This window comes from Rhinoderma darwinii, chromosome 10 (assembly GCF_050947455.1).
Source record: "Rhinoderma darwinii isolate aRhiDar2 chromosome 10, aRhiDar2.hap1, whole genome shotgun sequence".
Taxonomy (NCBI): domain Eukaryota; kingdom Metazoa; phylum Chordata; class Amphibia; order Anura; family Rhinodermatidae; genus Rhinoderma; species Rhinoderma darwinii.
Window position 1 is genome coordinate 82,220,078 of NC_134696.1, and position 144,179 is coordinate 82,364,256.

Sequence of the window (144,179 nt, forward strand, 5' to 3'; positions counted from 1 at the left end):
TTTTATCCCATACTTTACATAAACTCCTAACTATACATGAGCCCTTGTATTTGGGGCCCTTAAGTAGGCCAGTCTCCAGGACCTCACATAGATTAACAAATTCCCTCCCAATTTCTTCCACTACCATCCTTAAATGAGAACATTTCTTCCATTGAGCTACAAACCATAGTTGCCCCACCAAATAATAAGCCCAAAAATCTGGAATGGACAGCCCCCTTCTTTATCATCTATCATAAGCAGATTCAGTTTAGCCCTTGCTCTTCTCCCTCGCCAGACAAAGTCCATAACCAGACTCTCTGTAAACCGGGGTATACGGCGGAGCAGACACCCTTTACATCCTCTGCTACATATATGGGTAAGTTCTTTGACTTGACCAGGTAACCCTATGCAATGTACTGTCTTTGATTATAAGTTTGGGGTGGTCTATACAGTTATGGTTACATACTTGCCCATACATTATAGTGAGTAGCAGTGTGTGAGTACGGTCTCCTGTCATTTCACTAGAGTCATACTTGTTTGTTCATTTTTTAACTTATATGATGTTTGTCTAAATAAAACTTAATTTTTTTTATATATTGATACATTGGCGTTAAAGGCTCTTGAATTGTCTCTGTGTGTTATATCTCTCTGTAAACTTGAAGCATTTTTCACCCACCCAAATTGGACAGTTATTCAGAACGTAGAGCATTTGTGTTAGAACAAACATTTTCAGTATTGCAATTCTATCCGCCATGGAAAGTGGGAGCCTTATCAAAGTTTTAATATTTCTTCTCAATTTATTTAGCAATGGAACTAAATTCAATTCAATATATCTTGTAGTGTCTTGTGTTAAAAAAATTCCCTAATATTTGAATGATTCCCCCTTACTTAAAGGGAAGGTGTCACGAATTTTTTTTTTTTTATATAACATTGCTTTTAGTATGTCATTAAAATACATTTTATTTATTTGTGTTTTTGTATTGTACTTTTTTCTTTCTTTTACTTCTCTATGGGGGCTGCCATTTTTTTTTCATCTCTGTATGTGTCGATTAACGACACATACAGAGATGGAATACGACACATACATCCCCAAAGAAAATGCGAACGGGAGCTGTTCCATTCTCTGTAGCGCACGCCGTCTGAGTGGGAACGGCGCATGCGCCGCTCCCACATAGACCAAGAGGAAGGTCTTTGGTAGAGTGACATCCGGCGCCACTTTCATGTGGAACGGAAGCCGCGGCCGGACAGTAAGATGACGACTACCGATCGCGGCTTCCGGCCATATGTTGAAGGCAGCGTAGACGCAAGGACTAGGAGCGGAGGCGGCAGGAGCAGGTAAGTTATGTTTGTGTATGTGATGTGTGTGTATGTTCGTGTTATACTGTCTGATTACCACTGTATCTAATCCTCCTACACTGTGCATTCGCTCAGAAAATGGCGGCACACAGTGTAGGAGGTTTGAACATTAAACTCCCTCCTTTCTCCTGGCACTAGCCAGGATAAAGGAGGGGGGATTGTGTGAGGACACTAGAGCGAGTGTGTCTACTCCAAATTTGCAGCATAAAGCAATGAGGTTTCTTTACCACATGCCAATGCTGCAATTTTGGGAATTGCTCCCTCTAGTGACCAGCACATGGAAATTTTATAAATTAGAATCTAATTTATAATATTTCCTGACTTGTGAAAAAAATTAAAAAAATTAAAACAATGTGTAATCATTTATATACGAACTGTTTAACTGAAAAAAAAATAAAAAAATTTTCTATCGACACATTCCCTTTAAAACCTGTAGTTTTTCATGACCCATCTTCTCATCCAGTGGCATCAGTATATACTTCTTCCAGTTAATCTAAAGCCCGGATACTTTCCCAAATTCTTCAATCAGCCGTATTACATCTTCCAATCCCTCTGTTGTTCAAGTACAGCAGGACATAATCAGCATACAAAGTGACCTTATCCCCTCTCCCACCACATCCAAAGCCACGTATACCGTATTGCCCTCTAATCCTAGCTGCCATTGGCTCTATAAATAAAGCAAAAATGAGAGGGGAAAGAGGACAACCCTGCCTCGTTCCCAGTGATAGGGAAAAAGCTTCAATTGGAAATCCATTCACCAATACCCTTGCTAAAGGATCCCTGTACAAAGCTCTTATTCAATTTATATATCTACATCCAAATCCATATCTATTGTAATGGCAGGAAGGAGGTGAAGGGAAAGTGAGCCCTAATCTACCCACCGCCCTGTCCCTGCCTACTTGCAACGACCCGCCCTAGGCGACGGGGTACAACTGGGCGGCGGTCCCTACGCTGTCTAAGTGCACGGGAGAACAAACAGGGAACACGCAAGGGAAGGGGCAGTAGCCCACGGAACGCCGCGAGGAAACGGAGCGGTGAATGAGTAGTCCGGACCAGGATGAAGTGGAGTATACCCAAGTGAGCACGGAGAAGGAAGCAAGCCAGAGGCAAAGCAAAGCAGGTTAAGCGGAACTGCAGCAAGGCAGAAGCACGGCAGAAGCAGGCTGGAGCAGGCAGCAGTGGGGCCAGGAATCCAGAAGAATTACAAGCACTGAGAAGGAGAACACGGCAGGTAATAAAGGACAGGGGGCGGAGCTAACTCCGACTGACCAGGCCGCGATAGGCTCTCCCACTCCTGAGCCTGCCACCCTGGTTGGTGGGAGATGGTGTCAGTCGAACAGGTCCGGCCTCAGGTGTGGATTGATTAATCCCAGGAGTATACCTAGACGTAGTACCTGGCAGATCCCTAACATCTATCCAGTAGTTTCCAAAAGAAAGAAACTGCACCTCGTCAAACGCCTTAACAGCATCTAATGACAGCATGGAGCGCCCTCTCCCTTTCGCCCCATTCCCCAATATTACCGAACATTCTGCGAATATTGTTCGCAGTTGACTCCCTGGCATAAAGCCACATTGATCCCCCACAATTAAAAGTGAAATAACCCTTGCCAGTCGAAGTGCCATTATTTTTGCCAGGATGTTAGCGTCCAAATTCAGAAGAGAGATCGGACGGTAAGATCCAGGCTCTAACCTGTCTTTCTCTGCCTTTAATACCAAAATTCTAAGAGCCTCCCTCATGGATGCAGGGACAGCGCTATTATAGGAAGCCTCATTAAAGATCTCCACCAAAAACGGAGCAACCACCTCTCCATACTTTTGATATATTTCATGGGGGAGACCATCTTAGCCAGGCGCCTTTGATTTCGGAGATCCCTTAATCACTCTCAGTACTTCCTCCAGCGTAATCTCTGCATCCAACATCCCCCTATGTTCCTGGGAGAGAGATGGAAGAGCTGTATCTTGTAAATAGCCCTCTATTGAGTCTTCATCCACCTGAAGCTCCGATGTATATAACAGATGATAGTATTTATGAAATTCCCCAGCTATTTCTTCTCTATTGTTGGTGATCTTATCCTACCCTAATGGCACAGATTACCGTTTTCCCCCTTCATCACTTTAACATATTACTTAACAGCTTCCCAGGCCTAGCTCCCTTTAAGTAGCATAATTGGTCTGTAAACCCTGCAGAATTCTGCAATTTTTGAAGCAGCGACTCCTCATAGACCCCACAAGCCTTTGCCCACCTCCCTTAAAGAGACTTTGTCACCACATTATAAGTGCCCTATCTCCTACATAAGGGGATGGGCACTATAATGTAGGTGACAGCAGTGCTTTTTATTTAGAAAAACGATCTATTTTTACCACTTTATGAGCGATTTTTAGCTTTATGCTAATTAGTTTCTTAATGCAAAAGTAGGTGTGTTTTTACTTTAGACCAAGTGGGTGTTTTACAGAGGAGTGTATGGCACTGACCAATCAGCCAGAAAAATGGACAAGGAGGCAGCACTTCCAAAATTGTGAAAACCTTTAATCACCCATGCAACATTTCAATCCCTCAGGATCTTTTTCAAGCATAATAAAACACATGCAAAAACCAAGTATTTAAGGACTCACAGATTCATTAAGCAATAAAACAGTGATCAAGTAAAAAGTGTTAAATAAATATGGAAATACTAACATATAAATCAATTTTAATACAAACATGGATAGGGGTGATAATTACATGTGTGTATATAGTTTAACCCGTTAGTGACCGACCCATCGTGTTTCTACGTCGGTCACTAACGGGCTTTATTCCGATGCCATAGACTTTTTACGTTGCGGCATCGGAATAAAATAGCGCCGCCGGGGGGAGGTTTAGCTCCCTGCTCTCAGCTGCCGGAGGTAGCTGAGGGCTTGGAGCAGTGACTGGGGACCGCCGTTACAATAAATGTGCCTCAGCAAATTATGATTTTATCTCCTCTCACCATGTATGTTTGGTGAGAAGAGATAAAAAAAACTGCTTCTTAGGCCCCCTGCTTCCTCCGATCGTGTCCCCCGTCGTCCCCCCGTGCCTCCCCGTCCCTAACTGCCGGGAAAAAAAAAGAAAATGGCGCACGCATGCGCAGTGACATAAGGCAGCTATTCTGCCTGTACATAGAAACTGATCAGGGACCCTGATAATTGGTCCCTGATCATATGGTCACTGTGATATACCTATCACAGTGACCATAGTCCCATATTTACACAATACAGCACAAGATTTGTGCTCTTTCCCTCCCTCCTCTCACTGTATATAAATATATTACTATAGAAATCTTGTGCTGTATTATACTGTGAAATACACCACATACTTACTCGCCAGTGTTCCGATATTGTCCGTAATCACCCCAGATTACCCGTAATCACGCCAGATTACCCGTAATTACTTGTTATCTCCGTAATTCATTTTTTTTTTCGCTGAATTAGTTTTAGTTGCTGTAATTAACTGCGGTTTACCGTATTTTTTTTTTTTTTTTTACGTTAGTGTTGTGTCTATATTATATTAAAAAAAAAAAAATCCCCCAAAAATGTAAAATACAAAAAAAAAAAAATGTACTTGTTAGTTTAGTGTTATAAAATAATGAACCGCAGAAGCCGCAGAATGTTCTCTGCAGAGCAGGCATACGCCATGCTGTGCTCTAGCGGTTCCGGCAGTGATACAGACACTGCGTCAGAAGCAGAACTTGGCTCAGAAAGCGACACAAGTTCTGCTTCTGCCACTGCCCCCAGCCCTGTGGTGGTGGACGCAGCGGTCACCGGTGAAGCGTCAGGAGCCGGGCCTAGTACTGCAGTCCCTCCCGCAATGTGGGATCCTGCAGTTTCTTTCTCCCCCCAAATTCCGCCATTTACAGCGACTCCAGGCATCAACTCTGATGTCACAAATTTTACCCCCTATAATTTTTTTAATTTGTTTATAGGCGATCAGGTCCTGGAACTAATCGTCTAGCAGACGAATTTATACGCCAGGCAATTTGTAACCCAAAATCCCAGTTCTTACTATTCCAGAGGATGGATCCCCACAACCGTCTGTGAAATGAAAATTTTTTGGGAATTACCCTAAATATGGGGATAGTAAAAAAAAAACGTCTATCCGCTCCTACTGGGCTACCAGCGCTATCCACAGCACCCCTGTATTTGCTGCTGTCATGACCCGAACGCGCTATGAGACGCTAATGCGCTTCATGCACTTCTCGGACAACTCCCAAATCCCCCCAAGAAGTGACCCAGGCCATGATCGCCTCAACAAGTTGAGACCCCTCATCTCCCTCCTATCTGAGTCTTTTCTAAATTTGTACACCCCAGGCCAAAAAATAGCGGTAGACGAGTCCCTTATGGCCTTCAAGGGCCGTCTATCGTTTCGCCAATATATCCCCTCCAAAAGAGCCCGATACGGAGTGAAACTCTATAAAGTGTGCGAGAGCACAACGGGCTACACCTGTGCCTTTTTTATATATGAGGGCAGGGACCGCCACCTTAATCCCCCAGGATGCCCAGAGGATATTGGCATTAGTAGGAAAATTGTCTGGGAACTCATGGTGCCATTCCTACAGAAAGGGTACCATGTGTACACCGACAATTACTACACCAGTGTCCCCCTGTATAAGTCCCTCCATGCTGCGAATACAGGGGCCTGTGGGACGGTACGAAAAAATAGAGTCGGCTTCCCTCAACAGCTGGTGTCCAGGCGACTAGTAAGGGGTGCGTCACTCTCATTCACCAGTGACCAGTTGCTCGCAATAAAATGGAGTGACAAAAAGGACGTGTACATGCTCTCCACCGTGCACGAGGACACCACAGTGGCAGTGAGAGAGAGGGGCGCTACCTCTGATAAGAGGAAACCGGTCTGCGTGGTGGACTATAACAAGTTCATGGGGGGAGTCGATCTATCTGACCAGGTCCTACAACCGTACCTGGTCAAGCGCAAAGCTAGGGCCTGGTATAAAAAGGTAGCGATCTACCTTATCCAGATGGCCACTTACAATAGTTATGTGCTCTATAAGACCCAGGGAACGCTCAGTTTCCTCCAGTATCAGGAGAAAATTATAGAGCACCTCCTGTTTGACTCCCCCGCACCTGGAGACTCCTTTGAGTCGGAGAATGTCAAAAGGCTCACTGAGCGCCACTTCCTTCACCCCGTCCCTGCCACTGAGAGTAAGGAATACCCCCAAAGGAGATGCCGGGTGTGCAGTAAACACGGAAGGAGGAGGGATACCCGGTTTTACTGCCCCGTGTGCCCTTCAAATCCAGGCCTGTGCAACTACCCCTGTTTTGAGACCTACCACACCGTTTCTAATTATTAATTTTATCTATAATTTAGGGAACACCAAAAAGGGTGGGGTGGGGGGGATTCTTTTTAGGGAGTCAATTTCATTTATTCATATTTTATTTTTCGTTTCTGAGCTTTCCAAGGGAGGGAGGGATTCTCACGGGGAGGTAGTAAAGTATTTATTTCAGACTGTAAAACTAATTTTCCCCTTTTTTTTTTTTTTTTTTTATACATTTCTTGGACAATTAAATCCAGGACTTGATCACTCACAAATGAATACAGTTTATTGTGCAAGAGCCCATATCTGTCTATTCAGAACATGGACCCCACAAGTGTTCTTGAAATAAAAAATAAATGTGGGCATTGCATTTATTAGTAGATAAATCCAACACCTGCGGCCCGTGCCGCCCCTTAATTAGTGGAAGTCGTGCATTTTAGCAATGGTTACAAGAATAAATTGGGGATGTATTTCCTTTTTCTTATGACTATGTCCTGCCACATACAGCTGTTACATTCCTAATTCTGTACCGTGATACGGGCATGATATTTTTTTTTTGGAGGATCTCTAATAATCGAGCTGTTCCTTATCAATACACCATGGGCTTTGTTACGGTTCTTATGGAAATACTGACATAATTTTGGGGATTAGTGATCCTTTACTGTTTCTATAGATGGTTTTGGACACTGTCCCTTTATATATTCTGTAGGTGATTGGTTGTTTTGTGCACATAGCGGTTCCTACCTTGCCGGGCAGGGGCCTGTTATGGTGTACAGCGTCACTTGGCACATTCGTCCCTCATAAGGATTGATGGAGCTAAAGAGACGTTGTACAACCAGTCACTGAAAAAAAAAAACCTTGTCATGACAGCCCTGCAGGTGTTCTTCTATCTAGTGAACAGACTCGAGTTTGCAACATAGTTGGATACATTTTAATCCATTTGTTTGAAGATATTGCCCGTCACTCCAGTACAGTTTATTTTTTCCTCTCTGACTGATTTTATATTAGGACAGAATTCTGTCCACAATGACATCATAATGGCACCAACTGCTTCTTCAGCAAGACATAGTCATAAGTACAGGCAAATACGTCTATAGCGACATGTATCCGTTATGAATACACGGCTTCACTTCTCTTCTGTATGCCGCACAAATTTATTAATGTGGCATATTTCTAACAAAATAACCTTCTACCATGTCTCCTCTATTTCATGTGGAAACGTAATAAGAGTTTGAAGAAAACATTATATACCCATAGTGTCTGAAATGATACCCATTATTTCCCCCTTTAAAAAAATTTTGGTCCGCATGCCCACTACACCACTAGATGAATACCTTTAGGGGTTTAGTTTTTAAAATGGGGTCATTTCTGCGTGGTTGTTCAGGCAGCTCAATGCCTCTAAATGCATGATATGGGGCCTAGAATTTATTCAATTGTGCCCTGAAAGCCAAAGGGTGCTCCCTCTCTTTTTGGCCCAGCCACACCTCTAATAAGCAGATTGGGGCAACAATGAGAGTATTTTTGAAAACAGGAGAAACCGGGTGATTGATTTTGGGGTGTGTTTCTTCATTTTCATGTTCGCTTTACACAGAAATCGGTCTTCAAAGTGATACTTTTATGAAAAAAGTGATTTTTTTATTTTTTTTCACCTGCTATGCATTAAATTTAGCAAAATACTGTGGGGTCAAAATACTCACTACACCCCTAGATAAATACCTTAAGGGGTCTAGTTTACTAAATGGGGTCGTTTATGGGGAGTTTCTTTTTTTTTTTTTTTTTTTTTTTTTTTTAAACATATTTTTATTGAATTTTTTCACCACACAAAAAAAAAAAAAAAAACACAAATCATACAGTAATGCATTGCCATAATAATAAACATTACAAAAAATGTATAAATGAACATGTGATAGTGAATGCTTCCCAGCAAACTAGGTTTGATCTTGGAAGTTATTCCCCATGGGCTATCAGCCCTCCTTCATCTCCTCTATCTCCTCTATCCTTCCCTTCCTTTAACCCCACATGTCGGGTATTCCTGTAAACATTGTTACATAACTTTGCATATCTGCCTAACTTACATAACTAAACAATACACAGAACAAATAAGAAATTGGAGCATACATAACAATTGGAGCTTCGTGAAGCAGTTCACCAACTCAGGCAGCTAGTCCGCAAGAATAAAGAAATCCCAGTGGATATATATGCTTTACTCCCGTGATATTTTCAGTGCCCCTAAAGTGCCCTTAAGATCTTCAATCAAGTACCATGACGTTCCCGTAAACGGATCTATGATGTCCCTTCGTTCTTCACTGGTGAAATATTTTGTGAGGAAAAGCTTCCATTTCTCAAAGAATTTTTTGCTCTGCGTGTCTTTATTCTGTAATATACCAATGCGGTCTAGATAAAACAGTTTCCTCAACCCCTGGACCACCATGTTCTGAGTCGGTACTTCAGCTACCAGCCAGTTTTGGAGTATGCACCTCTTTGCCACTATCAGTGTAGCATGGGCCATGGGAGCTAAATGTGTCGTTTCTGTCTCTTCTAATTCTCCATCATGTTGTATATGGAATAAGACCTCCATTGGCCCTAAATTCCCATGGAACCTGCCCACCTGCTGCAATAAGGATGTTATCTCCCCCCAGAATGGCTGAATATGTGCACACGCCCAAAGGCCATGATACATGTCTGTCTTTGAGATATTACATCTAGGGCATGACGTTTTCCTATCTGGTTGTGAGGCGGAGGGGGCCAGGGTAAATGCATATATTGCTTGGTGAATGATCTTCAGATGAGTTTCCCTCCAGTTTTCGTTGTGCACGTGTGCCCTGAAATCCACCAGCCCTTTTTCAATATGCTTTTCAATGCCTGGTAAATTAAACAGTTTTTCCCATCTCCCAAAGGCCTGCCCCGGGGACATCTTCACTAGTGTTGGTCTGAGTGTACTATATAATTGGGAAATGGAGTGTCTGTGATTGTCCGTGAACCATGAATCAAACAGGTTGGGGGGGACCTCATCCGCTACATCCGCTAGTTTAGTTTTACAGTGATTAACTATTTGTAAGTACTGTAAGTGCTGATGCCGAACAAAAACATATTTATTCTGGAGCTCCTGCAAGGTTAACCACCTCTTATCCTGCGCGTGGAACATATCCCCCAGAGTCGCTACCCCTTTCTCCCTCCATTCTGACATTAGTTTGTTAGATCTTCCTGCTGCAAACTCTGGGTGCTGCCATAAGGGCATATGTTTTGAAATGCGATAAGAGAGGTTATAGTGTTTGCGCAATACCTTCCAGGCAATGATGGTATCTCGTAACAGAGATGATTTCTTGACGATCTTTGGGAGACAAGTGAACGTTGTGTGTACCAGAGCCATGAGATCCCAAGGTTTTGCTAGCTGTCTCTCCAGTCTAGTATTGGAGTGGAACTCTGTGTTGTGTTTCCAATCTAGCAGATGTCTACTCAAGCAGGCCAGGTTATAACCCCGAATGTTAGGGAAATTGACCCCTCCTTCCGCCTTCCTCATCATGAGTTTCGTGAGCGCTATTCTTGGTTTCTTCCCCCCCCATATGAATTTGGTAAATGATGAGTTGAGTGTATTGATATCTGAGTGCTTGACCAGAAGTGGGATAGTCTGGAGCGGGTAGAGTAATTTCGCAAATCCTGACATTTTGACCAAACAGCTCCTTCCCATCAGTGATAGAGGTAGACTGTGCCATCTCAGAAGATCTGCTTGGATATCTTGTATAAGGGGGGGATAATTTAGATCATACAGCGAGTTGGGTGCCCGACCCACTTTAATACCCAGATAAGTAATGTTTGACTTAGCCATCTCAACATCCAGGGAGGCTAGGGACCGCCTATATGTTGGGTCCTGCGTTCCCAAATCTAGTAACTGGCATTTTAACGTGTTAACTTTGTACCCTGAGTAGCTCCCAAAGTCGTTCAATGCCTGGAAGATACGCGGAACATCTTTAAGGGGGTCTGCGAGAAATAACAAGATGTCATCTGCAAACAACGTTTCCTTGACCTCCATCTCCCCCACCCTTATGCCCGTATATAAATTGGATGACGCCAGATAACGTGCCAGCGGCTCGGGAGTTTCTATCGTTCTGGTAGTTCAAAACCTCTCCAAATATACAGTGGGGCCTAAAACATTTTCAAGCAAAATATGAGTCCTGAAAGCCTCCGGGTGCTCCCTTCCTTTCAAGCCCTGCTGTGTGTCCAGGCAATGCATTAGAGTCACAATGGGGGCATTTTTGAAAACAGGAGAAACAGGGTGATAGATTTTGGGGTGTGTTTCTTCATTCTCATGGTCGCTTTACAAAGAAATCGGTCTTCAAAGTGATACCTTTATGAAAAAAGTGAGATTATATTTTTTTACGCCTGCTTTGCATGAATTCTTAAAAAAAAACTGTGTCGGTCAAAATACTTACAACACCCCTTAATAAATACCTTAAGGGGTGTAGTTTGCAAAATGGGGTCACTTGTGGGGGTTTCCACCATTCTGACACCTATGAGCCTCTGAAAACCTGGCTTGGTGCAGGAAAACCAAATGTACTTCAAAATGTATAAAATTATTACTAAACTTGTAAGTCTTCTAAATTGCTCAAAAAAAAAATTTTTTTTTTCAAAAGTGCTACCAAAATAGAGTAAAGAGATGGAAATATATATTTAATTAAAAAAATTGTACTTTATGTATGTACATATGTGACATATTGGCGTTAAAAAAAGTGAAAAATGATAATTTTTACAAAATGTCTTTTTTTATTAATTTCCGTAAATCGTATCAGTCTACTTTTACCACTAAAATAAAGTACAACATGTGACGAAAAAACAGTGTCACAATTACTTGGATATTCAAAACTTTCGCTGAGTTATTCTCTGATAAAGTCACACATACCAGATTTAACAAATCTGGCTTGGTCATTAAGGCCCAAACAGGCCCGGTCATTAAGGGGTTAATAAGGGACTGATGCAGATAAAAAACAGTCCAAGTGTAAACAATCAATGAATAATAAATATGTCACCCAGGTGTACATGTTAAAAAATAGATTACCTACTATCATTTGCAGAGGGCGGAGGGACCTGCTCCTGGTGTGTTTACGGTATCCCAATACAACAGCTGGGTATATCCCACGTGTATGCGGAAGTAAGTCACATCTGACGATATGTGCCAAAATACCGCAAGATTACGGACTGTAATTCTCGCGCATGCGCAGTTAATCGAAAACTCGCACGGCGGCCATCTTGAAAGATGGCAAAGGACTAGAATTAGTGCTGGCGAACTGTTAAACCGTGATTGGCCGTCAAGCCACATCAGAACAGGGGACTGCCGAGGCCATACATGCCATACAAAGATAAGATGATGGGATATCTATAAGAGCAAAAGGGGAAACAATGATATGTTCCTGAAATCCAATACATTAAATTGAAGTCGGTATAGAGAGTCCGGACACTAGGATGAATTTAATATATAAAAATTAGACACCATCACAGTGTATGTATACCCCCCAAGGGCAAATGAAGACAGAATAATCTTTAGCGATAAAACGGTATATATCACTGGCACTAAAAGGCAAAAATAGACATACAAGATAAACGGAATAAATATATGCAGCACGAATAGGTGTATGTAGGTTTCCGAAAACTCAGGGAGATGGTCCAATCCGCAAGATATATCTGCAAATGATATTGAAAAGACAATAAAAGATAAAAATAATATATACTACAAATAAATATAATTTCGCAATACAACATATACTCAAAATGTGTTCAGCTGATACATACAAAGAAAAATGACACTTATGGATCAAACAAGGTACCGTGAGATGAAAATATAGCAGTCGGAGGAGTGTTGTCAACACCTCATGGCCGCACCAACCTTGAAATCGATGTTCAAACCCTGTGGAGATGTCCATATTAGCGTAATCTCGTTTTAAATGACAGTTTACAGCGTAATCTCGCGAGATTACGTTTGCCATGCTGGAAATCCCACAGAAAAGATTCAGAAGTGTCAGGATTCTGAATAAACATCACGTCCTGGCTGGAGGTAATGTATATTCATTGTCATGATACTGCAGTAATGTTAGTGTTTGTGTATGTGGCTTCACATAGCGATATAGTTATATCGCTAGTGCTGTGTAAATGAATGGAGAGAAGTGCATGACGCTGATTGGTCTTTGATTGGTCAGCGTCATACACTACTCTGTACAACTCCCACTTGGTCTACGTAAAAACACGCCCACTTGTGCATTAAGAAACGAATTAGCATAAAGCTAAAAATCGCTCATAAAGTGGTAAAAATAGATCGTTTTTCTAAATAAGCACTGCTGTCACCTACATTATAGCGCCGATCTCCTTATGTAGGAGATAGGCCACTTATAATGTGGTGACAGAGTCTTTTTAAAGTCTATCTTATCTTATCTTTTGTTATTAACCCCTTCCCGCTCCTGGACGTACTATTAGGTCACGGTAGCTGTATCGTTCGCGCTCCATGACCTAATAGTACATCTCGGGAGTAACGGCCATTTCGGCCGTCCTCCCGACACATACAGGAGCTGTGACAGCTGCTGTCTCGTACAGCTCCTACAGCGGGGACCGATCGCTGTGTCCCCGCTGATTAACCCCTTAAAAGCCAAGTTCAGTAGAGATCGCAGCTTTTTAGGGGTTAAGCTGCCATCGCCGGCCTGCTACACGATAGCAGCCGGCGATGGTGACTATGGCAACCGGACACCAAACAATGGCATCCGGCTATGCCATCGACGGAAGCCTAGTGGGTCCTGACAAAGTCAGGACCCACTATGCTTGCTGTCAGTGAGCAGCTGACAGTTCTAATACACTGCACTACGCATGTAGTGCAGTGTATTAGAATTGCGATCAGGGCCTCCTGCCCTCAAGTCCCCTAGTGGGACAAAGTAATAAAGTAAAAAAAAAGTCAAAAAAAAGATGTGTAAAAATAAGAAAATAAAAGTTTTAAAAGTATTAAAAGTAAAAATCCCCCTTTTTACCTTATCAGTCCTTTATTATTAATAAAAATATATAAACAAACAAATAAACTATACATAATTGGTATCGCCGTGTCCGTAACGGCCTGAACTACTAAAATATTATTTCGTTATTTATCCCGCACGGTGAACGCCGTAAAAGAAAATAATAATAAACCGTACCACAATCACAATTGTTTGGTCACTTCACCTCCCAAAAAATGGAATAAAAAGAGATCAAAAAGTCGCATGTACCTAAAAATGGTAATGATCGAAACTACAGTTCGTTACGCAAAAAATAAGTCCTCGCACGGCTTTATTGATGGAAAAATAAAAAACTTCAGGCTCTTAGAACATGGTAACACAAAAAGTGAATGATTTTTTACAAAACGTATTTTATTGTGCAAACGCCATAAGACATAAAAAAAACCTATAAACATCTGGTATCGCCGTAATCGTATCACCCTGCAGAATAAAGTGAATGTCAGTTATAGCGCACGGTGAACGCTGTAAAAAAAATAGAATAAAAAAACAATAGTAGAATTGCTGTTTTTTAGTCACCACGACACCTAAAAATAGAATAAAAACTGATCAAAAAGCCGCATGCACCCCAAGAAAACTACAATGAATTCCTCAAGGGGTCTAGTTTCCAAAATGGGGTCACTTTTGGGGGGGTTTCCACTGTTTTGGCACCACAAGACCTCTTCAAACCGGACATGGTGCCTAATAAAAAAGAGGTCTCAAAATCCACTAGGTGCTCCTTTGCTTCGGAGGCCGGTGCTTCAGTCCATTACCGCACTAGGGCCACATGTGGGATATTTCTCAAAACTGCAGAATCTGGGTAATAAAATACATGTACATTTCACCTCTACTTTGCTCTAAATTTCTGTGAAACACGTAAAGGGTTCATAAACTTTCTAAATGCTGTTGTGAATACTTTGAGGGGTCTAGTTTCTAAAATGGCGTGTTTGCTGGGGGTGTCTAATATATGGGCCCCTCAAAGCAACTTCAGAACTGAACTGGAACCTAAAAAAATAAATAAATGAGGCAATACTTCGCTTCTTACATTATACTGATAATGAGCCGTGCCCACCCCGAGATGACCCCAGTTTTGACCGTTTGTGCCCGGTATTCCCAAGCATACACCCCCAAGAAGTGTATTTCTATTGATGAGTCCTTGGTACATTTTAAAGGGAGGGTTCAATTCCGCAAGTACCTGCCGGGTAAGAGGGCAAGGTATGGCGTGAAGATTTATAAGCTATGTGAGAGTGCATCAGGGTATATCTACAAATTTAGGATATATGAAGGGAAGGACACCAGTATTCAGCCCCCAGAATGCCCACCCTTACTGGGAGTTAATGCAAAAATTGTGTGGGATTTGGTGCACCCACTTCTGGACCAGGGACCTCTACCTGGATAATTTTTCACTCTTCAAGTGCCTTGCTTCCAGACGTACTGCGGCATGTGGCACTGCTAGAAGAAATCTGAGAGGCCTCCCTAAGACTCTGCTTGGGCAAACACTCAGAAGGGGTGAGAGCAGGGCACAATCTAGCAGCAACATATTGTGTGTCAAGTACAAGACAAGAGAGATGTCCTTGTATTGACAACAATACATGGCCACACCAGTACCCATGTACCAGTACAAGGTACCAGTACAGAGACCCCCAAACCAGACTGCATCCTGGACTACAATAGGTACATGGGAGGGGTGGACTTGTCAGATCAAGTCCTGAAGCCCTACAGCGCCATGCGGTGTGGTTTAAGAAGCTGGCCGTGCACATCATACCGATGGCTTTGTACAATGTGTACACGCTACGTCGATGTGCAGGCCAGACGGGAACTTTCCTGGAATTTCAAGAGGTGATTATCAAGAACCTAATCTTTAGGGACCAAGAAGGGGGGGCACCCAGTACTTCTGGAAGCGAGGCCACACGCATCGTACCAGGGCAACACTTTCCAGGAGAAGTTCCCCAAACTGGCAAGAAGGGAAAAAGTCAAAAGAGGTGCAAAGTCTGCTATAAGAGGGGGATAAGGGAGGACACAATATATCAATGTGACACGTGTCCCGAAAAACCAGAGCTCTGTATGAAAGAGTGTTTTAAAATTTATCATACATCCCTTGGTTTATAATTTACCCCAATTTTACTTACCCTGATGTACTCCGCACAGCTTATCCCCCCTCGTCTTTCCCCTCTGGGCCCTGCTGTGTGCCCAGGCAGCTGATAACAGCCACATTGAGGGTATTGCCGTACCCAGGAGAACCCACATTACAGTTTATGGGGTGTATGTCTCCGGTCCAAATGCTCACTACACCTCTAGATGAATGCCATAAGGGGTGTAGTTTTTAAAACGGGGTCACTTCTTGCGGGTTTCAACTGTACTGGTACCTCAGGGGCTTCTGCATACATGACTTCGCACCAGAAAATCCCCAGTAGGCCAAATGGTGGTCCTTTCCTTCTGAGCCCTCCCATGGGCCCAAATGGAAGTTTATCACCACAAATGGGGTATTGCGGCACTCAGAACAAATTGCGCAACAGAATGGGGTATTTTGTTTCTTGTGAAAATAAGAAAATTTCAGCCAAAATTACATATTATTGTAAAAAATTAATTTTGTTTTAATTCCCAGCCCAATTCAAATAAGTTCTGTGAAAAAAACTATGGGGTCAAAATGGTCACAACATCCATAAATGAATTCCTTGAGGGGTGTAGTTTCCAAAATGGGGTCATTTCTGGTTGGTTTCCATTGCTTTGATACCTCTGGGGCTCTGCAAATGCGACATGGCACCCGAAAACCAATGCAGCAAAATCTGGACTCCAAAGAACAAATAGCGCTCCTTTCCTTCTGAGCCCTCCCATAGGCCCAAACGGGTTTATCACCACAAATGGGATAGTGCCACACTCAGGACAAATTGGGCAATTTTTGAGCTAAAACGACATATTATTGGATAAAAATATTTTTTTTTTAATTCCCAGCCCAATTCAAAGAAGTTCTGTGAAGAAACTATGGGGTCTAAATGTTCACATTACCCATAAATGAGTTCCTTGAGGGGTGTAGTTTAAAAAATGGGGTCACTTCTGGTGGGTTTCCATTGCTTTGATACCTCTGGGGCTCTGCAAATGCGACATGGCACCCGAAAACCAAACCAGCAAAATCTGCACTCCAAAGAACACACAGCGCTCCTTCCCTTCTGAGGCCTCCCATGGGCCCAAACGTCAGTTTATCGCCACAAATGGGGTATTGCTGCACTCAGGAGAAATTGGGCAACAAAATGGGGTATTTTGTTCCCTGTGAAAATAAGAAATTTTGATCATAAATGACATCTTATTGGAAAAAATGAAATTTTTTTCATTTCACTGCCCAATTCAAATAGGTGCTGTGAAAAAACTGTGCAGTCAAAATTGTAACAACAACCATATTTGAATTCCTTGAGGGGTGTCGTTTCCAAAATGGGGTCACTTTTGGGGGATTCCTATTGTTTTGGCACCTCAACACCTTTTCAAACCTGGCATGCTGCCTAGAATATATACTAATAAAAAAGAGGCATCAAAATGCACTAGGTGCTTTTTTGCTTCTAGGGCTTGTGTTTTATTCCACGAGCGCAGTAGAGCCACATGTGGGACATTTCTAAAAACTGCAGAATCTGGACAATACATATTTAGTAGTGTTTCTCTGGTAAAACCTTCTGTGTTACAGGAAAAAAAATATATAAAATTGAAATTCAGCAAGAAAAATTAAATATGAAAATGTGAAGATTTTGCAACCCCTATCTCCTATTGCAGCAGATCGGCGCTGCAATGTAGATAAGAGTAACGTGTTTTTTTTTTAAAAACGAGCATTTTTGGCCAAGTTATGACCATTTTTATATTTATGCAAATGAGGCTTTCTTAAGTACAACTGGGCGTGTTTAAAGTTATGTACAAGTGGGCGTGTATTGTGTATGTACATCTGGGCGTTTTTACTTCTTTTACTAGCTGGGCGTTGTGACTAGAAGTGTATGATGCTGACGAATCAGCATCATCCACTTCTCTTCGTTAACACCCAGCTTCTGGCAGTGCACAGACACACAGCGTGTTCTCGAGAGATCACGCTGTGACGTCACTTCCTGCCCCAGGTCCTGCATTGTGTAGTACGAGCGAGGACACATCGGCACCAGGCGACAGAGGCTACATCGACTTAACTGCAAACGCCGATGCTGCTGCAGAATCAACTGTAGCCTCTGTCGCCTGGTGCCGATGTGTCCTCGCTCGTCCGACAAGATACAGTTGTACTTAAGAAAGCCTCATTTGCATAAATATAAAAATGGTCATAACGGGCAAAAATGCTCGTTTTTGAAAAAAAAAACGTTACTGTTATCTACATTGCAGCACCGATCTGCTGCAATAGGAGATAGGGAATGCAAAATCTGGTGACAGAGCCTCTTTAAGGCCAAAACTAGGCTGCGTCCCGGTTAAATCCCTTCTTAGCTGATACTCTTTTTCTGAGTGCCTTACTTTTTTTCTTTTTCCAAAACAGTTTTTTAGTATAAGCAATACTTTTAATCAGAATCCCCCTTAAATAGGCCTTTAGGGTATCCCAAACCACCCCTTTTAGTTGCTGAACGCATATTGATTTCCAAAAATTATTTTATTTGTTCACCAAATAACTATGATGCTAGGAGTCCGGCTCCCTGCAGTGTGTTCGGTCCGGGAAATGCGGCTGACTTATGGACCATATATCACGGACCGAACACGCTTGTGTGAATCCGACCTAAGAGAGCTGAGTTCGCTGGTTATGGAATCTGATACATTGGTGTTATTTATATCTTCCAGGGATTACATTTTTGGGGAAATTTCTTCTATTTTGGAGATTCTATTTCTTTTTTTTCTTTAGAAGCTAGCTTAATAAAATAGCCTTCAATGATTTCCTTATGGGCAAACCATAAAGTCAAGTTAGATATTTCATTAGAGGAGTTGAGTTAGAAATATTCAGTTAACAAATCTGCTATTTGCGTAAAATAAGTAGAATTATTAAATAACTGGCTATTTAATCTCTAGGGAGAAGATGTGGGCAGGGGCGTAGCTAAAGGCTCATGGGCCCCGATGCAAAGGTTCTTCTTGGCCCCCCCCAAACTTCTCATGGCCAATTCCCGCAGATTTCAGCTGCATCGCTGGGTCTCCTAAGTGATCCAACAATGCAGCACTAGCAGCCACGGGCGTCACTAAGGACTTAAAACATCAGGGGCAATAGCCCCAATACATATGTGCCCCCCCCCCCACGAAAAAAGAAAAGAAAAAAAAAGTGTGCGTGTGTATATATATATATATATATATATATATATATATATATGAGACAGCATATCTGTAGCACTACGACGCTATAGCTATGGATAGGATTAGGTACAGCGGCTTAGCAAAATGTAGCACACATTATAGTATTAGAGATAGGGCCCAGCAGACAGTATCACACATGATAGGATTAGACATAGTAGCTCAGCAGACAATATCACACATGATAGGATTAGATATAGGGCCCAGCAGACAGTATCACATTATAGGATTAGATATAGGGCCCAGCTCGCTGACATTGCAGCTCCAGCGCTGGACCCAGGAAAGGTAAGTATAAGAATTATTTTCGTTCGGTTGTTTGACTACTTCAGATTCGAGGACTTCGATAACTGCGTTTTGTTTTTATTCTCAATAAAATGGATAACGAGGGTTGTGTGGAATTTTTATTTCAATTAAATATTTTATCTATGTCTTTGTATTTGTTTCAACTTTATAACTACCACCTTAGTAATAGATGCTGGCTGATTGACAACGCCCATTACTAAGGGGGGCACTTAATGTTAGACATGAAGAGGTTAACACTAATCCCCATTATTACATTGGTACCCAGCGTTACCAGGGGTACCAGGAAGAGCTGACCATCTGTAGTGACGGAGGGGCACTGGGGCGGCCGCAGGCTGGTATTATTAGGCTGGAAAGGCCAAAAACTGTGACCCTTCCCACCCTGGTAATGCTAGGCTGCTGCTGCTATGTTGTATCTGGCTGGTTATAAAAATGGGGGAACCCCACATCGTGCTGTCCAATTATTTATTTAAAAAATGACGTGGGGTCCCCCCCATTTTTCATAACCAGCCAGATACAACATAGCAGCAGCAGGCTAGCATTACCAGGGTGGGAAGGGCCTCTGTTTTTGGCCTTTCCCAGCCTAATATTACCAGTTTGCGGCCGCTCTAGTTCCTGACCATCACTACAGATGGTCGGGTACTGGATCGTACCCGGCTCTTCCTGGCACCCCTGGTGGCGGTGGGTACCGGGGTAATAATGGGGGATAGTGTTAGCCTTTTCACCGGCTAAATCTAAGCCCCGCTTAGTAATGGATGATGTCAATCTGTCAGCGGCCATTAGTAAGTTGGTAGCGATAATGTAAAAAAAAAATACAAAGACATAGAAAAAATTCATTTATTGAAATAAAACACCCACACACAACCCTCATTAACCATTTTATTGAGAATAAAAAAAGCCATCATCGAAGTAGTCCTCGAATCCGACGTAGTCCAACAACCGAACCTGTAAAAAAAACACCAAAAAAAACATTAGTAAGGCCCTGTTCACATCACTGCTGCCCTTCCGTTGATGGGTTCCGTCGGGTTAACCCCTTAACAGAAAGGCAAACTGAAACCTCCGCTTCTGTTTCCCTCACCATTGATCTCAATGGTGATGGAAACTTTGCTAAAGATTTCCGTTTGTCACTGTTGTGGTAGGGTTCCGTTGTTTTGCATTGTCGACTGCGCTATTGATTCTGCCAAAACAATGGAATCCATTCACAATGGAGACAAACGGAAACCTTTAGCAAACTTTCCATCCCCATTGAGATCAATGGTGATGCAAACAGAAGCTAAGGTTTCCGTTTGCCTTTCCGTTGAGTGGTTAAGCAGACGGAACCCCTCAACGGAAGGGCAGCGGTGATGTGAACAGGGCCTTAGATACAGGGCCCATGTGCATGTGTGATAGTGTTTTGTTGGACCCTGTATCTAAGCCTAAGGTAGGCTTAGATACAGGGTCCAGCAGACAGTATTCTTATGCAGTATCAGCTGGGGTCCTGTATCTAAGCCTAACACACGGTAGGCTTTAAAGGTTGTCCAGTCCCTAAACATTGATGGTCTATCCTCAGTATAGGCCATCAATAGCTGATGGGTCAGACTCCCAGGACCCCCGCTAATCAGCTGTCTTGAAGGGGGAGCAGAGCTCGTACGAGCGCTGCTTCCCCTTCATTTCCCTTACTTGCTCACACTGTGAATCTCTGACATGTCCGTGACGGAGATTCAGTGTGAGAAAGTGACAGGAATGAAGGGGAAGTAGCACTCGTACGAGCGGCTGCAACCCCTTCAAACCAGCTGATTGGGGGGGGTCCCGGGTGTCGGACCCCGGCCCATCAGCTTCAGCAAGACACTAAAATTAAACGTACCTCCTCTTCGGCCGCAGGTCCTCACTCCATCAAGTGTCAGGATACTGTGCGCAGCGCATAGTGTCGTGACGTTATGCGCTGCGCACAGCGCTGTGACGTCAGAACCTCCGATGCACTCCAGGAAGAGAAGAGGTATGTACTGTCAGTTACTATACTAACAGGGGCCCATGTAGTTTATTACATAGGTCCCAGTTACTATAGTAACTTTTCATTGATGTGATGCAGGGGGCCACGGGCCCCCCTGGCTTCTGAGCCCGGTCGCAAATGCGACTCCTATAGTTACGCCACTGGATGTGGGTATAATAGCTTTCCTGGGCAGTGATAGCAGCTGGGGACTCAAGCTGCTTTGAAAGCAGCTGGAAACTTTGGCTAGAGTCCCAGGGCAAAGCATCGGAAACGGTCTAGCCAGGGACTCCAGACACCACTCACACGTCGGCCCTATATCCCTCCAGACCACAAGAATTTTAAAGTAGCCAGAGTTCCAAGCTGCTTTCAGAGCAGCTTGAGTCCTCAGCTGCTATCCATCCATATTTGGACAATTACGCCACTAAAGCCTCCCGATGCATAGGTTTAATGGAGGCCTGTGGTAGATACTAGCCATCGCTCATAGACCACAGTATACTTTTTTTGCAGGATCTGGTGGGATGGAAAAGCTACTACGCTATTCAATACTTTAAAAAAAAAAAAAAAAAAAAAAAAAGGATACTGATGTGTACCAGCCCGACGGAGGCCAAATGGACTAAAGGAGCCCTTTGGACACATTTCACGTGTATGTTGGGAGATTTCCCCGACGTGCACGTTAAATGTAGGTGTAAGAGGTCACATATAAATACAGTGGTCCCTCAACATACAATATTAATTGGTTCTGGGACAACCATTGTATGTTGAAACCATAACCTTTTGAAAAACTGGTAATTGGTTCCGAAGCCCCCAAAATGTCCACGAAACGATAAAAAAGGTTGATTGAAGACAAATTAACACAAAAATAAAAATAAAGCTTGTATTGTAAGTACAGAGGTCCCTCAAGTTACAATATTAATTGGTTCCGGGGGCGACGATTGTAAGTTGAAAATATTGTAACTTGAGACCATAACTCTATGGAAAACTAGGAATTGGTTCCAAAGCCCCCAAAATGTCAACCACAGGTAAGAAAAAAAAGATGATTTAACAGATAACTAATACAGATAAAGCAAGTTCTCACATAGAACAGTCAGAAATACTGTAGCTGCTGGAGGCTGTAAATCACTTTCTATGATGAGGACAGGAGCTTCTTCAGGAGCCTGTACAGTACAACAGTGTAACAGAAATATAACATGGAGCCGTCTTCACCTGATGTCCAAAGGAGCAACTCATTCTTGCGCAGGTAAAGAGCAGTACAGCACATGTAGTACTGTACTGTAGAGAGGCGCTACTGTAACGTCTATGGCCGCAGTCAGTCTTCCTAACCCCTCGACAACCGCGGCCATGGACATCCTGCTGCTGTGCTGCGTCGCCCCCCTGTGAGGCACCGGCACTCACTTCCTGCTATCTAGACTGTCTCCCCGAGGGTGCGTGCATGTGCTCGCTCTTAAAGGGCCAGCGCGCGCACATGAAAATAATCATCATTAACTCACATGATTTCCTGGACTATAAGAAGGCCACCGCCCTTCTGATCCTCGTCTGAGCGTTGTTTTGTTTCCCAAAGTTTGTCTTGCAAATGGTCTCCTAAGTGTCTTCCAGTTCCCAGTGTTTCCTGTATCCCGTGCTATCCAGTACTATCCTGGTCTACTGCCGTGCTGAGCTGTTGTCGTGTTGTGCTGCATTCCATGCCTGTTCTGCTACTCCACGATTGACGTCTACCTGCCGCCTGGTCCCTGCCGAGCCCGTCTTGCTACTTTCTACATTGCCTCAGGTACCCTTTCTAGACTATAGACTCTGTACCATACCTGTTTGGCCAGCTGCCATCCCACTACGCGGTACGGCCCAGTGGGTTCACACCCGCATCGTGACAGCTACTAGACAGTCAATCAGGGCATGCACTGCAGTACAACAGGTGTTTTGCCAGTTAAATGCCCATGCTGATTGGCTGGATCTTCCAGCCAATCACACGCACCCGAGATCCAGACCTTTTGTGGCATTGTATGTTGAATGTGGTTTCAAGTTACAATGGCCCAGGAAAGACTATTGTATACGGAAAATGATCTGAGGCCATTGTAACTTGAGGGACCACTGGTTTTCCAATTTTCCCGTAAAATTTTATGTCTGTCCTAAAAATATCAAGTTGGCATCCCTGCCAGTTGAGCTGATTGAAATCTTTCTCATCTGCCGGAAAACTGATCTCACATGATTTTGAATTTTTTCTTTCATTCACCATTACGACTGTGATTGTAACGATTGCAGCAAGCAGCATTTGAAAGAGAACTCCATTATAGGCAAATGGAAAGATTTTTTTCTTGCCCAGATCAGGAAAGATGCGAAAGCAGGTAGCAGGAGAATCGGGAGGGTCACACAAAGACAAATTCAATGTCATTAAAAATTTCCGTGCTGAAGGCTCAACAACCTAATGCAAGGAAGCTGTGTGGCATATAAACTGGAAACTCTGCTGCTTCTACCCATTAAATAGCTATGCATCTAGTGAAATGAGTATTGTTACTCTCAGATTGAAGACCTTCTAGCCTGTAACACTGGATTTATATTGTAGCATTTATCCACTTAGCAAGAAAAGAATTGCGGCACGCCTGACCTTGCCTAGCACAAAATGGTTAAGGGAACACACTTTTAGTGGATTTCTGGTTCTTTTAGGATAAATGTAAACCATTTTGAAGTCCAACCACTGCAGGATATCTTGTTCTTCATCTTGTGGATTCAGAAACTAAGCAGGTACGTGTAAATAGATTTCCTGATTCGGGTTATCATCAGATAAATTGTTGTAGTGCGGTTACCATATCTTATCACCTATCCGGAAGGATTGGTGATAAGTGTTTGATCAAGGGGGGTCCCAAGAGAACAGGGATCCTGAGTCCCCTGAATGAAGAGAACGGCGGTCGCGCATGCGCGGTGCTGTTCCATTCATCCTCTATGGTACTGCCAGTGAAAGCCGGCTCGGCTATCTCCCGCAGTTCCATGAAGAATGAATGGAGCGGCAGCACGCATTCACGACCGCAGCTATGTTCATTCAGAAGATACGAGACCCCCGTTGTATTGATTTGTGGGGGTCCCAAGTGGTGGGACCCTCAGTGATCAAACACTTATCACCTATCCTGCGGATAGGTGATAAGTTGTTGTGGTTGGATAAACCCTTTAAGGCCTCAGGCACATGGCAGAACTGTGTGCAGGAGTCAATACGGCGGTTCCACTGCAGCTCTGTATGCGCTTGTATGGTGCTCTGTCAGGTGCATATGTCGGAGGATACCTCCATAATATGGCATGCAATATTTCTTGTCAGATTCATACGAAATTCGTATGCCTCTGTATGGGTGCCCTAATATGGCTTCATACAACAAAGAGACATAATTGTAATGGCCGGGGTAGGGAGACAGACAGGTGAGCCCTAATCTACCCGCCACTCAGTCCCTGCCTACTTGCACGACCCGCCCTACGCGACGGCGTACAACTGGGCGACGGTCCCTACGCTCAATACGTGCACAACAGACAAACAGACAAGGGTACACAGAAATTAAGGGAAATGGGGCAGTTGCCCACAGCAACACCATGAGCAACAAGAGTAGTGAACGAGCCGAGTCAAACCAGGAGTGTACGAGGTACCAAACGCAGAGCAGGAGCGTAGTCAGTAAAGCCAGGGTCAATCTAAAACAGAGGTCAATAGTACTAGCAGAACAGCAGAGCCAGGAAACAAGACAGAATCACAGGCAAAGGAGGAGCAGGAAATGAAGGTATAAATAGACCGAGGGCAGGAGCTAGCTCCGTCTGGCCAGGCTGCGATAGGTTCTCCCACTCCTCAGCCTACCAGCCTGAGTGGTAGAAAATCGAGTCACTCTATCAGACCTAGGAGCAGATGCAGACTGATTAACCAGGGGCGTCGACACAGAAGCTGTGTCTGGCAAATCCTTTACAATAATACAGCCTTGTGCATGAGATCTTAAAGGGTTATTCCCAAGTTGACTCAAAATTTTTTTTTTAGACATTCTAAGCAGGAAATTAATTTTAAAACATTTGCTGTTAAAATGTTTTAAAAATTAATTTCCTAAGTACCTTTTTTTTACAGTTGATAACTCAGCAAGTGCTGGTTATCTTTTCTAAAAAGGGGCGTGAGCGGCTCGATGTCAATCAAGCCGCTCCGCTCTGCAGTGTGCGGGCTCCCGACGTTGCTAGATACTGTAGTTCTAGCAACATCGGGAGAATGTTCGTCTCAAGCAGGCATGGTAAGCCCGATTGAGATGAACTTACCGTGAATGTCAACTACTCTACACTACACTACACTACACTACATTCACCCCGTTTCGGCAAACAACTTCTCCCCCCCCCACACCCTGTCACTACATGTGATGTTGTATCCGCCGCACCGATGCTGCATCAGCACCCGGCGAACAACAAAGAATATATTTTAAAAAATAAACTCACCTAAAACGTTCCTACGGAGCTCTGAAAGGTCCCGTCACTTGCCATCTTCCTTCTTCTTGGCGCCGCTCGCATTCATAGTAACAATGCGTTGTGGCGCAGATGACGTAATCATATCAGGCACACGTGATTACGTTATCTGCGCCCACCGCTCTGTTATTGTGAATGGGAGCATTAGAAGAAAAGTGACGGGACCGTTCAGATCTTGGTGGAAACGTCTTAGGTGAGTTTATTTATGTATGTATGTATGTATGTATGTGTATATGTGCATGTATGTATGTATGTTGTCATGTATGTATGTGTATATGTGCATGTATGTATGTTTGCATGTATGTTGGCATGTATGTATGTTGTCATGTATGTTGTCATGTATGTATGTTTGCATGTATGTATGTGTATATGTGCATGTATGTATGTGTATATGTGCATGTATGTATGTTTGCATGTATGTATGTATGCATGTTGCCATGTATGTATGTTGTCATGTATGTATGTATGTATGTATATGTGCATGTATGCATGTATGTATGCATGTTGCCATGTATGTATGTTGGCATGTATGCATGTATGTATATGTATGTATGTTGGCATGTATGTATATATGTGCATGTTAGTGTATGTTTACATGTATGTATGTATGTTGTCATGTATGTATGTGTATATGTGCATGTATGTATTTTTGCATGTATGTTGGCATGTATGTATGTTGTCATGTATGTATGTGTGTTGTCATGTATGTGTATATGTGCATGTATGTATGTTGTCATGTATGTGTATATGTGCATGTATGTTTGCATGTATGTTGGCATGTATGTATATGTGTGCATGTATGGTTGCTTGTATGTATGTTTGCATGTATGTATGTTTGCATGTATGTATATATGTGCATGTTAGTATATATGTGCATGTTAGTATATATGTGCATGTTAGTATATATGTGCATGTTAGTATATATGTGCATGTTAGTATGTATGTATGTGTATGTATGTTGTCATGTATGTTGTCATGTATGTATATATGTGCATGTTAGTATGTATGTTTGCATGTATGTATGTATGTTGTCATGTATGTATGTTATCATGTATGTATATATGTGCATGTTAGTATGTATGTTGTCATGTATGTATGTATGTATGTGTGCATGCTTGTATATATGTGCATGCTTGTATATGTATGTATGTATGTATGTTTGTATGTATGTATGTATGTATGTATGTATATATGTCTGTATGGCCATGTATGATACTGTCTGCTGGCGCCCTGTATCTAAGTCAACTCTGCGGCAGGCTTCTATACATGGTATAACAGTCAGTATCACACATGAAACTGAAACTAAGCCTACGACATGTTTTATTTCTTTTTTTTATATTTCTTTTTTTACAGGTTTGGTGTTTGGACTACGTCGGTTTCGAGGACTACGTAGATGACGTTTTTTTTCCTACAATAAAATGGTTAATGAGGGTTGTGTTGGGGGTGCTTTATTTAAATAAAATATTTTATCTATATCTTTGTCTTATCTTTTCAAGTTTTATTACTACCACTTTAGTAATGGCTGCGGTCTGAGTGACAACGTCCATTACTAAGGGGAGGCTTAGTGTTAGCCGGTGCAGAGGCTAACACTAACCACCATTATTACCCCGGTACCCACCTCAACCAGGGGTGCCGGGAAGAGCCAGGTACGATCCAGTACCCGACCATCTGCTGTGATGGTCGGGCTCTGGGGCGGCCGCAGGCTGGTATTATGAGGCTGGGAAGGGCCAAAAACAGTGGACCTTCCCACCCTTGTAATGGTAGGCTGCTGCTGCTGCTGCTCTGTTGTATCTGGCTGGTTATAAAAGTGGGGGGGACCCCAGGTCATTTTTTTAAAATTATTTATTTATTATTTTTATTAAAAAGACATGGGGTTCCCCCCAATTTATCATAACCAGCCACAAACAACAGTGTTATTAGCCTGGGAATGTACTAAACCAGTGGCCCCTCCCACCCATGTAATGCCAGGGTGCTGCGGCCTTGTATATGGCTGGTTATTAAAAATGTGGGGGACCCAACGTCTATTGTTAAATTTTTAAAAAAAACGACGTGGGGGTCCCCCCCATTTTTATAACCAGCCCGATACAACACAGCAGCAGCAGCCTAGCATTACAAGGGTGGGAAGGTCCACTGTTTTTGGCCCTTTCCAGCCTCATAATACCAGCCTGCGGCCGCCCCAGTGCCCGACCATCACAACAGATGGTCGGGTACTGGATGGTACCAAGCTCTTCCCGGCACCCCTGGTGGTGGTGGGTACCGGGGTAATAATGGGTGGTTAGTGCTAGCCTCTGCATCGGCTAACACTAAGTACCGCCTTAATAATGGACGCTGTCAATCAGCCAACTGCCATTATCTAGGCACTAATAAAGTTTGGAAAAAAAACACAAATACAATTTTTTTTTATTGAAATCCCCACCAAAACCCTCGTTAACCATTTTATTAAAATTTGCAAAAAACGTAGATCTACGCAGTAGTCCAACGAATCGAAGATGTAGTCCAATCGGTACATCAAAATCTGCAACAAAATAAAAAAAAAGTTAGCAATGTGAACAATACCGATACTTATACTCACCTACACACACAAACAACCACACACAAACATATAAACACACACCCATATATTACACAAACACACACATATACACACAAACATATACACAAACACATAAAACACACAAACACATACACAAACATATACACACCCACATATACACAAACACACCCATATATACACAAACACACACACATATACACAAACACACACATATACAAACATATACACACAAACATATACACATGCACAAACACACCCATATATACACAAACACACACATAAACACAAAAAAACACATATGCACACAAATATATACACAAACACATGTACACAAACACACCCATATATACACAAACACACATATATACAAAAACACACACACACAAAGATATACACAAACACACCCATATATACACAAACACACCCATAAACACACCCATAAACACACAAACATATACACAAACACACCCATATATACACATACACAAACACACATATATACAAAAACACACACACACACAAACATATACACACAAACATATACACACAAACATATACACAAACACACCCATATATACACAAACACACCCATATATACACAAACACACCCATATATACACAAACACACACACATACACAAACACACACATATACATATACAAAAACACACAAACATATACACACAAACATATACACATATGCACAAACACACACATATACACATAAACATATACACAAACACACCCATATATACACAAACACACATACACAAACACACACATATACAAACACACACACACACACACACACACAAATTATACACAAACACACCCATATATACACAAACACACACACATAAACACACCAAAAAAACGCACACATATACACACAAACATATACACAAACATATGTACACAAACACACCCACATATACACAAACACATACACAAACACACATATACAAAAACACACACACACAAACATATACACACAAACATATACAAACACACCCATATATATACACACACAAACACACATATACACAAACACACAAATATATACACACACACACACGCACACACAAACACAAACACCCATATATACACAAACACACACATAAACACACACACATATACACAAACACACACACTTACCTTTAGCGGAGCGCAGACTTCTCCTCGCGACGGGTGCCTTCCACTGCATCTCCTGCGCATGCGCCGAGATGCGCGTACACGAGTAAATGACATCCTCTGCTCAGGACGCAGAGGATGTCATTACGCATGCGCGGCCACCGCTAAAGGTAAATAGCGGTGGCCGGGAACCTAGGCAACGAGCAAGATACAAAGAGGGACTGACCGCAACTTCAATCAAGGATATCAAGAAAACGACATCGCTGGACGATGGACAGGTAATTAGAAAACTTCTTATTTTTACATGGGGTAGCTTCATAGCTACATTTATCAACTTGGGAATAACCCTTTAAGGGTCAGTTCAAACATGCGTAAAAACTGCAGCAAATACAGTAGCAGAAAATTGGATGAGATAAAACACTGCTCAGAAATTCACTTGCGGTGCAGAATTTTATTTCGCAGCATGTCAATTGTATTTGCGTAAATGCTACTTATTTGTTGCGGCTTTTCCCCGTCGAATTCCATTGGGAGGTAAAACCCGCAACTAATAGCAATTGTTGTATTTTTTACGGCTGGTTCGCAGCGATTCCGCCACAGAAAAACGCAACACAGAAAAAAAAATTATCTTATACTTACCCAGGAGTCTGTGTTTCTTCCTCCAGGCTGGCCTCCTGGGATGGCGTTTCATCCCATGTGACTGCTGCAGCCAATCACAGCAATAGTCACATAGGATGAAACGTCATCCCAAGAAACTGGCCTGGATGATGTCAGAGGGCCGGCCTCTTGGCATGACGCTTCATCCCTTGTGACTGCCGCTGAAACATCATCCCAGGAGACCACAGTTTGGGGCGGTTTTTGTCCCAGAATTCGCTGTGGCGCACAGGGCGGATACGCTGCGTGCTCTTACGCAGCATATCCACCACATGTGAACTCAGCCTAATAGGGATTTATCACATAAAGTAATAAAAGATCCTAATATAAAATACATACAATTTTTATCAAATATACGCTACCGTTCAAACGTTTAGGGTCACTTAGAAATTTCCTTATTTTTGCAAGAAAAGCACAGTTTTTTTTTTTTCAATGAAGATAACATTAAATTAATCAGAAATACACTCTATACATTATTAATGTGCTAAATGACTATTCTAGCTGCAAACGTCTGGTTATTAATGCAATATCTACATAGGTGTATAGAGGCCCATTTCCAGCAACCATCACTCCAGTGTTCTAATGGTACATTGTGTTTGCTAACTGTGTTAGAAGGCTAATGGATGATTAGAAAACACTTGAAAACCCTTGTGCAATTATGTTAGCACCGCTGTAAACAGTTTTGCTGTATAGAGGAGCTATAAAACTGACCTTCCTTTGAGCTAGTTGAGAATCTGGAGCATTACATTTGTGGGTTCGATTAAACTCTCAAAATGGCTAGAAAAAGAGAGCTTTCATGTGACAGTCTATTCTTGTTCTTAGAAATGAAGGCTATTCCATGCGAGAAATTGACAAGAAACGGAAGATTTCCTACAACGGTGTGTACTACTCCCTTCAGAGGACAGCACAAACAGGCTCTAACCAGAGTAGAAACGGAAGTGGGAGGCCCCGCTGCACAACTGAGCAACAAGACAAGTACATTAGAGTCTCTAGTTTGAGAAATAGATGCCTCACAGGTCCTCAACTGGCAGCTTCATTAAATAGTACCCGCAAAACGCCAGTGTCAACGTCTACAGTGAAGAGGCGACTCCGGGATGCTGGCCTTCAGGGCAGAGTGGCAAAGAAAAAGCCATATCTGAGACTGGCTAATAAAAGGAAAAGATTAATATGGGCAAAAGCACACAAACATTGGACAGAGGAAGATTGGAAAAAAGTGTTATGGACAGACGAATCAAAGTTTGAGGTGTTTGGATCACACAGAAGAACATTTGTGAGACACAGAACAACTGAAAAGATGCTGGAAGAGTGCCTGACGCCATCTGTCAAGCATGGTGGAGGTAATGTGATGGTCTGGGGTTGCTTTGGTGCTGGTAAAGTGGGAGATTTGTACAAGGTAAAAGGGATTTAGAATAAGGAAGGCTATCACTCCATTTTGCAACGCCATGCCATACCCTGTGGATAGCGCTTGATTGGAGCCAATTTCATCCTACAACAGGACAATGACCCAAAGCACACCTCCAAATTATGCAAGAACTATTTAGGGAAGAAGCAGGCAGCTTGTATTCTATCTGTAATGGAGTGGCCAGCGCTGTCACCAGATCTCAACCCCATAGAGCTGTTGTGGGAGCAGCTTGACCATATGGTACCCAAGAAGTGTCCATCAAGCCAATCCAACTTGTGGGAGGAGCTTCTGGAAGCATGGGGTGAAATTTCTCCCGATTACCTCAGCAAATTAACAGCTAGAATGCCAAAGGTCTGCAATGCTGGAATTGCTGCAAATGGAGCATTCTTTGACGAAGGCAAAGTTTGAAGGAGAAAATTATTATTTCAAATAAAAATCATTATTTCTAACCTTGTCAATGTCTTGACTATATTTTCTAGTCATTTTGCAACTCATTTGATAAATATAAGTGTGAGTTTTCATGGAAAACACAAAATTGTCTGGGTGACCCCAAACTTTTGAACGGTAGTGTATATCATTAGGAAAATTAAAACATTTATTAAAAATATTTTTTTCTTTTTGAGATACAGCTGCTTTGTATACTGTATACAGAGCAGCTGTATCTTGCATTGACAAGTTCGGTGACAGCGGGTCCTCCTTGTCTCTGAACACACTGAAAAAAGATTTCAACGGTTTACATAGCCTTTAAGCTGAAGTCCCTCTCCAAATGTAGCAGTGAGCAAGTCCAAGTCAGATTGTGACTGCTCTGTGAGATTTTCTGCTTCTGAGCTGCGAGAGCCCACTTGTGGGGGAGACTGGTATGCTCTGCTTCTATATGCTCTTACTTCTTGCTGAATTTTGCTATTTAGCAGAAATGTAATGAATTCCTGTGTATTATGGAGCAGCTATAGGAGGAGGATGCTGCTGCTGGTTATACTGAAAAGTCTTCTACTAGAAACACCAGATATACAAGGAAGGTAAATCCTGTCATTCACAGCTCCTGCTTTTACCTCAAGTGGCTGCTGCTGGTTCTGTGTCTGAAGTGAAAGTTTAAAGGGGTTTCACCAGAATTAAAATGCTTGCCTATCTACAGTATAGGTGATAATATTCAGAATACTAGGAGAAACCCCCCCCCCCCCACTGATGGTGAGAACGTATGTCACGTCCACTTCCGTTCCTCCTCACTGCAGCCCCCACAGTATGGAGGAGCATGAATAGAGTGGCCATCTAGCATGCGCCCACTACTCCATTCCATGTCTATGAGAATGACGTAACAGCCGAGCGATGTACTTGGCTGTTTCTGTCATTCGGTCGGGCTCTACCGCCGCTCGATTAAATGTCTTACTCACTGCGGTCGAGCAGTGAGGAGGGACATGGGGTTCGGGACCCCTATTCTCGCGGTCAGTGGGTTCCCCAGCAATCAGAAAAATATTACCTATCCAAATGATAAAGGGGAATTCCCAGAATCAAAAATTAACCATTTACAAACCACTGTCTTCTCATCTAGGTATGCTGCATATTACACAGGGAAATCTTATTACATGGATGATAAACTAACAATCTCTCTGTTTGAAGTAAAGTTCAGTCTCCTGGCTAGACGTGAGGAATTATCACTTGATTGTCGTTTCGCTGATTTGCCACCCATTATGATGCATTGGCAAATTAATTTACCAGGCTTGTTCATGTCTTTCAGCGAATTCATGAGAAAAATAAGTTAATCTATTTTCTTATTGTTTTCCAGCAAATCGACAACATGGCAAAACAGGTAAATTAATTCGGTCTCTCCTAATCCTGGCCAGATCTGAAAAAAAGGCTCCGCCATGCCATTCAAATGCGTCATAGAACAAGCCCCCCCCCCCCCCCTTATAGTTGGTGTCTCCCGGAGAAGAAGGAAATCTCACAGTGCAGTCAAAATCTCACAAAAAGGAAAGTAGAATTTGTGTCCTGTAATACTAAAAGAACTCGGCTATTCTGCTAATAAAATGTATAGGAAATAATTTTTATACTATAATCTACTTTCACTTTCTGTTTTTTGTTTTTTTAGAACGGATATGTCTTCTTTAAACTTCCATGTGACACCGCTGCAGGGTATATTCACACGACTTATTTTTGGCCGTTTTTCGGGCTGTAAACGTCCGAAAAGTCAGAAGGAGAATGCCTCCAAAGATCTGGGAAAATCAATGAGAAAACAGCGTTCTGCTCCGACGGGCCATTTTTTTTATGCGGCCGTTTTGAAAAACGGCCGTGTAAAAAAACGGCTGTGAGAGAGAAGTGCATGTCACTTCTTGGGCCGTTTTTGGAGCTGTTTTTCATTGACTCCATAGAAAAACGGCTCTAAAAACGGCTGTAAAAAACGCAGCGAAAATCGTGAGTGGCTTAAAAAACATCTGAAAATCAGGAGCTGTTTTCCCCTGAAAACAGCTCCATATTTTCAGATGTTTTTTTGCTAAGCGTGTGAACATAGCCTTAAGAGCATCTTCACTACTGCTTTGTACAAAAAAGTAAAACGGGATCCGTAGGCTTCTGTTTGCATGTTTTTGCACTTTTTTTTTTAGAGGGAATCAATGCAGTAAGAAATTAAACTTTGTGATTTTTCAGATTTCAGATTTTACTTCAATTGTTTTGTTTACAAAAATGCGGATGCAAATAGCCTAATGCCTAATAGCCTATCAATAGGTCTACAGTCTAAGGGTATGTTCACACGGCCTATTTTCAGCCGTTTCTTGGGCCGTAAATGCCAAAAACCGGGCGAAAAATCGGAAGCAGAATGCCTCCAAACATCTGCCTATTGATTTCAATGGGAAAACGGCTTTCTGTTCCGACAGAGCGTTTTTCGTGGCGTTTTTTTACGCGTAAAAAAACTGCCGCGAAAAAGAAGTGCAGGACACTTCTTGGGACGTTTTTGGAGCCGTTTCCCATAGACTCTAGTGAAAAAAGCACCAAAAACGGCCGTGAAAAACGCTGTGAAAAACGCTGCAAAAATCGCGAGTGGCACAAAAAAACGTCTGAAAATCAGGAGCTGCTTTCTCTTGAAAATAGCTCTGTATTTTGAGATGTTTTTGAGTCTTCGTGTGAACATACCCTAAGGCTGGGTTCACACGTGGTGGAATTTCACTTAAATTCCGCTGCGGACACTCCGCAGCGTTAATCCGCAGCGGAGCCGTTTGTCCATTGACTTACACTTTAATTTAGCAGTGTTCGTTTAGACGAGGCGTAAAATTCCGCTGCGGAGCATAGGCTGCGGAGCGGAATTTGGTGTCCGCAGCATGCTCTGTCTGTTGCGGAGCAGTGGCGGACTCATGGCGGAATTTCTCCATTGACTTCAATGGAGAGTCAAAATTCCGCAATGAAGTCCGCAGATCTTATGTGTGCTGCGGAGCGTATTGGTTTTACTACCATGACATTTCTTCATTCTGGCTGGACCTATGTATTTCTAGGTCTACAGCCAGACTGAGGAAGTCAATGGGGCTCCCGTAATGACGGGAGCGTTGCTAGGAGCCGTCTGTAAATAGTCACTGTCCAGGGTGCTGAAAGAGTTAAGCGATCGGCAGTAACTGTTTCTGCACCCTGGACAGTGACTACCGATCTCAATATACATGTATCTGTAAAAAAAAATATAAGTTCATACTTACCGAGAACTCCCTGCGTCTGTCTCCAGTCCGGCCTCCCAGGATGACGTTTCAGTCTAAGTGACGGCTGCAGCCAATCACAGGCTAATAACAGGCTGCAGCGGTCACATGGACTGCCGCGTCATCCAGGGAGGTCGGGCTGGATGCCGAAGCAGGGACGCGTCACCAAGACAACGGGCGGTAAGTATGAATTTCTTTGACTTTCACAAGGGAAAGTGCTGTCCCTTCTCTCTATCCTGCACTGATAGGGAGAAGGGAAGTACTTTTCCCGCAGTCCGCAGCAGCTAGTCCGCATCAATGTACTGCACATTTTGTGCAGATCCGCAGCAGAATCTGCAATGCAGATTCTGTGCGGCATTGATGCGGACAGTTGCGGAGGAAATCCGCCACGTGTGGTCATGCCCTAAAGGTGGCCATATAGCCTCAATATCTGTTGGTCGAACATTCATTGGGCAGACAGCTATTCCTCCTGCCCTTCCCATACACATGCATGCTTGGTTTGGCCAAGTGCGTTTTTTTATCAATCAAGAGAGAGGAATAAACTGCTGCCAGACACCTCATCGGGCATCATGGGCATGGTATTATTCAAATTGCCCGTTCCTTATTTTTTCCACGACACCTGCTAAACCAATGTCAGCCGAACATCTAATACAAATTAGAATTTTGGCTTGTTCTGCCGAAATTGGCGGGTTTGACCAACGTTACTCTAACCACCTTTAAACAGGACCGCTACTGAAGAAATTATTTCACTCAGCAAGACAAAGTACATTACTGAACAAATCACATTAGAAAAACACTTAATAGCTATAAACAGCAAGTTAAACTGCACTTGTAACCCCACACTAATAGATAAATCAATATGTGAATATGAATAACTTTATTTTATGACCATTAATATAATACTGCAGTCATATTGTATTATTATATTCATTATTCATGTCAAAATAATGAGACTAATGAGGTGCTGTGTAAAAAAAAAATGCATTGCATTTCAGTTCTCTGTCCTAAATTGGCCTCTGACTGCAAAGATTATTGGAGGACATGAAATTAAATGCTACCAGTCTCTGCTTGGTTGGAAGAGTTTTGCGCTGAAACCTGTATCCGCCAGGTCAGCGACACTGACGGGTTCAGTGTCAGCGGGTCTGGTGGATCCCTTGTGTCAGAGACCATTTATTTGACATTATTTATTTAACTTTTTTAGATACAGCTGCTCTGTATAGTTTCTAAAAAAGTAATTTAAAAAAAAAAGTCGTTGTAAAGTTGCACCAAACACACCTTTTTATTAAAAATATTTGCCTTTCAAAGGTGTACATAGCCTTTAACCTCTTAACGACGAAGGATGGATATACAGTGAAGGAAATAAGTATTTGATCCCTTGCTGATTTTGTAAGTTTGCCCACTGTCAAAGACATGAACAGTCTAGAATTTTTAGGCTAGGTTAATTTTACCAGTGAGAGATAGATTATATATATATATAAAAAAAAAAGAAAATCATATAGTCAAAATTATATATATTTATTTGCATTGTGCACAGAGAAACAAGTATTTGATCCCCTACCAACCATTAAGAGTTCAGCCTCCTCCAGACCAGTTACACGCTCCAAATCAACTTGGTGCCTGCATTAAAGACAGCTGTCTTAAATGGTCACCTGTATAAAAGACTCTTGTCCACAGACTCAATTAATCAGTCTGACTCTAACCTCTACAACATGGGCAAGACCAAAGAGCTTTCTAAGGATGTCAGGGACAAGATCATAGACCTGCACAAGGCTGGAATGGGCTACAAAACCATAAGTAAGACGCTGGGTGAGAAGGAGACAACTGTTGGTGCAATAGTAAGAAAATGGAAGACATACAAAATGACTGTCAATCGACATCGATCTGGGGCTCCATGCAAAATCTCACCTCGTGGGGTATCCTTGATCCTGAGGAAGGTGAGAGCTCAGCCGAAAACTACACGGGGGGAACTTGTTAATGATCTCAAGGCAGCTGGGACTACAGTCACCAAGAAAACCATTGGTAACACATTACGCTGTAATGGATTAAAATCCTGCAGTGGCCGCAAGGTCCCCCTGCTCAAGAAGGCACATGTACAGGCCCGTCTGAAGTTTGCAAATGAACATCTGGATGAGAGTGATTCGGAGAAGGTGCTGTGGTCAGATGAGACTAAAATTGAGCTCTTTGGCATTAACTCAACTCGCCGTGTTTGGAGGAAGAGAAATGCTACCTATGACCCAAAGAACACCGTCCCCACTGTCAAGCATGGAGGTGGAAACATTATGTTTTGGGGGTGTTTCTCTGCTAAGGGCACAGGACTACTTCACCGCATCAATGGGAGAATGGATGGAGCCATGTACCATCAAATCCTGAGTGACAACCTCCTTCCCTCCACCAGTACATTAAAAATGGCTCGTGGCTGGGTCTTCCAGCACGACAATGACCCGAAACATACAGCCAAGGCAACAAAGGAGTGGCTCAAAAAGAAGCACATTAAGGTCATGGAGTGGCCTAGCCAGTCTCCAGACCTTAATCCCATCGAAAACTTATGGAGGGAGCTGAAGATCCGAGTTGCCAAGCGACAGCCTCGAAATCTTAATGATTTACAGATGATCTGCAAAGAGGAGTGGGCCAAAATTCCATCTAACTTGTGTGCAAACCTCATCATCAACTACAAAAAACGTCTGACTGCTGTGCTTGCCAACAAGGGTCTTGCCACCAAGTATTAAGTCTTGTTTGCCAAAGGGATCAAATACTTATTTCTCTGTGCACAATGCAAATAAATATATATAATTTTGACAATGTGATTTTCTGTTTTTTTATATAATCTATCTCTCACTGGTAAAATTAACCTAGCCTAAAAATTCTAGACTGTTCATGTCTTTGACAGTGGGCAAACTTACAAAATCAGCAAGGGATCAAATACTTATTTCCTTCACTGTATCCATCCTATGAAGGAAGGTGCTAGTTCCCTCTGATCGCGTGTGTAGTGCCAGTCTACCCACGCGATCAGCGGCAGGATCACGGCTGTTCTACAAAGCTTGGCTCCTGCCGCAACTGCCGGAATCGAAGTGCGCTCCAGTTCAATAGCGACAGCGGCATCTCATGTGTTTGACAGAGGGAGTGAGCTCCCTCTGTGATACCATCAGTGCCCCCGCAAAGAAATCGCGGGGCGTTGTCGAGTTTCCATGGCAGCCGGGGGCCTTACAAAGGCCTCCAGGTTTGCCTTCAGCGGAGGCATGGCCTAATAGATTGCCTGTCAGTTTTACACTGACAGTATACCAAAGCATTATATAAGCAATCAGTAGATCGCATAGTGAAGTTCCCTGGTGGGACTAAAAAAAAAAAATGCAGTCCCCCCCATAAAAAATAAAATAAAAGCTAATCTATAAGTCCTATGTACCCTAAAATATTACTAATGAAAACTACACCTTGGCCCGCAAAAAACAAGCCCACACACGGCCACATTCACAGAAAAATAAAAGGTTACAGCACTTGGAATGTGGCAATGAAAACAAGTAATTTTTTTCTAAAAGGGTTTTTATTGTGCAAACGTAGGAAAATATAAAACCTATACATATTTGGTATCCCCGTAATCGTGCCGACCCATAGAATAAAGGTAACATGTTTTTTACACTGCATAGTAAACAGCATAAATTTATAACGTGAAAATCAATGCTGGAATAGCTGCTTATTTTCAATTCTCTCCTAAAATAATGTTAATAAAAGTTAATCGATATATTATATGCATCCAAACATGGTGCAATTGCCAAATATAACTCGTCCCGCAAAAAACAAGCCCTTATATGGCTATGTCGACGGAATAAAAAAAAAGTTACGACTCTTGGAATGCGATCGTGAGAAAACCAAAAATAATCCTTGGTCATTAATGCGCAAAATGGCCTGGTCATTAAGGGGTTAAGGTCAAAATTGGTTCGGGCCTTAAACCGTTAGTGACCGCCCATAAGTGTTTTTACAGCGGCCACTAATGGGCTTTATTCAGATGCAGTGGCCTTTTTACGGTGCTACATTCGAATAAAGTTGTGCCGCCAGTAGGAGGGAAAGCTCCCTGCTCCCTGGAGTTCTTTGCGGTCCCCAAACCAGTGATCACCTTCATAATGATGTGTGACTTGAATATGAGCTTTTCATCTCTTCTCACCATGAATGTTTGGTGAGAGGAAAAAAATAATTTTAATGTTAGGCCCCCACAGCCACCGATCGGCACCCCCCCCCCCCACAGGAAAAACAAAATTGCGCATGCATGCACAGTAAATGCAGGGCAGAGTCTGCCTGTGCATAGTTACTGATCAGAGACTGTTGTAATTGGTCCCTGATCATATGGTCACTGTGATATACCTATCACAGTGACCATAGTCATATATTTAGTAAATACAGCACAGGATTTGTGCTGCTTCTTTCTCTCCTCCCACTGTAGTTGTTTTGTGAGAGGAGAGAGAGAGATATTGCTCAAATCTTGTAGTGTCAGACTGTGAAAAACACCACATATTCGCCTGTGTTCGCAGATTACCCGTAATCACCCCCAGATTACTTGTGATCTCCGTGATATTTTTTTGCTGATTACAGTGTTATAATAGCGGTTATTAGCTGTGGTTTATCGTAAAAATGTTAGATTTTTTTGTTCGTCTTATATATAAAAAAAATTATAATAATTAAAATACAAAACAAGTGAATTTGTTTATTAGTGTAGCGAAAAATGAATCGCAGGAATCGTAGGATGTTCACTGCGGAGCAGGCGTACACCTTGCTGTGCTCCAGCAGTTCAGGCAGCGATACGGACACTGCTTCAGAAGCAGAACTTAGTTCAGAAAACTACACAAGTTCTGCTTCTGCCACTGGACCCCCCCAGCTCTCTGGACGCAGCTGTCACCGTTGAACCGTCAGGAGCAGGGTCTAGTACTGCAGTCTCCCCCCCGCAATGTGGGATCTTGCAGTTTCTTTCTCCCCCCAAATTTCGCTATTTATAGCCACTCTAGGCATCAACACAGATGTCTCAAATTTTACCCCCTATGATTTTTTTAAGTTGTTCATAGGAGATCAGGTGATGGAATTAATTGTCTAGCAGACAAATGTATATGGCAGGCAATTTGTGACCGAAAATCCAAGGTCTTGCTATGCCAGAACATGGATCCCCACAACGGTCTATGAATTAAAAAATAAATTTTGGGAATTACCCTAAATATAGAGTTAGTAAAAAAGCCTTCTATCCGGTCCTACTGGGCTAACAGCGCTATCCACAGCACTCCTGTTTTTGAAGCCATTATGGCCTGAACGCGCTATGAAACTATAATTCCCAAATCCCCCCAAGAAGTGAGGCATTGATCGCCTCAACAAATTGAGACCCTTTATCTCCCTCCTAAAGGAGTTATTTATAAATTTATACACCCAGGCCAAAAATTATCGGTAGACGAGTCTCTTATGAGCTTCAAGGGCGTCTATCTTTTCGCCAATACATCCCCTCCAAAAGAGCCCGATATGGTGTGAAACTATATAAGGTGTGCGAGAGCACAACGGGCTTCACCTGTGCCTTTTCCATTTATGAGGGCAGGGACCGCTGCCTTAATCCCCCAGGTTGCCCAGAGGATATTGGCAGTAGTGGAAAAATCGTCTGGGAACTAATAGTGCCCTTCCTACAGAAAGGGTACCCTGTGTACACAGACAACTACTACACTAGTTTCCCCCTGTATAAGTCTCTCCATTCTGCCAGTACAGGGGCTTGTGGGATGGTACCTAAAAATAGAGCCGGCTTCCCTCAACAGCTGGTGTCCAGGCGAATAACAAGGGGTGCATCACTCTAATTTGCAAGTGACCAGTTGCTTTCTGTCAAGTGGAGTGACAAAAAGGAGGTGTATATTCTCACCACCGTGCATGAGGACACTAATGTGGCAGTAAGAGAGAGGGGCGCTACCACTGATAAGAGGAAACCAGTCTGTGTAGTCGACTATAATAAATTCATGGGGGGAGTCAAATTTATCTGACCAGGTCCTACAACCTTACCTAGTAAAATGTAAGACTAGGGCCTGGTATAAAATGGTAGCGATCTACCACATCCAGATGACTACATATAACATTATTTCCAAGGCAACTGCACAGACAACAACTGCACTCCAAATACTTGGGAGACTCAAAAAGCTGCTATGAGAGGTTACCTAATTGAATTAGGTTCTAGGAAAAGAAAAAAATCTGAAACCCATTTTTTTTGTTTTACTTGGCTCCAGCACTCTACACATTTGGCCCAGCTGATTTTAATTTAGGAATGACCTCATAAGTGTTTCTGCTCTTCCTTGTACTCTCAGTTGGCCACTGGGGGCGCATGGTAAGGTGAGCTTATTCCATCTGTTCATATGTTGTGCTACTGTGGGGTGGTGGCTGTTGCTGTGGTGCTGCACTTGTGGGGGGACGTGGCGCAGAGCCAGGGAGGCTTGGCTTGGCCTGATGGCATGGGTGCTTTTGGGCCCTGGTTTGCTCCCTCTGCAGGAGCGTCGCTGTAGTGACGTTGACCGCCATGCGGTGCTGCAACCGAAAGAGTAGGGACCCACTTTAAAGAGGTCGCCGTGAAGTGGCAAGTGAGCTTGTATACAATTTGATCAAAATGTTAACAAAGAACCTCATGTTCATGTTTATACATTTTGCCTAGCCGCGATAGATCAAAGTATATAGTGGATGTGCGGTCCATGTCTAGTTTCTCACTAAATGAGACTTAACAAATATATGCCAAATTTGATAAAACTAGAACAGGTTGGCTTCATACCCGGTCGAGAAACCAAGGATAACACAACCTGAATCTTAAACACAATCCAATTTGTGCAAACCAAAAACATTCCTCTGGCTCTATTGATAATCGACGCGGAAAAAGCATTTTATAGAAAAAATAATGGCACTTTACCATAACCCCACAGCCAAAATCAAAATAAATGGTTGTCCCTCATCTCTATTTAATATTAGAAGTTGTACAAGACAAGGGTGCCCACTATCCCAAACATTGTTTGTTATGACGATGGAGGTATTATCCCAGATGATAAGGAAGGAAACGCATATCTTAAGTTTAAAATGCAATGATTTAGAACACAAGACCGCATCTTTTGCTGATGATAGGCTGGTCATCCTCTCGAACCAAAAAAAACTCACTTAAAACTCTTTTACAAGTGTTTAAGACATATGGTGAAATTTCTAATTTCAAGGTTAAACTTACAAAATCTGATTTATTAAATATAAATATTGACCCTGAGAAGTCGTCTGCCATTTCTAGAATATCCCCATTTAAAAATGATTGCAGGTATGTAACCTATTTAGGAACCAAGATAAACAACTCACGTAATAGTTTATATGATCTGAATTACAAACCCCTTATGAATAAAGTGGAATCAGATCTGGAAACATGGAAATAGTTCCCTATTTCCTGGTTCGGTAGAACTAGCATCATAAAAATGACTATTCTCCCCAAAAAACTATATATCCTCCAAGTTCTCCCAATCGTTATTTGCCAATCCTTTTCTAAAAGTTAAAAATATTATATCCAAATTTATATGGCAGGGTAAAGGTCCTAGAATTAAATATGCTACAATAATTAAAAAATAAAAGAGCAGGGGGCATAGGCCTTCTAGATTTTGAAACTTATAGGAATACAATAAATATAAGCAGATTTCTGGAATGGCAATGCTCATCTATAAGGAAACTGTGGATGGATCCTCAAACTAAGGATGTTAAACGACAAAATAAATACATTTATTTGGATCACCCCACACAAATCGATTTTAAATACTCAGATCTGAAAAAGCCTCTGACTAACTTGATGATTAGAATTTGGCATAAATGAAATAAGAAACATAGATTTGTACCTTTGTATAGGTAATCACGGGTCCTTTTCCTATCTAATTCCCAACAAACTGAGGCCGGATTCACACGAGCGTTGCGTTTTTGCGCGCGCAAACAACGCAGCGTTTTGCGCGCGCAAACACTATTTGACAGCTGCGTGTGTCATCCGTGTCTGATGCGCGGCTGCGTGATTTTCGCGCAGCCGGCATCATAGAGATGAGGCTTGTCGACGCCCGTCACTGTCCAAGGTGCTGAAAGAGCTAAATCATACAGCACCCTCGACAGTGAATGCCGAACACAACAGCAAAAACCCTGTTAAAAAAAAGATAAAGTTCCTACTTACCGAGAACTTCCCGGCCGTTGCCTTGGTGACGCGTCCTTGGTGACGCGTCCTTGGTGACGCGCCTCTCTTGACATCGAGCCCCACCTCCCTGGATGACGCGGCAGTCCAAGTGACCGCTGCAGCCTGTGATTGGCTGCAGCCTGTGCTTGGCCTGTGATTGGCTGGAGCTGTCACTTGAACTGAAGTGTCATCCCGGGAGGTCGGACTGCAGGAAGGAGACAGGAATAATCGGTAAGTTAGAACTTCGGTTTTTTTTACATGTTCATGTATTTTGGGATCGCAAGTCACTGTCCATGGTGCTGAAACAGTTTAACTCTTTCAGCACCATGCACAGTGAATGTCTCCCGACGTCGCGGACCGGAATTTTTTTTGCCGGGTTCGGCCAAAACGAGTTTGGCCGAACCCGGTGAAGTTAGCTTCGGTTGTCGGGGTTCGCTAATCGCAAAGACACTCCGTTTGGATGTTCGGAAACAGAAAAGCACGTGGTGCTTTTCTGTTTACATTCATCCTTTTGACAGCTGTTGCGCAAACACGCAGTTCGCACGGAAGTGCTTCCGTGCGACATGCGTGGTTTTCACGCACCCATTGACTTCAATGGGTGCGTGATGCGTTGAAAACGCAGAATCAACGGACATGTCGTGAGTTTTTTGCAACGGAGCAACGCTGCGCAAAAAACGCTGCCATGTCTGCACGGCCCCATTGTCTAATATAGCTACGGGCAACGCACGTGAAAATCATGCGCGTTGCACGCGCGTATTTTACGTTCGTCTGAATAAGCCCTAAGAGCGTTAAAGAAAAATATTGCAACAGAGGTAAATTATTCTTCCATACCGGTTAAAATGTTTTATCATAATAAAACTTTATTCCATTTGAATCAATAAAAAAAGCGTTTTCCAAATTTTATTGTAGACAAGCAGGATTTTTATCCTAGTAATAGAAGCTATAAAAATCTTTGAGTCAGACTTTTTGAGCCCACACTCTACAAACAGCATATTGAAAAATTCAGCCGAAAAAATCTGTATCGTTTATTTCTCAACTTATCTCTGATTCGGAAGCACCTTCTTTCATATAGAAATGAGAAAAAGAACTTAACAAAAAAAATTGCTAGGGATTCAATTAATAATATTTTTAGAAATGTACACTCTTTTTACAGCTCGATTAGAAAGCAAGAAGCTAACTATAAAGTGATTTCGAGGTGGTACAAAACCCCGGAAATCCTAAATAGAATTGATCCCAGTTATTCCCCTACTTGTTGGCGTTGCAACAGAGAATTAGGAAATTTCTCACATATGGTTTAATTGTGAACGCATTCAGCCTTTCTGGATGAAAATGCTAAATATTATATGCGAAATCCTGAAATGTAAGATTGACCTGACTGTAGATTTAATTCTTCTCAATATAGACACCTCACATAAAATTATCAATCGAAATTCTAGCATTCCATTTACTGAATGCAGCGAAAACCATTGTATGAAATGGTCAATAGAACAAAATATATTGATAGATCTCATAAAACCTAGGACAATTAGCTCAAATAAATCACTTCTTCAGATTCTCTAACTCAATAATGGCCCTTAGACTGTTTCCTTGTGACGTACTTGATCCAACCTTTTATGTATGTTATATTATACGGTCCAAATTGTAACCATCAGCAGAGACTAATGTTTATGTTTTTTGTAATATCTTTTTGACGTGTCTTACCTTCCCCCCTTCCTTTCTGTATCCCTCCTACCAACCTCCCTTTGTAAAAATTAAAATAAAGAATTTACAGAAAAAAAACAAAATAAAATAATAACTAATAACCCCAAAATGATGTCATAAAGAAAAAACCTACCACCTGCCCTGCAAAAAAAAACAACGTCCCATACAGTTACATCGACTGAAAAAGAAAAAAAAAAAAGTTATGTCTCTTGGAATGTCGTTAAAAATAAAAATAAATTGCTTGGGTCTTGACACTCCAAATTAGGCCGGTCCGATTGAAAAAACAATTTGCTGTAATTAGCCAATGGGGTGGAGCTAGCTTCCCTGCCTCTGATGCTAACCAATCAGTGCAAGGCAGCATGAGGATAGTTCACGCGCTTTTGGATAACTACAGCAAATTAGCATAGGGGGAGCAATCATAAAGGTGGCCCATATCTCTGGAACTGTGGTGTCCAGGAAAAAAAGAAAATCAGTGCTGGAATCAGGGAGACAGGGCTATTCAGGAGAGTAAGACCTCATGTACATGACCGTAGCCATGTGTACGGCTGTGATTTTCGGGTCAGCCGGCCGCGGAGTGTCACCTGGGCCGTGCACATGGCCGTGTCCATTATTTTCTATGAGCCTGGACCGCAGAACTCGGCCGTAATAAGACATGTTCGTTCTTTCTGCGGTCCAGGCTCCGGGTCCATGCACGGACCGGATGTGTGCATGGGCGCATAGGAATGAATGGGGCCGCAATTCTCATGTGAATTTTCTGGGGAATTGCGGCCGCAAAAGTATGTTCGTGTGCATGGGGCCTTAACCAGTTCAACTTATATGACCTTGTGACATGTCCTCTTTATGTGAACAGGGATGAACTCCAATACCACACACACAACCTATAGACAGGCGTGTGGGGCTGTTTTTGGAATGAGCAATGTTTGTCTAATCACGAGGAAAAAAATAATTACTTAAAGGGGTTAAACGTAGCACTGTCATGGGATGCCACAAGACAGTTTGGAAAATGTATAATCTGCTAGATCTGCCAGATCTGTCCTGGTCACCTGTAAGTGCTATTATTGTGAAGTGGAGGCGTCAGAGCAACAAAGCGGTAGACCACGCAAACACACCGAGTGGGGCTGTCAAGTGTTACGGTGTGTGGCACATAAAAATCACCTATCCTGTTACATCACTCACTACAGAGTTCCACACTGCACCTGGAAGTGACATAAGCACCAAAACTGTGCGTCCAAAGCTTCATGAAATGGGTTTCCATGGTCGTTGCACACAAGCCGGACATGCCCATGTGTACTGCCAAGTGTCGGCTGGAGTAAAGCATGCTGCCACAGGACTCTGGAGCAGAGGAAACGTGTTCTCTTGAGTGATGAATCAGGTTTCACTGGCAGCTGCCAGAACTCTACCTACTGGCATCCATAGTGCCTACTGCAAAATAGTGGTCTGCAGTGGTTTTTCCAGGGTTTGGAATAGGCAACAATAAAGAGTAATATGAATGCTACAGAATATAAAAAGAAATTTTGGAGAATTGTATGCTTCCAACTTTGTGGGAACAGTTTGTGGTTCGGACCTTTCCCGTTCCAGCATGACCCAGTGCACAAAGCAGGGTTCATAAAGACATGTTTTAACATTTGGTGTGGATGAATGAGTGGCTGTACAGAGCCCTGACCTCAACCCAATGGAACACTTTTGTGATGAATTTTGACGCAGATTGTATGTCATACCCTTTTGTCCAACATCAGTGTCTGGCCTCACAAACGCTCTTATGGCTGAATGGGCAAAAATTCCCACAGACACTACAAAATCTTCGGGGAAAACCTTCCCAAAAAAGTGGAGGCTATTATAACTTTTTTTAAAAATAATTTGGCCCAACTCTATATTTACACCCATGGTTTTGGAATAGGATGTCTAACAAGCTCATATAGCTTTGATGGTCAGGTGTCCACATACATTTAACCATATAGTATATTTTCCAGGTGGTAAATATTGGGGTGATAATAGCTGCTGTAAAAGAATACCACCAATTAATCAGCTTTGACCACAGTAGTCGGGGAAGGGAGGGGGTTCTTCAGCAGCTAGTGTGTTCAGTTGTGTCCCAGCTGCTGCAAGATGAGAGTTTATAATGACACGTTTTGGTTCAATGTCTGGTTTATCCATTAATTGGTCTAAGGGCAGAGACACACGAACGTTCCTTTTTTCCGCGCGCAAACAACGCTGCGTTTTGCACGCGCAAAAACCATTTGACAGCTGCGTGTGTCATCCGTGTCTGATGCGCGGCTGCGTGATTTTCGCGCAGCCGCCATCATAGAGATGAGGCTAGTCGACGCCCGTCACTGTCCAAGGTGCTGAAAGAGCTAACTCTTTCAGCACCCTCGACAGTGAATGCCGAACACAATATCGAAAAACCTGTTGAAAAAAAGAAAAAGTTCGTACTTACCGAGAACTTCCCGGCCGTTGCCTTGGTGACGCGCCTCTCGACATCGGGCCCCACCTCCCTGGATGACGCGCCAGTCCATGTGACCGCTGCAGCCTGTGCTTGGCCTGTGATTGGCTGGAGCTGTCACTTGGCCTGAATTGTCATCCCGGGAGGTCAGACTGGAGGAAGACGCCGGGAGTTATCGGTAAGTCAGAACTTCGTTTTTTTTTTTACAGGTTCATGTTTATTGGGATCGGAAGTCACTGTCCATGGTGCTGAAACAGTTTAACTCTTTCAGCACCATGGACAGTGACTATCTCCTGACGTCGCGTACCGATAATTTTTTTGCCGGGTTCGGCCAAAACGAGTTCGGCCGAACCCGGTGAAGTTCGGTTCGCTTGTCCGGCTTCGCTAATCGCAAAGACACCCCGTTTGGATGTTCGGAAACAGAAAAGCACATGGTGCTTTTCTGTTTACATTCATCCTTTTGACAGCTGTTGCGCAAACACGCAGTTCGCACGGAAGTGCTTCCGTGCAACCTGCGTGGTTTTCATGCACCCATTGACTTCAATGGGTGCGTGATGCGCGAAATACGCAGAGTTATTGAACCTGTCGCGCTTTTTGCGCAGCAGACAAACGCTGCGCAAAAAGCACGGACTGTCTGTACTGCCCCATAGACTTGTATTGGTCCATGCGTGCCGCGTGAAAACCACGCGGCCCGCACGGACCGAATACACGCTCGTGTGAATCCCCCCTAAGTCCCATATTTTACCATTAGATATATCGGCCCCTGTTGCACTGGCGATCTCTATCCCACTCCTCTGGTCAACCTCTATTACATATCTTGGTATACAGATTTCCAGATCAGTTTTTGATTACGAAGCATTAAATATCACCTTTCCTTTTTACGTACCAATATAGCCAGATGGAACCAATTGCTCCTATCTACAGCTGCAAGAGTGAGTTTTGTTAAAATGACCCTAATGCCTAAAATCCTGTATATTCTCCATCAATCTCTCATATACCTCTCAGCCCGTTTATTACAGCGTATTGAGAGTATACTCACCTCTTTTGTATGGAATAATGGTAGGTCTCGGGTGGCTAGCCGGCATCTATATGCCCCATGGGATGAGGGAGGTGTATCTTTCCCCAGTGTTAAATGGTACTATATAGCTAGTCAGTTGTCTCACATGCCGGGATGGGGAGCGGCCGAGCATGTGAGAGTTCAGACCCTAATTACTTTCCCATTTAGTACACATTATGCTCACCCTTTGTATATTTTGTTTTGTTGCCGACTGCATACTGGTGGAAACTTACGTGACCACCCGATCCTGAACCAGGGCCTACTGGTGTGGGATGTGTCCCAGCGTATGTTCTACTCCACTGGCATCACTAACCACACTTTCCTATGGCACTGTAAAGCTCTCCTAAAACTATTACAGCTCTCCTTTGATATCCCCTGGCACAAGAATGGTATTTGGTATCTCTCCCATATGTATTCTGACTCTGGTATTAATACCTTCCCAGAGCTGCAGGTGGAATTTGCTCTCCCCTCCTCCCAATTGTTCTCCTATTTGAGAGTCAAACATGCACTTGAGACTCAGCTGGGCCGTGGAGAGATAACGGACCAAAGCTTTCCACTTCCTAAGGCCTCATGCACACGACCGTGATTTTCGGGGCAGCCGGCTGGGGATTGACACCCGCGAGCCGCCCGAAAATCGCGGACCGTGCACATGGCCGCGTCCATTATTTCCTATGAGCCTGGACCGCAGAACTTGGCCGTAATAAGAAATGTCCGTTCTTTCTGCGGTCCAGGGTCCTGGGACATGCACAGACCTTGGAAACCATGGTCGTGTGAATGGACCCATAGGAATGAATAGGGCCGCAATTCTCCCGTGCATTTTCTGGGGAATTGCGGCCACAAAAGCATGTTCGTGCGCATGGGGCCTTACTTTCTCTCCTTGTTAAACACTTGATTTCGCATCTTTTTAGGCTGTTGTCCGGCCAGGTAAAATGGGAAGGTGACGTAGGTCCTCTGACTGAGGATGAGTGGGACAGAGCCTTCTCCTCCCCCAAATCTGTATCATCCAATTATAATGAGCAACTCACACAATTTTACATACTGCATAGGGCGTATTATACCACCTCTAGATTACATGCCTTCCATCCTGAATACCCTGGCAAATACCCTAAATGTGGAATTACCTCGGATTCCTTTTATTAATTTGTGTGGTCCTGCCCTAACGTAGCCAGGTTCTGGGATCAGGTTATCAAGTTTCTGAACGATGAGATGGGGTCCCCTGTCCTGCTGTGCCCTAAGACCCATCTATTCACTCCCGTCATATTCATACATTTATTGTGGAGACATTATATTATGCCAAAAAGCTGTTAGCCAAAACTTGGTTGTCCTGACGTGCCCCTGCATTTGCAGAATAGCAGTCTCTGGTTAGTAGTATGTTACCCCACAAGAAATGGCTTTTCCAATATTGAAACTGTCCTCTCAAATTCACCAAAATTTGGGATGGCTGCATTCTCCTGCTACTGTCTGCTCCCCCCAATTCGACCCAGGGCCCTTAATCGGTTTACTCCCACAGACATGGCTCATAGTTGACCTGTATCCAGGTGGGCCCTCTTACATTCCATGTATACTGTATACATTATAGACATCTTTCAACGCAGTATAAATATAGGTCCTGCTCTTCCACTGAATGTTACCTGACACATTTGTTATACTTTTATGCATATCTACATGTGGGAACTGTTTTGAGTCTTTAGTTAGCTGGTTAATTCCTTGTACTACGCCAATCGGCTCTACACGCTGGTTCATAAATATTCAAGGAGTGTATACTTACCAAATACCCTGCTTGCTTTATATTGTTTTGTATGCTGTTATTTTGTATGACATTTCTTTACTCGATTATTTTCATTGCCCTACTTGACTGAACTTACGCTTCCTCTGACGCATCGCTATGTTGAATTGCTGGCTTCTTTTGTACTTGCAGTGGACATGTCTACATATCTCAATGCTCTGTATTTACGTCTGATGTTTTGCAATGAACTTTGTGTAAAAGAAGGCGAGTTCTATGTCACGTGACGGCGTGATGTAATCACGTTCATGACATCAGACAACGGATGATGCGATAGTCCTATACATGGAGGCCTGCATTGCAGCTCATAACGCCACATACGTTTTCAGTGACATGACAGGCGAGCCTCTGATTGGTCTATATACCATATATCACTGCACCTGTGAGATACCACCACCCCCTTTACAAAGGCTGCATCAAAACGCACACAGGGGGGTTTGCCACATTCAGATGGGTATGCATTGAGAAATTGTATATTACTTGATGTATTTATTTACATGTTATATACACGCTGCCTGTTCTTTATACCTTTAAACTGTTGTGTCTCGATTACATATCGGACGCAAGTCCTTATACAACTGTCCTTCAGCACGTAGCACTGTATTTTGGTTTCTTACCATACATATACCAGTTGCCTTGAACATACATTGTTTCTGTTTATTCCATTCCGGTGATGTTGCTTCATCCATTGTGCAACTATTTTTAAACTGTGCTATATATGTGTATTTTTTTATTTTTTCACTTCTATACAGTGGTGCCTTGTCCCATTATACCGAAGGTTTATAGATCATACAGATAGTGCAAGCTTGATACTCGTTATGTCTCTGGACTACGCAATATTTTTTTATTTTTATCCTGATTTCTGCGTGGAGGCCTGATTATAATGGCAGAACAATTCTGTGCTTCCTTTGTTTTAAAATGCACTAAAAACACTAGTGTTTAAATATAAGGTGCGTTCATGGAATTTTTCATTTAGTGTCATTTTGCAAATCCAAAAATTTTTTATGGCGTTTTTGGAAGTCCTATAAAAGAAAGTCTATGGGGAAAAACGACCCACAGAGACACCCACACTGCATTTTGAAGGGGGAAATAAAAAAATTCAGCACAAAATTGCCTTAACTCCAAACCAGAATGCAGTTGTAAGTCGTGCAGTTACCTTAAATAAAAGTCTGGCGCGTGTGCACATACATGCGTTTGTGGCACAACCCCTTCAGAAAGGATGGCACGAATGTGACAAATCAGCTTTGAAAACAGCATAAATGTGACTCTAATTTCAGCATGTATCCCCTTTGTTAAAGTGTAGTTAAACATTTGAATGGTAAGAAGTTTGGATTGGTGGGGGTCCAAACACTGAGACCCCCACCAAATCGCTAGGCTGAAGCACTCGTGTAAGCAATCAGCCGCTTCGTGTCTGTTCGGCTTTTTCCGTAAATAAATGTATCGGTGTACGGACTCAATAGAAAGTCTATGAGCCTGTACTCCGATACATCGGCTTTCCAGAAAAAGCCGAACAGAGACGAAGCAGCTGAGCGCTCACACGAGTGCTCAGACCCCCACCAAGCCAAACTTCTGTCAATGTCTGGAATGAAAACATTTTAAAAAAAATAAAATGTACAAAGCGCCACATGGTGCAAGATAAAACCTGATAGGTGGGGTGAGTAAAGTATAGGTAAGTAATTGCACTCACCTAAGCTAGTTTGTACTGGCAGGTACAACTTATGAAGTAGGCAGTAGTAGATAAAGTGATTGCAGCTTTCAGTAACCAGAGACCGGCATCAAAGTTTTGGTGCCACAGAAAATGGAATTTTAGAAAAATTTTAAAAAAGTGGATATCTATTGAAAGCACTACTCAAAAGGCAAGCAGAGGCAGAGTAATAATAGTGAGATTTATTTGCAAAAAAAACGACAACGCGTTTCAACGCAGAACCTGCGTCTTCATCAGGCCAAAGGGTAATAACAAAACAAAACTTATATGCACATGTGGATTTGGGGGAGGAATTCAAAGCAAAAAAACACCAAACAAGGCAATAATTTTAAAAAACAAACAGATGTGAATCACATCAAGGATTAGACGGCAATCAGAACAATGTAGGCAGTAACAACAAAGGCTTGTTAATTGGTGTAATAATACTTGTTCCACAGGTAGATCATAGGTACAACGCAACAGGTTTGGCAGAAATAATAAAACCAAACACATCTGCAAAACATAAAATAGAAGGTCGGCCGGCAAAAGGGTTACAGAAAACTGCAATGACAGAAATAAATCAAAGTATTTACGTGTCTATATGAAGTCTGTAAGGGTATGTTCACACAACCTATTTTTAGACGTAATGGAGTTTTACGCCTCAAATTACACCTGAAAAGACAGCTCCAATACGTCTGCAAACATCTGCCCATAGCTTGCAATAGGTTTTACGATGTTCTGTTCCCACGAGGTGTCATTTTACGCGTCACTGTCAAAAGACTGTGCATAAAATTACGCCTGCGTCAAAGTGCAGGACACTACTTGGGATGTAATTGGAGCAGTTTTTCATTGACTCCATTGAAAAACAGCTCCAATTACATCCGTAATGGACACCGCAAAAACCGCGTGCACTTGTAAAAACATCTGAAATTCAGGAGCTGTTTTCGCCTGAAAACAGCTCCGTAATTTCAGACGTATATTGCGTTGCCGTGTGAACCTTACCTAATCCGGCAAGGACGTGGAGAAGTGTACAGCGGCAAATAGAGTAGCTGTGGACACGAGAACGGCTCGCCAGCGTTGCCAAGGAAACGGGAGGGCTATGGTGACCGTAGAAGTACAAAAAGACAAGGAAAGCAACGTAGAACGGTCATAGACGATACTGCTTATAGGAAACCGACACCTTTCGGTGGGGCGCACACAGTATGCGAGTAGGGCAATTGGTTTTGTTAGCAGAAATGTGTTGGTGATAATAAAATACTCATTGTCCATGGTCTGCGCCTTTGTAATAATCAGATGTGGGGAAGTATGTATTCTACGGCCGCCGTAGCCCTGCCGTTTCATTGGCAACGCTGACGCCGGCGAGCCGCTCTCGTGTCCACATCTCTTCTATGTGCCGCTGTAACCTTCTTATCCACGTCCTTGCCGGGTTACAGACTTCATATAGACATGTAAATACTTTTTTATTTCTATCATTGCAAAGTTTTCTGTAACCCTTTTGCCGGCCAATCCTTTATTCTATTTTATGTTTTGCATGTGTTGGTTTTATTATTTCTTCCAAACCTGTTACGTTGTACCTATGACTTGTATTGCATCTACCTGTGGAACAATTATTATTACATCAATTAACAAGCCTTTGTTGTTAGTTCCGATTGCCGTCTAATCCCTGATGATGTCATTCACATCTGTTTGTTTTTTAAAACGATTGCCTTGTTTGGTGGTTTTTTTCTTTCAACTCCTCCCCCAAATCCACATGTGCATATAAGTTTGGTTTGTTTAGGTTATTATCTTTTGGCCTGATGAAGACGCAGGTTCTGCGTTGAAACACGTTGCCGTTTTTTGCAAATAAATCTTCTCACTATTACCCTGCCTATCCTTGCCTTTTGAGTATGGATTTCCATAGATACACTTTTTTTTTTTTAAATTCTAAAATTCCAAAACGTTTAGCTACACTTTATGTTCTATAGTTTGAGTACTTTGACTTATCAGCTGCATTCTGGAAGTATAAAATCCAAGTATATTAATATATGCACATATCTGCCCTTCCGTTGACCTACAAATCTATTTTTCTTCGAAATTTGGCAATGGTTAATAATGATTTGACACAAACATTAAAAGAAAAGCCAAACAGTAGTGATTTCCAGTGGGAATTTATTAAGATAACAGAAAAACATCCTCCAGATTGTACCATTTCTCTTCCATACATTGGTGTGACCACCTTAACCAACAAAGAAACAAAAAAAATCCCACTGGGCCATTTCCTCATGTTCTAGGGGAAGCAGTGATGGTAGCAGCTTAGCTAACGCACCATGAATATTAATTCACTTTCAGGACCTTGGCATTATTTAGACAGCTGTAATGCCGCTGCAAGCCCCAGCCTGGCCGTGGGTCTAATGACCTGAACTTACAGCATTATAGATCCCTACGGTGCTTTTAGTTCCAGTCATTAGACTCCGTTAGGCAAGGTCTCACGACCGTAATACAGACGCTAAATGTGGCCGCATTACAGCCATGTAAATAAGTCCTATTACTCATTGTTTAGCGGTTGAAGCTAAGCGGCTACCCATCAAAAGAGTGCGATCGGAAAATGGCATTAATATCCTCTCGTGGCTACAAATCGACATGACTGCCAAACCAAAAGGACACGTTTCTTAAATCGGGGTTTACAATTTGTCTACCATCAGGTATTCAACTGCTTAGTGGTAAAACGGTCGACATACAAATAGTTATTGCCCACCCACCAAATTAAGGGTATAAACTTATGTTGTACCTCCCCCCCCCCCCCATCTTGGCCCATGTGATCTGTCAAACATAATAGGAACAATTTATTTTTGCTTCTCCACATGCTAAGTTTAGTATGTACTTAGGGGAAGAAAAAGAAAAAAATCCATGCCCATTGGTTTGTTAAAAAAAATAATAAAAAAAAAAATTTGTGGGTACCATTTCACTCTTCTGAGTGAAATAATTTCATGTTTGAAAACTGGAAAGAAAAAAAAAAGAAAAGAAAAAATATTTCTAGGTGGAAGAACAATTTGGAAACTGATCCCAATATGTTTAACTTCAGATCTAACCCTATTAACCCCCACCCCCCAAAAAATAGAAAGAAAAAAAAAATAGCCCCAAAAAACGACTCAGAATGAGATGTTAAACCCGTTCTGCGCCTAGACATAAAAAGCTGCCTCGACGCTGAACAGTAATACTTAATGTGTAACTGAATGCTTCAATGTCAATTCGAAAATGTCATTACTACAATTGAAAGATGCTCCCATCTCATCCTGGAAGAAATAAAATAAAAATCTTTTTCCTTGCTCCCATACCCAACTTGGGGATGTCAAATTCAGCCATTGATAATTTTATCATATAATGTGGAGCCGTAGAACAGCATTATGGTTTTGGAAGCTCCTCTGGCAGACCTGGAATCAACTCCATGACTCATGCTGCCATTTCAATTAATTAATTGCAGTCATGTTCACTAGCAAAATGCATATTTGGATTTGAAATGAGATCAGATTGCTGCCAAAGCTTGGAAGACTGCAACCATTAAGATTGAGGTATTTCATACATAAAGGAGAAAAATATTAAAATTTAAAGCATTTCAGAGCATCTTTCAATTTTGTTTTCGGATCCGAATCATCGTATAACCTGCACCGAGACAGCTTTATCCAAACGGCTGCCAATATATTCCTACAGTGCTCAAATCAAACCCTTTAGTACAAGGTTTGACATTTATAGAATGGTTTTAAAAAATATATATATCCATTCGTGAGGATCATGGATTTAGCACCAGCATAACACTGCATTTCACAATTGCAGTGGCATAGTATTGCACAATGACAGGTGCAGTATAAACAGAACTGGGCAAGAAGAAGTTAAATTCATCGCACCATGATCCCACCGAAAAATTGATATAATCTAAGAATAATCCTCTTCAGTAGCAGATCAATTTATTCTGTTAAATAGAAATATTAAATAATCTACCCCACTGTTAGAGAAAAAAAAATATCCATGCCAATTGTTGTCTTGCGTTACTGAAGGTTCAGGATTGGATTCTTTCACAAGTAGCTGTGCTTCTAGGTGCCCCTGGGTGTGCAATATTACTCCAGATTCTTGCTAAACAATGGGACAAGCTTTATCATGGGAAACCGGCACAAGGAGTATTTTTCGATAACACTGCACAACCCAGGTGGCTCAAAAGTAGGGACAATTAAACTAAATGAACAAATGATGGTTCCTCACTCACATTGCCTGTAGATAAGGCCAAGCATCTAGCATGCTGGGAGAGGCTCAGTTCAAAGCAACACTTCCAGCTATTTCTCCCCAAAAATAAAGAAAAAAAAAAAAGCTTTGCCATGTGCCACGTTCTAAGACTTGAAATCAGAGCGTCTTCTAAACATATACTTATTTTTCATATGGGTGGTCTAAATAAAAGTAAAAAAGGAGGAGGAAATTCCACAAAGTCAAATAGGTCACTCAATAAATCGATATTTCAACCAAGGATAGGATTGTACTTTACCTCCTCAATTGTAGACCACACATTCTATAAAGTGTTGCCATAAACTGAACCTCTCTCAACTTAAGCTGCAATCCTAAACACAAAGAAACATTCAACAAACCATCATTGTGGACAAAAGAAAAGAAAATTATTCCCCCACCCCTCCCCCCAACAAAAATATTTACATTTTTATACAAGTATACACAACAAATTTCCTAGATTACCCCCATACCCCTCATGCAAGGGAATTTTTGTATTTTTTTTAGTGGGGGTATGGCTTTGGAATACATCTGAAAACAAATGTTGCTGCAAATTGGAAAAAACAAAAAAAAAAAACACCCCATTTAGTGTTTAACTGGGAACAAAAACCAAACCAGCATCTGCCTTTAAGATGTAAAATAAGTGTCTGGAACGTGCACTTTGACGCCTGTTTTCGGACAGAGGCTCTTATTTTTGCTTGTGTAATGACAGGTATATATATTTACAAGCTATTGGAACCCCCATATTTGCAATCACTTGCATTCCAGATGAAAATCAGTGAGGGGACAAATATACAAGTGGAAGAGTTTCACAGCTAGCAGTTTTGATCTAAAAGCACCAGCGTAGTGATCTGCAGATGTTACATGTGGTTTTAGAAAAAAAAAAAAAAAGCAAGGAAATGTATTGTCTTGTAAGGGCTGCAGTGAAGAGAACCTTGAATGGTCTTGTAGCATAAGGCACTTCGCACAAGTAAATTAGTTTGCATTATGGGGAAGAAAAAAAAAAAAAACGACGACATGAACTCCACATTGCCACAAGAGGATGCACAATGAAAAAAAAGAAAACTGGTGTCAAGTTAATGGTAACTTTAAAACAAGGGACTGAAATAGAGTATTGCGTTTCTGAACCAGTTGAAAGTTAATGGGTCGGGGAATGCACACATGAAAAGCCTATAATAGTGCAAGGGTCTTCAGCAGAAAATTGATTTGCAGATTCCAGTATGCTTTTCTTCTTCCATGGGAATCAAGTGAGAGAAATTAAGTGCAACGACATCAAACCTGCGGGTGCACAGTGCAAACAATGGGGTTCAAAATGAGAAACAAAAAAACGATCTTCAGGCTTGAAATTATGCTGGTCAGTGTTCCAGAAGGCAGAGGGAAAATAAAAATAATGGGAGGAAGGGGAGTTGGGAAAAAAAAACAAAAAAAAAACAACTCATCAAGAACAAGGGTATATGGTCAAACTCTTCTAGGGGGGCCCGTCACAGCCTGCAATGATAAAATATTTACAATCAATGAACAGCTCATCTGAAGTATCCACTGCAGCATTTCACTTTACAAACCCTGGATGATTCTCAATTTCAGCCAACATAACCCACATGGGTCAAGAAACACCAATAAGATGAGATCCGCTCCCCTTTGTCAGGAATCAATGTAGGCAAGAAATTCTGCAATTCTGTATTTGAACCTCCACACAAATACTCACATGCAGATTAATGCTTCCTCTCGCCAGACTCGCTGTGATATTCTGCCACATACAGGCTTTTGTCGATACTGCTGGGTATGGGTTTGATTTCTGTTCCCAGCTGTTCTTCAATACTTTTTAGGTTAAATCTGTCATCATAGGTGATCAAGTTAATGGCAAGTCCAAGATGGCCAAAGCGACCTAGAAAAATAAAAAAATAAAAAAAGTGTTTTATTGGCCTGTATGAAAATGAATTTTATAAAATATGTAAGCAGCGTAAATTAAAAAAACCTAAGAAAATCTGGAAGGGTACAGGGACCTGCTTGACGGACAACAACTACAGGCATGCAAGTCCCAATAAGTTTTTGCCATAGATTTTACCCTTTGTATTACGAAAATGGTACATAACAGGTATACTGTAGATTTAAAAGTCTGCAGCATACCATAATTATCAGGAGGATTTCTTTCTGCGCGACATGTGAATAGGGTTTTTAAAACCTGTCGCACTTTCAAGGCGCAATCCACACTCAAACTGAAAATCTGAGTGTGGCCTATAAATATTTCAAACTAAACAAAATAAAAAAAAAATAAAGGGCATATTTACATACACTGAATAGAAAGGATTAATGCATTGAGAAAAACGCAAAATTACAGATTTAAGTTATTTCAAATATGCAGTATCATTAGAAAAACTGGAGGACAGCATTGGGCTATGTTCATACGCTAGACTAGAGACGGCTGTAAAATACAGAGCTGTTTTCAAGGGAATACCGACCCCGATTTTCAGCCGTTTTTCATGCATCAAGCGTTTTTTACGGCCGTCTTTTTATTGTGACAATGAAGAAATGCTCCAAAAACGGCTCAAGAAGTGACATGCACTTTTTTACCCGCCGTTTTTAAAAACTGCATGTAGAAATTCCCTGTGGGAAAGGAATGCCATTTTTCCCATCGAAATCAGTGGGCAGACGTTTGGATGCGTTCAGCCTATGTATTTTCAGCCATTATTCGGGGAAAACAACTGAAAATAAGCCGTGTCAACATACCCGCAGAGGGACAGTCATCTCCTCAGACTGACTGCTCAATGTGCAGCTCTTAAAAAGAACTGATCACTAAATTAGCGTAGACTTTAATTTGTCTGAATATAAATTTGAGAAAGGAGACCAAAATATAAAGAGTATTATTTAAAGGGGGTTTTCCCACGAGGGACGTTTATGACATATCCACAGTTGTCGTCAAATGTCAGATAGATGCGGGTCCCACCTCTGGGACCCGCACACCCATCTCTAGAACGGGACCCCCTAAACCCGGTTCTAGCTTTGTCTGCCATCGCGGACTCCGGGCCCCTTCAGGACTTTATGGTCAGGAGTTACGAAAACAGTGTAGCTCACCTTCGTCGGAAATTCAGGGGTTTAGGGCCTCGTTCTAGAGATCGGTGCAGGTGGGACCTGAATCTGACATTTATGACAAATCCTGTGGATGTCATAAATGTCCCTCGTGGGAAAAACCCCTTTAGTGAGGTTTCCCAAGAAGTTTCAGGGCACACACGTTAATAGGTGAAATACAGACGAAAACTGGCCACACACATAAGTCAGCCGAATTGGCTAACATTGGATCCCGATTAACACAACTACATATGATCCCAAAATACGGTGATGTGCATATGCCTAATATGTTGAAAAGCTTCACCATATGCATCAAATCTGTCATAGCATATTATTACAAAGCTTTTTGTCTTACCCGTTGGAATATAAAACTAGATTACTGTGTATAACTTATTCTCACCTGATCTGCCTATGCGATGAAGATAGGTCTCTGCCAACTTTGGAAAGTCAAAGTTTATCACCACATTCACAGCTTGGATATCAATACCACGGGTAAACAAATCTGGTGAGAAAAAAAAGAAATAAAAATCAAGGGTGTTCGTTACGGTAAAGAAACAGCAGTTTTAAAGTAAAACTGGGTGAGGGGCAGGAAATCTCTATTACCAGTGCAAACAAGGTTACGGCACAATCCATTTCTGAAATCATGGAAAACTCTATTCCTGTGCTCCTGCGGAAAAAAAGTGCAACAGCATTATGTACAGCAAACACTTCACTAATCATGTAAATTATCACTAACAGAACCGAATATACAGAAAATCTTTTCTCGGCTACCTGCGTGGCAAACATTAGGTTGTGATTGATTTCTTTATTGATCTAAGTGGATTTTCCATACTTAAAAAAAAAACAAAAAAAAAAAAACGGTAAAAGGACACTTGTCTAACATTTACTTAAAGGGGTTATCCGGGGACCAAAAATTGCTGAGTAACGTACTAATATACGTTAATTAAAAATTCTGTACTAAATGTCAAACCTCATGAATTATTCAGGAAGTGCTGGAGCTTTTCTAATAATGATGCTCCGACACAGCCCCATGTGACTGAGCTCTTGCTTAATGTGCTGTTCATGAACATGACTCAGCAATAGACAATGTGACAGCCCATTGCGGAGTCACAAGCAGAGCATCAGCAAGCGCATTGCTCGGGACTGCAGCAGTCCATATTTGGTCAAATCAGGGGTTTCCTATAACTGGAGTCCCCGACCAAAGCATCAGCTGATGCTGGACTCCACAACTTCTGCCGACGTCACTGTCCATATATGGACAATGACGTCGGCAGAGCAGTACTAGAGTTCCAGACTCGGGGACTCCAGTACTGCTGCCGACGTCACTGTCCATATGAACAGGGACGTCGGCATAATTGTGGAGTCCCCACGTAATATGGACATGATCTGCTATAAAAAAAAATTGCGATAATATCTTTGAGGAAATTGGAAACCATGTTGGTAGAAATATCCCTAAATCCCCGATTCTCGCTATTCTTAATTGCACATCAGAGTTGAAGGAAAGCAACTATAGCGGGAGACAAACTATCCTTACCACTAGATTGCTACACTTAGCTAGAGTGCTTATAGCTAGGAAGTGGGGACTCCAGAGATAGGAAACCCATGAATTGACCAAATATGGACGTCGGGAGCAGGGCTTGAGTCCCGAGCAAAGACTCCCAGCAATAGGCAATGTGACAGCCCCTTGCGGTCATGTTCATGAACAGCACATGAAACAAGAGCTCAGTCACATGGGGCAGTGTCGGAGCGTCATTATTAGAAAAGCTCCAGCACTTCCTGAATAATTCATGACGTTTGAACTGTACCATTTTATTTTAAATTAATGTATATATTAGTAAGTTACTTAGTTTCACAAATATATTAATGCAATTTTTGGTCCCCGGATGTTTTTCATGGGTGAAGTCCTTTATCACCTATCCACAGGATAGGTGATAAATGTATGGTCGCTGGGGTCCCATTGACCACAAGGGTCCTGTGTCCCCTATTTAAATGGAGCAGCAATCACCACTACTACCGCTCTAGTTAATGTCTATGAGGCTGATGAAAACAGCAGAGCACTGTACTCGGCTGTCAGTCCCATACGCAAGGATTAGAGCGGTAGTGTGAACAAGTGACTGCTGCTTGGGAGCCTCGTCCTTGTGATCAGGGGGTGGGGTGGGGCTTCCCAGCGATACCTTTTACAGGCAACCAAACCTTTAAAAGCAGTTATTGTAATGAAACACTTTAACATTTACAAACCTGTCTCATCTTAGCATGGATATAGAAGCAGGAATAGCCCAACTGGGAGATTTTCTTGGCCAGCAGCTCCACCCGCTGAGAGGAGTTGCAGAAGATTATTGACTGGTTTATCTGGAGCTATAAAATAAATTGCATTATACAGTTATCGGTGATATGAGAATTCAGATACAGCTCTCATGTCGTTTCAGAATATGAATAAAAGCAACAAATTATTGCATTCAAGCACTATGCAGCATGCGGTAACCAGGATAGTTGTCCCATTTTTAACTCTGCTAATTCTGCTCATCAATAATCACTCATGTCGCAGAACCAGATTGAAAAGAGATAATCCGGTGTCTGCAAAGAAAGGTTATTCATTGTAGAGTATAATGAAAAGTTAATATTTTCAAATGTACTTTATGCATCAGTTCTTCACGGTTTAAAAAATTCCTGCTTATGGTCATTCGATGGGAACCTTCACAGTTTATTTCAAGTGGATCAAAGTGGTCCTGCTCATGTGATGGAATAAAATGCTTGGCTTGTTACAAGAGACAGCTCTGATAACGGTACTGGAAGTGTGACGGAACATGGGGGTTGAGGAGCTCTTCTTGCAAACCGGTGAAGGTCCCATCGTTGGGGCCCCCAGCATTCAGACGAAGAGGTATTAGTAAGAACAAAAAGCAGTCTAATCTCCAACCCCTTTTCCTAGATCTATTGTTCCTGTGCTCTAACCATTCGGGTATGTTCCCACTGAGTTTTTTTGCAGGCAATTTTTTTTTTAAGTGGTTTTGCACCACACGCGTTTGAGGCTAAGTAAACCAAAAAAAGCGTTAAAAAAAAACCACACGTTTACTTCAGTCTCCCATTGATTTCAATGGGGTTTTTGGAGGTGGAAACGCCTCAAGATAGGGCATGTCTATTCTTTTTCCGCAAGCGTTTTTTGCTCGCGGTTAAAAAATGCCTCCACCTCCCGTTGAAATCAATGGGAGTCAATTTGGGCCTTTTTTTGCAGCAAAAAAAGTGTGTGTGAACAGGGCTTTAGAGGGTGACAAAATAAATGCCCCCAGCAAAAACCTGCAGAATGTTTGTCTTGTTTGAAGTTACATCACAAAGTGAAAACTAAAACCGGAAAAAGGAAGGGAATGAAAGCATGACAGGTATTCTATTGCCAGTATTTTGTTGATCATTTAAACTTTGGTGTTCCTAAAGTGGCTCTGTTCACATCTGCATTGGGGTCCCGTTCTGACGTTCCGTTGGAGGTTTCCATCAGAGCGGTTTCCTCAACACACACAAACTGACAGACTGAAATCAGAGGTTTCCATTACCATTGTTTTCAATCATGATGGAGCCGTTGCCCGCGGTTTCCGTTTGTGTCTGTTGTGCACTGGACCAGTAGTTTTGCCGGAAGCAATAGCATAGTCGACTACGCTATTGCTTCCGGCAAAACTATGGGTCCGGTGCACAACAGACAAACCACGGGCACCGGCTCCGTCACCATTAAAATCAATGGTGATGGAAACCTCTGGCTTCCGTCGGTGTCAGTTTGTGTCTGCTCAGGGTCCCGCTCTGATGGAAACCTCCAGCGGAACGTTAGAACGGGACCCCAACGCAGAAGTGAATAGAGCCTTAGGCTACATTTACAAGAACAAAATCTAGTCCCTGTCGGCGACAAATTTTTTTTACCACCCTTGCTAGTTTTGTTTTACTCCACTGGTAAGGTATGCAAAAGACCTTAACTCCTTGCCGCTGCAGCCAGTGTTGACCTTCCGAAAGATTAAAATGAAAGATTACATTTTTTTCCCCCCCCAAGAGGTAGCTTTAGCTCAATTTCTCAAAGGAGAAAAAGCACCCCAACATTTGCAAAGCAATTTCTACTGAATACGGTAATACCCCATATGTGGTTGTAAACCGCTGTTTGGGCACAGGGTAGGGCTTCAAAGGGAAGGAGCGCCATTTGCCCTGAAGAATTTGTGGCAATGGTTTCTGGGTGCCATGTCACATTTGCAGAGTCCCTGAGGTACCAGTGAAGTGGAAACTCCTGAGAAGTGACCCCATCCAAAAAACTAGACCCCCTCATCTAGGGATGTAAGTGAGCATTTGAACACCACAGGGTCTTAATCAAAGAGGCATAGCGCTTTTATTTTCTGTCAAAAGGAGCTTTGTAATGGCTTTTTTTCTTCTATTGGTACCATTTTGGGGTACATGAACATTTTTGATGACTTTATTCAACTTTTTTTTGGAGGAAAGATGACCAATAAAAAAAGCACCTTAGTTGCCTATTTCTTTTAACAGCTTTCACCACAAGGAACAAACAAGATATTTTTATAGACACGGTTGTTATGGATGCGGCAATGCCAAACGTGTATGGTTTGTAAAATTTCTCAATAAAAAAAAACAAAAAAAAAAACTGGACGACTGAAAAAAGGCTGCTTATTTTTATTACTTGACTTTTTATAAAACTTTTTTGGTCTCACTAGGGGACTTGAAGGAACAACTGCCTGATCGCTGGTATAATACACTGCACTACATATGTCCGTTGTACTACTTACATGGCAGACCAGGAAGCCATTGTTATTGTTCCTGGCTGCCAAAGCTCGCATGGGAGGTGATTGGGTTCAGAGGGAGCCCCCGCCCCCTCTGTCAGTCACTAAAATGCCAGTTCGCATTGACCATGGCATCTAACTCATTAAACCTCTGGAATAGGAGCCAGCTTCAATCCCATCTGTTATAGTAGGACGTCAGCCTAAAAAAATATAGCTTCTGAGCCTGCGCCATCACCATGCCATAACTTTACCGCAAACTGCAGGAACCCCTTGCTGACCATGACATTGTTAAGTCAAATATCGGCAAGGGGTTAAGCATGCACTAAAGACCGGGCACATGCATTAAACAGTTTGTGTTCATACTAAAAATCTTCCCCAGGACAGATACCTTTAACTTAGGACAACAAATGCTCAAATTGCTGCTAATAAAGAAAATCTTGTATGTTAAAGGGGTTGTCTAGGTACAGGATGGTTTTTCATACTTCTGACCAATCCACAGGACAAGCCACCAGTATATTATCGGTCGTGGTCTGACACCAAGACAGATCAGCCTCTCTGGCTGCCTCCGGGCACCGGACGTCGATGCCTGAAGCAGATGGCTCCCGGTCACAATATAGCAGCCATGCTGCAAGCTCTGCTCCTAGTCAAGTGAATAGGAGCAGAGTTGCAGTACGGCCGCTATGGTATCTACATACAGATAATGCTGAATATTTATACTGTTGCGGCCGACACGTGAAGCTGTCAATTCATATCCAATGCCCTTCTGCTCCATGGGAGGTTTCGGTCTGCCCTGAGATTGCCTTAGGATACCTGCATTACGGTTTGACAGGTGTCTCGTCCCAGTCAAACTCCCCACCTGCCACGATCCTCGGCGCCATCTTCTTCAGACACCACCCCTACATAACATCTGCTGCCCAGAGGTAGCTGATCAGTGCTGTGTCCGGGTGTAGATCATATACTGTGGATAGGTCATCAGTATGAAAAGCCATCACCTGCCCGGACAACCCCTTAATGACCAGCCTATTTTGGACCTTAATGACCAAGCTATTTTTTACGTTTTTCCATCGTCGTATTCCAAGAGCTAGAACTCTTTCATTTTTGCGTCGACATAGCTGTATAAGGTCTTGGTTTTTTTTTTGCGGGACAAGTTGTATTTTTTAATAGCACCATTTTTAGGTACATATTTATTGATTAACTTTTATTAACTTTTTTTTTGGGGGGGGAATAGAAAAAAAATCTGAAATTTCGCCACTTTTTTTGCGTCCTAAATCTACGCCGTTTACCGTGTGGTATAAATAACACAGTAACTTTATTCAGCGGGTTGTTACGATTGCAACGATACCAAATTTGTATAGTTTTTGTATGTTTTACTACTTTTACACAGTAAAAACGCTTTTTTTTCTAAATGATTTGTTTTTGTGTCTCCATATTTGAAGAGCCGTAACGTTTTTATTTTTTCGCCGATGCGGTTGTATGAGGGCTTTTTTTTTGCGGGAAGACTTGTAGTTTTTATTGGTACCATTTTGGAGTAGATGCGACTTTTTGATCACTTTTTATCACATTTTTTTAAAGTCAGTATTCACAGAAAACAGCAATTTTTCCATAGTTTTTTATTAATTTTTTATATGGCGTTCACCGTGTGGGTTAAATAATGTACCGTATATATCGGCATACAAGACGACTTTTTACACACTTAAAAAAATGTCAAAAGTGTGGGGTCGTCTTATATGCCGGATATTGTCTACATTAGGGATGCACGTTGCAGCCGCACAGCTCAGTATAATACACATGAATGTATGGGAGCGCGGCTGCGGCTGTGTAATTCAGCCACAGCCCCGCTCCTGAGTCATGATAAGTTCGCGGGGTCAGGATGATGCAATGCGGCCAGCGCTGCACTAATGAGCGGCGGCACTGGAGACAGAACATGGCGGGCGCGCTACAAAACACCCCCATGTTCTGTCTTCAGTGCCTGAACTGCCGCTCATTAGTGCAGCGCCGGCCGCATCACCTCATGCTGACCGCGCGCGCACTTCCTGTCAGGAGCGGGGCAATGGCTGTATTACACAGCCGCAGCCCCGCTCTATAACGGCGGAGATCAGAGAAACCTCTCATCTCCGCCGTTATTCCCCTGAATGCTGCGATCACAGCTGACTGCAGCATTCAGGGGAAAGTGAGAAGGGGGGATGCCCCTGGATCGCGTCACAGGGAATTCCTGTGACGCGATCGAGGGCCATACCATATATGGGCAGACAGCCCAGGGTCTATTGACGGACCCCAGGGCTGTCTTACCATATTTCATGTTGTTAGGACATACCCAAGTATGTCCTAACAACTGCCTGTGTATTATCCGTCCACAGGTTAATGTACTGGCACATATCTGATATATATCAGTACATTAAAGTTTAAAAATAAAGTAAAAACAAAGTATTGTTAAATTGTAAAAAAATACACCTTCACCTTTTTTTACAATAAACATTAAAATAAGTCTCAATACATAAAATACACACATTCAGTAATGGCGCGGACAACAATGTTTTTGCATCATTTATGATGTGTACGCTGTAAAAAAATGAAATAAACACGGCTTTCATTCACTTATTAATGTGAGGCGCGAGGTGCGATGAATTTAACCTCCATGTTCCTCACATTAATAGTAATTAACCCCATCACGTACCTCGCACATTAACCCATTATGACTGAGAAACATGATGGTATTAATTACTATTAATGTGAGGCGCGTTCAAAATTCATCATCACACGTCGCGCCTCACATCAGAAAACGGAAGAATTTTTTTTTTATTACTGTTGGCAAAAGTATCGAAATTGGTATCGAAATCGCAATACTAAACGAAGTATCGGTATCGAAGTCCAAATTCTGGTATCGTGACATCCCTAGTCTACATATTGTCTACACACAGGTTGTGTGTTACCTTGTGAGCCTGAAGTCCGGTACACAGGCTCCCGGGATGCACGGAATCCGCCACGGATCTGAGGGAAGCCGGTATTAGCCGCCAGGGAACATCTCTGTAAGATGCTCTGGCCCGCCCTTTCCTCTCATTCCCTGCCTCTCAGATCTCGCGCGATGAAGCAGCCTATCTGCGCATGCGCGAGTTCAAAGAGACAGAGAGTCCTGGGTCCTGCCGCCGATGGCCATAGTGAAGCGCTCCTGCACGAAATGGTGAGTATATCTTAAATTCTATATTTTAAGGGTAAAAGTTGGGGGTCGTCTTATACACCCAGTCGTCTTATACGCCGACATATACGGTAATAGATTTATAGTCGGGGTCGTTACGGATGCGGCGATACCAAATATGTGTAACTTTTTTACTTTATTTTGGTTTTTTAATAGTAAAGCATTGTGTAAGGGGAAAAGCTGGGTTTTTCATTATTTTTCAAATTTTTTTTTTAATTAACTTTATTAAACTTTTTTACTAGTCCCACTAGGGGACTATAATATGCGATTATATTTATAATACACTGCAATACTTTTGTATTGCAGTGTATTATGCCTGTCCGTTTAAAACGGACTGGCATCTGCTAGGTCATGCCAGAGGCATGACCTAGCAGGCATACACTACAGGCAGACCTGGGGGCCTTTATTAGGCCCCCGGCTGCCATCGCAGACACTCAGCGATCGTATCGCCGGGTGTCGGTGGGGGCGAGAGGGAGCTCCCTCCCTCTCTCCAAAACCACTCAGATGCGGTGCTCGCTATTGAGCACCGCATCTGAGGGGTTAAACGTGTGAGATCGATACTAATAGCGATCTCACACGGCAGAGCAGGGACGCTCCCAGCCCTCAGCTGCCTTTAGCAGCTGAGAGCAGGGAGATTTGACAGCTCCCTGCTCTGTAAACGTATTCCGATGCCGCAACGTAAAAAGTCTATGGCATCGGAATAAGGCCCGTTAGTGACCGACGTAGAAACACGATGGGCCGGTCACTAACGGGTTAAGCATTCAGCTTAAAGGAACAGTGTCATCACAAATAATTTTTTTATATGTTAAAGATGTTAGTGCCTTAATATAAACGTTTATTTTCATTTGTGTGTTTGTGTTTTACTGTTTCTTATTTTTACACTTTTTCTTGACTATGGGGGCTGCCATTTTTTGTTCCATTTCTGTGTGTGTCGATTAACGACACACACAGACATGGAATACGGCAGCCACAGTCCCATAGGGACTGCGAACGGCTCCCGTCCCATTGACTGCCGTGTACGGCGTCTGTGTGGGAACTGCGCATGCGCCGCTCCCACACAGTCCTATTCGAAATTGGCGCCGTCCGGCGCCATTTTCCTGTGGACCGGAAGTCGCGGCCGGACAGTAATATTACTACTTCCGGTCGCGGCTTCCGGACTTGTGCACATGGAACAGCGGCAGCAAAGGGAGCGGACGGGCCGGAGGGAGCCGCGGCGGCAGGAGCAGGTAAGAGATTTCAATGTATGTTAGTGTTTGTGTGTGTTTACTACTGTATGTAAACCTACTACACTGTGGGTTACCTCAAAAAATGGCGACACACAGTGTAGGAGGTTAAACCTTTCAAACCCCTCGTTTATCCCGGCACTAGCCAGGATAAAGGAGGGGGGAATGCTGAGAGCTCACTAGAGCGAGGGCTTTTAACCCAACGTTGCAATGCTGCAATTTTGGGAACAGCTCCATCTAGTGACCAAAAATGGGTAGTATTATAAATTAGAAATAATTTATAATATTTCCTGGACTCGTGCAAAAAAATAAAAAAAATTTGAACAATGTTTAATCACCCACACACTAAATGTTTAATTTTTTTTAAAAAAACATGTTTTTCGGGCAACACATTCCCTTTAACCAGATACACAGTGCTTCAGGTACCGCTTGTCCAATCAGCTGATCAGGACACTCAAACACACATGGCACACTGGGTTGTTTCTAAGGGCACCTGATAGAAGACTTCTACTCAAGAGCACATTTGTGGTGACAGATTTCCATCAAAATGTTTACTGGGTCACAATGAAGAGGCTCTATATGCACTCATCCTTCACACCCGTGCCAACAAAAGCATGGTAGAAGCAGTTTTTGCCACATCAAAGCACCACTTTTACTAAGACACAGTTGAAAAAAGAAAGGTGTGGTGCCTAGGCTTTAAGTTCCTTACACCTCAGCTCTACTACATAAATAATTGCATTAATACAGATCGTATACATGCATTACGCTCACTGTACAAACAGGAAGCAAAAGGTGGTTTTAGAACCGTTACAACATGCAGTTACTTTTACTTCTATTACCAGTATGCAAATTCAAGACCTCAACAGTGATCGTATCACTGAAAAAGGTAAAGTGAAACTACACATACATCTTCACACAAAAAAGGAATGACAATGGTTAACGCTGCACATTGATACTTACCCTTGAAAAAAGTGTATTCAGGCAGTGAACTTTTTGCCTTTCTGTCACATAGGCATAGTATTGCGTTACTCCCTTCAGTGTAAGTTCCTCCATCAGGTTAATTTCATATGGTTTTTGCAAATGAGAGGACTGCAACAATTGGGTAAAGGTCACAAAAGTTAAAAGAAAGTAAAAAGAACGGATTTTGTGTGAAAACATAGCAATTCCGGCTATGTAAACGTAATAGCATAGTAATGTAAATAGACGGTAAATCAATTGTTTCGTATAAAATCCATATCAAGAGCAGCAGCAACAATTTTTAAACTATTATGGAATGGCTGCAAAACTGGCTCCGCATTAAAAACACAAAACATGAGCAATGTGTGCAGCACGCATTTTACACACTCCCAAGCTTAGATATTTCAGAAGAATTTTATTTTCAAAGGCTGCTGACCATTTTTAAATCTAAAAGGGGTCAATTTGATGCTCTTCACCTTGAGCAGACCAATATAAGAATATCCCAACAAGGATAAAATTGTAACGCTATCAGAATAAAAAATAAAATAAAAACAATGACATGCCCTAAGGGTTTTAGAGCAGGTTCACACCTGCGTTGGTCGTCCCAGTGCTCTGCTCCATCAGAGAAGCAGAACGAAAATACCGGAGGCGGTATATCTGTTGTACGACGGACACCACCGTCAGCTGATGGTGCCCATTTTCTTTATCGCGTTACGTCGGGGTGTCCGTGATTTTCCTGAAAACAATAAAGTCTCACACTGCGCTAATTCCTGTATTTTCGGCCTCCATTGCAGATGTGAACAGGCCCTTATCCAGACAATTGTTCTTAAAACTTGCTCAGAGTTCAGTCTGTGGAAGACTGACTAATTAGCATAATTTTTTTGCCCAGAATGCATCAGTATGCCATATTTTTAAAAAAAACAAACACCTGAATGTCCACAATTGTCCAAAACCTCTGAAAACACCCTCAGGCCTCATACACACGACCGTATTTTTTCCCACCCGTAAATACTGGCGTAAATACGGGTCCGGTGTCACAAGTATTCCACCCGTTTTGCACCAGTATTTACGAACCCGTGCCCGTAAATATGGGTCCGGTGTCACCCGTATTCCACCCGTATTTACGGGCACGTTTTTGGCGGCAAAATAGCACTGCACTAATCGGCAGCCCCTTCTCTCTATCCGTGCAGGATAGAGAGAAGGGACAGCCTTTTCTGTAATAAAAGTTAAAGAAATTCATACTTACCCGGCCGTTGTCTTGGTGACGCTTCCTCTCTTCACATCCAGCCCGACATCCCTGGATGACGCGGCAGTCCATGTGACCGCTGCAGCCTGTGATTGACCTGTGATTGGCTGCAGCGGTCACATGGCCTGAAACGTCATCCAGGACGTCGGGCCGGATGTCGAGAGGGACGCGTCACCAAGGCAACGGGCGGGAGACCGGACTGGAGGAAGCAGGAAGTTGTCGGTAAGTATGAAAGTCTTTTATTTTTATTTTTTAGAGGTTTATACTGATCGGTAGTCACTGTCCAGGGTGCTGAAAGAGTTACTGCCAATCAGTTAACTCTTTCAGCTCCCTGGACAGTGACTATTTACTGACGTCGCTTAGCAACGCTGCCGTAATGACGGGTGCACACATGTAGCCACCCGTCATTACGGGAGCTCCATAGACTTCTATGGACTGTCCGTGCCGTTATTACGGCCTGAAATAGGTCATGTTCTATCTTTTTCAACGGCACGAGCACCTTCCCGTGAGAAAACGGGAAGGCACCCGTCGCCAATAGAAGTCTATGAGCCCGTTATTACGGGTCGTAATTACGACCCGTAATAACGGGAGTTTTTACGGTCGTGTGCATGAGGCCTCAGGATGGTTAAATGTCCGCAGATACACCATTTTCTATTGCTTATAGCATAGAGAGTATTGCGAGATATTTCTTGAGCGTATTTTTTGGCTTCTGACCAAGTCTTCGGGTAAGGCCACACGGTGCGGTCACGGTGCGTTTATGTTGCGTTTTTAAACTGCAGAAAGTCATTTTTCAATCGAAGTCAATGGTGAAATGTGTTATGGACAGACGGCTGCTATTATATTACAATGTGTTTGTTGTGCAGTTAACTGCATGTTCATAATATCCGACCGCATGCAGTTAAAGACCGCGCTGCCAAAGTTGTTGCTGGACTGCTTGCGATTTTGCTTAGGGTATGTTCACACGCAGTGTTTTCAGGCGTAATACGCCTCTTATTACGCCTACAAACATCTGCCCATTGCTTTCAATGGGAATTATGATGTTCTGTTCCAACGAGCCTTTATTTTACGCATCGCTGTCAAAAAACGGAGCGTAAAAAGAAGCAGCAGGTCACTTGAGGCGTTTTTTTGGAGTGGATTTTCCATTGAACACTATGAAAAACGCCTCAAAAAACGCCTCAAAAGAAGCTCCAAATTTCATTTTCAGCTTCAAAAACACCTGAAAATCAGAGGCTGTTTTCTCTGAAATCGGCTCCGTATTTTCAGACGTTTTTTGTTAAGCGTGTGAACATACCCTAACAGTTCTGCAATTCATTGTAATGACCACTATACAGGAAGCGCCTAACAAACTTCAACACAGGTGAAAACTATGTCCATCAATTTTTTCCTTTAAAAACGCAACAGAACTGCAGCATTAGGCCTCGTTTACACGAGCGTGATATACGTCCATGCGACGCACGTGCTTTTCACGCGTGTCGTACAGACCTATGTAAGTCTATGGGGGCATGCAGACAGTCCGTGAGTTTTGCTCAGCGTGAGTGCGCGGAAAAAAAACTCACGACATGTCCTATATTTGTCCGCTGTTGAAGTAAATGGGTGCGTGAAAACCACGCAGGTCACATGGAAGCACTTCCGTGCGAACTGTGTTATTCGCGCAACAGCTGTCAAACTCTGAATGTAAACAGAAAAGCACCACGTGCTTTTCTGTTTACAAACATCCAAACTGAGTGTCATAATGATGGCGGCTGCGCGAAGATCTCGCAGCCGCGCATCATACGCGGATGACACACGGAGCTGTTAAGTGCCTTTTGCGCACGCAAAATGGTGAGTTTTTTGCGTGCGCAAAACGCACACGCTCGTGTAAACCAGGCCTTGCAGAGACAAAAAACACATGCAGTTGACCACATGCGGTTCTCAAACGGAACAAAACTGCAACAAAAACGCGCCCACGACGCACCGTGTGGCCTTACCCTTATACTCCGGACCACACTGCTCTGGTTCTACTTCCTATTTTCACTCCCCCAATGTCTCCAGGCAACCATCTGTGAAAAACAGAATGGACCGGATGGCATCTGTTTTTCACGCAGACCCAATGACTTCCATGGGCCATCCCGGTGTAAAAAAAAAAAATGACAGAGCATGCTGCAATTTTTTAATCATGGACGGATGGTCCGTGGGAAAAATAAAAATAAAACGTTGCCTCACTATAACGGGTCAGTGTTCAGTCCAGGTGCTGCCCATTGTGCACTGGGACAAGAAAACAGTCTGAATGAGCCCTTCTCCCATATCCATTCAGATAATAATGGGCGGTCCAGCACGTCAGTCCACGTGACTACCTGTGAGCCTATTGAGAACTACAATTCCCAGGCACAAGCTCTGCTCTCCTATGAATTTCCTACTACGTGACTCACCCTGTTCATTTACCCCAGACAGTTTTTGGTAATTTGTAATGTTTGAAAAGTTACATTTTTTTGAAAAGTGGCTCAACGGGGCATGAGTGTTGTGTTCAAAATAAAATTTAAAATAAAAACCTACCATAAATTTCTGTACACTGAGGGGAAAAGTGGCTGAGTATAGAAGAATCTGCCTGTTTTTAGGTAGCGTCATAATAATATCTTCCATTATCTGCACGAAATCTTGAGAGAGCAGCTTATCCGCCTAAATAAAACAAAAACAAAAAGACACTATTAGGTTTAAAGACAGAAAGTACAAAAAAAGCAGTGAAGCCCAACCTACGTGTACAGCTCGTGTATATCAGCCAAGGCTTTGCAGGTACCGGTGGTTTATCCATCTTACTGACCATTATAAACTACATTTGGAAAATAAACAGATTTGGATGATGGGGGTGGGGCCTTAATGGACAAGCAATTTTTTTTTTTGTATTCCCATCATCACATTTAAAAAACAACTATAACTTTTTTTCCGTCGACATGGCTGTATGAGGACATTTTTTTTTGCAGGATTACTTGTATTTTTAACGGCCCATTTTGGGGTACACATTGTTACTAACTTTTGTTAGCTTTTTTTGGGGGGAGGTGGTAGAAAAATACAAAAACAGCAATTCCGCCATTGTTCTATGCATTTTAAAATTTATGGCATTCACTGTGCGACATTAAATAACATATTACCTTTATTCTAGGGTTGGTTCTAGTCCAACGATACCACACGTGTTTTTTTTTTTTAGATTTTACTACTTTAGCACAATAAAACAACTTGAAATAAAATGTAGTTATACGAGGGCTTGTTTTCTCCGGGACAACACGTAGTTTTCATTGGTGCTTTTATGGGGTACACGGGACTTAGATTATTTTTCATTACTTTTTTTTGGGGGGGGATGGTAAAAAATAACAATTCAAACAGTTTTTTGCGGGTTTAATTTTTACAGCGTCCACCTTGCAGTTTAAGTTACATGTTAACTTTGGGGCTAAACGGCCGCGATCAAAGTAAACTTCGATTGCTACCGTTGGAGCAGGTGCCAGATTGTCAGACAGCAGGGTACCGGCTCCAGTCTGCACGGGACACCCGTGCAGGACTTCGACTAGGCTGCTGTGAAAAGGCGACGGCCTACCCTAAGGCCCCTTAGTGACTGTTGTGAAAAGGTGTGTGGGTGGTCACTAAGGGGTTAACGAAGTACACCAATATGGTATTGTAAGAGACTTATACGTACAGATACAGTCATTACACAGCCCCCAAAATGGCAAACTGAGGGGAGAAACAAATGCACTTCTTGACGCTGTGAAGCCACATGGTCGTCTTTCTCCAACTAACAGCTCTGAAATCTATTGTGACAAAGCTGGTGATTGGCTGAGGGGGATTGGGAGACATCATGTGACTCCACAGAACAAGGAAATGCTTTCTTTTTAGCCCCTTGTACGGCACTTCAGAGGGAGGATTAGTGGCTGTAATTATATACACTGCTATGTCCACAAGGGCTGGATTCACTAGAGGCAAATCAGACACTTATTTTCTGCAGTATCTACTACAGAAATCCAAGGATTACTGTGGATTTCCGCAGATATGCAGTTTAATTCGAGTGTGGAAATCTACCGGCTTTTCCGTGCAAAATCTGTGGGAAGACGTGCATTATTCACGCTGATTTGGTCTTCCACACAAGGGTAAAAAGGAAACGTTCCACAGCATGTTAACTGGGTTGCGGAAAACTCCATTCACATGAGTAGGATGCGGATTGTAGTCAAATTTCAGCGCAGAATCTTCACCAAATCCAACACGTGTAGACGGGGCCCTAGAACTATCAGGGAATCGTACTGATGCCTTGACTTAAAGTTTTATTCTTGGACCCTACCCCTTTTATCACCTATCCACAGAATTGGTAATAAGGGTCTGATTGGTGGGGTGCCGACCGCTGGGACCAAAGATCATAACTGGTGGCCCCTGTTTTAACGGAGCAGCGGTCGAGAATGTGCACTCTATTCAAATGGGGAACACGGGACCTCTGATTGGTGGGGGTCCTAGCGATCCTCTGAATAGGTGATAAGTTTCAATATTTGGCCAATCTCTTTAAAAAGAGGTCTTGCTGGTAGCAGGTTTTATAACAGCTGTATATTTAAAGCCAAGGAGGGGGACCTCTCAGAGTCCTATACAGCCATGAGACTGCAAGAATCAGCAACTTTTTAAAACCTGCAGTAGACCAGTTAAAGGGGTTTTCCCACGAGAGACTTTAGGACACATCCACAGGATATGTCAAATCTGATAGATGCGGGTCCCATCTCTGGGACCCGCACCTATCTCCAGAACGGGGCCCCCTAAACCTCGTTCAGCCGCTGTGTGTTATGGCTGAATGAGGTGTTTTCCGACCATGAAAAACGTTATATGGTCGTGAGTTACGTATCCTGTGGATGTGTCATAATCGTGTCTCGTGGGAAAACCCCATTAAGTTACTTGCCTTGGACAGACCAGGTAGACAATTTTTTTAATTAACCAGTTTGCTGCTAATATAGCTTGATCGAAAAGGACAATCCTACACTAGCAAGACTTCAGCAGAAATCTTACAAGGTGTAAAAATGGACCACATTAATATATGCAAACACAATGAAAAGCTTAAACTGCCTTTTGATCAATTATGTGGCACAAAGCCTTGATACAAGGTTGACCTAAAGATTTTTCTTCCTATACAACAACCCACAATATTAAGCAACATATTTACCACCTTTTTTTGCCAAACTAAACCCTAGCAGAAGCATCAGCACAATAAGATCTGTGTTTTGCAATGTTGCCAATACTTGCTGCAAAACCACTCAGATGCGGCACTCGCTATTGAGCACCGCATCTGAGGGGTTAATCAGGAGAGATTGCTACGAATATAGATCTCACACGTTCGAGCAGGGACGCCCCCAGCTACGTCTGGCAGCTGAGAGCAGGGAGATTTAACAGCTCCCTGCTCTGTTTATTTATTCTGATGCTGCGCCGTGAAAAGGCTATTGCATCAGAATAAAGCGCACTAATGACTGCCGTGAAAAGGCTGATCGGCGGTCATTAAGGGCTTAACCCCTTAGTGACCAGCCCATTTTAGGCCCTAATGACCAAGCTATTTTATTCGTTTTTCTATAGTCGCATTCAAAGAGCTATAACCTTTTTATTTTTTCGTCTACATAGCTGTATGAGGACTTGTTTTTTGCGGGATTAGTTGTGCTTTTTAATAGCACCATTTTTGGGTACATATAATTTTTATATTAACTTTTATTAACCTTTTGGGGGGGGGGATTATAAAAAAAACACTGAAATTCCGCCATCGTTCTATGCGTTTTTAAATTGACGCCTTTCACTGTGCGGCGTAAATAACATGTTACCTTTATTCTATGGGTCGGTACGATTACGGCGATGCCACATATGTAGAGGTTTTTTTTATGTTTTACGACTTTTGCACAATAAAAACACTTTTGAACTCAAATTATTTGCTTTTGCATCGTCGCTTTCCAAGAGCCGTAATTTTTTTATTTTTCCATCAGTGTAGTGATTTTTTGGGCTTGTTTTCTGCGGGACAAGACGTAGTTTTGAATGGTACTGTTTTGGGGTGCATGGGACTTATTGATTTATTTTTATTACTTTTTTGGGGGGCAATGGAAAAAAATTGCAATTTCGCCATTTTTTTTGCGTTTTTTTTTACGGTGTTCACTTTGCGGTTTAAATTACCTATTAACTTTATTAATGGAGTCATTACGGTCGCGGCGATACCAATATGTGTACTCTTTTTTTTTTTTTTACACTTTTACTAAATAAAACCACTTTTTATGGAAAAAAAAGGTTTTAATTATTTTTTTACTGTACTTTTTATTAATAATCTTTATTTCACTTTGATGACTTATTTTATTAGTCCCACTAGGGGACTTTACTGTGCGATGTTCCGATCGCTGCTATAATGCTCTGGTATACTTCGTATACCAGAGCATTATTGCCTGTCAGTGTAAATCTGACAGGCAATCTGTTAGGACGTGCCTCCGGCGCGTCCTAACAGGCATATGTCCAGGGCAGACCTGGGGGCTTTTATCAGGCCCCCGGCTGCCATGACACCCCATCGGAGACCAGCGATTGCATTCGCGGGCCGCCGATGGGTGACAGAGGGAGCTCACTCCCTCTGTAAACAAAGTTAAATGCCGCGGTCGCTATTGACGGCGGCATTTAACGGGTTAAACGGCCGCGATCGAAGTAAACTTTGACCGCGGGCGTTGGAGCAGGAGCTCAGCTGTCATCAGACAGCAGAGCCCCGGCTCCTGCCTGCACGGGAGACCCGTGCAGGACTTCGACTAGGCTGACGTGAAAAGGCGTCAGCCTAGCCTAAAGCCCATTAGTGACCGCCGTAAAAAGGCGTATTAGTGGTCACTAAGGGGTTAAAAAGGGTTGTCTTCTCCCCTTTAATGCGAATACCGTATTTCACCATAAACAAAATGTTCCATTTTAAGAAACTTTAACCCCTACCCGCACCAGGACGTAACTGTCCGTCGTTGCGGGAAGTTACTTCCCGCACGAGGACGTACAGTTACTGAGTTAATCCCGGTGCACACTGTCGGCGACAGTGTGCACCGGGAACCAGGAGGTCAGCTGTCGCCGACAGCTGACACTCCCCTCTTGCCGGCCAGCGGTCCTTTGCCGCTGATTTCGGCGCATTAACCCCTTAAATTCGGCGATCGGGTGCAATCGCCGAATTTTAGGGGTTTTTAACATATCGGCAGACCCCCGTCCGAAATCGCGGGGTCTGCCGATAGTTAGTATGGCAAACGGAAGCCAAACAATGGCTTCCGGGTCTGCCATGGACAGAAGCCCATCAGGACCAACCTTCGGCTGGTCCTGATAGGCTTCCTGTCAGAGTGACAGAAAGTCACTGTGCCGTTCCCGATGCACACTGTCGGCGACAGTGTGCATCGGGAACTTGGAGATCAGCTGTCCCCGACAGCTGACACTCTCCAGTGTTGCCGATCAGCGGCTCATCGCCGCTGATTTAGGCAATTAACCCGTTACATGCGGGGCTCGATTGCGATCTCCGCATGTAGCGGGTTTGTAGCGCATCAGCAGCCCCCATGCAATCGTGGGGGCTTCTGATGCTTGTGATGGCACCCGGGTGCCAGACAACGGCCCCCAGGTCTGCCATGTATGTCAGCCTATGAGGATCAGCCTCTGCTGATCCTCGTAGACCAACTGTCAGAGTGACTGTGACGTCACACGACAGTTGGAATACATTACACTACCTAGGTAGTGTAATGTATTCTAGCAGCGATCAGAGCTGCAGGTCAAAAAAAGAAAGTGTAAAAAGTAAAAGAAAAGTTAATAAACAAAAATATAAAGTGTAAAAAGTAAAAAAAAGTTAATAAAAATGTAAAAATAAAAGGTTTTGTTTTCCTATAATAAGTCATTTATTATAGGGAAAAAATGAAACCGTTAAAAAAAAAAAAAGTACACATATTTGGTATCGCCGCGTTCGTAACGACCCAATCTATGAAACTATAATGTTAATTTTTCCGCACGGTGAACACCGCAAACAAAATAAACGGAAAACTGTCAGCATCGCTATTTTTTGGTCACCACCCCTCCCAAGATATAGAATAAAAAGTGATCAAAAAGTCGCATTTACCCCAAAATGGTACCAATAAAAACTACAACCCGTCCCGCAAAAAACAAGCCCTCCCACAGCTTTTTTGACGAAAAAATAAAAAAGTTACGGCTCAGAATAGCGTGTCCCAGAAAATAAATAATTTTATAGAAACTTAATTTTATTGTGCAAACGCTGCAAAACTTAAAAAAAAAACTATACACATATGGTATCGGCGTAATCGTACCGACCGGCAGAATAAATTAAAACGTAATTTATTGCGCACGGTGAACGCTGTAATAAATAAAGAATTTAAAGCGCCAAAATCGCTGTTTTTTGGTCACCCTAGCTCTAAAAAAGATCCTGAGGGGCCAAAATGCTCACTATACCACTAGAAAAATTCCTTGAGGGGTGTAGATTCCAAAATGGGGTCACTTTTGGCGGGTTTCCACTGTTTTGGTCCCTCCGGGGCGTTGCAAACCCGACATAGCACTGAAAACCAATCCAGCAAAATCTGCACTCCAAAATACAAAAGGCGCTCCCTTCCTTCTGAGCCCTGCTGTGGGTCCAAACATCAGTTTACGACCACATATGGGGTATTGCCGTAATCGGGAGAAATTGCTTTACAAATTTTGGGGTGCTTTTTCTCCTTTATTCCTTGTAAAAATGAAAACATTCTATGTTTCCACAGAAAAATAGGTGATTTTCATCTTCACAGACTAATTCCACTAAATTCTGCAAAAAAACTGTGGGGTCAATATGCTATCTATACCACTAGAAAAATGCCTTGAGGGGTGTAGTTTCCAAAATGGGGTCACTTTGGAGGGGTTTCGGCTGTTTAGGTACCACAAAACCGCCTCAAACCTGACATGGTGCCTAAAATATATTCCTAAAAAAAGGAGGCCCCGAAATCCACTAGCTGCTCCTTTGCTTCTGAGGCCTGTGTTTCAGTCCATTAGGACACTAGGGCCACATGTTGGATATTTCTAAAATCTGCAGAATCTGGGCAATAAATATTGAGTTGCGTTTCCCTGGTAAAACCTTCTGTGTTACAGATTTTTTTTTTATTACAAATGAATTTCGGCAAAAAAAATGAAATTTGTAAATTTCACCTCTACTTTGCCTTAATTCCTGTGAAACGCCTAAAGGGTTAAAATATTTTCTGAATGTGGTTTTGAATACCTTGAGGGGTGCAGTTTTCAAAATGGGGTGATTTATGGGGACTTTCTAATATATAAGGCCCTCAAAGCCACTTCAGAACTGAACTGGTCCCTGAAAAAATAGCCTTTTGACATTTTATTGAAAATATGAGAAATTGCTGCTAAAGTTCTAAGCCTTGTAACGTCCTAGAAAAATAAAAGTACGTGAAAAAAAATGATGCAAACATAAAGTAGACATATAGGGGATGTTAACTAGTAACTATTTTGTGTGGTATTACTATCTGTTTCACAAGCAAATACATTTAAATTTAGAAAAATGCTAATTTTTGCAAATTTTTGCTAAAATTTGAAGTTTTTCACAAATAAATATTGAATTTATCGACCAAATTTTTTCACTAACATAAAGTACAATATGTCACGAGAAAACAATCTCAGAATCGCTTGGATAGGTAAAAGCATTCCGGAGTTATTACCACATAAAGTGACACATGTCAGATTTGAAAAAATAGGCTGTGTCCACAAGGCCAAAACAGGCTGTGTCCTAAAGGGGTTAAAAGAGGAAAATAAATAATTACCTCATCCAGAACTATCATCTGAATGTGGTCGACTTTAGCTACACCTTTTTTGATAAGATCCAGAATCCGCCCTGGAGTTGCAATCACCACATGAACTGTGTGAAAAATAGAGTGAAAGTTAGGGCCTCTGTTCACAACACGTTTGTGTAGCCAGGTAAAAGGTACAGGTTTTTTGTTTTAAATGGGTCCTACACAGTAGCTATAGGTTTCTATGGGGCCTATTTCAGCTAAAAAAAAACCAAAAAAAACTTTTTTTTTTACTATAGAAGTCTGTGGCAGCATGGTGCAGAATGCCAAAAAGATACCTTTCAACAAGATGCAAAATTGTGATGTGAACAGGGCCTTAGAACAACTTACTTAGTGTATAATGCATAACAAGTTAACAAAAACAAAACACTAAACTTAATATGCAACTACACAGCAAACACAGGCATCTATTGTTGCGTGTGCGAAGTCATTTCAGGCAGTGGGATGTCTGACACAAAGACCATTAAAAATGCTCGGGTCAGAGAAGCTTCAGAAACATTTAAAACGTGTGAATAGCAGCAGTTCTTAGATTGGACTTTCCTTTTACAAGCCTACTTCTATAAATAGAATAGGAAAAGGTTATAAAATGTCACCACACTTCAGTTTAGGGCTTTCATTACATTTGCTTCCAATTGGCACTAACAAGCAAAGTGGCAATCAAAACCTGTATGTGCGGAAATATAGACTGGCTTAAACAGGCTGGTCATCATTTTACATTTATTTTCTATGCAATAATATATACTAGCAGCATCCCCAAAAAAATTCTACAAACTCAGCATTTTCCCTAAATGAAAACACAAAGTGGAGCCATTTCAGTTGATGGATTTTACCTGTGTCATCCAGCCTCATTATGTCATCTCTTAGATTGGTGCCTCCGGTTGTTGCCATAACTTTTACCCCTCCCATATGCTTGCTGACTTGGATGCAGATCTGACTGACCTGAAGTGCAAGTTCTCGAGTGGGTACAATCACCATTGCTATAGAGAAATGTAGACCGACCAGAAAAATAAAAAATTACTAAAGCATAAAAACATTTTTCCAAATATATTTATTATCGGTTAAGCGGACCAACTCTTAAAAGTCAGTTACGTGGTTGGATTCTAACCTTGTATGCAGTCCTTCTTTAGGTCTAGCCGTTCAAGTAAGGGAATGAGGTAGGCTCCACTCTTGCCAGTTCCATTTTTTGCTCTAGCCAAGATATCCCTACCAGACAATGCAATGGGAATGCTTTCCTCCTAGAAGGACAAAGAAATAAAAAAAAATCATATGGTAAGAAAGTTTGTCTTAATCTTTGAATAACCTACTCAGTCTCCATTTAACAAACCTGAATTGGAGATGGTTTCTCCCATCCCATCTCAAAAATCCCCATGAGCAGCTCTCGTTTTAAACAGTAATCTTCAAACTCATTGCCTTTCGTGGAGGTGACATCCTGGAGAGAACATGACAGTTAATCAAGAAGAAAGTTCAGTTTTATATTTTAGCATGAGCCAGATCAAGAAAAAAAAAACAAAAAAAAAATAAAAAAAAGTAATTTCAAAGTCACATATGAAAAGTAATGAAAAGTGAAAAGAGATTAAGTATAACATTTGGTTGTAGAAATATACTGATCGGTGTTACAGCAATGATAAAAGTCTAGGCAAGACATTAACAGCCCAATAGGTATAATAAATCAACATCATTCTAAATAAATTAGTGAGAAAAAATAAATCTTACCGAAGTCTTTATTCGAAAATCTTTTGGTGGGAGTTTTAATGTCTTCTTCCAGTCATCACCAGGTCTACAAAATAGAATTACATGTAGATTTTACTGTGCTCAGCATTGGCACGGACAAACCATTATGAAAGAACAATGTCCTTTCACGAAAACTACTTTGCGTTAATAAGCACTGACATTTTAACCCCTTTACGACATGTCACGTACTGGTACATGGCAGCCGTTAAGGGGAAGTATGGAGCGTGCTCATAGGCCGAGCTTGCTCCATACACAGCGGGTGACGGCCGAAACCTCACTGCACCGGGCAGAATCAAAGATCACTTTGATTCCGCCTGTTTAACAACTTAAATGTCGTGGTTTTAAATTGTTAGAATCAGGGCGGTGCCCCCTCAAACATTTTTAGAATGTTTCCAAAAAGATAAATTAAAAGTTCAGGAAAAAAAACAAACCTTTCCCATTTTTTTCCCTAAAGCAATGTTCAAAAAAAAAAAAAAAAGTTAACATAACTGGTATTGCCGTAATTGTATCAACCTGTAGAGTAAGGCGAATATGTCGTTTTTACCACGTGATTGACGCCGTAAATACAAACCCTCCCCCCCCCCAAAAAAAATGGTGTAATTGCTGTTTTTTTGCCCATTTCACCCCACAAATAATTTGACCGTACATTAAGCGGTGCAATAAATGGTGCCATGAAAAACTACAACTTGTCCCGCAAAAAATGAGGCCTCATATGGCTATGTCGACGTAGATATAGAAAAAAGTTAGGGCTTTTGGAAGGCAGGGAGGAAAACAAAAATGAAAAAAAACTCTAATTGGTCTGGTCTTTGGTTAATAAAGCCCTCTTACCATACTTTTCAGAAAGGAGCGCCACCTTGAACGTGTCCAATTACCTCATATATCTCCCACAACCACTTGTCTCAGAGGGAGAACAACCTAATAGTACACCCAAAATAAAACCATTTCAGTATGGTTCTGTTCACATCGGTCCTGGTTTCGATAAAGGAAACCAGGACGCAGTGCCAGATCTGTCGTACAATACTACCGATGCCCCGATGGATCCCACTAACTTAATAATGCGGTCCCTCACTTTGACATGAAGAATAGTGCTCCAGGAAGCGCAAATTCTTCATCAAATCCAACAGGATCTACAACAGAGGCTTCAAACAGAGCTTCCGACGAAGATGTGAACATAGCCTAAAAGCTACCAGAAACATTCAAGGGAAAACTCCAAGGTGGCAATGAAGCAGAGCGCACTACAAATACAACAGAGCTGTGTCTACAGCTCATATACAGACCTATATATCCCTATGACTACAGACTACAAACAAACCCTGTGTAGTCTAATCCTTACAGCACTACAAGCAGGGGCAGCTGTATACACCAAACAGTAGGATATTTTTAAACCCAACTGGAACAATTTTTGCTGAACACTTACATTTTACAGCCTGATAATTGTACCAATGACCAAACCAATTTCTACCGGTCAGAAGTAATCAGGTATGGCTGTGGAGAGGTTGAATGTAATGAGGCATATTAACTACTCAAATGGAGACCGAATTCTGGCGAACATGCTGTGCACCCAATTTATTAACGGTTATGAACACTTTTTCAGACAAGGCACGTGGCTTGGCTGGGAATTGAGCGTGGCTTAAAATGCAACACCGCCAAAAATGCGCCAATATTTTGAACTAGGCCAACTAGTAGGTGGTATAAGGAAGACCTAAGTGTCGATTATATCTAGTAGGATGCGACAAATTTATTATACAGCATACACCACTAATAAATTGAGCGCCATTTGACTGCCTTTATGATTATTAATTTAGCTTAGATCATCCACACCAGAAATATTCTAAAAGAATTAGTATTTTTGTCTATTGGCAACTCTATAAAGAATAATTTTATTAAAGTGCTATGTCCTCTTAGGTTTTATGGGCACCGACAGATGTGTATGGGGCCTTATCGTACCTACGTATGCCCCTGACGTACAGAGCAGCAGGGGACTGTGCCGCCATACAAGGATCTGTCAGATTTACAATACACCACCTGACATAGTCACGTGTGACCAACTTCACTGTGCCATGGACAAAAAAAAGCTGAAGAAACAGAACATACTTCCAATCACATGAACACTTCTAAAGCGGTCACAAAGTTGGCGCATACTCACTTAATAGCACTGCTCATGCTCTGTGCTTGCTGCTGACTTCCATTATTGATTGTGCTGGCGTTTTTCAGCTGGCTTATTTGCTGTGTCTGTGTTCCCCCACTTCCAGGCCCTGGATTAGGCTTCATTGGGCCCCTCAATTGTCCATTCTGACTGGACAGACCCATTAAAACAGGGTTCTCTGTTCTTGTGGTGCTCATTTTGTTTTCTATTAAATTGTCCCTTTGAAAGTTTATTCAACTTCAAGGTTTGAGAGTCAGTACAGAGACTGTAATAACAGTTTATAGGACTCTTCAAAATGAAGAGATAAAGTCTTGCTCAATAAATGAGTCCTTGTTATTGCAACGCAAACAAGTGCTTGTTCTTGTTAAAGTCTTTGAACTGTGAAGTCACTTGTTCTGATGCACCAAATCAACTTTCTTTATAAAAAAAATTAATAAAAAAAAAAAACCAAAAAAAAAAAACCAAGCTCAGATGTAGATTTGACTTAAGATCTGCCAAAGCAACCTAAAAGAAAGGGAAACAGATGTTAGAAGTCAAATACAAAAAAGGTAATTTTTATTAACTTACCCCAAAACCTGCCATCCATTTTGCAGTTCTTAATGCACAGACAGACACGGAAACGTATTTTACGGTGTGCTCAGATTACAAACGACTAGACTCCCTATTACAGCCGGGCACGTGTGGGGTCTCCAACTTCTCAGCCTCTGCTCCCGCACACAAGCTTTCAGCAAAACCGTTCCATTTCTCACTACCAACCTTTTTAATGCTTTCCAGTTAAAACATTTCCAGGTATTAAAAAAGTGCTATAAAAGTGTTACATTTTTAGGATGTTTCTCAAACAAAACTTTTCCGTTACAAGAACTTTCCTTTTCCATCAGAAGCATTTAAAGAGAACCTTTCGCCTCCCCATACATGTGCAGCCTCTAATGGGGAGGGCTGCACAAACCCTGGGGCGCTTTACATTTGTTTTCTACCTCCCACCGTTATTTAGATATCGGTGCCGTTATATTTGGCGCCCGATATTTAACTTCTTCCCGCCGCAGCCCTTTTCCAGATTTTCATTTTTTCCTCCCCACCTATTTAGTCCTATGAGGGCTTGATTTTTGTGGGACGAGTTGTAGTTTTTCGTAGAACCATTTATTTTGCCATATAAGGTACTAGGAAACGGGAAAAAATTATTTGTCGGGTAGAAAATGAACAGCGATTCCTCCATGGTTTTTTGCGCGCCGTTTTTACGGAATTCACTGTGCAATTCAAACAACATGTTAAAGGAACAGTGTCACCACAAAAAAAAATTTCATGTCAGTTTTAGGTTAGTGTTTTATTAAAGAGGCTCTGTCACCAGATTTTGCAGCCCCTATCTGCTATTGCGGCAGATCGGCGCTGCAATGTAGATTACAGTAACGTTTTTATTTTTAAAAAACGAGCATTTTTGGCCAAGTTATGACCATTTTTGTAGTTATGCAAATGAGGCTTGCAAAAGTCCAAGTGGGCGTGTTTAAAAGTAAAAGTCCAAGTGGGCGTGTATTATGTGCGTACATCGGGGCGTTTTTAATACTTTTACTAGCTGGGCGTTGTGTATAGAAGTATCATCCACTTCTCTTCAGAACGCCCAGCTTCTGACAGTGCAGATCTGTGATGTCACTCACAGGTCCTGCATCGTGTCGGCCACATCGGCACCAGAGGCTTCAGTTGATTCTGCAGCAGCATCAGCGTTAGCAGGTAAGTCGATGTAGCTACTTACCTGCAAACGCTGATGCTGCTGCAGAATCAACTGTAGCCTCTGGTGCCGATGTGGCCGTCACGATGCAGGACCTGTGAGCGACGTCACAGATCTGCACTGTCAGAAGCTGGGCGTTCTGAAGAGAAGTGGATGATACTTCTCATCAGAACGGCCAGCTAGTAAAAGTATTAAAAACGCCCCGATGTACGCACACAATACACGCCCACTTGGACTTTTGCAAGCCTCATTTGCATAACTACAAAAATGGTCATAACTTGGCCAAAAATGCTCGTTTTTTAAAAATAAAAACGTTACTGTAATCTACATTTCAGCGCCTATCTGCTGCAATAGCAGATAGGGGTTACAAAATCTGGTGACAGAGCCTCTTTAAAAAAGTTTTTATTTATTTGTGTGTTACTTTTTTCTATTTTTTCACTTTTTCTTCCCTATGGGGGCTGCCATTTTTTTTTTCCATTTCTGTATGTGTCGATTAACGACACATACAGACATGGAATACGGCAGCCACAGTCCCATAGGGACTGCGAACGGGTCCCGTCCCATCCACTTCTGTGTACGCCGTCTGTGTGGGAACGGTGCATGCGCCGCTCCCACACAGTCCAATTTGAAATGCGCGCCGTCCGGCGCCATTTTCCTGTGGACCGGAAGTCGCGGCCGGACAGTAAGATTACTACTTCCGGTCGCGGCTTCCGGACTTGTGCACTTGGACCAGCGGCAGCAGACGGAGCGGACGGGCCGGAGGGAGCCGCGGCGGCAGGAGCAGGTAAGAGATTTCTATGTATGTTCGTGTTTGTGTGTGTTTACTACTGTATGTAAACCTACTACACTGTGTGTTAGCTCAAAACATGGCGACACACAGTGTAGGAGGTTTGACCGTTAAATCCCCTCGTTTATCCCGGCACTAGCCAGGATAAAGGAGGGGGGGATTCTCAGAGCTCACTAGAGCGAGTGCTTTTTTCCCAATTTTGCAGCAAAAAGCAATGTGGTTGCTTTACCACATGCAATGCTGCAATTTTGGGAATAGCTCCATCTAGTGACCAGCACTGGGAAATATTATAAATTAGAATCTAAATTTATAATATTTCCTGACTCGTGAAAAAAATAAAAAAAATTTGAACAATGTTTAATCACCTACACACTAAATGTTTAATTAAAAAAAAACAAAACATGTTTTGCTGGCAACACATTCCCTTTAACTTTATTCTGTTGGTCAATAGGATTACGGCGATACAAGTAAAAACCAAAGTGTAAAAAAGAAAATTTATTGTGTGTCGCCAAATTCAGAGAGCCAGAACTTTTTTATTTTTCTGTCGATTAAGTGGTATGAGGGATTTTTTGCGGGATAAGCTGTAGTTTTTAATACCATTTTCGTGTACATGCGACGGTTAGATCACTTTTTATTTCACTATTTTAAATAATGATATATTCTAATAGTTCAGACTTTTACGGACACGGCGATACCAATTATGTTTATTTTTTTACTATGCTCTGGGGCTAAAATGGGAAAAGGGGGTTTTTGAACCTAATATTTATTTATTTATTTTTACACAAAAAAAACAACAAAAAAAAAAAAAACTTGAACTCATTTTTACATTTTTTTTTTTTTTATTAGTCCCCCTAGGGGACTTCAACCAGCTTGCACGATATACTGCCATACTAATGTATTGCAGTATATCGTGATTCTGACAGGCAACTATTAAGCCCTGCCGGAGGCAGGACTTAATAGGTGCACAAAGATGGCAGACCTGGGGGCCCCCCATTAGGCCTCCAGGCAGGCATAGCAACCATCGCCCCCCCCCGCCCCCTCTTTCTAACAATTTAAAATGCTTTGGTCGCTATTGACCGCAGCATTTAACGAGCGTGAGCCCGTTCCATACTTCCCCCCACCCGACTTTGGCGTATGGATACGTCAAATGTCAGGAAGGGGTTAAATAACCCCCTGAACAGTCAAGGGGGCGTGTTACTATGGATGTGACACTGTCCAATCAGATATGGACAGTGCCACAGCACGAGAGATGCGATTGCAGTCTCTTCATCCGAACAGGCAAGGGGGCACATCAGTGCTACGGACAGAGCTGTTCAGCTCTTGCGAGAGATCAGTCTAGTACGGTCTGCCGAACCGGCAAGGAGGCGTCTCTACTACGGACAGTACAAGCGCTCCCCAGCTCTTACACTGTCCGTAGCAGGGACACGCCCCCTTGTCAGTTTGTCAGACTAAGTACAAGACTGATCTCTCACAAGAGCTGAAGAGATGAGCGCGCATGCAGAGCTCTTTACACTGTCCGTAGCAGTGGAGCCCCCTTGTCAGTTCGGATGAAAGGACTGCAATCGCACACTTATGCTGTGGCACTGTCCATATCTGATTGGACAGTGTTACAGCCATAGTAACACGCCCCCTTGACAGTACACTCGACGTTGACTGTTCAAGGGGTTATTTAAATATCGGGCACCAAATATAAAGGCACCGATATCTAAATAACGGTGGGAGGTAGAAAAAAAAAAGTGTTAAGTGCCTCAGGGTTTGTGCAGCCCTCCCCATTACATGCTGCACATGTATGGGGAGATGAAAGGTTCTCTTTAAAGACGTTGCACAGATATTCCAACCTGAGCTCTTAAACGCCGTTATTTCACTCTACACAGATTATGGTGGTCTTATGCAGCCAGATAATACATTGAGTTAATGCTTGAATTTAAACATTAATATTTATTCTTACATTGCTTGTCTTTCATCAGTGCCAAGAAAACAAAAGTAAGGGTCAGATCAGTTTTTTTTGCGCTGCTTTTGATGCGGAAACCACATCAGAATCAGAGCCAAAAAACTGCATAAATTGCCCCCCACTGATATCAATGGAAGGCAGGTGTTTTTTCATCCACAGGCGGCTTTTGGCCACTCGCACGGAAATAAAAAAAAGCGGCTTCCACCTGACCGCTCATTGAATCAATGGGACGAAGAAAAAAACCTGTGGCGCTAGTCACAGCGTTTTTTGCCGTGGTCCTTGCAATAGCTTCAATGGCCGCGGCCGAAAAAAGCCACGCCAAAAAATAGGAGCAGGCAGTTCAAAATAGGGATACACGATGCATCGAAACTTCTTTACGGTTTCGATACTCTGCATCCCCAAACGGTTTGATAACGTTATTTCATGTATTTCGATACTTAGCTGTGCGGCCGCACAGCTCAGTATTGTAACACATGAATGTATGCGAGCGAGGCTGCGGCTGTGTGATAGTCATTGCCGCGCTCCGAGTCCCGATAACAAGTGCGCGCCGTCAGGATGATGCGATGCGGTGGGCGCCGCACTAATGACCGGCAGCACTGAAAACAGAACATGGCGGGCGTGCTGTAAAACACCCCCATGTTCTGTCTTCAATGCCTGAACCGACGCTCAGTGCAGGGCCGGTCGCATCTCCTCATGCTGACCGCGCACTTCCCGTCAGGAGAAGGCAATGACTATTACACAGCCACAGCCCCGCTGGCGGAGATCAGAGAAACCTCTCATCTCCGCCGCTATTCCCCTGAATGCTGCGATCGTAAGCGGACTGAAGCATTCAAGGGAAAATGAGAAGGGGGATGCCCCTTGGATGCGTCACAGGGAATTCCTTTGACTTGATTGAGGGCCATACCATATATGGGCAGACAGCCCAGGGTCCATTGAAGGACCCCAGGGCTGTTTTACCATATTTCCTGTTAGGGCATACTTCGGTATGTCCTAACAACTGCCTGTGTACTATCAGTACACAGGCTACTGTACTGTAATATAGATATAAGCCAGTACATTAAAGTTTGAAAAAATAAAAGTAAAAACAAAGTAATGTTAAATTACAAAAAACACACACCTTTTTTTACAATAAACATTAAAATAAGTCTCAATACATAAAATATACACATTGAGTATTGGCGCGGCCGTAATAACCTGCACAACAATTTGTTTGCATAATTTATGTGTACGATGTAAAAAAATAAAATAAACTGCTTTCTATCACTTATTGTGAGGCACAAGGTGTGATTAATTTAACCTCCATGTGCCTCACATTAATAGTAATTAACCCCATCATGTACCTTACATATTAACCCATTATGACTGAGAAACATGATGTGGTTAATTACTATTAATGTGAGGCACGTGGAGGTTAAATTCATCATCACACCACGCGCCTCACATCAGAAAATGGAAGAACTTTTTTTTATTTTTTATTACTGTTGGCAAAGTATCGAAATCGCAATACTACACGAACGAACTATCGGTATCGTGACATCCCTAGTTCAAAAATCTGCCTCAAAATTCTTGGAGTTCTGAGGCAGATTTCTGACTGCAAAAAACCAAACAGGGCCTAACAAGTATGAATTGTGACAGAGCAAACTACCATCCATGAAGAACAATCATGTGTAGGACTAGAAGGATGTAGAATACGTTCTTTACGGTGCGGATGTCGAACTCCGTCTCATCCTGTTTTTATACGGCTAGTAGAAAACAAGGAAGAGCTTGTTTTACAGTGGAGAGGTGTGACAGGTCCTATTCAAACTGGTTTTCCAGGATGTAAAAATAATTTAACACTTTCAATTAAACTTTTTAAGATAGACTGAATAGACCAAGGTAAGTTATTAATGTATAGGTAGGTCACCCATTGCTTCTCATGTTTAACCGGTTCAGGATCGGGCTATTTTGAGCCTTCAGGATCAGACAGTGTTTAGTCATTTTTAGCACGCATTAAACGGCTGTAACTTTTTTTTATTTGTTGGGCTAGCGACGTGATTTTTGCGATGTTTTTTTCGTAGACCGTGCAGGTTTCTTTTATTTATCATGCTTATCCACATCTTTTTTGCCATTTTAGAATTTCTAGGCTTAAATTTGAAAAAACTAGTTTTTTTTTTTTACTTTTTACCAATTTTTTTCTGTTAAACTAGTTTCACCCTAATATAGACCTTTTATTTGCGCTAGCCATTGTCTACCATAAATCTGCATATATTACATGTCTATTTGAGGGTAATTGGGTCAGGGCTAGCGTTACGACAACGATTGGATGTGGGGCGGGGGGGGTGACACTTTTTTGGGTGGGTATTTTGTGTATTTAATCTATTACATTTTTTGGACTTTTTTTTTTTTTTATTACGATCTGTCCCTGAAAAGGTCGGAAAAGACCTTTGTGGGACTTTAGATTAAATCTTTTACACATGTTTTTCCACTGTAACTGGGGAAGTCAGCCCTATTATAGTGACTTGTCACTAATAGGGCCGTGCTGGTTCTAGTAAGACCCAGGAGCAGCCCCCCACTAACGGCACCCGGCAATCATGTTACCAGTCACATGATCACCGGGACCATTAGGGCCGCTGCTCATATACACAGCGATCACTGCTTTTATTTTTTCCTTAATGTCCCCGGGTGTCACTGACTGCCGCAGACCTGACATGCAGCTGCCCGATTGCTAGGGCAGCAAGCTAAAACCCGCACCGTAAATAGTCTATGGCACGGTTATAAGGACCCCGACCGCCGGACGTATATACATAGCAGACGGTCGGGAACTGGTTTAAAAAAAAAAACAAAAACAATTTTATGTTACTGGATGCTTCTGTATGGAATAGAATAGTAGACAAAGCTATTTCATAAATTAGAAAAAAAAACAAAAAGGTATACCGTCATATTGGCCTGATGCCAAAAGGACACTGCCAATCATCGGGTAAATAGGGCACAATGATAAGTCTGGCGTATGCGCCAGGAGCTTTCCCAGAGCATACAGCGAATGAACTTGGCAAGTGTAGTATGAATGCACCATAACTGGATGTTTCCTCTTCTGCAACTGATGTGTAATCCATGTCTTGTCCCCATAGCAGCCAATCAGCGCTGTATGACATTAGCACGGATGAAACATCACAGCAGTGGGCCTGGAAAGCGGACCTAGTTAAGGCCAGCATATATTAAAGTATAGGTCTATTCTGCTTGTGAAATAACACTAAAGTAAAATGTTAAAGGAATGGTAATACAGCAATAGTGCCACTGTGTTCATGAGCCTGGCAGTGCCTTCATCTAACCAAGACTTGAGCGACAGTAGTCACCCTATACACACTAATACAGAGGTTGTCGTCACTTGGCCTTAGGAGAGCGCGTTAGTGCGGAGGTGTCTTAGAACACAAAACCTAGATATAAATGATTCAAGTAAACTAGAGATATATTTTCCCCCACTATTTGTCAGTCTGCAGGATTTTCTATAATCTTTTTCCTGATCAGCTGTTGTGGCAGGGCTTAACTCTTTGTCCTACTGCAGACAAGGCAGAGGGGAGAGGCTCCTGCTCCAGCCAGTTGTCTTAGGTTTTAATAGATTTACAGTTCTCACAGTAAAGGCGGCTTGTAGTCTTTTTTTTTTCTCCAGACCGAGGGAGTGCCCCATGTCTTTCACAGAACCGGTTTTCACTATATTTCTTGTATGGGCAATTCATATATTTATAGAAGTTAATCATGTTCCTCAGTCTTCTCTTTTCAAGGCTAAATAGGTTTAATGCTTTTAATCTTTCCTCATAACTTAGATTCTCGATGCCCCTTATTAGTTTAGTTGCCCTTTGTATTTTTTCTAACTCCAGGGCATCCTTTCTATGAACTGGAGCCCAGAACTGAACTGCATATTCTAGATGAGGCCACACTAATGCTTTGTAAAGTGGTAATATTATATTCCTGTCCCGCGAGTCCATGCCTCCTAATACACGACAATATCTTGCTGGCCTTAGAAGCAGCTGATTGACATTGCACGCTGTTAGTTTATGATCTACAAGTACACCCAGATCCTTCTCAACAAGTGACTCCCCCAGTGTAGCTCCCCCTAGGACATATGATGCATGAAGATTGTTGCTACCCAGATGCATAACTTTATATTTATCTACATTAAACCACATCTGCCAAATGGATGCCCAAACCCTTGCCCAAATCAGCTTGTCATTTACGAACATCTTCCATAGACTGAACAATACTACAAAGTTTGGTGTCATCTGCAAAAGTAGAAATAGTGCTATTAATCCCATCCTCTATATCATTAATAAAGAAGTTGAACAGTACTGATAACCAGTAACCATTCAGAGTAGGAATCATTCAGCACAACTCTCTGGATACGGTCCTTGAGCTAAAGTAATGTAAAAAATGTTTGTTTGCATCACTGCGTCCATGAAATCCGAACTATACTAAAACGTACTTTAACCCACCTGGTTAAAAAAAATAGTCTTAAATAGTAAAATATGACTTTTTTTAAAGGCTATGTACCCCAAAAAGGTACCAATAAAACACTACAGCTAACCCTGCAAAAAAAACAAAAAACTCAAAACAGAAAAATAAATAAAAATAAGCTGTTCTTTGTCAACAAATCTTATATATTTTTAACCAGTTCCCGATCGCTCACTGTAAATTGCTGGGCTCTGTGACAGTGCCGACGTGAATTCACAGTAAGTGTAATGTATTAGTCGCGATCAGAGCTGCAAGTCTTCAAGTCCTAGTGAGACCAAAAAAAAAAAAACTGATATTTTTTTATAAAATAATAAAATAGTTAGAAGTTCAAAAGACAAAAAATGCATTTTTCCCAAGAAGTCTTATTATAGGGAAAAAATTAAAACGTAAAAAAAAAAAAGCACACATTTGGTATCACCGTGTTCGTAACAACCCAAACTATAAGGGCCAGTTCACAGTTTGACGCGGAAGCCGCGTCGGAAAACACGCCAAAGAATGTCCGAAAATGCCTCCCATTGATTTCAATGGGAGGCGTTTTTTTCCGAGCGGAAAAACCAGCTCATGGGAAAAAGGGACATGCCCTATCTTCAGGCGTTTACGCTTCTGACCTCCCATTGACATCAATGGGAGGCAGGAGAAGCGTATGTTGCTGCGTTTTTTGCCCGCGGAGCTAAACGCCCGCGGGCGAAAAACGCTGCGAAAATCAAGCAGGCAGAGCAAAATCTGCCTCAAAATGCCAAACAGAATTTTGAGGCAGATTTTCCTCCTGCAAAAAAACCCCATGTGAACCCAGCCTAATGGTATTTTTCCAGTACGGTGAACACTGCAAAAATAAAAAATAAATAAAAACAAAAATACCAGAAACGCTATTTTTTGGTCAGAACCCCTCCCAAAATATAGAATAAGTAGTGATCAAAAAGTCACATTTCTCCCCTGAAGTCTTGTTCTCCACTGGCCCCACCTTGGCCCATGTTACGGTCATTCCTAAAATCGTGCAAAGATCCTCAGATCTGCTCTAGTTATCACCCCATCTCCTTGCTCAACGTAGAACTAAAAATCTATGCCAAATTGCTTGCGAACAGTTTGAATAAACTTCTCACTAACTTAGTCCATCCAGATCAGGTGGGATTTGGGCCTTGTCGGGAGGCACGCGATAAATACCCTTAAAACCTTAGGTATTATCAATCATGCCCAGACTAACCACATCCCCAGACTCACCACATCCCCCTCATGATCCAGTCTCTAGATGCCGAAAAGGCGTTTGACAGGATATCCTGGCCTGCCCTTCACCAAACTCTTCAACATATCAGACTAGAACCTTTCCTTAGGAGTAAAATTATGTCCCTTTATCATCCTCCATCCGCCCAATTAAAAATAAACGGCTCCCTCTCTGCGCCATTTGCTATTCATAATGGTACCAGACAAGGTTGCCCTTTATCCCCGTTGTTGTACATCCTTGTTATGGAGAATCTCATGGCCTCCATTCGGAACAGCACGAATGGGTATTCTCATAGGTGGGACAGAATATAAGTGCTCTGCATTTGCTGATGGCCTATTGGTTTATCTCACGAACCCGCATATATCTCTTCCATCGTTGATTTCCGAGCTCTCCCGTTTTGGAACATGGTCCAACTTTAAGATTAATTTCTCCAAGTCTGAGGCTTTGAATGTATTCCTTCCACCTCGACACTATCACTCCTTAAAAGTAATGTCCCCTTCTCCTGGCCTGATGGGGGTATAACATATTTGGGAGTACGTTTAAGCTCTGATCTCTCACAACTGTTTACTAATAACTTCACCCCTTTACTAACCAAATTTCGCACAGATCTCACCTCTTGGCATAAAAGGTAATACCTCTGGTTTAAATGTCACTCCTCCCCAGATTGCTGTACCTCCCTATCTCCATCCCACCCCCTTATTGGCTACATATCCAACAATGTTTTGGATCCTTCATATGGCCAACGGGTCGTCCCTGCCCAAGTAGGACTATGCTTACTCGCTACAGGGACGCAGGTGGGGTTGGTCTGCCGGACGGTTGACTATTATCTGGAGTCAACTCATGCTCGTGTCCTTGACATTTTTCATAATCATGATTCTAAACTCTGGGTTCGTTTAGCCCAACAACTCTGCACACGTACCCCCAGCTACTCGGCCTGGGAACAGACCGCCTCCTTTGTTTTCCACACCCTCCTGGCACTGTGGTCCTCTGCGATAGGGGGCTCACTCATTGATCCACTGGGTCCATTGACCCCTATTACGGACAACACTGCCTTTCCTGCTTGGGAGGAGCGTCTCTCCTTCCTGGGTAGGTCTTCCACCAATCCCATGTACTTCACTCAAGTCCTCTCAGATTCCTCTCTACTCCCATTAGCCACTATCAGCCTTCACGTTACATATTTGAATACTCCCAGTTAAAACATTTCTATAGTGTTAGTAAGCGCCAGGCTCACCTTCACTGACCGCTGACTTCGAGCGCTTATGTGTTTCCACCCTGTCCCCTACACACCCTATCTCCACACTCTAAACTACTCTCCCAGCGATCCCCTCATCTTTCGTCCTTCTGCAAGGCTTGGGAGACAGAATTGAACACGACATTCTCTGACGCACAATGGAGACAATGTTTCTCCCTTTCCCAGAATGCCTCGACAGCCATACAAGCTAAGGAAACTAGCTAAGAATGTATTCTCTAGGTGGCATCTAGTCCCCACTGCCCTGCATAAATGGTACCTGTCCGTACCTGACATGTTGGCGCTGTGGGGGATCCATGTCTCATATTTGGTGGAGTTGCCCCTCCAGAATTCTCCCGAGACTGACCTTTTATTCATGTTCCCTATACTGCTACCCATTTACAAACTCTCTAAATAGGCACCTCCAGGCTGCCAAATTAGTTATCCCCCGCAGGTGGAAAACTTCAGCCCCTCCACTGTTGGATGAGTGGGTCTAGTAGGTTGCATTAATACAGCGAATGGAACACCTCCTGGCTCATTCCCCGGCTGCTTCTACACAATACCAGGACACTTGGTCTCAATGGCTTACATTCCTCTCTCCTTCCACCTACCGTACTGTAGTGACTTGAGACAATACCCATCCTTTCCCATGCTTCTTATTATTTACCCATGATAGGCTGAAACTGGAGTCCAGGTCCACCATGAACTCTCCTGATCTCTCCTTTGCCCTTGTTTGTTTCCCGTTCTCTCTTTTGCTTCCCTTCTTGTGTCTATTTTGAGTTGTCGTTTGCTTCCTGTGATTGCGCTCACCTACTATTGCCACGGCATTTTAGGATTTATAGGATGCTGAATTATTGTATTTCTATTTCCTTTTTTTAAGTAACGCTCCTTTGCATTATGCTTACTCAGACTGCCGTCATATTTTGCGCTTCTTATAGGTCGGGATGTTCACTCTCCTGTTTAGGCTGTGCCCTTATTTGTCATGTTCTTTTTATTATAGGGACCCCTTCTCCAACTGTGTTTGTACTGGTTTATATTGAAACCAATTAAAATCTTGAATACGAAAAAAAATACAAAAAACTAAAAAAAATGTCACATTGCCCCTGAAATAGTACCAATAAAACACGTCCTGCAAAAAAACAAGCCCTTACACAGCTTGACTGAAAAATGTGAAAAAAAAAATAAAAATAAGTGACAGCTCTCAGAATATGCAGAACCGATAAAAACACAGGGACATATACAAAAACACCGACAAAGGCCATACTTGCAAATGGACACAGCCAGGCCAGAAATGCTGATGAAAGGGCGAGCAGGATATGGCAAAATAATTTTTTATAAAAAAGTGCTTTGATTGTGCAAACACTTCTAAACATAAAAAAAAAAGTAGGAATTAGATCTACCGGTAATTGTATTTCCAGGAATCCATCATGACGGCACCACAGGAGGTTGCCCTATGGACCTCTATAGGGACAGGAAGACCGAGGTTAAAAGGCCCCTCCCACCAGCCATTTGCCAGTGTTTTTCAATTACTACACCAGGATGGATGCAACCCGATTTTATTTCTAGGGATAATAACGGACATGTTACTTGCACAAAACAGAATGGGGAGGGAATGTAAGAGTGCGGTCATGATGGATTCCTGGAAATACAATTACCGGTAGGTCTAATTCCTACTTTCCAGTACATCCCTCATGACCGCACCACAGGAGCAATACCAAAATTATAATGCTCAGCGCGGGATTACGAATTGGAAGACTATCCGTCCAAAGCTTAAATCCGTATCTGACAGAACATCTAGCCTATAATGTTTGCAAAATGTATGATGGCTTGACCAAGTGGCAGCTCTGCAGATTTGGTGCATAGCGGCTTCTCTTTTCTGCCCAGGGTGCCGAAATTGCCCTCGTTGAATGGGCTTTGTGGGGCACATAGTCCTTGGGACTTGTAGGCTTCTTGTATGGTAGTTTTTACCCATCTCACTGCCTTTTGAGGCTCTTTCCTCTATTCTTTCCCCCATACAGGACAAATAGATTTTTATCTTGTCTTCAGGTTATATCCAGATACTGAAGAATTGTTCGCCTGACATCCAGGCAATGGAATTTTGTGGACAAAAAGGAAGATAGAATTATTTATTGTTCCCTATGGAAAGCAGTAGATACCTTCAAAATAAAGGAAGGATCTAGCTTTAGAATGATCTTGTTTTCTTGTACTTTTAGGTAGGGTTCTATGACCGACAGAGATTGGATTTCTCCAATCCTTCTTGCTGAAGTAATAGCGACTAAGAATGCAGCTTTTAGAGTTAAAAAAAAAATGCATACTAATAGTGTAGAGCGGCTCAAAGGGGGAGGAAATCGCAAAGAGCCATTAACACTACATTCAAATCGCAGGCAGGAACGTATTTCTTTTGGGAAGGTTTCAGTTTAGAGACTGCTTGAGTGAATCTTCTGATCCACCGATGTTCAGCTAAAGGAGTATTAAAAAAATTACATAAGGCTGAAATTTGCACTTTTAAAAAAGGTACTAGGGCTAAGCCCTTTTTTGAATCCAGATTGTAGAAAATCTAGGATTTTCGCGATGTTGGGAGAAAAGGGGTCTGGTCCCGGATCTGCATACCAGGAACAGAATTTCTTCCAAATTTTATGATAGATTTTTGAGGTAACTTCTTTATGACTTGATAAGATAGTTGAAATTACCTCATCTGACAAACCGTGGTTCGTCAAGATCTGCCTTTCAGGATCCAGGCTGACAACTTCCGAGTTTCTATTCCCTGAAAGAATAAGGGACCCTGGGAGAGAAGATTCTCCATGACTTGGAGCATGATAGGGTCTTCCAACGCTAGGTACTTTACGATTGGAAACCAGCTTCTTTTTGGCCAATAGGGAAGAATAATGATGAGCTTTTTGTCAAATCTTCCTGGATTTTCTTAATACCATTGGTATTAGAGGAAACGGAGGAAAGGCATAGGCCAGCTCCATGTCCCAGGGTTGGGACAATGCATCTACTCCCAATGGGTGGTCTTTGAGATTTAGGGAGAAGAAGGTCTCTACTTGGGAGTTTTTCCTTGTGGCAAAAAGGTCTATTTGTGGATAACCCCATCTTCGGGTTAAGGACAGAAAGACTTCCCTGTTTAGGGACCATTCTACAGGGTTTACTTTTTCACGACTCAGGAAATCTGCTGATAGGTTCTCTGAGCCTTTTAGGTGGACTGCAAAGGCTGATAGGACATTTTCTTCTGCCCAACTGAAAATATGTGTAGAGAGGGCCTGAAGAAGAGTGTCTTGTTCCCCCTTGATGGCGAAGAAAGGAAACCGCTGTTGTGTTGTCCGATAAAACTTATATGCGTGGGTGAAGCTCTTATAAGTGTCTCCCATACGGCTTTTAGTTCTCTGAAGTTTGAGGACATCATCTTTATCTGAACAGGCCATGTGCCTTGAAAGTGCTCGTCTTGGATTACCGACCCCCAGCCGTGTTTTCGATCCCACTGGGACAGGATCAGATTCTGTAAGGGTCTGGAGTGAAATGGACTCCATGGAATAGATTGGATGCAAGACGTCATCAATCCCAACATCCACATTCCTTCCCTTATGGAACAGGTGCTTTTCCTCCAAAATGTCCTTACTTCTGTCAGTAGAAGTATTTGTTTCTCTCTTGGGAGGAAGGAATGTTGAAGGGAGGAGTCTACTAGCACTCCTAAGAAGACTTTGTTTTTGGGGAGGAAGACTTGACATTTGGAAGTTGATTATCCATCCCAATTCCTGTAGTAGGGAAAGAACCTGTGACCGATGACTGTCTAAGATAGACGGAGTATCTGCCGTCAACAAGAAGTCGTATAGACATGGGATAATTACTATGCCCCGACTTCTTACGAATGCCATAATCTCGGCCATAATTTGTCAAAATTCTGGGGGCGGAGGAAATGCCGAAAGGGAGGCAGACAAACTGGAAGTGGAGAATGGAAGGACCGTTTGGAATCGCGAATCTGAGGAATCTCTGGTAAGCGGGGTGGATAGGAACGGGATAATACGCATCCTTTAAAATCGATCGTACATCATTGATGCCTCTTCCCTTATTAGAGGAATAGTGGATCTGATAGACTCCATCTTGAATTTTCAATATTTTACCCATTTGTTCAGGACCTTCAGGTTGATTATTGTACTGTAAGAACAGTCTGGTTTTTTGACTAGAGAGATCTTTGAATAGTGGCCCTTGAATTTTTCGTTGTGGGGAACTGGAGTAATTGCTCTCAATTTGAGTAGTTTCTGGACGTCCCGGATAAGGATCTGATGAAGGTCTTTTGCTTGGTACTGGGTTATTAGAAATTTCTCTGGAGGAATGGAGGAAAATTCTATTTTGTACCCTTCTTCTATAATCTTTAGAGCCCAGGGGTTCTGGGTTATTTCGATCCATTTGGGATAAAATTGTAGTCTTCCCCCCACACTCTTGGCGTCATTGCTTTGAGGGCTGAAATGAGTTATTGGGGTTAAGATAGCCCAAAGGAAGAAGGGGGTCGAGGATAACTCCAGCGACCGGACTTTCCTTTCCCGCTGTAGTTCTGTAAGGTTGGCTCCCTCTGTTGGCGAAAAACCTCCCAAACTGAGGGGTTTTTTTTTTGTTTCTCTTCTGGAAACCTCTTTTTCCTATCCGCTGCATTCTACAGCATGTTATCCAGGAGAGGACCGATCAGAGAACCTGTAAACGGGATAGAACACAATTTGTTCTTGGACTTCGTATCTCCTGACCACATCTTGAGCCATAATGCTCTTCTAGCAGCATTTGAGAGAGCCCCATTCCTGGCAGCAAATCTAATGGATTCCGCTGAAGCGTCTACCAAGAATCCGGTTGCCATCTTTAGTAAGGGTAGAGATTCTAATAGATCTTGTTGTGATGTCTTCATCATCAAATGGGTCTCCAGCTGGTTTAACCTTATAAACATTGCTCTTGCTATCGATGTGCCCGCGATATTAGTAGAGATCAAAGCGGAGAAAGATTCCCAAGCTCTTTTCAGTAGCCCGTCTGCCTTTCGGTCCATGGCGTCCTTCAACCGAGAGGAATCTTCAAATGGGATTGCATTTTTTTTTTAGCAACCCTGGCTACTGGGACATCTAATTTTGGGATCTCATCCCAAGGTTTAGTGTCTTCTGGATCAAAGAGAAGTCCGTTTTAAAATTCTCTTGAAATAAAGAGCCTCTTTTCTGAATCCTCCCATTCAGTCGTTACCATTCTCTTGAGATTTTAGTTTACCGGAAAAATCTTTGTTTTCTTTTCCGTTAGACCCCCAAACATCTCATCCTGGATGGTATGTGGTTGGTCTTCTTCGGGAATATCCATGGTTTCCCGTATTGCCTGGATTAAGGTATCAGACATCTCAGAAGAGAAGAATTTTTTTTTCTCTTGAGTGGATGAAGTTGAAGGCAAGACTTCCTCTCCTAACTCACCCTCCGATAGGTAATTGCAAATAGAGAGAAAAAGGGGACTAAATGGTGCTGCTAATAAAGGCAAACGGCTATACAAGGCAAAATTTTATATACGTATAAAAGTACAAGGGCTACGCGCTTCAACGCCGGACTGGCGTCTTCATTGGCCTGATGAAGACGCCAGTCCGACGTTGAAACGCGTAACCCTTGTCCTTTTATACATATATTAAATTTTACCTTGTATAGCCGTTTGCCTTTATTAGCAGCGCCATTTGGTCCCATTTTTCTCTCTATTTGCATTTACCGGACAACAAACACAGTTTTGTTGTGATTGTGGACCCAGCAGCAGCTCTTTTACATTTCTCCCTGTTGTGACACCTGCCAGTGTCTACAACCTAAGGTGAGCACCTTCTAACAATTTTTAGTTGCTCTACCTTAATTATAATTTACCTGCACTATGTGGCGCCGTGTGTTTCTTACTCTCTCTTAGCTCCGATAGGTAATAACACTCCTGCTCCGAGTCAGACCCCTGAGATGGAGGACAATATTTTTGATCCACTTCAATCCGTGGTCTTATTGCCCGGGAGCGTGAGGGAGTTTCTTGAGGAGGGGCGAGGGAGGCTACTGACTGACTCACTTCTTCACGAATCATAGCCGTAAGTTCAGACATAAATGTCGGTTGCTCCTCTTTTAGTACTTTTGCAATACAACTGTGACACAATTGTTTCCTATGTGACTCTGGCAAAAAAAATTTCACAAGTCGCACATTTTTTAACCTTTTTATCAGGTCTGGGCTTATTCAGACGAACGGGATATATGTCCGTGCACCACGCGTGATTTTCACGCGCGTCACACGGACCTATATTAGTCTATGGGTAGGTGAAGACAGTTGCGTGATGTTTCCGCAGCGAAAAAGTCACGACATGTCCGCTCTTTGGGCGTATTTCGCGCAAAATCACATGGAAGCACTTCCGTGGGCTGAGCGTGATTCGCGCAACAGCTGTGAAAAGGATGAATGAAAACAGCACCACGTGCTTTTCTGTTTACAAATATCCAAAAGGAGTGTCATAATCATGGCGGCTGCGTGATAAGCACGGAGCCGCGTATCATACGGGGCTGACACACAGAGCTGTTAAGTGCCTTTTGCGCGGGCAAAACGCACACGCTCGAGTGAATCCGGCCTGTCTCAGAGAAATCTTTATCCTAGAGAAAACAGAAGGAAGGTAAAGTATGGAGTACATACATAAGGAGTCATAACCCTTACCCCAAGGGTGAGACTCACGTGACCCTGGGACATATCCGGAATTCCGTCAGAACGAGGAAGTTTCATTCCGCAACAGGTAACAGCCAATGCAATATGCAATCCACAAAAAAATCAATCCAAGTTAGAGGTATCAGCTCTAACTACATACCTGTGTGTGTCCCTTTAAATGCGGGCGTTTTGAATTTCCCGCCTTCCAAGATGGCCGCGGACTGGAAGTAGCCCGACGTAATTTCCGGTCGCGGCTATTCGTTGAGGTGCGGCCGCATCATAGCCAACGACTGAGGCCTGCTATGCAGCGAGGATGCTTTTGCCGCTGCTTCCAAGCCTATGGAGCTGCCGGTACCCGCCTGGTCACGCAGCCAGGCCGAAGCCTGCTTCGGAATCCCGAACCCCACACACTACCGGAACCCTGCCTAAGGTAGGTGTCTTAGGTTGGGAGCTAAGGGACCTCTTGTTAGAGCGGTATTAGCCTAGGCTTTAGGAGAAACAGAAGGGAGAGTGCACGGCCCCCCCGATCTTGCCCCCTGCCCGAGTTTTTCTCCTGCAGCAACACAGGAGCGACGTCTCTCTACTCCTGACCCTGTAGGGACAGGAAAAACACTGGCAAGTGGGTGGTGGGAGGGGCCTTTTAACCTCTCTGTCTTCCTGTCCCTATAGAGGTCAATAGGGCAACCTCCTGTGGTGCTGTCATGGGGGATGTACTGGAAAACTATATACGCATGGTATCGCCATAGTTACATCGACCCGCATTAGTAAAATGGTCAATTATAGCACACGGCGAACGTCATAAAAGATAAAGCATTTAAAACGTTAAAATCACTGTTTTTTTGGTCACCTTAGTCCTCACAAAATGTAATGAGTGATCAAAAAGTTGTGTGTACCAAAAATTGGTACCAATAAAAACTACAGCTCGTCACACCAAAAATAAGCCCTCACACTGATCAAATAACCCCAAAAAAAAAAAAAAAAAAAAAAGTTATGGCTCTCAGAACGTGGTGAACGAAAAAAAAAAAATTTGGTATCACCGTAATCTTATTTAGCTACAGAATAAAGTTAAAATGAGAGCCAAAAAACAATGGAGAGAATCAGAGTTAAAAAGTTATGGCTCTTGGAATGTGGGAAGTGAAAAACTAAACAGAAAAAGGATCAGTCCTGTCATTTCTAATGAAAAACCATGTATGACCACATTTGCCGTAAATCGGGAGAAATTGATTTACATTTTATTGGAAAAAAATGTGATATTCATTTTCACAGCCTAGTTCCACTAAATTCTGCCAAAAACCTGTGGGGGTCAGAATGCTCACTACACCCCTCAAGGAATTTTTCTAGAGGTAGTTTCCAAAATGGGGGGTTTCCATTGTTTTGGCACCACAAGGACTTCTTCAAACCAGACATGGTGCCTAAAATATATTCTAAAAAATAAAAAAAGGAGGCCCCAAAATCCACTCCGTGCTTCACCGCTTCTGGTGCCAGTATTTCACACCATTTACACACTAGGGCTACACGTGTGATGTTTCTAAAAACTGCAGAATCTGGGTAATAAATATAGAGTTGCGTTTCTCTGGTAAAACCTTCTGTGTTACGCAAAAAATTGTATTACAAATGAATATCGGCAAAGAAAAAAAAATGTCAAATGAAATTTGTAAATTTCACCTACTTTAATTCCTGTGAAACGCCTAAGGTGTTAAGAAACTATCTGAATGCGGTTTTGAATATGTTCAGGGGTGCCGTTTTTAAAAAGAGGCGAGTTAAAGGGTGTTTCTAATATATAGGAACCTCAAAGCCGCTTCAGACCTGAACTGGTTCCTTAAAAAAATAGCCTTTTGAAATCAACTATTTTGTGTGGTATTACTATCTGTTTTACAAGCAGATACATTTACATTTCAAAAAATGCTAATTTTATCAATTTTGCCATTTTTCATAAATATAAAATTTATAAACCAAATTTTCTCACTAACATAATGTACAATATGTCGCGGGAAAAGAATCTCAGAACGCTTAAATAGGTAAAAGCATTCCCACGTTATTACCACCTAAAGTAACGTCAGATTTGAAAAAAAAAAAAAAAAGTCTGTGTCCTGAAGGGGTTGAAGTTTTTTTTGGGTAAAAGCAGTTCGACATAAAAGCTATATTAATTTGGTATCGCCATGATCATATTGACCCACAGAATTAAGTTACGTGTCGTTTTACCTCCCGATTTACACAGAAAAAAACAATGGAGAAATTGGTTATGTACCTTGGCAAGCAGGGAAGAAAAAAAAATTAAAAATTGCCTGGTAATTTAAGGCGTTAAAGAGCATCTGTCAGTCTCCTGACCGATCTGTTTTAGCAAATAATTGTATCCCCCATTAAATAATTCTGGAGCATCTTTTCTTAGAATTCTGCCGTGCCGTTCCTCTGTTCTCCCTCCTGGAAATTTAGGAATAAATTGACAACTAGGTTTCACCAGTTGGGGGAGGGTGTCTCTACATAGACTGATACTGTAAAATCAATAGCGATACTGAGGCTATAGACACCCCTTTGACAAGGGTATGGTAACACCCAGTTGGCAATTTATTCATACATTTCTAGGAGGAACAGAAACGGCACAACAGTGTTTAAAAGATTCTCCAGAATACTCTTTTCATGGGTAATACAGGTATTTACTAAACTAGACATGTCAGGAGAGCTGAAGCTAGATTACTACAGGTTCTACACCCTATTGACAGATTTTCTTAAAGCAGCACTCCCACAATTTTATATTCTCTGGCCAGTTGGAAAGGCACATTATGTAAATTGTGGGAAGGTGATCTTACCGGTGGATGTATTTGTGAGTTATCCCCTCCCTTCTGGGCCTCAGCTGTGTCATGTGACCAGCAATAGAACTCTCCAACCGACACAGTGTCTCATGTCTGGACAGGAAGTCAGTTTCTCTCTTCATTAATATAAGGGTATGTTCACACGCTAGACTAAAAAAAATCTGAAAATACAGGGCTGATTTTCGAGGCGCTTTTTATGGCCGTTTTTTGGAGTCGTTTTCAATAGATATGAAAAACGGCTCCAAAATAGTCCCAAGAAGTGACCTGCACTTTTTGGTTGCCTTTTTTTATGCAGCCGTTTTTCAAAATGGCCGCGTAAAAAAATGGCCCATCGGAACAGAACACTGTTTTTCCCATTGCAGTCAATGGGCAGATGTTTAGAGGCGTTCTGCTTCCGATTTTTCGGCCGTTTTTCTGGCCCAAAAAACGGCCGAAAATAGGCCGTGTGATCATACCCTAAGACTCACATCGAGGCTGTGATCGTAATGAATAGAGAAACGGACTTCATGTCCACATGAGACGCTGTGGCAGTTGGTCTCCTATTTCTGGTTACATGACACAGCTGAGGCCCGGGAGGGGGTAACTCACAAATACAGCCACCTGTAAAATTATTTTCACCACAATTTACAAAATGTGCCTCCCTAATTGGCCAGAGAATAAAATATTTTGTGGGAGGGCTTCTTTGAGTGTGAACACACGAAGCAGTCAAAACTACCTGTATTACTGACAAAACTGCTTGTCCATTTGCACCACGTGTAGACATGGTTCCAGCAAAGTGTGTGCTCATCCTGAAAGTGAATAAAATAGTGATCTTTCCCAACTACATGTGCTTACCATTTTACTTAAAGGGGCTCTGTCACCAGATTTTGCAACCCCTATCTCCTATTGCAGCAGATCGGCACTGCAATGTAGATAAGAGTAACGTTTTTTTTATTTTTAAAACAAGCATTTTTGGCCAAGTTATGACCATTTTTATATTTATGCAAATGAGGCTTTCTAAAGTACAACTGGGCGTGTTTAAAGTTATGTACAACTGGGCGTGTATTGTGTGTGTACATCTGGGCGTTTTTACTTCTTTTACTAGCTGGGCGTTGTGAATGGGAGTGTATGATGCTGACGAATCAGCATCATCCACTTCTCTTCGTTACCACCCAGCTTCTGGCAGTGCACAGACACACAGCGTGTTCTCGAGAGATCACGCTGTGACGTCACTCACTTCCTGCCCCAGGTCCTGCATCGTGTCGGACGAGCGAGGACACATCGGTATCAGAGGCTACATTTGATTCTGCAGCAGCATCAGCGTTTGCAGGTAAGTCGATGTAGCTACTTACCTGCAAACGCTGATGCTGCTGCAGAATCAACTGTAGCCTCTGGTGCCGATGTGTCCTCACTCGTCCGACACGATGCAGGACCTGGGGCAGGAAGTGAGTGACGTCACAGCGTGATCTCTCGAGACCACGCTGTGTGTCTGTGCACTGCCAGAAGCTGGAGATCGGGGTTGCAAAATCTGGTAACAGAGCCTCTTTAACATACCTTCAGTTTACAAATGCCAGCAGCTGAACTCTTGAAGCGTGATCTCACCCATTTGTACAGAAGGTCTTGAATACTTCATGACAGTCTGGACATGCTGATAAGCTTACTAATCAGTCTGACAGGTCAAGCCCTCACCCGGCAAATACTCCATACTGACAGGCGATCAGATCATACAAACATTTTAACATCCAACTGAAGATCACAATATGTAAGACGTTTCAAAATATAAGCATGCAGAAGTCGCCATAAAATTAGAAGAAAATTTTATGAGACCATTTTGGCTTAAAGTCTACTTAACCTTTCAGAATAAGCGGTCATGTGTGTACATAAGGGACACTATTTTTAGCCATTATATGACTTGTATCCTACATTGTTTAGCAGTTTTTCCCTCTGCAGGCTCTCTAATCCTCAGCAGTTAAGGGGGTCTTACATAGGACAATTATCGGACAGACTAGCGCTAAAATAACACTCGTTGCCGATAATTGCCCTGTGTAAACATGGCAGCGATCAGCAGATGAGCAAGCAAACGCTCAATCATCTGCTGGTTGTATAGTTTTTAAAAAGTAAAATATCGTTGTCGGCAGCACATCTCCCTGTGTAAACATGGAGACCCGCTGCAGACATGATAATGTATGAGGATGAGCGATCGGAGTAACAACTGCTCGTCCCTATACATAGCACCGTGTGACAGAAGCGAACAAGGGCCGATTAACGATGTCTCAGCCGGCGTAAGAGAGCCTTTAGACTCCACCCACTAGCTCAGAGACAACTATCATGTCTTCTATACACTGCGCATATAGAAGCTATCCTATCTAACGCACATTACACAGCAGTACTGAGCAGTGTAGCGGAGAACCCAGCACTGTGGGGAGAGTAGAGGTCGCACTACATATTTTCCAGCAGAGTAAAAATACTACTCTAGCATTTTTTAGAAGTTTTTTTTTAGCCAAGGAGTACATCATTAACATAATTGAAATTAATGATACATCAGCATGTAAGGTGTTAAAAACTTGCCAATTATACACGGAGAAATTATTATACATAACAATGCTTCATGCATAAAAATAATTTAGGTAATTCTAGACGTTTAGTTTACCTTAACACAAATGGTATATTCACACAGTGCAGTCAAATAGGCAAAATGAATGGGTTTGCAAATCACAGCAATAAATGTGAATATACTCAAAAGCTGGCCATGCCTGAACAGGTGTTCCTGTAAGGCCCCATGGACACGAACGTGCTTTTGCGGCCGCAATTCCCCCGAAAATCTACGGGAGAATTGCGGCCCCATTCATACGACCGTGGTTTCAAAAGGTCTCTGCATGGCCCAGGAGCCTGGACCGCAGAAATAACGGACATGTCTTATTACGGCCGTGTTCTGCGGTCCAGGCCCATAGGAAATAATGCACGCTCACGGGTGACACTCCGCCCCCGGCCGACTTGAAAATCACTGCCGTGCACATGGCTACGGTCGTGTGCATGAGGCCTAAAAGTGAATTATAGGTGCAGACACATCTTTCCTAACAAGCTAGGGTTCAAGGGGTATTTCGTTTATAAAACAACATCTATCCACTTGACAGGTGATAACTGCAAGATTGGGGAGGGTCCGACCGCTAGGACCACCAACGATCCACAGGATGGAGAGGAATAGAGCAGCTAAGAAACTTTCCCATTGACTGCCGCTCTCCTTCCCCAGCTGCACACTATATATACACACACACATTAAATATTTCTCACTCTTTTATATTGCATTAGTTAATTTATTATTCTTAGAAATGTAAGGTTCTTAATGCTTATTTTGATCAAATTGTGCAAGTGAGCTCACAGAATGATAAAAATTAGCACTAAAGGACCTATTATACCGGCGAGCGCTGAGGAGATAGCTCAACGAGTGGTCGATACTCCGATCGCTCGTCCCAATACGTTATGTTGGCAGAACATCTCCATTTACACAACTATTTTACTTTTATAAAACAATACGATCAGCAGACGAACGAGTGTTTGCTCGTACATCTGCGGATCGCTGCCTTGTTCTATGAACGCTCGTCTGCCCGATAATCGCCCAGTGTAAAACCCCCTTAAGAAACTTACAATTATAAGAATACTACATTTAGCATTAATGAAATTTAAAATAAAATATATTAAATGTTTGTACTCTTCACATCTTAATTTTTTGTAGACAATTTTGTTTGAGCAAGGATGGATAAGGGCCTGTTCAGACCATTCCGTCGGAGGAACCCATGATCGGAAAGGAAAACTGAAACCATAGCTTCCGTTTGCATTACCATTGATTTCAATGGTAATGCTTCCGTTGCAAATGGTTCCACTTTGTCTCCGTTCTGTAAGGTTTCAGGTTTTTTTAGCGTAATCTACTCATTCATTTATGGGTTCCTCCGAAGGAAAGGTCTGATGGAACCCATGAACGCAAGGGTGACGCAGATGTGAACACATCCTTAACGTTTTGCAAGTTTTGAAGCAGAAATTTCTGTGACAAAATCCGTTCCGCTCGTCTGAATGAAACTTGCAGAAATCCATAGACCTGCTGCAAAGTCAACTGTATTCAAATTAATGCAACTGATTATCAGTCGCAGAAGTTTCTGCAATAAAATCTGCAGCATGTGAATCCACCTAAGGCCGGGGTCACAGGTCGGATGCGCAGCATATCTGACCTGGAAACCGCAGACCTTACTTCCGAAAAACTGTTTTTTTCCCATTGCGGATTGCAGCTGGGGTAAAAAAAAAAAACCAAAAAAAAACAAACAAATAACTTACTTACCCCCTTTTCTGCGCTTAGTCTTGCCTCCAAAGATGACATTGCAGCGGTCACATGGGATGAAAAGTCATCCCAGGAGGCAGGACAGAGAGTTCTGGGCAAGTAGGATTTATTTACTCCAAAATACCGACCGGTTCTATTTAGAACCAGATTCTTGGTCTCCCCAGTTTTGGTAATTTTATGAAAACATCCGCATGTAGACATAGGTATAAATGTTACGTATGAACACTGAACATCTTTAACTTTTATTTTAGTTTATATGTGTTGTGCATTTCATTTTTTGCTTGGGTCACGCTTCACCACAAATATGAATGTTTATGCATTTTTTTTAAAAAAATATGACACTAATAAATTGCATGGTAGGTATAAAGTGCCATTTTTAAAACGTGCAAGGTGTATTGTAAGATTTTTTTTTTTTATTATTTAATCTGTACGTCAAAGTGTTAAAATTGTCCTGCCTAGCAGAAGTGCAAAATGTCTAAAAACCCCTTGCCGCAAAAGGGTTAAAGGTGCAGTCTCAAGACAGTTCTTTTTTTTTATATACCCTACTAAGATACATTGATGTCAAAGGAAGGTCCCCCTGCTCAAGATCAGTTATTAGCCAGGGCAGAGAGCTGTTCATTTAAACGGGCGCCATGTAACACCGCATTTGCAACGTTTGGAGCGGCTGCGACTTTCCCGGTGAGATCAGCTGATCACTCTGGCAACTTCCTCGTAACAAAAAAAAAAAAGGGGTTGTTGTGATGAGGGAGTCAGAGGTGATCCTATATTTATATACCAGGTAATGGCACATCAAACTATTCCTTAATATACCATTATACGAATCACGCCATTTATGAGCAGGATCTGTCTTATAAAATCCCAGACTAGTCTATGCCTGCTGCACTAACACAAGACACCTGTATTCTGCTGACTCTCACAGGACAATGGCAGGGACCCTACTTTTATTACATTTCTTCCACTTCTAGTTAAAGGGCATTATAAGTATAATAAACGTATATTAGGAGATTCAATTTCTTAAAGGGGTTATCCTGGATTTTACAAAATCAGCAAAAGTGGAGTAGAATTACATAGTGAACTAATGTATACTCACCCCCTCCCCCTCCAGAGCGGAGGTTCAGTTCAACAGTGCTCTGGCCCCGAAAGATCATAGAGCGGTCACATGCCGTTCCCGAGAGCATCACCACTGAGGCCAGCGATTAGCCGCAGTGGCACGTGCCCGCTGCAGGATCTTCCAGGAGCAGAGCGGAAGCAAACAAAACATTAAGACTCTTGTGGGTTCACCAAATCTAAACCAGTAGATATTCCACCACCCATTTACATCAAGCTTTTGGCCAAAGTTTAGCTTATATGCTAGGAAAAGTTCCTGACATATACATTAAGTGTAGGTTGCGAAGGATGCCTAAGGCCTCATTCACACGGCAGGGTTTCCCGGCCGGGTGCCGGCCGTTCATAAATCGGCCGGCACCCGGCTGCATTAGGAATAATAGACCCCTAATGGGGCTAATCACACGACCGATTTTGACGGCCGGAAAAACCGGCCGTCAAAAAATAGGACATGCTCTATCTTCGCCCGGGTACCCGGCCCCCATAGAAGTCTATGGGGCCGGGTAATACACGGCCCTCACCGGGATGTGTCCCGAGTGATGGCCGGGTTTTCCGGAGCCTGCGCTCTATCTCCTCCTCCTCACAGCGCAGAGTGCATGTGAGGAGGAGGAGTTGATGCCATTCTGACAAATGGCATCGCTGTACACGGTGTGGCAGGGCCAGGGTGTACAGCAGGTGGAAGGGAGCGCTGCGCTGGCTCCCTTCCCCTGCTTGAAAAGCACCCTGGCCCGGCGACACCTTCGATGGCGCCGCTAGCAGCTGCAGCTGCTGCTGCGGCGGCTGCTACTACTGCAGCGACGCCACTATAGCAGAGCAGGGAGGTATCTCCCCGCTCTGCTATGTGCTAGCCGCACTTTAGCTCCTTGAAGGAGCGGAATCCCCGTGTGTTCGGGGATTCCGCTCCTGGACAGAGCGCTTGATGTCTCTGTCCATATCTGGGCAGTGACATCAGGGGAAACTCCTGAAGCGGAATCCCCGAACACATGGGGATTCCCCTTCAGGAGTTGCCGCTGATGTCACTGTCCGGATCTGCCCGGCCCGGCACGGATGCAAAACTGAATGCAAACCGGCCGGGCAAAATGGGCGATTTTACCGGCCGACACTCGGGCTCGGGAAACGACCCGGTCGTGTGAATCCCGCCTTACAGGCGGCATGTGTCACCCATAAGCTATTTAGCATCTGTTTACCATGGATGCCATAATTGCCTACGGGTGACAGTTGACCCTGTTAGGCATCCATCACCCATAGGCTATCGTGGCATCAGCTTAATGCATACGTCAGGAAAAGCTCACAGTGGTATTTGTCACCTATATATAAAAAAAATAAAAAGAATACTGCGTGGTTTACTTTTTTTTTTTTACAGGATGCCATTGCGTGGAATACCTTTGATACATTTTTGAGGCATAGTGGCATATACTAGTCCAACTGAGGACTAAAGGACACTTGTTGCACATCCAACATACACAGTAGTGTGAACAAGGTCTAGAAAACGCCACACAACCATCTTTCACTTACAATGTATATATTATACTGAACAGCAAAGTAGATTTTTGCCGCAGGTGAATCTGTGTAAACAGGCAAAATAGAATAAATTGGCTGAAAAAATAAAAATCTGACCACTCAATTTTGCTAACCACTAATAATCTCTAATGTTAGGGGGCAAGTTTACAACTGCGTTAGCAGCCTCTGTGGAGCAAGCTGTGGTGCTGCCAGTACAGTGACGGACATTATTATAGAAGCCCATTGTGCCGTAACGTGACCGTTCCTTCCGTTTTTTTTTAAATTTTTATTCTGTCCATATGGTGGAACAGAACATTAACCCGAAGATGCAAACCCAGCTTTAAAGTTTCAGCGTGTGTACAGCAATGGTTTTAGGCTCTGTACACATCTGGGTCAGTCGCTCCATGGCAAAACACCATAGCAGTACCCATTAAAATCAACAGGTTCCACAGGGGCGCTGCTGGTGCCAGTCATAACACGGATCTAGAGTTTCTACTTTTATCATTTCCTTCGCAAGTTCTGTAGATTTTCACAAACAAAATAGCACTGCTGCGCTATTCTGTCTGGCAAAACGACGGACACCATGATGAGGACCAAACGGAACCCATTAAAGTCAATGGGTTCCGTTGGTTTCCGTCATGTAACCGATCCGGTGGCTCCAGCTTTTCATCATTCGGCTCCTATGACTGAGCAAAATGAGAAACCCTAAAGCAGATGTGAACAGAGAACCAAACCGCAGATGTGAACAAAGTCTTAACAGTTTTAGGCTGGGTTCACACGAGCATGTTTGGTCCGTAATGGACGGAACGTATTTCGTCCGGAAGTCCCGGACCGAACACAGTGCAGGGAGCCGGGCTCCTAGCATTATAGTTATGTACGACGCTAGGAGTCCCTGCCTCGCTGAAGGACAACTGTCCCGTACTGTAATCATGTTTTCAGTACGGGACTGTAGTTCCACGGAGAGGCAGGGACTCCTAGCGTCGTACATAACTATAATGCTAGGAGCCCGGCTCCCTGCACGGTGTTCGGTCCGGGACTTGCGGCAAAGGCTCCGTTACAGATTTAGTTGTCGCGGCCAGTAAAACAGCGCAGCATGCAGTTATTTTGTCTGGCAAAGCGACTAAACCCCCTAAAGCCAACAGGAGAAACTTACGTCTACATGCGACAGATCCGTTTCTCATTCTGTTCTTATGGCAGAAACCTGACCCACAGATGTGAACAGAGCCTTCCTTTTACTTATTCTTCCTCTGAAATCAATGTCTGGGGTTACAGTCCATACCAGAGCTCAGAAAGGGTTAATACAGCGCTATACAGGGGAGGAAAAAGGCAGGGTTTACATTCAGAACCGGCTGTGCACACAGCCCTCTCCCGTCACCTCAACTCTTCACGTACAGATTCACAACCAGCGCTCTGCAGCTGTTGGGAAACTACAACACCCATCATGTCCTAATAGGCCGCGGCTGTCAGATCATGCTCAGCGTTGTCGTTTCAAGACAGAACCGCAGATTTACCGACGTGTTATCTGTAAACAAGTATGAGGCGGACAATCTCACCGACCGTCACATTGCCAAACATCATCCGCTCCCCGACAATAAACTGCGCCAACCGCTGTGCGGGCGGAGACTGCCACCAAACTACGTCGTCATCGTGCAGCCCGGAACTAGCAGGCCTCCACACACCCACACGGGCTGGTAAACAGTCGAATCCCACACAAATAAACCTCCTTGTCAAGCCGAGCTTTGTAAGCAAGGCCCGACTCCTTCACCCCACCCGCTCCCCTATTATATACCCTTCACCACAGGCCTCACACAACGCACCCCGCGGCCCGAACACTTCCGATTCCTCGCCGCGATGTCCTTCTCTTCAGACGGTGTCTTGTAGTTGATAGATTGTTTGTCTCTATTAATATATATTTTTTCTTTTCTCTTATTTTTGTTTCCTTTTTTTTTTTCGTTTCTTCTCCGTGCGTTTTTCTAAGTCGAAGCTCCAAAATGGCTTCCTTCCTCCTTTAAACCCTCCCCGCGCCGCGCGTCTGGATCCTTCCGCTGTGAAGTAGGTTTCGTTGGATTAGCTACGCGTCAATAGCGTGTCACTGCGCGGACTATTTTGTGGACGGAAACACTTCCGGAGTAAACAAAGCAGGGGTCGGGTAGGGATTTTTTTTTAATAGAAGGGACGGGATTATTTTATTTTTATTGCATCCTACAGACAGCGACGACAGCTACATAATTTGCTTTTAGAAGAATAAAGGTTTTGAGTGAGAATAAAGGTTTATCTCCTGTCAGTAACTTCATTCTGTCCTCTGATTTCAGCGGTCTGTCCCTCGTGATTTTGGAGGACTTACATGTTCACAACTTCGTCGCAGATTCCACCATATTTGCCTGACAAAATAGCGAAACCATGCAGCGCTATTTTGTCCAGAAAAATGGCGGAAACCTGACGTCCCCAATAAAAGTCTATAGGTGATGTTGGTTTTTGCGCTTCTGTTATTCGTTATACTGTTTCCATGACGGAGTAGAACAACGGAAAATACTAGCGCAGAAGTGAACAAAGCCTTAAACCGTGCCGTGAGGAAGGCGTCCAGCGTATTCAAGAGTTGCCGGTTGTACACAGTAATAATTGGCGGCGGGGGAACGGCAGCTCACGAATATGCCGGACTCCTTCCTCACAACGCTCGCAACAATTAAAACGTAAGTTCTCCAAAATTTGGTAACTTTTAGGGTATGTTCACACGTAGAAAACGAAGTGGCTGATAATTACGGAGCGGTTTTCAAGGGAAAACAAATTTCAAGGCCGGAAAATCAGCTCCAAAAAGTGACACGTTACTCCTTTTTACGAGGCGTTTTTTTTAATTCAGCAGCATAAAAACTCGCCACATGTGAACAGCACAGTGTATTTTTGTAGGCGTTTCGCTGGTGTTTTTCCAGGCGTATTTCAAGGCGTTTATGCTCAGAAATACGACTAAAAAAAAAAGTTCCTCGGACATGAGGCGGTGGAATCCGCGTCTGCCACTATTTTATACGGCTCCCAGAGAGTCGCTGACGGGTCTCCTTTAAGTATAGCGCGTGTAACTGTTTAACTCTTTCATGAACCTACGAGAAAACATTCAGGAAGTGTAAAAATTGCAACTCCATAATATAATATAGTGTAATTCTCATACCTCCCAACTGTGCTGTGTGCATGAGCCCTAACGCTAATACAGGGGGGCACAACCTGCAGCCCCAACCATCAAGACACACACATGCTCCTTCTACTGATCATAAATGAACTATATGGACAAAAGTATTGGGACACACCTCTTAGTCATTGAATTCAGGTGTTTCATTCAGTCCCATTGCCCCAGGTGTATAAAATCCAGCACTAGCCATGCAGTCACCTATAGGGCATGTTCACACGCTGAGCCAAAAAGGTCTGACAATACAGAGCTGGTTTCAAGGGAGAACAACTCCTCATTTTCAGATGTTTTTCGGCCGTTTTTGGAGCTGTTTTCAAGAGTCTATGAAAAACGGCTCCAAAAAGTCCCAAGAAGTGACCTGCACTTCTATTCCGCGGTCGTTTTTCAAAACGGGCGCGTAAAAAAAACGGACCATCGGAACAGCGCGTTTTTCCCATTGAAATCAATGGGCAGATGTTTGGAAACATTCTGCTTCCGATTTTTCGGGCCTTTACAGCCCGAAAAACGGCTGAAAATAAGCTGTGTGAACATACCCTAAGGCGAAATTCACACGAACGTGTGCGTTTTGCGCACACAAAAAACGTAGCCTTTTTGGCGCGTTGCAGTTCCGTGTGTCATCAGTGTTTGCTGCGTGATTTTCGCGCATATGCCATCCTTATGACCCGCGGTTTTGAATATTAGAAAAAGAAATGAAGGAAGTGGTTTTATTTTTTTCCCCTTCATTTCTTGATCTACTGTTGCGCGAATCACACGCAGCCGACGGAAGTGCGTCCGTGTGCTGCACGTGATTTTCACGCACCTTTTGACTTTAATGGGTGCGTGATGCGCAAAAAACGCACAAGTATAGGACATGTCATGCGTTTCATGCAGCGGACACACGCTGCGTGAAAAACACGGAATGTCTGATTGTCCCCATTGCCTTACATAGGTCCGTGCGACGAGCGTGATTTTCACGCGCGTATCACGGACGTGAACTACGCTCGTGTAAATAAGGCCTTAGGCTGAATGCACACGTTGCGTATTGCATGCAGATTTGACGTGCGTATTTTCATTCGGCAAATCCGCAGTGTAATACAGTAGCAGCAAAGTATATGAGATTTCAAGAAATCTCATCTACACGGTGCAGATTTTTTGTGCAAGTAAATTAACACGTGGTGCAGATTTTAAAATCCGCAGCGTCAATTTATCTTGCATTTTCGCTCGCGAATTATATCTAAATAGTTTTAACCGCTTCCCGACCGCCCACTGTATATTCACGTCGGCATTTGCTGGACTCTGTGCAGCGCCGACGTGAATTCACGGTGGGTGTTAAAAGCACGATCCGGGTGTCTCAGAGTATCGCTGACACCCGGATCGCGCTGTTATCACCTGCCTCTGGTCCTGGAGTCATGACCGGGACCTAATTGGTTCAGGTCCCGGTCATGTGATCGCAGGGAAAGCTTGTTGTAGCAACGAACTGGAATGTTTGTTGCTACAACAAACTTTCCCGGGGACCGATTGCGGGTGCTGGAATCGGTTATAAGGCAGAACCGGAGGCCATACAATAGCCCCCGGGTCTGCCATGCACGACAGCCTATGAGAACCAGCCGGAGGCCGGTCATCATAAGCTTCCTGTCAGTGTGACTCTTAGCGTCACACTGACCGTTTATAATACGTTACACTACCTAGGTAGTGTAATGTATTATAGCAGCGATCAGTGCTGCCAGGCTTCAAGTAAAACAAGTAAAAAATAAAGTAATAAAAATGTTTCATAAAAGTGTAAAAACAAGTTATAATAGTTACAAAAACAAAAAATGCTTTTTTTCCTATAATAAGTCTTTTAAAAAAAGTACACATATTTGGTATCACCACGTTCGTAACGACCCAAACTATAAAACTATAATATTATTTTTCCCACACGGTGAACAGCGCAAAAAAAATAATGAAAAAACAATGTCAGAATCACTATTTTTTTGGTCATCAACCCTCCAAAAATATTGAATAAAAAGTGATCAAAAAGTCGCATGTACCCTAAAATAGTACCAATAAAAACGAAAATCCGTCCCGCAAAAATCAAGCCCTTACACAGCTTTTTTGACTGAAAAATAAAAAAGTTATGGCTCTCAGAATATGGTGACACAAAAAATACATGATTTTATAGAAAAGTGATTTTATTGCGCAAATGCCACAAAACATAAAAAAACTATATACATCTGGTATCGCCGTAATCGTATCGACCCGCAGAATAAAGTAAAATGTCATTTATAGCGCACGGTGAAAAGTGTAAAAAAAAAAGACAAAAAACATTGTCAGAATTTGTTTTTTTGTCACTTTGCTTGCCAAAAAAATCTAATAAAAAGTGATAAAAAAAACACACGTACCCTAAAATGGAACCAATGAAAACTACAGATTGTCCCGCAACAAATAAGTCCTCGCACGGCTCCGGTGAAGAAAAAATAAAAAAAGTTCTGGCTCTCAGAATATAGCGACAGAAATTGTGCAGTGTCCAAAAGCTGATAAGATCGGACGCCATTTATCAGTGCGACATTGGCCACATATCTGCAGATTATTATTTATTTACCGAATTATTATACCCTCTTATTATGTCCTAATGTACTTTGCCCAATTTACACATACCCCCACATCATAAACTGAAATACCAGCAAAACCCCAAACAGAACAGTTACCAAGCAAACTCTGCACTCCAAAAGCCAAATGGCGCTCCCTCCCTTCTGAGCCCCACAGCGTGCCCAAACACCAGCTTACGTCCACATATATGACATTTTATATCCGGGAGAACCCGCTCAACATTGTACGAGGTATATTTGTCTTCAGTGGCACAAACTGGGCACAACATATTGTGCATTAAAATGGCATGTCAGTGGAAAATTTTAATTCTCACTTTGCAACATCCGCTGCGCATTAACGCCTTCGCGCACCACGACTTAATAGCATGTCGTGGTGCGGGGGGGGTTATATATGGAGCGGGCTCATGCGCTGCGCCCGCTCCATATTCTGCAGGTGTCAGCTGTGTATTACAGCTGACACCCGGGACTAATGGACAGGAACAGCGATCGCGCTGTTACAGGAGCCTGTAAAAATTATATTATACTGCAATACATTAGTACTTTAATGTACAGGGTGGGCCATTTATATGGATACACCTAAATAAAATGGGAATGGTTGGTGATATTAACTTCCTGTTTGTGGCACATTAGTATATGGGAGGGGGGAAACTTTTCAAGCTGGGTTGTTGACCATGGTGGCCATTTTGAAGTTGGCCATTTTGTATCCAACTTTAGTTTTTTCAATGGGAAGAGGGTCATGTGACACATCAAACTTATCGAGAATTTCACAAGAAAAACAATGATGTGCTTGGTTTTAACGTTACTTTATTCTTTCATGAGTTATTTACAAGTTTCTGACCACTTATAAAATGTGTTAAGTGCTGCCCATTGTGTTGGATTGTCAATGCAACCCTCTTCACCCACTCTTCACACACTGATAGCAACACTGCAGAAGAAATGCTAGCACAGGCTTCCAGTATCCGTAGTTTCAGTTGCTGCACATCTCGTATCTTCACAGCATAGACAATTGCCTTCAGATGACCCCAAAGATAAAAGTCTAAGGGGTCAGATCGGGAGACCTAGGGGGCCATTCAACTGGCCCACGACGACCAATCCACTTTCCAGGAAACTGTTCATCTAGGAATGCTCGGACCTGACACCCATAATGTGGTGGTGCACCATCTTGCTGGAAAAACTCAGGGAACGTGCCAGCTTCAGTGCATAAAGAGGGAAACACATCATCATGTAGCAATTTCAGATATCCCGTGGCCTTGAGGTTTCCATTGATGAAGAATGGCCCCACTATCTTTGTACCCCATATACCACACCATACCATCAATTTTTGTGTTCCAACAGTCTTGGAGGGATCTATCCAATGTGGGTTAGTGTCAGACCAATAGCGGTGGTTTTGTTTGTTAACTTCACCATTCACATAAAAGTTTGCCTCATCACTGAACAAAATGTTCTGTGTAAACTGAGGGTCCTGTTCCAATTTTTGTTTTGCCCATTCTGCAAATTCAGTGCGCCGATCTGGGTCATCCTCGTTGAGATGCTGCAGCAGCTGGAGTTTGTAAGGGTGCCATTTGTGAGTAGCTAATATCTGCCGAAAGGATGTTCGACTGATGCCACTCTCCAGTGACATGCGACGAGTGCTACGCTGTGGGCTCTTGCTGAATGAAGCTAGGACAGCCACTGATGTTTCTTCATTATAAAGAAGAAATGGAGACAGCACTACCAAATTTTCAAAGTGAAGATCCTTTTATTCCACGGTGCAACGTTTCAGCTCAATACGAGCCTTTCTCAAGCTTTCTTCTTTATCTTGACTGAGGGGTTACTCGGACTGTGACCCAGGAGACGTGCACCCTCTTGAAATATTTATCCTGTGCTGCTGATCTATACATATCTATTGATGTTTCTTCATTAGTGACAGTTTTCATGCGTCCACATTTGGGCAAATCCAACACTGAACCAGTTTCACGAAACTTGGCAAGCAGTTTGCAAACTGTAGCATGGGAGATGGGTGGTCTCGTAGGGTGTCTTGCATTCAAATCTGCTGCAATGACCCGGGTACTGCGTTCACCAGACATCAACACAATTTCTATCCGCTCCTCACGTGTTAACCTCTGCGACATGTCAATGGCTGTAAACAAAGAGAAGCTTGTAAATAACTCATGAAAGAATAAAGTAACGTTAAAACCAAGCACATCATTGTTTTTCTTGTGAAACTCTCGATAAGTTTGATGTGTCACATGACCCTCTTCCCATTGAAAAAACTAAAGTTGGACACAAAATGGCCGACTTCAAAATGGCTGCTATGGTCAACACCCAGCTTGAAAAGTTTCCCCCCTCCCATATACTAATGTGCCACAAACAGGAAGTTAATATCACCAACCATTCCCATTTTATTTAGGTGTATCCATATAAATGGCCCACCCTGTATTGTACCAGCGACCTAATGATCGCTCGTTCCAGTCCCCTAAAGGGACTTTTGGGAGGTTTCCACTGTTTTGGTACCTCAGGGGCTTTGCAAATGCGGCATGACACCTGAAAACCATTCCAGCTAAATTTGAGCTCCAAAAGCCAAATATTGTTCCTTCCCTTCTGAGTCTTGCCGTGGGTCCAAACAGTAGTTTATTACCACATATGGCGTATTGCTGTAATCGGGACAAATTGCTTTACAAATTTTGTAAATTTTGTGATTTTTCTCCTTTATTCATTGTAAAAAGTAAAAATTTCTATGTTTTTTCAGAAAAAAGTAGATTTTCATTTTCACGGCCTAATTCCACTAAATTCAGCAAAAAAACTGTGGAGTCAAAATGCTAACTATACCCCTAGAAAAATTCCTTGAGGGGTGTAGTCTACAAAATGGGGTCAATTTTGGGGGGTTTCCACCTTTTTGCTCCCTCCAGGGTGTTGCAAACGCGACATGGCACTGAAAACCAATCCAGCAAAATCTGCGCTTCAAAATCCAAATGGCGCTCCTTCCCTTCTGAGTTCTGCCGTGGGTCTAAACAGCAGTTTAGTACCACATATGGGGTATTGCTGTAATCGGGAGAAGTAGCTTTACAAGTTTTGGGGTGCTATTTATTCTTTATTCCTTGCAAATATCTTTTTTTTTTTTATATTTTTTCAAAAAAAGTAGATTTTCACTTTCACAGGCAAACTCCAATAAATATAGCAGAAGACCTGTGGGGTCAAGATGCTAACTATACCCCTAGAGAAATTCCTTGAGGGATGCAGTTTCCAAAACCGTGTCACTTTTGTGGGATTTCCACTGTTTTGGTACTACAAGACCTCTTCAAACCCGACATGGTGCCTAAAATATATTCTAAAAAAAGTAGGCCACAAAATCCACTAGGTGCTCCTTTGCTTCTGAGGCCGGTATTTCAGTCTATTATCACACTAGGGCCACATGTGGGATATTTCTAAAAACTGCAGAATCTGGGCAATAAATATTGTGTTGCGTTTCTCTGGTTAAACCTTCTGTGTTGGGGGCGTGGCTTAGCGCGCAGCAGGAGCGGTCGCATGATCTGAGAGCTCCGCCGTGAACCCGCGCCAAAGTTATCCTGCAAGTAATCCTACAGCTTCTAAAAGCTATAAACATACCTTCCAAACGATCCAGGCGGTTGAAGGCGACTACCAGAGCAAAAATGAGTCCAACCAGAGGTCAGTCGGCCGTGGAAAAGTTGCAAGGCTTTGCAAGAGGTGAAGGGCAAGATGGCGGCCGCACTCCTCTTCTCCAGCGCTCTAAGGGAGGAGGTGGAGGAGCAATCTCAGGCAGTCAGGACACAACTACAGAGGAAGCCCCGGAGCCAACACTGTCTGAGATGACGACCCAGCTGCTGACAGCTATCGCGGCCTGTAAAACCTCACTCACCGGAAAGCTGGAAGAGGTAAAGATTGACATAGGGCTAATGAGGCAAGACATGCAAGCCATGACGGAGCGCATAACGTATGCGGAAGAAAGGGTATCTGGGCTGGAAGATAGAACGGCATCCTTGCCTGGGGCAATCGCTGATCTGGAATCGGCAGCAGAATTGTGGAGACAAAAATCAGACGACATGGAAAACAGGCTAAGGCGCAACAACATCAGGATAATTGGCATGCCTGAACGAATAGAAGGTCAAAATCCGGGTGAATTTGTATTGCAATGGCTTAAAGACCTGCTCCCAGACGCGCCATTTTCGCAGGCCTTGGCGGTTGAAAGAGCCCACAGAGTGCCGGGGAGACCACCACCCCCAGGAGCACCCCCTAGACCGCTGCTGGCACGCCTGCTCAACTGCAATGACCGGGACATGATTCTACGCCTGACACGTCGATTACCGGAGATCACCTCATACAACCGCATCGGTGAAAAAATAAAAACGTTACGGCTCTTCAAATATGGAGACACAAAAACAAATCATTTAGAAAAAAATGCGTTTTTACGTGTAAAAGTAGTAAAACATACAAAAACTGTACAAATTTGGTATCGTTGCAATCGTAACAAGCCGCTGAATAAAGTTATTGTGTTATTTATACCACACGTTAAACGGCGTAGATTTAGGACGCAAAAAAGAGTGGCGAAATTTCAGAATACAACTTGTCCCGCAAAAAACAAGACCTTATACAGCTATGTCGACGCAAAAATAAAAAGGTTATAGCTCTTGGAATGCGACGATTGAAAAACGTAAAAAATAGCTTGGTCATTAAGGTCCAAAATAGGCTGGTCATTAAGGGGTTAAAATGTAAAAATTACGCTCAGCTAAAATGTATTTTTTTTTTGTCATTCAGATGTCTACGACTCGCAGCGTACCGTGCGTTTACTACATGGGTCTACGGATTTCTTGGAAAACATAATCGAAGAACTATACCATCCTGTGTTGTTTTAAAAATCAGAGCAAAATTCCCAGATCCAAATGGGAGGTATACTGGATTTCAATATTATCAGGATATTCCTCTTACAAATAGTGACTTTGATTTCAATTTCTAGTTTCGACATGTGAATTTATGTCTGTCAATAAATAATATTTTCAGTTATTTTGTTACAAGTGTATTACATATTTTTATGTAGAATAAAGCATTTTAACCCCTTCAAGACACAGCCTGTTTTGGCCTTCAGGACACAGCCAATTTTTTCAAATCTGACATGTTTCACTTTATGTGGTAATAACGTCGGAATGCTTTTACCTATCCAAGCGATTCTGAGATTGTTTTCTCGTGACACATTGGACTTTATGTTACTGGCAAAATTTGTTCGATACATTAAGTATTTAATTGTGAAAAACACCAAAATTTAGCGAAAAATTGCAAAAAATAGCATTTTTCTAAATGTATATGTATCTGCTTGTAAGACAGATAGTTATACCCCACAAAATTGTTGCTAATTAACATCCCCCATATGTCTACTTTAGATTGGCATCGTTTTTTGAACATCCTTTTATTTTTCTATGACATCACAAGGCTTAGAACTTTAGCAGCGATTTCTCACATTTTCAAGAAAATTTCAAAAGGCTATTTTTACAGGGGCCAGTTCAGTTGTGAAGTGGATTTTAGGGCCTTATATATTAGAAACCCTCAATAAGTCAACCCATTTTAAAAACTTCACCCCTCAAAGTACTCAAAACAGCATTTAGAACGTTTCTTAACCCTTTAGATGTTTCACAGGAATTAAGGCAAAGTAGATGAGAAATGTTCAAATGTCTTTTTTTTTTGCAGAAATTAATTTTTCAACAATTTTTTTTTGTAACACAGAAAGTTTTACCCAAGAAACGCAACTCAATATCTCTTGCCCAGATTCTGCAGTTTTTAGAAATACCCCACATGTGGCCCTAGTGCACTTATTGATTAAAGTACAGGCCTCAGAAACAAAGGAACACCTAGGGGATTTTGGGGCCTCCTTTTTATTAGAAAATATTTTAGGCTCCATGTCGGGTTTGAAAGGCTCTTGCGGCACCAAAACAGTGGAAATCCCCCAAAAGTGACCCCATTTTGGAAACTATACCCCTTGAGGAAATTATCTAGGGGTATAGTGACCCCGCAGGTTTTTTGCAGAAATTATTGGAAATAGGCTGTCAAAATGAAAATCTACATTCTTTCAAAGAAAATGTAGGTTTAGCAAATTTTTTTCTAATTTCCACAAGGACTAAAAGGAGAAAATGCACCACTACTTTTGTAAAGCAATTTCTCCCGTGTAAAACAATACCCCGCATGTGGTCATAAACGGCTGTTTGGACACACGGCGGAGCTTAGAAGGGAAAGAGCGCCATTTGGCTTTTGGAGCTCAAATTTAGCAGGAATGGTTTGCGGAGACCACGTCGCATTTGCAAAGCCTCTAAGGGACCAAAACAGTGAAAACACCAAAAAAGTGACTCCATTTAGGAAACTACACCCCTTGAAGAATACATCTAGGGGTATAGTGAGTGTTTTGAACCCACAGGGGTTTCATAGATTTTATTAGAATTGGGCAGTGAAGATAAAAAAAAATCATTTTTTTCCAATAAGACGTAGCTTTAGCTCAACATTTTTCATTTTCTCAACAAATAAAGGAATAAAAGAACCCCAACATTTGTAAAGCAACTTCTCTGGAGTACGGCAATACCCCATTTGTGGTCATAAACTGCTGTTTGGGCATACGGCAAGGATCAGAAGAGAAGGAGTGCCATTTGGCTTTTGGAGCACAGATTTTGCTGGATTGGTTTCTTGACACCATGTCACTTTTGCATAGCTCCTAAGGTACCAGTACAGTGGAAACTCCCCAAAAGTGAATCGATTCACGAAACTACACCCCTTGAGGAATTCATCTAGGGGTGTAGTGAGCATTTTGACCCCACAGGTGTTTCATAGATTTTATTAGAATTGGGCAGTGAAAATAAAAAAAATCCTTTTTCTTCAATAAGACGTAGTTTTAGCTGAAAATGTTTCATATTCTCAACAAATAAATGAAAAAAAGCACCCCAACACTTGTAAAGCAACTTCTCCTGTGTACGGCAATACCACATATGTGGTCATAAACTGATGTTTAGGCACAGAGTAGGGCTCAGAAGGGAAGGAGCGCCATTTGGCTTTTCGAGTACAGATTTTGCTGGATTGGTTTCTGGTCGCTATGTCGCATTTGCAAAGTCCCTGTGGGACCAAAACAGTGGATCCCCCCCAGAAGTGACCCCATTTTGGAAACTACACCCCTCAAGGTATTCACCTAGGGGTGTAGTGAGCATATTAACACCACAGGTGATTGGCAGAAATTGGTGTGCACTCGATGTTGCAGAGTGAAAATGGTTTTTCAATAGATATGCCAATATGTGGCGCCCAGCTTGTGCCACTGGAGACACACACCCCAAAAATTGTTAAAAGGGTTATCCCGGGTATGGCGATGCCATATATCTGGAAGTAAACTGCTGTTTGGGCACACTGTAGGGTTCAAAAGGGAGGTAGCGCAATTTGGCTTTTGGAGCGTGGATTTTGCTTGTAGTAGTTTTGTTTTGAGTCTTACTGGTGTTTCCGTTTATAATGTGGGGGTACATGTAAGGCGGGCTGGAGTATATAAGGGGCATAGTCAGGTGGTATAGTGGGGTAAAAAAAACAATAAAATAATCCATAGATGTGTGTTACGCTGTGACACAATCCTTTCTGCACAGGCCGGTGTTGGACTAATAAATAGTCCTTACTTATTCCCCTTTTGGTCCGCACTCCGCACCTTTGAAGTTTGGGGAATTTTGCTGGGAAGCGTTGTCCTGGTATAATACGGGCGCCCTCACTTCCAGCAGATATGTTTGGGCCCTCCCCTTCCTGGTTCCCTAATTTTAGGGGCCTTGATAATTCGCCACTTGAAACAGAAGAAATGTTCCCCTCAGGCCGGCACAACTGCATATTTTTTATTTCCTAACTTATTGGTGCCTTGACTAATTTTATTTTTTCATACACGTAGTGGTATGAGGGCTGTTTTTTTTTTGTGTGATGAGCTGTAGTTTTTATTGGTACCATTTTGGGGTGCATGCGACTTTTTGATCACTTGTTATCCTTTTTTTTTGGGAGGCAAGGTGACCAAAAAACAGCAATTCTGCCATATTTTTTTAGTTCTTTTTATACAGCGTTCACCACTTGTTATAAATTTCATATTAGCTTTATTCTGCGGGTCAGTCCGATTCCGGTGATACCTAATTTATAGCACTTTTTATATTTTACAACTTTTTGCACAATAAAATAACTTTTGTAAAGAGAATGGATTTTTTCTGTCGCCAAGTTGTGAGAGCCATAACGGCTTTACATTTTTTGTCAACGGAGCTGTATGAGGGCTTGTTTTTAGCGAGACGAGTTATAGTTTTTATAGACACCATTTTTGGGTACATGCGACTTTTTGATCACTTTTTATTTAAATTTTTGGAAGACAAAGTGACCAAAAAATAGCAATTATGTCAGTATTTTTTAGTTATTTTTTTTACGGCGTTCACTGTGCGGAATAAATAACATAATATTTTTATAGTTCAGGTTGTTACGGTCGCAGCGATACGAAATATGTATGGCTTTATTATTTTTTTCAATAATAAATGACTTGATAAGGGAAAAAGGGCGATTGTGTTTTGTGTTATTATTTGAAACTTTTATTGTATTTTTTACAACTTTTATTTTTACTTTTTTTACACTTTTTTTTTACACTTTTCTTTAGTCCCACTAGGGGACTTGAAGGTCCAACTGTTTTTTTGATGCTCTAATACATGGCACTACCTATGTAGTGAAATGTATTAGAACTGTCAGTTGTTCACTGACAGCAAGCCGATCAGGCTCCGCCTCCGGGCTAACGTAATGGCAGATAGGAAGCCGTTGTTAGGCAACCTGTTGCCATAGTAGCAGTCGCCAGCCTTGCCATCGCATGGCAAGGCTGCCGATTGCATACAAACCACTTTGATGCAGCGATTGCATTGAATCGCTGCATTGAATGGGTTAACGGCAGGAATCGGAGCTAGCTCCGGTTCCTGCCGATAGATCGGGGTGTCCGCTGTAACATACAGTGGACACACTCTGCTGATGACGCCGGCTCAGCTTCTGAACCGAAAGCTGAGCCGGCGCCATCTTGCCGATGGTACCGGAAGCCTCCTGGGCCCCGCCGACGGCGGGACATAGGTGGATTCCGTTACAGGCTGATCGGGAGGTAAGTATTAGCCCTCCGATCGCCTTTGCAGCCACCGGCAACCCAGCGAACATGTTGCTGGGGTGCCGATGGCTATAAACTCCTCACATGCTGCGATCTCTATTGAACGCAGCATGTGAGGGGTTAATCGGTCGGATCGGAGGCTAGCTCCAGTCCTGGCCGATACCTCAGGGTGCCAGCTGTAACATACAGCTGTCACCCGGCGGTGATGTCGCTGGCTCAGCTCCTGAGCCAGCTTCATCTCCATGACGTACAGTTACATGGAGATGCGGGAAAAGGCCATCTCCCATGACGTAACTGTACGTGAAATTGCGGGAAGGGGTTAAAAATAATTGTCTACACAGTATTATTTTCAAACAATAATTAATATTTATTATCATATAAGAAATGTTTCAATTGAACAAAACAAAGGATTCTAACTAACAATCAGTCTTTTTTTTCTATTAGAATCTAGACACAAATTTTTGCACCATTTCAACTTTTGGTGGTCTCTCTACAGGCGCTATGTTTACTGGAAGGTTAGGTAAATGTGATTCCCAATTGCTTTTATTTTTTCCCGCTGCAAAATCAATAATATTCAACATATTGTCTTGAAGGAAGTTTTTCACGACCCATGCCTTCCGTGCTTTGGAATATTCGAAACGAAACCTTTTCATTGGTTCAACATTTATTTCTTCCTCAAATTTTTCTAGCACAGCCTGGACTCTACCGACATTGTAGTTGTGATCCATCACAGCTAACGTAGATCTTGCCACCATGGCGTCAAATTAAAAGTGTACTCTTTTTGGCCTGTATTTGAGAGCACTTGAGTGGAAAACTTCAAGTTGTCCAGTGTGACAAAAAAAAGACAGATGTTGTATGTCTCTTGTCAACGCTTTATTTTCCACTATGGCTTTCAGTTTTTCAAAGGCCATAGAATTTTCCCCCAGCCATTTTGTGTCTTTTACATCTGGAAGGTGATGACAATGAGAGTAGCCACCGTCAGTTTCCCACTCATGAACATTTTGTACATGAAACAAAACAGATAGCCACCGTTTCAGTAAATCATCCGGGTTTTCTTGGCAGTTTCTTGCTGACCACCACAAGTGGTTCCTGACCGGAGCTATCCAAGGAGACAATGTTGAGCAATTTCTCCCTTTTGATGCAACTAAAATTTTTTGGCCAACAGACTTTGCAAGGTGCCACACATCAAACTGATGATTAATGTTGGAATATTCCTCCTTTAGAATTTTTCGAATACCTACATGTCGATCAGTTGTAATAATCCGTACATTGACATTACTTTGTAAAATGTTATCCAGAGTTTTTTTGAATGCGGTTTTCTCTAGGCTTACAGAAGTAGCGGGTGGAATTATTTGTTCCACTGTAAAATCCAACATTTTTTGGCCTTCAGATTCCATCATGGTGTATATGCAGTATTTTGCTGAGAAACCGGGGCTGTCTGATTGTCCATCCTCCGCCAAGCATATTGCATTAGAACCAATCGACAAAATCAGTTCCCTTTGCTCTTGTTTCCATTTTTCGTGTATCATCGGAAAGACAAATTTTGGTTGGTTACGGTAATGGGTTGATTTTGAAATCATGAACATATTGATGATATGAAATACATTTTTTATTTTCAAGAAATGATTCCCGCTTAGTACAATTCCACTCGATAGGATCAAGTTACCTGCTGGAATCTTGTTGATTTTTGGCTGACTTGACCACAGTTTTTGTGAATGTCCATCCTCACACTTGACATACACATTAATAGCAGTACCGTATTGTCTAATCTGTACATGAGTCAATTTTTTCATACATGTCGGTATTGGCACGGTATCATCAAAATGAGTATTTCCAAACACGATTGAAATACTATAAATTTCGTATCTTCAATAGGATTTTCACATAGGCCTGAAATTTCTTTATATTTGTCCTCAACTATTGGAACGTCAACAAGTGGCTCAATATCTTCTTCTATCTCATTTAGAATAGAGTCTAAGTCTTCATCCTCTTCCTCTTCTGAGTCAATTGGAATATATTCCGATTCTTCTTTGTCTTCCAAATCTTCCATTGAGTCTTCCTCAGTACTGTAATTGTCTAAAGACAATTTTTTACAAGCAGTCTGTTGCTTAGATGACATTGTTGAATCATTTTTTTTTGGGGGAATAACACTTTTTTTTGCAAATTCATGATTGGCGTGGAAGTAGTGAACATAATATTTGAGCTTTCAGCAGTGCTTGTGATTATTGGTGACATAAATTCGGATCTGAAATTAAATTTGGATGGTGTAATTAGATTATTATTAAAATTAGTAGAATTTGAGGGTTGATTAAAAAGACCAATAGAAGTTGTGTCTTCTGGTGATGAAATTTTCATCACGTCAATGAAACTGCGTAATGCTAGATTGATTTTTCTGGCAAAAATTTACTTTTCTCCAAATGTAACATTTTTTCACTATTACTTTCAATTTTCTCTTCATTCGAAACATGTGTTTCGCAAAGAAGAAATATCAGACTCTAAGTTAGGTGACGAAAAAACAGTCAAATTTTTATCAGAGTCTTTCAGTAAGTCACACTGTATTCCTTTTGATTTACATCTTGGCTTCATTGTTTGTATTCCAAAACTTTTCTTTCCTAACTTAGAATCCGTCAAAACAGATAGATTTTTTTTGCCAGTGAAAACATCAGTGTTTATTCCAATGTCTTTCTTGGTAGTAAACGTCAAAGAATCTTTGTGGATTTTGTCGAAGGACACAATAGGTTGGATGATTCTGTCTCCTACCATACTCGTGTTCCGTTGCCCAAAAATTTTATCCAAAGTATTATTAGTGGCTTCAATAACTGTAGATTCTGAATGCTCACTTAGTCTCTTTCTTCTTAGGGCTCTACTTTTCTACAAAGTGTTGTCTGTTACCTCATTACTGACTAGCAGATTAGTTGAGCAAGATGGTGTTTGCGCATGGCTGCTCACAACACTTGGAAAAATACTTGGCAACGCATCAATACGTAGTTTTCGTTTTTCCCCATCATGGTGATATGCCATATTATCAAAATGTTTGGAGCACATCCGATAATGATCACTTTTTTTTCCCTCAAGAATTTTTTGAACCCATTCATCAATGTTTGGAAAATGTCCTACTGCTTGTTCAAGCCAACGTCTTATTAGAGAAGGGTTTTTGGGAAAAGCGTGCATAATCACATTTTTATCTTTGTTCTTCCATGTGTTTCCACATACTCTAATAATACACGAGGGCATCTTATTAGAGAAAAAGCAAAAAATGTATGGAATAAAATTAGAAGTAGAAGTTCTAAATTGGTTATAACTACATGTATTACTTTTTTAAATATTGCAGTGGGTGTAACTAATTAAAGGAAATGTAAGGCATAGACCTAGTGGACACTAGACAAAGAATATGTTGATAAATGTTCCTAATCTAATCACATGTGAAATGTAGTGCCAATGTGTCAAACCATCTCATGGGATATGTACGAGGCTCCCCAGGGGCCGATGGCTGCCCAAAGCAACTAATCTATTAAAAATCTGCTGCGCTATAGCGATGCTAACTAACGGTGTGTAGAGTGGTGTAGCTAAAGGGGTTGCAATTGCGACCTGACCCCTAAGGCCTGATTCCCATGTCAGTTTTTTCGTTTTGGTTGCTAGCTGTTTTTTTGAGGGCTATCAACCGCCGACCGGACAAAAATGGGGCCATGCACACTTCAGTTTTTGTACAACTCACTTTTGTTCTGTTACATCAAAAGTATAGCATGTTCCACTTTGTTACGAGATTTCGTGACCGTGGGGCACCAAAAAGTAAATGGGTCCGTCCAAAAAAATGAAGGCGCACAGAATGGTTGTTGACGCCTCCCTCTTTTGACATCCATTTCTTACTCCTTGGATGACGTGGAGCCACCCAGCGCTGATCGCGCTGGTACCTTTTTCAACTGAACCTGCGTGGGCAGGACGTGGATTAGGTTGGGTTGAATGCTGGAGCCTCGCTCCACCATTCACTCTGCCGTGTGTGGCTCTGCCCAGAAAGGTGTGATGTAGTGATGTCATCACGCCTGTTCTGCACCTTGTCACTCCTGGGACAGTGCAGAGGAGGAGAAGCATCCTACACCTGTCGTGGTAACGTGAATAGCTAAGTAATTATGTTATGCTTTTTCTATAAGGTTCATACATATGGGGGCATTACACTGTATAGGACAGCTAAGGGGAGCATGATAGAGTATGGTGCAGCTATGTTGGGCATTATATAGTATGGGGGGCATACATACCCCATAGTAGCCTTACGTAATGGGGCACATCAGAATGAAAACTTACACAGTATAAGGGCGGATTCACACGAACGTGATTTGCGTCCGTCAGCCCGCATGGTTTTCACGCGGGTCGCACGGACCTATGCAAGTCTATGGGGCAGTGCAGACTGTCCGTGAGTTTTGCGCAGCGTGAGTCCGCTGCGTAAAACTCGCGACGTGTTCTATATTTCTGCATTTTTCGCGCATCACGCACCCATTGAAAATCACGCATGCCCCACGGAAGCACTTCTGTGGGACAATCGTTATTCGCGCAACAGCAGTAAAAGAATGAATGTAAACAGAAAAGCACCACGTGCTTTTCTGTTTACAAACATCCAACCAGAGTGGCATAATGATGGCGGCTGCGCGAAAAGCACGCAGCCGCGCATCCATATGAACAGGGCACATGGAGCTGTCAAGTGCCTTTTGCCTGCGCAAAACGCAGCATTTTTTGCGCACGCAAAAGGCAAACGCTCGTGTGAATCCAGCCTAAGTGTTACTTTTTGTTGGCTTTGATACTTGATATAACACCCATGTACCCTGTATGTAAGCCTACCACATGTGTTTTCAAAAGTTAGATTTGTGGGTGTTTGTGTTTTTCTAACTTTTTGGTTGCAAGACTGAATTGGGCTCGAGGACTACTTTAGTAAAAAAAATTATTTTCTAAAGGGAAAGCGTAGTCACCAAACAATTATTTTTAATCAAAAATTAAATTTGATACAAAATATTTATATGTTTTTGCTATATTCTGACCAAATTTTTTTTTACAAGGGATAGCAGAAGAAAAAAATTCACAACAAAATGCTTCATGCATAATTTATATATTTTGATCAGGTTACGCTGTACCTATTGCACTACGTAGTATATTCGATGGACTACTGCAATGATGTACGATTTTTGTTGAAATCAAATTTTAACGAGGATTATGTCTTGGATTTTTTTTTTCAATACATTTTTTTTGTAATATCTGTGTTTTTTTTACACTTTATTAGCGCATGAATAATGACAGTTGTCTTTGTGACGACGTTCATTAGGCTAGCAGTAAACAGCCATTACCCCAGTAACGCTTATCTGGAAGAGACTGATACAATCCAGTGATGGTAGATCACTGTCGGACACAGGCTGGTGTTATTAGCCTGGGAATGGACAAAAACAGTGGGCCTTCCCACCTGTGTAATGCCAGGCTGCTGCTGCGTTCTATCTGGCTGGATAGTAAAAATGTGGTGGACCCAACGTCTATTGTTAAATTTGTTAAATTTTTAAAAGAAAACGACGTGGGGGTCCCCCCCATTTTTATAACTAGCCCGATACAACACAGCAGCAGCAGCAGCAGCAGCAGCAGCCTAGCATTACAAGGGTGGGAAGGTCCACTGTTTTTGACCCTTCCCAGCCTCATAATACCAGCCTGCGGCCGCCCCAGTGCCCGACCATCACAACAGATGGTCGGGTACTGGATTGTACCCAGCTCTTGCCGGCACCCCTGGTGGTGGTGGGTGCCAGGGTAATAAAGGGTGGTTAGTGCTAGCCTCTGCATCGGCTAACACTAAGCCCCGCCTTAATAATGGATGCTGTCAATCAGCCAACTGCCATTATCTAGGCACTAATAAAGTTTAAAAAAACAACACAAGTACAATTATTTTTTATTGAAATAAGAAAATCCCCAACAAAACCCTCGTTAACCATTTTATTAAAATTTCTGAAAACTTAGATCTACGCAGAAGTCCAAAGAATCGAAGATGTAGTCCAATCGGTACAGCAAAATCTGCAACAACATAAAAAATAAGTTATCACTGTGAACAATCCCAATACTTATACTCAGCTACACAAATATATACACACACACACAAAGCAACACCCACAGATACACAAACACACACACATAAACATATACACAAACACACACATAAACACACAAACACACACACTCACACACACAAACACACACACACACACACACACACAAACATATACCCAAACACATATACAGAAAAACAACCAAATATACACAAACACACACAAACACAAATGCACAAACATATACACAAACACATATACACAAACACAACCATATATACCCAAACGCACACACATAAACACACAAACACACACACACATATACACAAACACACACAAATACACAAACAAACACACAAAAATATACACACAAACATAGACACATACACACCCATATATACACAAACACACACACACACACACACACACACACACACACACACACACACACACACAGAAACACATAAACACACACATATACACACATATACACAAACACACACAAATTCACAAACATATACACAAACACACCCATATATACACAAATACACACACATAAACACACAAACACACACACATATACACACACACACATATACACAAACACACACAAATACGCACACACACAAAAAATAATATACACACAAACATATACACATACAAATAAACAGAAACACACATTGGCATAATTTTTTTTAAATAAACAGGTTGTGTATGCAAGCAAATAAGTTTTCATACTTAGAGACAATTGCCTTGATAATATTTCAGACATTAGCAATTGTATCTAAGCATGACATTTTTTATGATTACATACACTAAACAGATGATGTTTCTCAAAATGTCCACTGTATGTAATCTTTCCACATAATATATACACTATTGCAGGTAGTACCTTCAGTGGACCGCAGACTTCTTCAGTGGGTAGGTACAGCAAAATCTGCAAATCTGCAACAACATCAAAAATAAGTTATCAATGTGAACAATCCCAAAACTTATACGCAGCTACACACATATATATATAGCATAAATTGAGAAAAAAGAGTCCTAAAGCTATATGTAAAGTACAAAAAATAAATTTTATTACATATAATTTACATATCGAACAATTAATAAAAAACATGGCGAGGTTTCTAAAAAAGAAGAAGTTACATGTGGATCACTCACAAGTAATATATAACCATGGGGACATGAGCATAACGGGATATAGATAGCACAAAAGCATACAGGTATGCAATATGATAGTAACTAGTAAATAATTGTAAAAGCAGCTGCTAGCTACTAATTATAAATCTCACATTGCTGTGACTGTATCACTCCAAAAAAGGGGGGATCCAAAGCAGGAAACCCCTTACTCCAATACACATCCTACAGTTGAAACAGCATCAAAAATGCTCAGGAGGAAAAGACATCAATTCTTGGTATTGTCTAAATGTACTGTGCAAAAGTCCCCGAGAACAGAAAAGAGTACCATCAGGTCCAAGTATAACTGCGATATATAAGCAGGATGTGCAGAGTGTGCAAGGCTATTCATCTGGAATCACCAGATAAAGCCAGGAAGAGTCCACTCACCCATGGTTAGGAAGGTAAAGTTCGTGATCCACGTGCAGAGAAAATAGCCACCCCAACACGCGTTTCGCTGTATCAGCTTCCTCAGGGGGTATAATCTAGGCTCTATTCTGTCCACCTTTTTATATTGTCACACGTCCCGAGTCGCAAAGAGGAGAAGGAAATGAAGTTCCGAGTGTCAGCCCTCATCAGTGGTCCATGGCGCATGCGCGAGATTAAGTCGGAAATCACGGGACCTCGGTCACCGGTCATCACGCCCAAACTGCGCACGCGCGTCTCCAAAGACGCGTCTCCATGGAGACCGCGCAAGCGCACAACGGGCGTACAGACGAGAGGGGGCCGAGACACGCGTCCGACATCTCTGCTCATGCGCAACCCCAGAGATGTGGTCTATGTTTTATCAAAAAGTTTTATCTTTAATTGGATGGTGCTCCTCTCAAACAAAGGCCCAGGTACTTCTAAACAGCACATTCAAAGGGTAGTTCCTATACGAGCCATAGTATCTGCCTCGAATCTTTAAGTTTACTCATAAAAACCATAAACATAGAATAAATACAAAGAAGGGGAGTTGATAAAAATACATATTTACATAAATATATGTGAGACCTAATAATATGTGAGAAGTAAAAAAATTTATATACTAAAGTAGTGACAAAATAATGAATTTGTTACGACCGGGACCAAAAAGCTCGGACAAAGCATGCGCTCCGTCATATGCGAACCTGTTCCTCGGATTTTGGGAGAGACAGGTTCTGCAGGGTGGCGGCGCCCATGCCGCCGACCATGTGCAGTGCTGGCTACGTTACATAGATGATGTACTTATCATCTGGCAGGGTACAGAAAAAGCATTGACCAACTTTATGCAAATGCTGAATGTTAACACATTCAACATTAAATTAACATATACCCTGGATAGACAGAGGGTAGACTTTTTGGATGTGACCATTGAGACAGCTATGGGGGGATCTTTGCAGACAGATGTATATAGGAAGGAGACATCAGTTAACTCTCTCCTACATGCCACTTCAGCGCACCCATATTCTACTACAACGGCTGTCCCAGTTGGTCAGTTCTTGAGAATGAAGCGGATTTGCTCCTCTGAGGAAAAATTTGAGAAACAATCACAAGACCTCAAAGAAAGATTCCAAGCCAGGGGATATAGTCAAAGGAGTATAAAACAGGGATATAACCGGGCCAAAAAAACAGAACGAAAGAACCTTTCACACCCGATAGGTAGAAAAAAGAAAGATCAGACGGATAACAACATTAGATTTATTTCCACTTTTAACAACCAGTGGCAAACAATGAGATCAATTTTAGAGAAACACTGGCCGATCTTACATACAGATCCTGTTTTTTCTAAAGTCCTACAAACTAATCCTCAGATGACGGCCAGAAGAAATAAAAATCTGAAAGACATACTAGTTAAAAGCCATTATGTACCTCTACAACTTAACCCTTTCTCCTCACGAGGTCCAATTCAGGGATGCTACCCCTGCGGTGAGTGTGTGGCATGTGCCAACATAATAAGGACAACCTCTTTTACCTCTATAAAAAACGGACGCCAGTTTAATATCTTACACTACATATCATGCAGTACGACCCATGTTGTGTATTACGCAACATGTGGATGTTCAAAAGTATATGTTGGCCTTACCTCCAGACAACTTAGGATCCGCGTCCGTGAGCATGTGAGGGACATCCGGGCTGCGGAAAGAGTTCACGATTTGTCATTACTAAAAACGATACCCAAGCACTTCAAATTACATCACAGATGTGACCCTAAAACTTTTTTAGTGCGAGGCATAGACATGGTACATTGTGGTGTCAGAGGGGGTAATGCGATTAAAATTCTAGCACAAAAAGAGTGCAGATGGATTATTACCCTTGGTACTCTGACCCCTTTTGGTCTAAATGAAAATTTGAGCTTTTCTCCCTTCCTATAGATCATATCCATCCACTGAAATCTCTTGCGGTTTTTAGGCGATTTTATATTTTAATATACATCTGTCCTACCTGTAAAACGTTACTAACTTTTTGTTCCCACGTCTACGTTTAGATCTGGTCGTATTTTGTGTATGAGGACTGTTCTCTGTTGGACGACCGTGACTGTACTAAGAACAAACGGAAACACGATCACTCGATTGACTAACAGCAGACATCCGAATGTGAAATGAATATTGTGTTCTAATATTACCCATTATGGTGCAAAGTAAGACTGTGGGATGGTGTCCCTCTCTTCCTCTTCGTTTGAGACCCCGAAAAACTGCCTCTCTATACTCATATATATATTTGTAATCACATGCTTTTTGTAGTGTTTTGTATGTATTTTCCTTACTGCACTTATCAGTACTTGTATTGTACTGTCATATTAACTATCATCACTATTAGCCAATTTTTATAAGTATGTAAATTTCATCTCTTGGTGTGCACTTTTTGCCTTCCCCTCTCCCCCCCCCTTCCTCTCTTCCCCTTTTCCCCTCCCCATTCCCTTCCCCATCCCCACCTCGCCACCCCCCATCTCTCGTCCCTTCTTCTCTCCCCTATCCCCTCCCCCACCCCCCACCTTTCACCCCTTTGTCCGAGCTTTTTGGTCCCGGTCGTAACGAATTCATTATTTTGTCACTACTTTAGTATATACATTTTTTTACTTCTCAGATATTATTAGGTCTCACATATATTTATGTAAATATGTATTTTTATCAACTCCCCTTCTTTGTATTTATTCTATGTTTATGGTTTTTATGAGTAAACGTAAAGATTCGAGGCAGATACTATGGCTCGTATAGGAACTACCCTTTGAATGTGCTGTTTAGAAGTACCTGGGCCTTTGTTTGAGAGGAGCACCATCCAATTAAAGATAAAACTTTTTGATAAAACATAGACCACATCTCTGGGGTTGCGCATGAGCAGAGATGTCGGACGCGTGTCTCGGCCCCCTCTCGTCTGTACGCCCGTTGTGCGCTTGCGCGGTCTCCATGGAGACGCGTCTTTGGAGACGCGTGTGCGCAGTTTGGGCGTGACGACCGGTGACCGAGGTCCCGTGATTTCCGACTTAATCTCGCGCATGCGCCATGCACCACTGATGAGGGCTGACACTCGGAACTTCATTTCCTTCTCCTCTTTGCGACTCGGGACGTGGGACAATATAAAAAGGTGGACAGGATAGAGCCTAGATTATACCCCCTGAGGAAGCTGATACAGCGAAACGCGCGTTGGGGGTGGCTATTTTCTCTGCACGTGGATCACGAACTTTACCTTCCTAACTATGGGTGAGTGGACTCTTCCTGGCTTTATCTGGTGATTCCAGATGAATAGCCTTGCACACTCTGCACATCCTGCTTATATATCGCAGTTATACTTGGACCTGATGGTACTCTTTTCTGTTCTCGGGGACTTTTGCACAGTACATTTAGACAATACCAAGAATTGATGTCTTTTCCTCCTGAGCATTTTTGATGCTGTTTCAACTGTAGGATGTGTATTGGAGTAAGGGGTTTCCTGCTTTGGATCCCCCCTTTTTTGGAGTGATACAGTCACAGCAATGTGAGATTTATAATTAGTAGCTAGCAGCTGCTTTTACAATTATTTACTAGTTACTATCATATTGCATACCTGTATGCTTTTGTGCTATTTATATCCCGTTATGCTCATGTCCCCATGGTTATATATTACTTGTGAGTGATCCACATGTAACTTCTTCTTTTTTAGAAACCTCGCCATGTTTTTTATTAATTGTTCGATATGTAAATTATATGTAATAAAATTTATTTTTTGTACTTTACATATAGCTTTAGGACTCTTTTTTCTCAATTTATGCTATGTTATCAGTGAGTCTGCTATTCTGTGACATTTTGGGGGTGCCTTACACCAATGTTGGCTGCACCTAACCAGTTATTCGTCCCTGTGAGACATTTGTTTATAATAACACATATATATATATACAAACACACAAACAATCCCCCACAGAAACAAATTTACACAAACACACATAAACACACAAACACACACACACACACACACACACACACACACACACACACACACACACACACACACACACACACATATATAAACAAACACACACATACCCAAACACACACACACACACACACACACATATACACACAAACACATACACTGAAACACACAGATAAACACAAACACACATACACACACACACACTTAGTGGGAAAAAAAACAACAGGTTGTGTATGCAAGCAAAAAAGTTTTCATACTTAGAGACAATTGCCTTGATAATATTTCAGACAATAGCAATTGTATCTAAACATGACATTTTTTATGATTACATACACTGAACAGATGATGTTTCTCAAAATGTCCACTGTATGTAATCTTTTCACATAATATATACACTATTGCAGGTAGTACCTTCAGTGGACCGCAGACTTCTTCAGTGGGTAGGTACAGCAAAATCTGCAAATCTGCAACAACATCAAAAATAAGTTATCAATGTGAACAATCCCAAAACTTATACGCAGCTACACACATATATACACAAACACACAAACAATCCCCCACAGACACAAATTTACACAAACACACATAAACACACAAACACACACACATATATAAACAAACACACACATACCCAAACACACACACACACACACACACACACACACACACACATATACACACAAACACATACACTGAAACACACAGATAAACACAAACACACATACACACAGACTTAGTGAAAAAAAAAAACAACAGGTTGTGTATGCAAGCAAAAAAGTTTTCATACTTAGAGACAATTGACTTGATAATATTTCAGACATTGGCAATTGTATCTAAGCATGACATTTTTTATGATTACATACACTAAACAGATGATGTTTCTCAAAATGTCCACTGTATGTAATCTTTCCACATAATATATACACTATTGCAGGTAGTACCTTCAGTGGACCGCAGACTTCTTCAGTGGGTAGGTACAGCAAAATCTGCAAATCTGCAACAACATCAAATATAAGTTATCAATGTGAACAATCCCAAAACTTATACGCAGCTACACACATATATATATACAAACACACAAACAATCCCCCACAGACACAAATTTACACAAACACACACATATACACAAACACACACATAAACACACAAACACATACACAAACACACACATATACACACAAACACACACGCGCAAACACACCAATATATACACAAATGTACACACATAAACACACAAACACACACACATATACACACACATATACACAAACACACACAAATACACACACCAAAAAATATACACACAAACATATACACATACACATATGCACAAAAACAACCAAATATACACATACACACACATAAACACACAAACACATACTCAAACACACAGATATACACACAAACACACACACGCACAAACATATACACAAACACATATACACAAACACAACCATATATACCCAAACGCACACACATAAACACACAAACACACACACACATATACACAAACACACACAAATACACAAACAAACACACAAAAATATACACAAACATAGACACATACACACCCATATATACACAAACACACACAGGAACACAAACACACACATATACACAAACACACAAATTCACAAACACATATACACAAACACACCCATATATACACAAACACACACACACACACACACACACACACACACACACACACACACACACACACACACACACACACACACACACACACACACACACACACAGAAACACAGAAACACACACATATACACACATATACACAAACACACACAAATTCACAAACACACACATATACACAAACACACAAATTCACAAACACATATACACAAACACACCCATATATACACAAACACACACACATAAACACACAAACACACACACATATACACACACACATATACACAAACACACACAAATACGCACACACGCAAAAAATAATATACACACAAACATATACACATACAAATAAACAGAAACACACATTGGCATAATTTTTTTTAAATAAACAGGTTGTGTATGCAAGCAAATAAGTTTTCATACTTAGAGACAATTGCCTTGATAATATTTCAGACATTAGCAATTGTATCTAAGCATGACATTTTTTATGATTACATACACTGAACAGATGATGTTTCTCAAAATGTCCACTGTATGTAATCTTTTCACATAATATATACACTATTGCAGGTAGTACCTTCAGTGGACCGCAGACTTCTTCAGTGGGTAGGTACAGCAAAATCTGCAAATCTGCAACAACATCAAAAATAAGTTATCAATGTGAACAATCCCAAAACTTATACGCAGCTACACACATATATATACAAACACACAAACAATCCCCCACAGACACAAATTTACACAAACACACATAAACACACAAACACACACACATATATAAACAAACACACACATACCCAAACACACACACACATATACACACAAACACATACACTGAAACACACAGATAAACACAAACACACATACACACAGACTTAGTGGAAAAAAAAACAACAGGTTGTGTATGCAAGCAAAAAAGTTTTCATACTTAGAGACAATTGCCTTGATAATATTTCAGACATTGGCAATTGTATCTAAGCATGACATTTTTTATGATTACATACACTAAACAGATGATGTTTCTCAAAATGTCCACTGTATGTAATCTTTTCACATAATATATACACTATTGCAGGTAGTACCTTCAGTGGACCGCAGACTTCTTCAGTGGGTAGGTACAGCAAAATCTGCAAATCTGCAACAACATCAAAAATAAGTTATCAATGTGAACAATCCCAAAACTTATACGCAGCTACACACATATATATACAAACACACAAACAATCCCCCACAGACACAAATTTACACAAACACACACATATACACAAACACACACATAAACACATACACAAACACACACATATACACACAAACACACACGCGCAAACACACCAATATATACACAAATGTACACACATAAACACACAAACACACACACATATACACAAACACACAAATACACACACCAAAAAATATACACACAAACATATACACATACACATATGCACAAAAACAACCAAATATACACATACACACACATAAACACACAAACACATACTCAAACACACAGATATACACACAAACACGCACACACACTCACACACACACACACACACACACACACACACACACACACGCACAAACATATACACAAACACATATACACAAACACACCCATATATACACACAAATGAACACACAAACTCACACACATATACACACATATACAGAAACACACACAAATACACAAACATACACACAAACAAACAAACAAACAAACACATATACACAAACACACCCATATATATATATATATACAAACACAAACATAAACACACACTCCCATACACAAACACACACATATACACACAAACACACACATATACACACAAACACACACACACACACGCACAAACATATACACAAACACATATACACAAACACAACCATATATACCCAAACGCACACACATAAACACACAAACACGCACACATATACACAAACACACACAAATACACAAACAAACACACAAAAATATACACACAAACATAGACACATACACACCCATATATACACAAACACACACAGGAACACAAACACACACATATACACAAACACACAAATTCACAAACACATATACACAAACACACCCATATATACACAAACACAAACACACACACACACACACACACACACACACAGAAACACATAAACACACACATATACACACATATTTACAAACACCCACAAATTCACAAACACACACATATACACAAACACACAAATTCACGAACACATATACACAAACACACCCATATATACACAAACACACACACATAAACACACAAACACACACATATATACACACACACATATACACAAACACACACAAATACGCACACACGCAAAAAATAATATACACACAAACATATACACATACAAATAAACAGAAACACACATTGGCATAATTTTTTTTAAATAAACAGGTTGTGTATGCAAGCAAATAAGTTTTCATACTTAGAAACAATTGCCTTGATAATATTTCAGACATTGGCAATTGTATCTAAGCATGAAATTTTTTATGATTACATACACTGAACAGATGATGTTTCTCAAAATGTCCACTGTATGTAATCTTTCCACATAATATATACACTATTGCAGGTAGTACCTTCAGTGGACCGCAGACTTCTTCAGTGGGTAGGTACAGCAAAATCTGCAAATCTGCAACAACATCAAAAATAAGTTATCAATGTGAACAATCCCAAAACTTATACGCAGCTACACACATATATACACAAACACACAAACTATCCCCCACAGACACAAATTTACACAAACGCACATAAACACACAAACACACACACATATATAAACAAACACACACATACCCAAACACACACACACATATACACACAAACACATACACTGAAACACACAGATAAACACAAACACACATACACACACACTTAGTGAAAAAAAAAAAACAACAGGTTGTGTATGCAAGCAAAAAAGTTTTCATACTTAGAGACAATTGCCTTGATAATATTTCAGACATTGGCAATTGTATCTAAGCATGACATTTTTTATGATTACATACACTAAACAGATGATGTTTCTCAAAATATCCACTGTATGTAATCTTTTCACATAATATATACACTATTGCAGGTAGTACCTTCAGTGGACCGCAGACTTCTTCAGTGGGTAGGTACAGCAAAATCTGCAAATCTGCAACAACATCAAAAATAAGTTATCAATGTGAACAATCCCAAAACTTATACGCAGCTACACACATATATATACAAACACACAAACAATCCCCCACAGACACAAATTTACACAAACACACACATATACACAAATACACACATAAACACACAAACACATACACAAACACACACATATACATACAAACACACGCGCGCAAACACACCAATATATACACAAATGTACACACATAAACACACAAACACACACACATATACACACATATACACAAACACACAAATACACACACCAAAAAATATACACACAAACATATACACATACACATATGCACAAAAACAACCAAATATACACATACACACACATAAACACACAAACACATACTCAAACACACACATATACACACAAACACGCACACACACACACACGCACAAACATATACACAAACACATATACACAAACACACCCATATATACACACAAACGAACACACAAACTCACACACATATACACACATATACAGAAACACACACAAATACACAAACATACACACAAACACATATACACAAACACACCCATATATATATACAAACACACACATAAACACACACTCCCATACACAAACACACACAAACACACACGCACAAACATATACACAAACACATATACACCCATATATACACAAACGCACACATAAACACACACACACATATACACAAACACACACACAAACAAACACATATACACAAACACACCCATATATACACAAACACACACATAAACACACACACATATACACACATATACACAAACACAAACATATACACACAAACATATATACACAAACACACCCATATATACACAAACGCA

The 144,179-nt window shown here is 42.0% G+C and overlaps 1 protein-coding gene across 4 annotated transcripts; it reads right to left on the reverse strand.

The window, feature by feature from the left end:
- Positions 1-54,008: 54,008 nt before the first annotated feature.
- DDX6 (DEAD-box helicase 6) lies at positions 54,009-114,071 on the reverse strand. Of its 4 annotated transcripts, none has more exons than XM_075840117.1 (14): positions 113,841-114,071; positions 84,248-84,751; positions 82,084-82,147; positions 81,695-81,799; positions 81,476-81,605; positions 81,201-81,347; positions 80,344-80,438; positions 73,103-73,225; positions 69,328-69,456; positions 61,430-61,546; positions 59,795-59,858; positions 59,592-59,693; positions 57,831-58,010; positions 54,009-57,613 (listed from the first exon to the last, which is right to left on the reverse strand). In XM_075840117.1, the coding sequence occupies exons 2-13, from the start codon at positions 84,442-84,444 to the stop codon at positions 57,838-57,840; spliced, it is 1,446 nt and encodes a 481-aa protein (XP_075696232.1). In that variant the 5' UTR covers positions 84,445-84,751; positions 113,841-114,071; the 3' UTR covers positions 54,009-57,613; positions 57,831-57,837. The 4 variants fall into 4 exon arrangements, with proteins under 4 accessions (XP_075696232.1, XP_075696235.1, XP_075696234.1 ...); XM_075840120.1 differs by lacking the exon at positions 113,841-114,071 and adding an exon at positions 113,581-113,781; XM_075840119.1 differs by lacking the exon at positions 113,841-114,071 and adding an exon at positions 113,577-113,781.
- Positions 114,072-144,179: the final 30,108 nt, after the last annotated feature.

Bases quoted from the DNA above. Each gene is read 5' to 3' on its own strand.
- DDX6 (XM_075840117.1), bottom strand. From the start codon at position 84,444: ATGAGCACCACAAGAACAGAGAACCCTGTTTTAATGGGTCTGTCCAGT. The intron at 82,148-84,247 runs GTGAGTATGCGC...TCTATTTTGTAG, and splicing joins AGCATGAGCAGTGCTATTAA to ACCTGGTGATGACTGGAAGA. The intron at 58,011-59,591 runs GTGAGAATAAGT...TTATTTTTCTAG, and splicing joins TCATCGCATAGGCAGATCAG to GTCGCTTTGGCCATCTTGGA.